Below are 137933 nucleotides of genomic sequence, written 5' to 3' on the forward strand. Positions count from 1 at the left end.
GGTCGCTTGGCTGGCGACAGAGACACAACTTGGAACAGTCAATCAAACCTCGCCAGCATGTCTGTGGGAGGTAGAAAGAAAGTGTAACACCTTTTCAAAATCCCTTGTGAACAAAACACAACTGATGTCAAAAGCCAGGACAAAACTTGAGTCTGTGGTGCTGTGAGACAATAGCACTGTGGGAGCATTATCTTCCATGTTGCGAGTTTGGACCTTTACCTCTGAGGGAGACGGGAAGAAAGTTTTCTGAATGCTGATATTCTAAGGAGAGCTAACAGAACAAAAACAGAAGGAGTGCAGAAGGCCAACATACTGTACATTACATGGTGACTGGAAAAGCCTTGGAGGAGTATGAATGGATGTTGTATTTATCATACATGTTAAACCCTAATTATCCTTATGAAATCTACATAATTTACTCATCTGCAGAACTCAGCTCTGGAAAAGATTTTGGAAAAGGCATAGGCTATCTTAAGATATTCATAGGTAACTTATTTAATACACACTAATGGGAAAAAAGGAGATGCTACTCTGCATAATGAGGGAGAGATGGAAACAATGAACAGTACCATATTTTCCCTGAACTTTTGCAAAGTATAATTGCATTGAACTTCTGAGACTTTAAAATGTTTAAACTAATTGAAACCTAAGATATTTTGACCTTTTATAACTGTAATTTGTCATGGAATTCTATTTATTTGTAATTCACATTTTAGGCACACATACAGTACTAACAAATGTTGAAAAGTGTGATTTAAAAACTACTCATTTTATTATAAGAAAATATACCCTTATAAACAAATATGTTTATAAGGGTGTTTAAAAGGTGTTTTTTTCTGATGTTAATATTAGAACTATGAAATTTAGATCTATATATTCAAAATATATTGTGTGAGGTACTGTATTGTGATAGTTTACTTACAGCATTTGTATTATTATTTTGTAAAAAAAACATTGAATTATTGAATCAAATGTAATTTTATATAGTGTCATGGTAATCACCATTTTTATTTAACATTTTCTCATTGATGGTTTTTGATGAAAAGAAAATGGTTTTTGAAAAAAGAAATATTGAAGACGTACGTGGTACACTGACTTCTGGACTAGAATTTCACAAATTTAAACAAATGTCCCATTATTATGATATTATGAAAAGGGATACTGTGCTGTAGTAGTTGTCTAACTGATGTTTACTATAGGTCCTTAATACTTGCTCATAGAGCTGATAGCAAGAGCAAATGTGTTAAATTCCACTTTAAGCTTGCACAATGTTTGAGTACCTTAAATTCCCTGTTAATTACATTGGCTGCTGTACAGTATGTCAACCAGGTAGGTGCTACAAATTAGTGGTGGATTAATTGAGTACCTTCCTGCATATACAAGTACTTTGGGGTGCTTAGAGGTGATAAATAGAGTCACATAGAAATTAAGAATAAAAATCTCTGTAAAATTGACAGTGGCAGAATTCAACAAAGAAAACACGAAAAATGTATGTATGGAAGACTGTAAGAGATGGGTAATTTTATAAATTAACTTAAATATTTACCCATAAAATACTTTTTAAGTATTAGTTTATATTTAGCAGCATCAAAAAGTAAGACATCTTAAAAGTGAATAGCATTGTTATTAAAACTTTAATAACATCAGAAATGTTAATACCTGAATGTATTCTTTCGGATGTTTGTTTGCTGGCATATAGAGCATGCCCATGGACTTCAAAGCACTGATTTTGTGATTGATTTTACAGACTGCTGAACATAATAATAATTAGTAGTAGTAGTAGTAGTAAAAAATAATTAAAATACAAGTGTTAAATGGAAAGTTGGCAATTGCTAGTTATATAACTTCAATTCTGTTGAAAATATTTACAGTAATACATTTACTGCATGTAACAATATTTAAATTTCAATGTCATTCCTGTCTACACTTGGAGTCATAACTGCCACATGCATTATTCTTTTCTGTGATCTTGCCTTTCTCTGTGATATTCTCTGTTTTGCTAGTCTATGTGTCAGAACAATACCCTTATCACATTGGTCAAGAATAAACATAATGATGTTAATATCATAGCATTTGAGATTTTTTTGATGTTCAGACTTACTGTAGCTAGGCTTTGTCTATTGCAGATGGCAACTAATGCTATGCGGGTTAAAGGGCTTAATACCAAAAAATCAGACCATCAAAGACATTGATTCTTTCACTTAGGCTTGCTCCTCAAATGAGTGGGAGTCGAGTCATTTCCACATGCAAGCCTCCCTCACACAAAAATCTCAGATGGGAATGAAGCCTAACAGTTTCTAACAGTATGTTCGCAGCATACATAACACAATAAATGGATTTACCGTGTTCCATACAGCTGTGTGCTGCTGTTTCTCATTTAAAAATTAAATTGTAAATTGTTCTATTTTTCTTTGGCTAAGAGAATAACAGGCGATTGTACTCTCTTATAGAAATTTTACAAAAAAGTTAAGCCAGTATTGGCACTTGTGTAATGCATTTCAAATACAGCAGGATACACTGCAATCACACATATCATGGTGATTGCCTTTCAAACATCTATGCAAGTGACTGATACATGGGAAATGGCCTAGCATTCTTATCGACGCTTATCCAGATGAACAAAAAGACATGCAATCCCAAGATTTCAGGGATACTTGCACCATATCACAGCAATATTAGAAGTCTTTAACTGTGACAGACCTAAGGCAAGGGATCGTGAACTGCCAAAATACAAACAATTAGCTGAATTACCTAAAGCTGCTGGGCCTGCAAATGCACCAACTGTGGTGAGTTGAAGCTGGTCCCAAAGGGAGTCCAGCCAACTGGAATATTTGGCAGGCCTTCAGTGATGGATCCCAGAGCAATGGATGTATATGATATGCTTTCACCAAAGGCTATTTTTGTCATGCTAAATTATAAGGAGAATGAATACATTCGTTTTAGGTGTCTCAACACATTAATGCAAGCTATGGTTTTTGAGGAACATTCCCTTCCAAATATAACATTACATATCGTTACAGATATGTGTTATGAAAATAGTGAATGTCAGATATTACTGGATTCATGAATCAATAAGTTAAATAATTAAAACCCTAAATTGTAAGGATTTTGCCAATAATATAGCGGTTGGTATAATTAAAGGCACCTGAGTTCTTTGTTTTCTGTTACTGCTTTGGTGAAAAGAGTAGTAAGTCAGGTACACTGGGTTAAACATGTATTTATTTGTAATGACAAGAACACACACTAAACAACACAATATACATCATATAAAACATACAAGTTACTTTATTTACAAACAAGGCATCACCGAGGCCTATGTACTGACTAACCAGACAACTACCAGGTATTCAGATCTTATATAATACCTACAGTACACAGGCTATCAAGACAGACAAATCTGTCTACTACAGCAAACAGAATATGACTTAAAACTTATGTATAAATCTGGATGCTACAATTTATCTATTTGATTGCGCCTTTCTTACTACTACAGTATATATTGATACTATTCTGTATAATATTAAGTGTTTTAGAATGTAAAAGTTTTTGAATATTGTTCAGACACCAATATGGAATTGCCAATTATTCTTCAAACCAACTCTCTGCAATAATAACCTTGTGGAGACATAGACTGTATACATCGTATTATTCTTAAAAAACATCACCAGTTGACTGACATTGGCCATTTCATTCCTGATACTTACAGTAACATCTGTGCTCTACCCTATTTAAATATCTTGTATCTTCTCAGCAGGTGTGTGAAGTAGCTGGGAAAAAGCAAGAAGAGTCTGAGAGAGAGAGAGAAAATGGACTCCAGCCGTGAGAGAAAGCCTTTTGTTTTTCTTAAGATTATTTTGGGTTTTTACTGAATTCAAACTACCTCGTGCAGTCATTTTTTGTCTCCAGCCTGTAACAAGTGGGGCCTTATTCTTGGTTTCAGAAACATTGCTGGACACTAAAACTGGAGAAAATAGCACTGCAAATCAGTAACTTGTGTTAGCTGCTGTATGCTTTCACACCCAATATTAGACCATTCTAGAATAGCTTCTGTGACTCTAGAAGAGCGGAGAGACCTGAGGTGGTTGGGGTCAGTTGACGACCCTAAAGCATTCATTGTGATATTCAAGTGGACAGCAGTAGCAGTGGAGTGGCTTGAGGATAGCTGGCATATTGACTTGCCCCGCTGTTGCTTAGAGGGGAGCAGGAGGTGGATAATGTCTTACGAACACAGGTGGCCAACAACTACAAAAAGCTGAAGGAGAGCATCATGGATTGGGCGGGGCTATATGCAGAACAGCAATGCTGAAAGTTCGGGGGTTCAGCTACACCAACATTCCCAGGATGAGTGCCTTTGGCAAGTATCTACTAGACACCGGAAAAGTGCTATGTCTTAGGAAAAGTCTACTACAGAAAATGCTGGAAACAGTCATCCTTAAACAGTTCATGGAAGGGCTATGAACCCCACTGGCCCACTTGAAAAGAATGCAGCGTGGCATAGGTTTATGTTAGTTATCGTAGACTCAGTGAAATACAGTCCTGTCAGGATTCCCTGTTATCTTACAAAATTGATATACATAAATTGAAGATGCCCATAGAACTGTATTGTTACTCAAAGATGAGAGAACAATTAGTGAAAAGTAAAAAAAATACTAAATGTCTTAGACTTACATAATAGTATAATTAAAAAAACTAAAAGGTTGTAGGTTCAAGTCCTTCCTACAGGCATTTGAATCCTTGTGCCAGGTACCTTATCCCACTCCACCAGTCCATCTGTAACAGCATTAATATGCTTAATCCCATGATTTTTCCAGGGTAGAGCAAAAGATACTGGGAGACTCTCCCACCTTATGAGCTTCGGGGATCAAATATGGACTTTGTCTATCTTCCTTCTTTTTGCTGTGCAAGATTTTGTGCTCAATTCAACAAATAAAAAAGAGGAAGCCATCAGTATAAATACATTAAAAATGTGTTCTTTGTGCTTTAAAGAACTCTGAAATCAAAATGATTTCACACACTTGTATGTTCAGCTGAATGCATTTAAATCACAGCAACAACAATTTGGAAAACAACAAATGCATCAGGCTTGCTATGTTGTTTGAGTTCTAAGATGACTCTGAATTTAAATATCACTCTGAAAGATTTATTACTTAAACATAGCAGGGCAATTAATTAGTATATTCTGCAATCAATCAGAATCACTCCATTGTTAAAACACATAAAAGAGTCACTTGAACAACAGAAGTCTCATGTTAACTTAAAGCATTTTAAATAACAGTTTTATTAGGATTATTTTAAATTTTATTCATTCATGTTTAATAATGTGGGATCTTACTGGAGAAAGATTATTGTTTTTCATTTAAATTATGTTTGATGTGGCTTTGTGTAGTGGGTAAGCCTTTGAAATGATCATTGACATGCTTATCTATGGAATTCAGGACAATCTCTGACCTGACCTGCTGTTGTCTTGGTATGGTCTTCACCTTTTTGTATTATATGGCAGTCTTGTGTGTGTTATATAATAATAATGATAATGTTGCTTTATTAGCCCTCTACAATTTCTTGCATAAGGAATCTGTCTTTTCACATACCCCAGCTTGCTCTCCATGAGACACAAAGAGGGAGAGAAGCCTGGGGACAAAGCACAGGGTCAGCCATTGTACAGCACCCCTAGAGCAGCTGGGGTTAAGGGCCTTGGTCAGGGGCCCAACAGAGAAGGATTCCTCTGCCAGCTGCGGGATTTGAACCAGCAACCTTCCAGTCGCAGGTACAGATCCTTAGCCACAGAGCCACCCCATATGCATGCACCTATCATTATAACTATCGTTATACTATGTGCAATGTACAGTAGGTACACACTACACTTGTTTTATGTACAGATAGTTATATGTGTCAATCAGCTTTAGTAATAAAGTTGTAAACCATACCTTTGTGAGTGCTGAAGCTTTAATAATGTATTAAGTACATTTGCTTTGTCTGTTGCTTGTAATTAACTTAATACACTTACATATACTTACTTAATACTTTAATAAACACGTGATATTGTGTGATCACTTACAGTATATCATCTTGTTATACTGTATAAGCAAGGCAGGACCTTGTCAGTACTTGACATCTCCAAAAAAATCCAGGTTCCTACTGTTAGTGTTCCTGCTGCTAGTGTTGATGGTGGATCAATCCACTCTTTCTTCGTCCACCCATTTTCTAAACTGCCTTATCCAGTACAAGGTCATGTGGGATGCTAGAGCCTAACCTGGCAAACAACTGGCACAAGAGAAGATTTATCCTGGATGGAACACCGGTACATCTCAGGGACACACACACAACAGACAATTTTTAAAGAATCCAATTAACCTACCAGTACTGTATGTTTTGGACTGGGAGAAAATTGCAGTATCCAGAGTAAGCCCACACAAACAGGGAAATATACAAACTCCATGCAGATAGCATCCCAGGAATTGAACCCAGGCCCCTAGTTCTGGGAAGTATTAATGTTAAGCACTGTGCCACCATACCTCATAAATGTACTCAATGTAAACCATTTATTACAGGATACACTAAACCAATGCCTTGACTACATGGTCATTCAAGAACCCATGGCACTTTTCCTTAGAGTAACATCCTCAAGTGTCCTGGCTAAATAGGCTTATTTGGCCTCCCCAGGTTCTTCTATGAATTAAATTGCCAAAGCAATTTCTCCCTTTTCTACCTAATCAGTGGTGTGGTGGGGCTGATGAACCATAATGGATGCTGCATGTTACTCAGGAGGGTGCTGCACTTCAGTGGCAGTTGAAAAGGGGTCTCCTTGTATATGTAAAAGTACTTTGGTATCCTTCAGGTTGAAAAGTGCTATACTAACTCATTATTAATGATGAATAGTCACTAGCCAGTACTGAGGATCATCCCAAAACCAAGGGCAATAGTCTTCAGAGATCTTTCTGAAGAATTAGTGTCAATGCAACTAATTTTTCTTCATATACTGTATGTTTCATTTGTTAAATGAGTGTCTAAATGAGACACTGAAGCATGCTGTTCCACACCTAGACTACAAGGCCCTCTAGTTATTAAAGTCACAAGTCACTTGTAGCCAGTCAATATTTAACTTTCTCCAAAAGGTACTTACTGTAATTACTGCCATGCTAGGTCATGAATGTGGGCAGTGAAATTGCCAGTTTCTGATATTGTGGCACTCTCTAGACATGTGATGATGTGCATTGTCATGATAGAGAGTTTCCATAATTCAATTACACTTTGTCTTTCAATTAACATGGTCTCTAAACACGAGGAAGACATGCTTTCTCCTAAAAGCATGTCATTTCAGTTGTGGACACAATGCAAATGAAGCTTACCTAAATTAGTATGGTTTGGCTAGGGAAAACTCCCTGACTTTTAGCAGTGCTAATGCAGGCATTAAATAAGGTGATGACAATAATCTTTAGACAATGCTTCTTTATAGTAGTCTACAAATACTTAGCAAAGAATAAACAGAGAACTTAACATATCAAGGTTTAATGGCTAAAACAACATTTAACATAATGATATATTCCAATGAGGTGAGTATTCACAGAATTTATTTTTGATAGTCAAGGATGCTCTTTCCAGTTGTAAGGGGTTAAAAAGATTTATTTATGATGTATTACTGTAATTTTTAATTTAGACATGCAAATTTTTTAATTTGCACTGACTGCTTTGCCTTAATGGTTTTGATTAATACTGGGAGGTAGTGTTTGTGAAAGAGATTTATACTGTGATTCATCTGCAAAATAATCAAATCATTACCAGCTAATGACAACACTGTGAAAAATGATATAGATATTGTGTAACTCCCAGCTATTGCAGAGCTTGTAGTGGTATCTGATCCAGCCTGCACATCTGAACCTTGACTAATAATTGCTTCGGAGCCCTTTTCAGATCCACTCTAATTTGGATGAAGAGAAAACGTTGATCTTAATGAAGCTGTCTGATAAAAACGGCAGCAATTACAGCCTCTGCTTTTACCATCATCACTGTAGGCAACAATGGCACTCAGAATCCATCTCTTGAGAACTTGATTCATTCTGACTCACTTTAAGTCTTTCTTCTTTCAATAAACTTTATTATTATTATTATTATTATTATTATTATTATTATGACTGAAAATTTTAGGAATCTTTGTGCACCATTTAAGCAATTCCTGGGCATGTGTTTTACTAGAGTAAAAGCATTCTAAAACAGAATTCCAGGTTCCTTACTTTTGAAAAATCAAGTGTCTTTGGTCTGGGGCTGTGACTTGGGTTTTCTCCTCCTCTAAGGTTTTTTAGTGTATTAATTATCGAGCAAATAGCACTCTAAAATCTAAAGAAGAGCAAAATACCACCTTATTTTTTGTTGACATTTTTTCTCATATAATTAAGTCTTTTAATTTTGCTGTCCTCTCATTGAACAGATTTTTCTTGTTCAGAATGATAAGTACAATCCTGCCAATGTGTCAAGCCCTACCTCACTTAAATATATACAGTATATGTACATATATCAGTATATAAAAACTTCAACCTATTAAAAAATGAATTATCTGAATATTTGTCCAACTTTGCGTTCACCAGTATTGGGAAAGATCATTAGATTATGATAATGGACTTGCAATTAGAGATCACTTTTTCATGGAGGACACCATCTGTAGGTGCAGTAGAATAATAATATGAAAGGATCATAAAATTACTGTCACATTCCCTATAATAAAAACAATTAATCTAAGGACAATAAAGGTGGAACAGTGTTATAAGGGCACCACATATGCTCAGTAGAAGTACAATTCTGTACTTTACATTGCATAAAAAGTTACATTAAGGTAACTATAACAGAAAAAAAACATAATTCAAAGTATACTGTAGTACTTGCAAAGTCAAAACAATTGTCCCAAAATTAATTGCAAGAATCATTCAGTTAATTAAGGTGGGTTTCAATTGAAGGAATCAAAACTGATTTGAAATACTCAAATGCAAATGTTACAAAATGCATATAATGAGGGTTTTAGCTTAGCAGAAAATTGAACTTACAGGTCTTACTGCATATAAAGTATAAAAGTTAGTTCTGTTTTTTTCCATTAATTATTTTAATTCTTGAAAGCAAATACACTCTTTAGTGTAAAAAAATAATTATTTTATGAAATTGAAACACTGAAAAGTAAAAAAGGATATATATTTAAAATGTGGAGTAGAATCTGAAAATCTGATATTAGAACAAACCTCATTGTGAGCTCTGGTTCCCTTGGTTAACAATAAAGCAAAGTTAAATTAACAAACAGAGGGAAAAAAAAGGAAAGCAATGCATATTTGTGTGAAAGGGTTCTTTTCCAAAACAGAATTGTGTTGCCTTTGAGCTATTAGATATTAGATATAGATATTAAATTCTTTACTTTGAAGAATGTTGATATACCTAAACAGAATTTAAGGACAAAACATGAAATCTCTTCATGATAATGCTGTAAAAAGTACAATAAATGCATTTTAATTTTCCTTTATTGAAGATGACATGAAAAAGATCAAAGGACCATCTGATCGTCATTTTACTTCCATTCACAATTTCTAACAAATATGTTTTCTTAGCTATTTGTTAATTGAATTGAGGCATAAATGCTGATGGAAAGCAATTTCAAATCTTTGATCAGGCTTATGCTTTGAGAGCAAATTGCAAAGACTGTACTGACTATCCTCAATACCATGTGTAAAGTGAGGGGGAAATAAAGCTTCCATAGTAACAGTATGCTTTCAAGTCTTATTTTTATAATTACATACAAGACCTGGATAAAAACTACTCACAACTGCATATTTGGTTGTTGTTTGTTAATGTTATATGTTGAAGTGCTGAACGAATTGCTGCATATGCAGTATAAAGTTACATTGGTGTTTTCTCATTTTGCAGACTATGTCAGATAGCACAAAATCCTTTTTCTTAAAACTGTCTTTCATTTTTTCAATTGTTTTTGATCCTGGCAAGACCAACAGGGCCCTGACGGTTAGGGGTGAGCAGACCATCAAATTGTTTTTTAATGTTGTTAATCTGGATGAATCGTTACGAGGGTGGCACCACCCAGAGGCAATGCAGAATCCATACACTTACACAACTACAAGCACTCACTTTCAGAACAGAGAGAGAATCCCCTGGCTCTTCTGCTCTCTTCCTTCCAAGGGTACCAGACACTTTTAACTAAAAGAGAAACATTGTGCATATGGAGACAGTTACAATAAAATAGCAAAAATTGCAGAAACAGCTGTCTATAGCCAGTTCAGTCCCAAAATGTCCAATCCTGGTCAAGTTCCAGGTCCAGTCAAAGAATATTATAGTGAAAATCCGTAGCATCTTTATTAAAGTCATGCTGTCTGTCCACAGTCAATACATCAGACAGGCGATGCTACTGCACTGAGTGTTCAAGCTTCAACTTGAACAACTTTACAAAGATTAACTTAATAATTATTGTCATCTGTGATTACAAAGGTTGGATTACTAATTGTGTTTAATGTACTGTATTGTTACCTGAAAAAATAAAAAAACTATCTTTCATTGTTTGTTGTTTCTATTAATAACAAAACATTGACTATTTCTTTAGCTTGAAAGTAATTTCTAGAGCTAAAATAAATCACACGTTGTCATAAAATAAACGCTGAGTATATTATGCTGGAACTTCCAAAAATACTTTAATTTAACATAAAGTCGTTTTTTTTCTTTTCTTATTATTTTTTATCTTAAAGAGCACTTTTACATTTTGTTATGTGGAAATGGGCTATGCAGAGCCAAATTAAATAGCAGTAATACATTTTATTTGGTGATGTACAATAAAAATAAACCCCTTGGAGCCATGTCAGAGAGTGCCCTTTTGCAGTCCAAAAATGAATTGGATTGATATAAAAACACAAGATATGTTATGAATGAGAGAAGGCAATTCAGCCACTCTAGTCTGTTTGATAGTAGCTAATTGATCCTGACAAAGAGACTTCTTGAAAGAAGACAGGGTACTCGCTTCAACAACGTGGCTGGGTTGTTTGTTTCACATTCCCACAACCCTTTGTAATAAAATGCCTCTTTTCTATGGTTAAATTGCATAATGCCATACATGTAGGTTCTACTTGTATCCTCTAGTTTGTGCTTGTGTTAATTATACATACTGTATGTCCACTGGGTTGACTTACATGTATTTTCTGTACTAAAGCAACAGTAGAAAGCAGTAAAATACCTTTAAAGCAAAGCTTGGTACAGAGGATTTGTTGTTGTCTTACTTTACCTCTTCCATCTATCCATTTTCTAGCAACTTTTTCCAATTCAGGGTCACATGGGAGCCAGAGCCTATTCTAGCAAGTAATTGACACAAGCCAGTCCAACAAAGGGCAGACAGACACAAACACACACACTATTTTCTCAGAACCCAAATACCTTACCAGAATGTTTTTGGACTGTGGGAGGATGCAAAGCACCTGGAGTAAGCCTATGTGAACACGGGGACAAATATCACCCAAGTCTGGAATTGAACCTAGGGGCCCACAACTGAGAGGCAGCAATACTAATCCACTGCACCACCATGATACCCTATTTTTTAACTTTGTTCAATGCTTATTTATTTATCTTTCCTATTTTTTTTCTGTAGAAGTGTAATGTTTTTTCCAATTTTCTTCATATCTCAGAGAATGAATCTCACTTGTGCTCCAATTAACAATAATAAATTCTGTCCTTATGTCACAGTATGGCCATGGTTGTTGAATTTACACCATCATCTTATTGAGTTTGCTTCTCTTCCCATACTTCTACCCACAGATTTCTGCTTACCCAGCAGATCACAGATTTCCTGTTTGAAAAAATATGATAGCAGCACTTTTAGTCTCTTTTTCTTTCCTTTTTTTATTGCTGTTGCTTTATTTTAATGAAATCTGAATTAAAGCACACATGAAGTCCAATCAAAGCAGAAAGATTGTTATTTTTTTCTTCTTGTGTACCTTACATATTTTTCTTCTATCCAACAGATGCTAATGTAACAATGCCTCTTCCCTATGTAATAGATCAAACCCTGGATACCTTCTACTGTTTGTGGGTTCCCTCTAACACACTGCAATGTTGGACTTTGGATTCATTAGTGTATACTCATGTTTCTTCATTGACAAACCAGAGCACGTTGAAAAATGTAGCCCACAGTTAACACCAGTGAAAAATACTGATAAACAATCAATAACAGTACAAGAACAGGAAACCTCTAATGAGAACCACGTTGCTGCTGTAAGTTGTGTTGGGTGACCATAGATGACACTCTTCCCTATAGACAGAATGCCCTGAAAAACAGTTCTCCAGGAGTACTATATTGTAGGATGTGCCGTACTTTGGTTGAGATGTTAAACCAAGATCCCAACTACTTAAAACTGAGGTTATTCTTTAAAGATATAATGGTTTTTGTTTGTAAAAGTAGAGGTGTCAACCCAGGTGTCTTAGTTAGACTCGACTAGGGGGTTGTGGACCATCTAAAGTTTCCCTTTAAATTGCTGAATACATTTCTCACTTCTGTACATGATATGATCTGCTGTGCAGATCAATGTGTATGGCTGCTAACACACAACAGCTGCCATTTGCTACCCAGATGTGAGCTGTATTAAAGTGGAAGATGAAATGGATCCTGTCCTGTACAGTATGTACAACACTGGAATGAAAATCGTCATATACTGTAGGTTGAATTAATTTAAATTATATTTATTCCTTTTCCACATTGTGTAGATTACAATAAAAATTATGTCAATTTACTTTAGTAAACACTTACTGTGACATTTTCATAGACAGCTTGTTTTTGTTTTTATTATCTATCTGATGTCAAATGGGATTTTATAGGCAAAAATGCCTAAACATGTTCAATGTCTAGTATTTGAGTTACAGTTTCCAAAATGAACCACAATTAACAGCAATTTAAAAAGACATGGTAGGAACAGTGATAGATATGACCAGACTCAGCTGAAGTAATACACCTCACCTTGTTGCTTTTGGTATGAAGGTGGTCTCTCTGTGAGAGAATTAGAATTTCAGTGTAAGATTTACTGTATTATGCTTCAACAATCGGCACTATTGTAGTTCAGAGAAACCAGAAAACTGGTTCTGTGAGAAACAGTCTTGTCCTGGACTGGTCATGACCAGTGTTGCCAATAATTTTTTTACACAATGAGCAAACTTAACCAAATAATCATCAAGTAGACTAAGAATATCAAATGACTAATTAAGTGTTTACAAAAGTCTAAACAATAGTTAGACCTGTAGTACTGTCTATTTAAATGAGGTCCAGAATCCCTCTGCAGTGTAATGATCTATGGTTGAATGAAGCCTTTATTCCTAAATTGTTGAGAGGCCTAGAAATGTTCGGTGCACAAGACCTTCAAGACCACTCACATGCAGCTTAAAAGGAAGTCTATCATATTTGCCCGTTCCATCTGCATAATCATGTTCAGATTGCAGTGGTTGGAGAACTGCACAATCTAGAAAGATCAACAGTATGGGCAGGAGCTCACCATCCCCATGAAAATAATTTTAGAGGCTATTTGGAGGGGAACACTGACAACTGAGAGATGACATTTAAATCTTCTGTGGGCCAGAGAACGTGCAATCTGGTTGCAGGGAGAGAGAATTTTACTTATTGGAGAAATATAGTGTTTCTTTATCAGACCTGAAAGAAGACAAAGTGAATGGAGCTGCACAGGAAGAGTCGAGGAACATCTTGTTGCAGTCTGTCCAAAGACTGATCAGGTATCAGTGCTAATAAGATTTTCCAGGGACGCTGTGCTTTATACTGACGTTGAATTATTTCCATTTTGAGAGTGTCACGTTTTAGTATATAAACTTTCTTTGATCCATGATTGTGTTCACATTTTCTTTTATTTTGTTTTAATGTCAGTCTTTAAAATAATTCTTAAAATATGCATGTTGCCTTTCCTTTGTTTATTGGAATATTTTCAATCCATAGACCATCTCTTGAACCATATTGCTCCAGTACACTTGTACTTGATTTGTACTATTGGGTTTCCTTTCTAGCACTTTGTACTGTAAGTGTTACATGATTCAGTGCAGGGAGCAAGTAAATGCAGGGATGTCACTGACTTATAAACAGTGTAGTACTCTGTCATAGCAGATGACCTGGTCTTTTGGCGTGATGGAGCTAGTTACTGTGTAAGGAGTAGCATTGTGCATGCTCTGTGAGGCATGCGCCTAACGCTAATCATGACTGAAATCGAACATCGGTAGTACACCAGAGAGCAAGATTCAACCAAACTCAGTTTTTACCCAAGAGAGGTGATAGAAAGTTACAATATTAAGAATTAAATAGGGACATATTAGTAGTAAATCTTTATTTGACTCGGGTTCTAAAATGTGAGCTCTTAAAATGTTGGATGGGCTACAGTGGTTAGCATTGCTGCCTTGCAGTGCTGGGACACTAGAGTCAATTCTGAACCTGGGTTGCTATCTGGCTTCCTTCCACTACCCAAAAACATGCTGGCAGGTTAATTGGCTTCTAGAAAAATTGGCTCTGGTGTGACTGATGTGACTGTGTGCTTGTCTGTGTTTTTTTGACTGGTGTCCCATCCAGAGTCTACCCTGCCTTGTGCCTGTTGCTTGCCAAATTAGGCTTCAGCTCCCTGCAATGCTGAATGGGATTAAAGTGGAATAAGTGGCTAGAAATCGATGGATCATATTTTGTATTTGAACTGAGAAAAAAATGCTTTGTCATAGTGCCATCAAGCTGGAAGGAAGTAAGAATTTTAAGTAAATGTCAAAGAAAAAACAGGCTTCTCATTATTCCATTTTCTCTTTAATTTCTAAGCAATTGGTAATAACTAATTTTTAAATGGAATTTTTACCTGAAAAAACATAACTTTGTCTAGTACCACTTTCTACATGAAAACCTATGGGGAATGCCTCACAATAATTCATTTTTCACATTCTTAAATTCATATTTCATGGTAATTAAGATTTTCTTGTGCTGCAGGGATTACACCAAGGCTTACTTTTCCTGCTTTAATTCAAAACCTGGGGATTAATGGTTAACAATTTTGTGTCAGGTTTTAATATGTCACATTCATTTAATTCATAAATAGACATATTATTAACACATCAAATGTCTAGCTCTTTGAGTAGCATGTCTCTTTTTAATAGTTACCTTTAATAATGACTAGTGAAGCGAGACATGCTTTGCTTTGGGCTGGTTTTATAATGGAGATCTAGTCGCACAAATTTTGAGATGAATAATCCTATTTGTCTAATTAGGCAGGGGTAATAGACCACTATGAAAGATGTGATAGCTTGCTGTGACTAGATGGCATTGTTGAGATACATGTCAATAACTGAGGGGTAACTAGTAATTACTAAAGAAATTTATATTTTCATACAGTGCAAAGAACATTTCTGAATACAGCAGATTCGGAGGTTTTATTACTGTCGAGAGAAACATATTGGAGAAACAAGTTAGTAAATTCTTCATTCATGGCACTTTTATGCTTGTTGTACATTTTTTATTGCTATTCCAGTGTTCATAAAGAGAAGCAGGTTGAAAAAAGGACTTGTCATGATCATCAAGGAGGCTTTCATCAAAGTATTTGTATGCTGCGCTATTTTATTGCATTAACAAGGCAGGAAGAAGAATGTCTAGTCAGCCCCATATTGATTTATTTAAAATAAGTTAAAAAAAAGTTTTACTTTCATATAGGTTGTCATTGATATTTACTTGTTTGATTATGTTTTAAGTTTGATTGAAAATAAAATGAAATGTTTGTTAAGTTCCTGATACATTTATGCTTGACTCACAGTTACATTCCCATGTATAACTAATGACAAATCTTTATTTTCCTGGGTTAAACATTTATTAGTTAAAAAAAAAACAGCTGGATTTAAAGGCCATTTGTCTGTACGAATGTCTTTCTCCTGACCCTAGGGTCTCATTATATTAATTGTTTCAATTAAATCTTGAACATTTTCATAAACAATAAAGTTGCAATATTCTGTGTTTTATTCATAGGTCTTTAGCAGGCATGCTCTTACACCGAAATGTGTGGGCACAAATCTTCTTCTCTATTCGTTGCTATGTTTATGTAGAGAAGAAAATCTCGGTAATTATGTAAAAGTAATTTAGTACATGAGTTTTTCTATGGACTGATTTCTCATACATTCAAGAAAAGCTTGGAGTGCTGCAAACATGTTGTAACTGTTACATTTAATTTAAATTAGCAATGTCTTATTAATGTTCCAGCTGTCTATGTACAGTATAGTAATTACATGACACATTCACTGACAGAAATGTATTGGATTTGAAAAGCATGATCCTATGTCATATAAAAATTGCAATGTTTATTTTAAACTGCATAGGCCTTTTAAATCCCCTGAACCCCATGGGTTGAAAAGTGCCAATTAATTAACAATACTTCAAAGAGGTACAGGAAACAATATTAAGGAAATTATCCCCTTATCATTAAAAATGAAAACAGTCTTTCATAGTAATATTGATTTTCTGCAGAAATGTTAATGTTTAATTTATTTTTTAGGCTTTATAATTCAGTCTTTTTGATAATAAAATATGTTTACTATACCTATAGAAAGTAGGTATCTGACACATTTCTACTATACTTGAACAAAGTTAGTATTTCAAGCTCCCATATGCTTAAAAATGAACTAGTCCATTGACATAAGGAAAGTATCTCTTTTTACAGTAAATTCAGTCAAGTTGATTGGTATATCATTAGATATCCTGACAGGCTTGCCTTCGAGAATGATCAATCACACTGAAGCTTATGAGACAGGGTCAATTTATTGCTATATTTTATTCTCGGCTTTAGAATCAGCTATTTGGAATGTATTTCTAATCTCTTCTGACATGGCGCAACATCACACATGAAATGATTAATGGAGATTAACAGTGATTTAACTGTAGTAAGCAGTTGTTTAATATGCCATGACACATCTTGTTAAAAATCAAAATACCGCCTCATAGCCCCGAACATGTTAACATTTATGAAGCACTTACAAAACATACTGGATGAGGGAAACTATGGGTCTTGTATCTGTTTCTAATGCCACTACTAATCAGTTCTATTGTTGCAGCTGAAGGATATTTGACCTCTGTCAAATCTCAAATATGGACATTCATTGCAATGACAACAAAATGTCATACTATGTTTGGACATATAATGAACTACAATACATATTACTGAGTAGTATAATGGAGGCAGTTTCTGACAGGTGCTCTTTTAACCATCATTACAAATGACGGGAATGAGTTAAGGTACTCTATATTGAAGTTTAAAAATCAAGATACAGGTATAGTAAATGCCTCACAATCATGTGGGCAATATATGCTTTTTAACTCCTAGTCATACCCTTCTATTGAATTTCTATTGATCAGATTTCTAAAGAAATATTTTTTTTCTTTTCTTTTAAGTCCAGTTATGTGTTATGCAATCTTTAAATAATTTATGGGAAGCTGAATCATTACTAGAAACTACAGTTTTGTCTCATGAAACTTCAAACACTACCACAATCACTTCACTCCTTTTATTTGCTCCCAAGGAATGCTGGTCTAGGCTGATTTATTGGAAGAGGCCTTCAAATCTCAAATTCTCAGATGTAGTAGTAGATGGATACTGTAAGGACAGCAGGTTTAGGCAAGATGGCAAAAGGCTGTGGGTAATGTCCTTTTACCATCAGTTATCTGACCATTTCCAAAAAATAGTCAGGAGATTTAAAAACAGGAACTGGGGGCTTCCTGAGGAGGTGAAAGGAGAAGCACAGCAAGATGGAAGATCAAAGACCCTGTGTGGGACAACTAGTAACCCTGTGTGGAGTCTATGTGATGTTAATGTTTTGTGTTTTTGAAGCTGGTAAGCAGCATAGCTGCCTGATGTTATAGTGAGGCAACCAGAAGAAGTGGGTTTAGAAGTAATACATAGCTTAGATACACCAATTATCCAGGTCAGTTTGTATTTGGAAGTTAGGAGGAAAACAGAGAACCAGGAAAAACATTCACATACATGCCAACAGAACATGCAACTTCAGACAGAAGGTACCGTACCTCTGTTAGGAATCAAATTCAAAACATGTGCCCTACAACCATGCCTCCAATCTGTACATCATCTTCACAAGAGTTCAGCTTTCAACCACTATTACTTTTCAGTAGTTCAGTCAAATTCTAATTGCAATGAGATGAGTGAACAAATATAAATGATAGTGAATTTTATATTTTAGTGTTTGCTGTTAACATAACTGGCAGAGGAACTGACTGAAGGTGTGCACAGCAAGTGTTTATACATAAGAGTAAATACAGTATCTCTGTGCATTTATAAAAATAAAAAACAATTTTTGTCAAAGACAACAAAATCTAAAGTTATAAAACTCAAAATGTGTTACATTCCCCTGGCTGGTTTTGGATCATTTATGAAATGTTTCCAACAGCATGTGTCAAAAGTCCATTTCCTTTTTCTGTAGCTGAAAGCATTATTTTAATTCCATATCATTTAGCTTCGGGTTTATAATTCATGGGTTTAAAAATGGTGTCTGCATGTTTTAAATTCAGGCTGATCATCTTCATAATTTCAGTTTAAACAGCAACAATCTACAGGCAAAGCAACAAATCCTTAATTTCACAAGTTGAAGCTTGAGGACTAGATAGAGATAAATTCCCCAGATTATGTCTAATTTATGTAGAAGAAAAGCAGCAGGATTGTTTAATATAGAAATGTAATTAATTAATATAATATGATCGGAAAAATATTCATTATCATAATGAAATTTTAATATAACAATATATTCAGGAGAAAACTAACAGCTAACTTGTTTTCACAAATGCCAGATGAATGCTTACACATAGTGTGGTAACACATGTACACATACTGTTTAACATAAAGGTAAATACTTAATGGATAAGTAATGAAAACATTTAGATGTGTGGGAAATTACATATAAATCAGAAAAAAATTGTTTTTTTTTTCAATGAAAAATGTTAGAATTTCAACTTAAATAATTTGAAACAGGGAAATTGCTTCCATTAGAAATAACAGATTATTGTAGGGATAGGGATTTCAAGATTGGATAAGATATTTAACCGACCAAACATACTTAAGTACAGGTACAGTATTGACCTGTTTTATCTAGTATACAGTACGCAACATTATATCAGTTTCTGATTTTAAGGATCTTTAAACAGCATTTTTACTTTTACATGAAATTTAGGTTTTTAGTTGTTTCAAGAGTAATTGAAAACCATTTTTATTACTCAGTGCACAGTTTGATTTGAAAGAAAATCATGAAAAGTGAACAAAACTGCATTTCAAAGAATTCTAAAAAGTTTATAATGAAATTATTATAGCCTCATCTCATCAGATGTGAGACGTTAAACAAAGCTGAATCTGGTCTGGGATAGTGTAGATTCAAGGAAATCCAAGTGGCTGTTACTAGTGGTGTTGGTAGACCACTAAGTGGCACTGTTCTCTCTGAGCCAGAATTTCCAAACCACTATCTCATTATCTGCTGTAGAAGGTACTATCCCTTGGATGAGACCTTAAACAGAGATTGGGACCACATGGTCATTAGGTTATTAATGACCTTAAAATAGTAAGGGCATTAATCCCAGTGTTTTAAGGTCCACTCAGGGCTTGTACTGTCTAGAATAAAAGCAAACTATTTCCTGTTAGTTCAATTGATAAAACAATTTCTCACTTCGGTGTCTAATTTTCTGTGTAGTGGGCCTGATGTAACATAATGGCTGCAACCCATCACCCATGTTAATGTTGTACTTAGTTGGTGGATGAAGTGGTTACTTTTCTACAGTATGTATAAAGAGCTCTGAGATACTTTGGGTTGCAAACCCTTATATTAATATAAGCAACTATTTTATTATTGTTTTTGTGTGTGCTGGTGTACCAGGAGATTAACTCCAAATATCAGTATTTCCTATCTTTAAGGCAAAACAATGTGCACTCTTTGAAGTGGTGGGAGTCAGCCTGATTGGAGCCCTATAGATTACCTTTATTTATTACATGAACTGCAGCCAGAACGATCCCATCACCCAGGTAAATGTTGTACTTAAGTGGTGCATGAAGTGGGTCCTTATCTGTCAGAACAGCACCACAAACTGCACTAATCAAAAAGTGGATTGATATAGATGTTGAATGATTTATGCTCAAAGTATATTTTATTGTGCTTATTATAGCATTTATTCATGCTAGATTAATCCCTGGTTAATGCAGAGGCCAGGTTTCGAAATTTCTAAATGTTCAGACAATTGTATTGAGGTCAGCTGGCCAGTATTTTGGGGACAATGCAGTATAAAGATGGAAAGGAACAAGTAAAGGTTTATTCCATGCTGGAAAGAAAATAGACACAATGTTTCCTTTGCAGCCTACACATGCTGACGCAGCTACCTACTTGAACAGTATAAAGATGGGCCTCATTACTGTATAAATGCAGTTTAGATAGGCTATGTTTAGATGTTACACACCTCTGAAATTCTAACCAAAGAGAAAATACTGTAGCAGCGTGAGAGGACCACCAGCTTTACAGATCAGACTACAAAGATCCTCTAAATTTTTGGTAATCTAAGCACAGAAGAGACCAATCTTGGAATTTAGTTATAGCTGTAAAGGAAATGTATTTCCTTTTTGGGGTATCCACAAGGCAAAAGAAATCGCTCTTATGTTATGAAGGAAGGTTCCCCTTTTAGTTAGAATGTGTTTAGGGAGTTATTTTGTCCTAAGTAAGGTCTATCATATCGGTATCATATATTGTCCTGCTGGAAAATCAAACCTTCTGGAATGATATAGAAGGAAAAACCATTTGTCTTGAGAGTTTCATCAATGACTTTCAGAGTAACACAGCTGTCCTCAAACTCCACCATAGACATTGTTATGATGAAAGGGATTTCCCCCCACAATGTAACAGTCGCCATACGGTCACCATAATGTCCCCATACACATTGTCTTACATCAGATCTGTTAAAGGCAAAATGCCATTTATCAGTAGATAAAACACTCTACGACTCTCTCTGCCAGTGCCTTAGATGTCCTCTGTTGCACAGAAGATGGCATTTAGCTGTGAACATTACCGTGAATATGCAGGTCTCTGAAAATGCTAAGTCATTTTCATGCAAATGGGCTATTCCGGTGATTCAGAAATTATTTTTTCATAGAAGTGTATAGTATTATACAGTAAGTACTGCTGTCTGAAGATGACTATCTTGAAGATGACTATCAGACAGCAGTCGGTGTCTGAATGATAGTTTAAACAGATGTGACAGGCCCAGGCTGGTGCAGTATCCCTGCCCAGGAAGTGACCTCCCCCACAGTGGATGTTTCTTGATTTCTCTGGACTAGTTTTTAATTGCTGGAGTAGAACATTCCATAACATTATTTTGAAATCACATTCCTTTACATCAGTATTTAGTTATTTCAAGGATCAGTACTGTTCATATAATAAAAAAAACACATTTTCACTATTTAAAATGTAACATTATGTTTGAGCCTAATGAGCTAATGATGCAAAGCATGGAAGTTTTGCGTTTTCATTCTGCATCAAAATAATTTTGCCCAACAAAGGCACTATAAGGATGTTTCCATGGTAACAATTGACTATAATTATGGACTAGTCTTTAGATCTTTAGATCTTCAATACAAAAAAAAGTATTTTTTAAGATCATAAAATAGGCTGTCCTAGTTTTCATCTTTTTGCTACTTCACATAGTAACAAGCTCATGCTACCTTCAGTATCCTTTTGACCAGTCACCTCTACCTTATCCTGTCCTGGCAAGTTTTCAACAATGGAAAATTCCCCTGGGAAGTCATTTCAAGCTTGGGAATGAGCAACAGTGTTGAGGTTATGGGACCTATCACATACTGTACTCAGAGCAAGTGATCTTACCAATAAAACACTAAGACAGGGGTGTATGGAAAACCTTATAAACCGTCAGAATAGCGCCATAAACTACACCAATCCAAAAGTGAACACCTAATGTGATATTGAATGATTTTTGTTCAAAGTATATTTTATTGTACTTTTTATAGCATTTATTCATGCTACATTAATGTCTGTTTATGTTTTAATTACTGAGGTTAATAAAGTGACAACTTAAATGTTTGCATTGTTCTTTATATTCAGAAATACAGTACAGTACAGTTCAGAAATAATCTCTATTGCAATCATTTTTCTAAAAAGGGCAATAAACTCCAAAACAGTTTCACCAGGAAGTAATTAATCTGTTATGTTGGTCTAGAAGACTTAGTGTTTGATCGCAATAACAACAAAGATATTTTGGAAAATATATCCTAGAAATGTGGCTGCTTAAGGCACAATTTTCAGACAAATTAGATTTCATATTCCAGTCTGTAATTAAAATTTACCTAAGACAAGAAACCTGACACCTAAGTTATCAATTAAATGTCAAGAAGTATATTCTATATAGTGATTACTGATACCAGTAAACATTAATTCTAAGCTGTCTGTTCTCAGACGTCTATTTCTCCTTCAGTAGCAAAATCAACATCAGCAGACCAAAGTGCTGAAATAATAGTTTTCAGGACCTAACACATATTGGTGAAAAATTACTACTCTCAGTGACGTTAAAGACTGATCAAGAGCACAGTTTCCTTTCAATGTACAGTATATCATATATATTTATCATATCATATAGTTATCATATAGTTTCCCCTCAGTATAAAGTATTCAAAACCTTTTTTTTTCATTTGAGGCACCAGAAAAGGGTTCTGTAACAGTTTTGGCAAAAAGAAACCTCTACAGGCTTCTTCTCTTCACCAGACAGTGTGTGGCAGATTGCTATCAAAAAGATTTACTAAATATCTAAATAAAATCTACTGTTAAATTCAAATACATATGCAAAATAATAATAAATACTAATATTTATTTTTTATATATTATGTTTAATTATTATTATATCTTCTTGAATTATTATCTGTCTCATGGAATAATTTATAGGATTTGTGAGAGGAACATTCAGGTAGTGTATATTGTAATATGTTTTCATATGCACTGATATCTTTGGTAAAATAAAAAAAGTTATTCATAAAATCTATTTTCAACTGTGGCATAATTTAACAAATAAACGAACATAGAATATGTAAGGAAATCTTTTTAAAGTTTGTCAGACATTTTTACATGTATTTCTTAAATTTTTGTCAGTTCTGTCATTTTAATTTTTTAAGTAAGAACATCATACTTAATTGATGCACCATTTGGAATATTTATTTGTTGTTGCTTATGTTGGTCTTTTTGAAACATGTCAAAGAATTTAAGAAATCCATGTTATGCACAGTGTACTTTAAACTAAAACATAATTTTAAATGTTAAATTACCATTTTTATTGTTGTTGCTTTTATTGTATATAGCATTGGGGACTGAATGTTGAGCATCTTTTTGAAAGATAAGAATGTAGGTATTGTTCCATACCTAGAAAAGTCACATAATTTGTTTTTGATGTCATCATTAAGTATTGTGATGCCTCAAATAGTTTACACTCCCTTGCACACAATTCTTATCCCAAAATCAACTTATTACTGTAAAGTAATACTTTCAGAAAAAAAGTGCCCCTTGTTGAATGGACAAATACACTTTTATTACCATTAATGGGTAATTCTATATTAAAACTAGCAGAGAGGATTATATTTCATAGGAATTTTTTGCAACTTTCTTCCTTTATAATTATTGCCTGTTGTTTCTGTAATGAGGTCATTAAAGCAGAAAGCCATCTTGTGGTATCCTCTGGAATGACATGCATAACTAGGTCTGTACCTTCTATTATCCTTAGTATCATTCAATTAATGTCTGTTACAAAAGGCAGTAGTTTAGTTTATGATCTTACTTCAAGATCAAATTCAGGTCCTGTAACCTTCCCATATCTACTGATTCCTACCTGAAGATAAACATAACAAAACCCATTGTGAGCTTTGCTAAATTATGATAGTTTTTTTTGTGTACTGTAATTCTCATACTTGAAAATCAAAAATGTTTTACAAATTCATATATCAAAATGAATATCAAAAATTCAAAAACGACAGTGAATATATTGTTGGTTTCATGGGAATTTTTTTATTTCTGTCAAAGTGACAGAACTATTTTTGCAAAAAACATTTAAGTGTGTACAATTTTTCCTCACTCAAAGTATTCAGGACACTTTGAATACATGGATAGAAGTATTCTAATATACTAGAGCTCAAATGAAAACAGGAACCATAGTTGTAATGGTATCTTTTACCATTTACCAATGATTTTTCAGTGTTTTTCTTTCTCTTTTACAGTATGATGGCAAAATTTAAATATGTGCAAATCATTCAGAGAACAATCCATTTAGAAAATGAGGTATTTAATGGTAAGAATATGACTAAATATGAAACTTCGTGAGCTTTGTGTGGAGTCCCACAACCACAATAAATCTGTACTTTTCGGGGAAAAATTGATTAACTGGCAATTACAAAAACGGAGGCACAGGCCAAGTACATAAGTGGTTTCATTACTCTTCCTATTGCTGTGTTTAAATCTGCATACATGAACTAAGTCACACATATTCTTAAAAGGGCACAGAATGCTGATTAACTTGTTATTTTATCTTCAGACTGCACTTTTACCTTGAGTTCCATGATAGCTATAGGGAACCATAGTGGTTTACTTGAGTATTTCAACAAGAAGTGAAAGGGAGCCTCTTTCATTTAACATTAAATGATAAATAACTCCACAGTGATGGTGTGTCATAAATCATGGAGTAAACCCCATATTTTAGGATTTTTGATTTAGGATTCACAACAAAACCAGAATAATGTGATCTTATTTGCTGCAAATAAGTACAGGGGGACAGCGGATTAAATAAATAATTAAATGCAAAATGTAATTGGAACTTTGAGAAACTAGTAATAGGTTTATTCCATGCTGAAAAAAAGAAGAAAGAAAACACTTTGAGAAACTGCTGCTTCGCAGCTTTGCTCTTGCTTTACTCTCATTAACTTTGCTGTGCTTTATTTATACAATTGTGTAAGGGCAATGGGATCGCAGCAGTTAGCATATCACGGTTGTGCAGGCAGATAGAAACCTGGCATCTACAGATTTTGCAAGCAGAAAAATACAATTTTTCAATAGAAGAGACGAGGAAATTGCTTGAGTAGTTTTCTTGATTTCTAACTAAAGTGCAATATCTGATAAGTTCTAAACTGTTGTGGTTTACAGCTTCTAATAAGAACTCATTAGAAGTCTTATGTATCCATATACTGTATATATATACATACTGTAAGTGTGTAGTAACCCACTAGTGTATTTCAGTCTTATCAGTGTAATGTTATAAAAAACATTCTGTGAAGTCATAATACCCTTCTTGACAGGACTGTGGGCAGACCAGCTCTTAGCAAAAGGAGAAGGAATGCATGCATCCAGGCAACTAGTTGTTAATCCAGGAGTTTGCTGCCAAATCTGCCATTTGCTGAAGTGACGTACAGTATGAGGGCTACTCTGATGGTGACAAAACATTTTATTAGGTACAGTATAGAAGAATAAATCAGATTAAAATTTACTTTTATACGGTTTCGTTTGGTACAGGTCCTAGCTCTGAATGTTAAAGTTATTAATGTGGCTCTGTTAAATTACTGTATGAAGGGTGCTGTTTATTATTTTAATGACCAAAAATAGCAAATACTGAAGTTCTGGAAGACTCATGTCAGTCACTTACAGTCATACGGTAAATGAGAGAGGAAGGAGCCTTAAAAGTCAAATGAGGAATAGTAATGACTCATAGTATGAACCACAATGTCCCCCATTCACTAGACTGTCAAATGCAGTTGCTTCTGCATAGTGAGATGAAGATCCTTATGCCAGTCTACCTAATCAAACCAATGTGGCAGTTGAGACAATTCAGAACTCATTTGAGGACTCACAGTCATTAAACCTGTCTGGATTTAAACTGGCTAATTCTAGGTTACAGTGCTCATTCTATATTATGGTTTAATCCTTTTAAATTATAAATCTTTAGAGAGAACCAGACTTAAAGTATTTTGATGATGAAATATTTTTTATTTCAATGCATAAATAAATGCAGCAGAAAGAATAATACCAGCTGTAAAAATGATTATCACAAAGGAGCTAAAGTACATATGGGGACTACATATACCTATTAAAATTCATTAAGATTTTTGTATATACATAGATTTTATTTTTCAAGCTTTATCTAGAAAAATACTATAAAGATATGCATAATATCTGAGATTTGCCTGGGGTTGTAATAAGGAGAAAAGTACATCATTTGGACAAAGTAGAGCTTCGAACTCTGAACTTTCATCACAAGGGCTTTCAATCAGAAAGCATGGAAAATGAACCTCCTGGAGAATATTGTACACACTGTTTTGCCCTAGATATTAGCTTCTGAATAATCTTACATTTTAATAAAACGGTTTCTCTGAACAGGACCAATTGCAGATTTTAAGGAGCACAAATGTCAGTTCAGCTTCAGCTTTTGCTAAAAAAAATACAAAACTGCACCCCTCAGATTACTTGGTTTCAGTTTGAAAAAGGCAACAGAGGTGCAAATTACAGAAATTATGGGAATGACTTGCATTACACCTCCATTACGTGTGTCATAAACCTTCTGACCTAGCAGACCTACACTTCTAATACTCATTCATTAACTATTAAAACACTAGAAAGTAATAATCTCTTTTAAAAAAAACTGTGGCCTCATACATTATAACAAGGCTCACCATCTAAAGTCTTCTCATGGTATACATTTTTTTTTCATACTGCTGTTTGTAATTTTGGGAAATGTCTAAATTACACTTTTACACATAGCTTGTTATTGTAACTTTGCGCCATTTTTATTTTGTTTCTGTTCTGTAAAAGCAGTTTAGGAGAAAAGGGTCTGATATAAATGTACTTGAAAACTAACGTTGACAGTGCAGAAACCATTGCAAAGACGAAGAAGAAGTACTTAACCTTTTGTGGAAATTTATCTGAGGGTTTTGTAGAGGTCACGGACTTCAGATCGGTTTGTAAAACAATACAATTCCTGTAAAACTATTTTCCTGATTGGTGAGAAAAGACAAAAGTTAACAATAGCTCTACTGTTTGTTTCTTTAACTCTAGCCATCAAGCGTGGTTGGAATTTCGAGACATATTCTACATGCATTTTACTGTGGAAATGTGTTGTCTGAATACTGGAAGATGGACATTCTTGTGTTTTGGAATGTAGTTTGTGCGGTGAGAACTATGAGTTACTCCTTCCACCTGGAAGGATTTGATTATGTTACTGTTTTTTCTGCAACAGGGACCTGCACAACAAATTCATAACTGTTTAGTTTAAAATAACCCACTATGTCCAAAAATCTGTTTATAGAAGTATACAGTATACTGTACATAGATATAAATATATTTTTGTGATTTTAAAATCTTTACTTTTTATGTGTCTCTGGCATGCATCTTTGATGTGAAAGACGTTTTTGACGCCCACTTCCACTGGCCAAAGGGTCATGCATGTTTTCAGTAGAAACCATAGTAACTAGAAGCAATTTGAAGTGTCAACAAATTGGCATCTAATCCATTCAGTTTCCTTCTAAACTGCCTATAAAAAAATTTGTGGGAAATGACTGATGGTAAAACCAATGTATAGAAAACAAAGCATTATTTATAAAAAAAATTCTAGCAAGCTTCCTGCAAGATGAAACATTATATGATTGATACTGTATATGAAAGGATAATTTGGATTTTTATCTGAAATACTTCTTTTTTTACTTTTTTTGTTACTGTGGTCTGTTCTTACTATAAAACAATAATTATGCATTGAAAAACCATGTGATTCATATGTCATAAATGTGGATTCATTTTATTTCAAATATTAAAACAAATGAACTGATAATTAGCAGAATTCGATTTTTGTAACTATATTATTGAAACACGCCAGGGTGTCAGTTTCTTTAATTTGTCTGAATAGTTTGTTCTTCACTCCTACAGCTGCTTGTGGAAAAAAAAATGAACACAGGACAAACATACTGTCTCCACACAGATACATTCCAGTTATGGAATTAAACCCAGGCCCTCAGTGCTGCAAGGCAACGCTACTAACCACTGCACCACTATACTGCCTGTCACTGTGCTACCATGCCGCCCAAATCAACACTTATATTTTAATATTCTGTTTACCTTTTTACCTCTTTTCCACATTATCTTGAAGATGAACATCATTAGCCAAAAATATAATTTCTCATATATTAATTCTTTGCATCCAGTGTTTCCCAGCTTATGTCTTTGCTTAATATTATTTTGCTAGCTGAATGTAACACATTTCTAGTTTACTAACTAGAAGAGAAAATAGATTATTGACATAGACATGGAAGATCCTAAAACAGATACGTGTGGTACTCCAATAAGTATACAATTCTGTGAAAAAGTATTTTCCCCTTTCAGATTCTCTGTATATTAGCATTGTTGTAATTTGTTAATAGAGCTTCATGTGGGCCATAGAGATATATAAAGAGATTCTTAGTGAACAAATAATACCAATGTTTGTTGATTGTTTCATTTATTTCATGTATTTAGTCATCCAACATCCAATGGCTCTGTGCAAATAAGTTAATGGTACCCTAGTTTAATCAATTCAATTAAAAAGATAACAAGAGCCAGCTGTGTGAGAACTTTATTTTTGAGCCAGGCCTGCACTATATAAAACTCACAACATTTGGCTCTCATGAGCAGAGTGATGCAATAGTTACAAGGGATACACCCTCTATTGGATTCCAGGGCACATGCAGACAAACATACATACACACAGTCACACCAGGGCCAGTTTTCCCAGACTCCATAACCTACCAGTGTGTATTTGTATTGTGGGCGGAAACCAGAGCATCCAATGGAAACCCACATGAACAATGAGAGATCATTAAAAATCCACACAGACAGCAATGAAAAAAGAACTGAACCCAAGAATGGTACCATTCCACATTAATTTGGCCCCAGTGTCCTGGCCAATTTCCCCCCTGGCCTTTATTAATCATGCCCTCCTAATAATCCCCATCTATGAATTAGCTTCATTACTCTAATAGCTGACAGCTGACGTGTGATGAGTGTACTGGCACACTTCGGCTACCATTGCATCATCCAGGTGGATGCTGCACATTAGTGGTGTTGGAGGGGAGTCCCCATTACCTCTAAAGCACTTTAAGTGGAGTGTCCAGAAAAGCACTACATACTGTAAGTGTAATAATAATAACCTACAGGTCAGAAAATGTTTAGAAGACCACAGTATATAAAGTAGTCAAGCCCTTGAAACTCCTATAGTCCATAGTTTTTCCTCTCTAATTTGGCTTACCAGCTCTATGTTTATATACCTATCCGAAGTATTATTTATGAAAGCTATATTGTGACATCTCAGTCATTCATACTTTCAGGAACTTGTTTTTTACTCTGATCTACTATTGTAATTTTCCCCAAATGCACATACAATTTCTTATTTTTTAGTCTTTTTGTGCACTATCTTTTAGAATAAATAAAAACTAGCTTTGGGTGGCTATTACACAAATTAGTTAATTGCTTTTAAACACACTTACTGGCTAATTACCTTTTTTTGTGTTTATTCCTTAAATTGAACTTCATCTTGTTAGTAATTATATTGCTAAATATTTACATTTGAACAAACTTTAGTATGATCCCCTTGTAAATGTCTTTCATTTACAGTGGATTTTTATTATCATTTAAAAGTTTAATATATAAAACATAGTTTTAAAAAGTAATTTTTTTAAATTGTTGAATTCGATTCTCCCTTCTCCCTTATATTTACAGACACTATAGTTCTCCTCTTATTACACCACCTCAATAGAGAATTTCACCCCTTGTCTATAATTTGTGTTAACTATCTACTGTAACTAGTTTGCAATCCAAATATGCACATTACATAGCGCTTTTCTGGACACTCCACTCAAGGCGCTTTACAGGTAATGGAGACTCCCCTCCACCACCACCAATGTGCAGCATCCACCTGGATGATGTGACAGAAGCCATAGTGTGCCAGAACACTCACCACACATTAGCTATCGGGGGGGAGGAGAGCAGAGTAATGAAGCCAGTTCATAGATGGGGAGTATTAGGAGGCCATATTTGGTAAGGGCCGATGAGAAATTTGGCCAGGACGGGGGGGGGGTTACACCCCTACTCTTTTTCAAGAAACACCCTGGGACTTTTAATGACCACAGAGACAGGACCTCGGTTTTACATCTCATCCGAAGGACGCGCCTGTTTACGGGTGTCCCCGTCACTATACTGAGGCATTAGGACCCACATGGACTGCAGGGTGAGCGTCCCCTGCTGGCCCCACTAACACCTCTTCTAGCAGCAACCTTAGTTTTTTCCCCAGGAGGTCCATCCAGGTACTGATCAGGCTCACACCTGCTTAGCTTCAGTGGGTTGCCAGTTGTGAGTTGCAGAGCGATATAGCTGCTGGCTATTACCTTAAATGTCTGTTTTCTTCAATTTGGAAAACCTATTAAAGTCTCCAATCCTGCAAGGTTTCATTCCAATTTAGCATATTGGCTTAACTGGGCTAGTTTAACAACTTTTCTCAGGTCCAGGTCAAAGATCAGTGACCATTATACTAAAGTGTAAAGCATATACAGTAGATGTTCCTGTGAGATATAAAATAAAACATAGTACAAGACTAAAGGTGTGGAAAAGGATTTCATTTGTTGCTGTTGCACTTAATTTGCTTTATAATGGTGCAACTGTGCATAAGAGCAAATCATAACAGCACATTCGATCTGTGTTTTAGAAATCCCACAGCTAAGAAAAAACATGATACAGTGGACAACATTAAGGTGCTATTGTATGTTCTTTGAGTTGTATTGTTTCTGAAAACTGTAAAAGAATTCACTCTAAATAACAGATACTTTCTGGCTTTCAAAGCCTTAAGCATTCATTGTCTAATCATTGAATGAGGCTTTTTCCTAGTTCTTGAAGAAAGCTGTTCACTATCATTTTTTTTCGAAACCCTTTTGACTTTTACCATTTATATTTCATCTAACATCACTGCTAAGATCATCTTGATACCATCTTCAACACATTCTTCCATTTCACAGACCTCATTTAAACATGAAACAACCTACACTATCATATCAGTAGAGGATTCGAACATTAAAGTATTTGCTGCCACCTACATGTATATACGATATCTTCTTCACAAATAGTAGTGCCTGCATGCACAAAGGGGATTATAAAGTAACTGCTTGATTTAACAAGTGTTCATTCCCCCTATACTGTAAACCAGAGGAAAATAGATAACATACAGTGGTAATCCTGTGCGCTATAAAAATAGGCTGCTGTTATGCTTATTGTGCCACAACTCTAATTGAGAGTTCTCTTGTCTAAAGCACATAGGTTTCAGCTTTGGGAAAATCCTCTAATCCACTTGTTAGGAACATGGCCTTTGTTTGGGGATTTGTAGGTGACATGTATGTAATGTGTGATACTGGTTAAACAAAAGAGTGGTTTTGAAAGTCTGAGCCTATACAAATCATAATTTGCACTGCTTCACTTGAGAACTGCTTATCTATTGCGATCTCATAACAAATTTTGCGTTTTTCAGCTGAAATAATTTAAATTCTGCATAGAAAAAACCTTATACCAACGCAAAATAAATTGACTATACAGAATTTTAGGTTTTCTCTCAATGATTTGGGAAAAATGGCAAAAAAGTGCAGAAAGTTTGAAGAGACAAAAATACAAATCAAAGATGATTACTGAGTTGGTCTGATATTATTTCAGGACACTCCTTACATTTTTGTGAAGCATTAATTATGGATTTTGACTTTGTTTAATACTGAAATTGAAAAACGACGGTTCCGGCGACATTATTACACTGATTTTTTTATAAAGTAGTGTATGTGAGATAAAATGGAAAGACTTTGGGGAGAGACGGTCATAGATACGGTATAAGCGTTATCATATCACGTAATGCAAAACATCGCTCGCTTATGTTTTATGTGAGGAAAAGAGGAAACTCACAAGTTTAAAACCAGTATCTGTCCATAAAGAAAAAAACAAAACTTAAATAATCACCATGCGTTATCCTACTGAAGTAGTGTGTATAGCAAATAATTTGTCTCATTTGTCATATAGCTGCATTTTAACTGTGTAGTGTCACATCAATCTGCGGGTCACCAGATGTTTAGTAGAAGTCTAGATTGATAGAAATTCTTAGTTATATGAGATTAAATATACCAGGCTCAAAGAAAAAACGTCTTCGACATATGTAGTAATGGGAAGCATACTATACACTTCCTATACTTAATTAAAAGTTAAAAATAAACTTAAAATATTATCTCTACATTGAATGGAATTACAGTAAAACACATTATCTTTACAAGAACAGCAGAGCACGGTGTACTTTATATACAGTATACATATTAAATACTGTGAACAACGTGCTTTCTAAAATGATACACGCTACTCTAATCTGTATTATATATAACTATTAACTATACTTTAACGATGCTATATATAAAACATGACAGTATTTTGTTTTGAAATGGTTAAAAGACATACCTTTGTCCAAAAGTTTAATTTTCATTTGAAATAAAATTGGTCACATTACAGGTATTAAAAGAATATGTATCGATAAAAGAATTTATTAATAGCTTTTCTTATTACTTATTAGCTACTTCTTCGCAGCTGGTAATCACAGAAAATGAATCCATAAAATCTTCAGAATAAAAGTTTTACCAAAGGTACGATGCATTATTGATTCATTTTGACCATTTTTGCGATCGCTTTCCCTTGTCTCTTCTCCGTTTTATTGTATTGGATTTTCCGAACACTGAAATTGTAAAGAAAATAAAATGTAAAATTTAGAAATGCCACGAAGAACATTTAAAGATATAAAAAATACAAATACATTACAATATTTCAAACTTAGGCAGATTTTTGCAATATGTTTTTGTTTTCCTGGTGCACAATGTTTGAAAACACCTCGCACCCAGTGTTTATCAATGATACTTAAATACAATAAGAAATAAAACTTAAGAAATAGAGTCTCTTCTGGACTGACGGTTATGATGATGATGATGATGATCATCGTCATCATCATTCCTACTCTACTACTGAAAATATAGAATTCAGGATATTTTAGTGGTTTTGAAGTTCTTCAACTATTTAGGAACACTGCTAATAATTTCGCTCGTCTTGACTGCGTTTAAGAGGGGAAAGGTTTTATTAGGATGGTAAAGTATGTCTATGTTATTGCAATACCGTATCTGAAAATGAAACATTTTGTGGTGGCACTGCGCGATACGCCTGTTTTATGGTTAACCAGGAATTAATATTTAATTCCGAAGTCTAGATGCGCTGTTTAATCTGCGTGATAATTCAAGGCACGTATAGGTTATTCTCATTTGACTTTGTTCATGTTACCTTGTTACATATTACAGTGTTTCGTTATTATTGCAAAATTATGCATTTTCTATTAATGTAGACAATTTTATTTTTTAGACACGAAAGTACAACAAAAACAATGTGTTTTTCTTTAGAAATAAACCACATAAAAAAGTCCAAAATATTATTAATGTATTTTAATAACATCCCCTTTCTTGTCAAGTAAGCATGTGGGGTACAAACACGAACACAGATAAGTGAGACAGGGGGCAAAAACATCCTTGCAGTCCTCACTTCTCCCCGGTTACTGTGAAGCTGTCTCCCCAGGGAACCAGCTTTGAAAACCGCTATAAAACAGCTCAAGGCTTCAGAAATGCTACGCCACAGCTGGCAAATCACCGATTTGAACATCAGAAACTGGGAGGGGTCGACTCGTTTACCTGACTTCCTTTCAGAAAACCCTCCTCCCCTTACTCTACCCCATTCCTTAACCCGCGCTGATCTCACTTGCATTCATTCGATTGACTCAAAACTGCAGCGGAGGAACAGTAGCACAGAAACACTGTCGCTGCAAGCTTTGATCTGAGGACTTTTTCTTTATTGGATCTCTCAGGCGGGGAACAACTCAACTGACTTCGTAACTTTTGATGGAAAACGGGAAATTTGACATCGTCTGCTAACTTTGGCATCTTTAAAGGTATCGTTTTTTAATTTTCCCAACTACGGTTACTAACACCTGCTATGATCTGCCTATGTGCGTTCTCTATCAAACCCAAAAGTTTACCTTTGCTCTTATCTCATTTACTTTTACTAGAACTCTTACTAGTTATATTTAGATAAAATAATTAATGATCTCTGAAGAGCTAAATTACGTAATGTCGATATAGTCAGTCTAAAGTTATTTTTCTTAAATAATATTTACCTTATAAACTTCAAAGTAAAATGAATCATTGTATATATGATTTATGATTACAGAGAAAGTAAGGTGATGGAAATATGTCTCTATACTTTTGCCCAACCCATACGTTGTTTTTCCTTATAAAATAAAGACACAAACGTGTTTTGGAAACGGGAAGCTGGGACAATGATAGGCAAGAAACACCGAATAGGTACAGTGCAATAATTTCGTATACCTTTAGTAATTTGCTCTGTGATTTCGGGGAGGGGTGAGAGGGACAAGGGGAGACTACAGTAGAATTTCACAACTATAACGGTGACTGCCATTACCAGTCATTTTAGAAGGGTTTTAGATGGATTACAAATCCCTGTACTGAAGAGAATGTAAACCACTGTTAAAGTTTTGTTTTGCATCTAATTAACTATGATGAAACTTGAGACCCAGTCAGTGAATCTGAATTGCACCGCTGCGACTTTCACCTACAGCGCACCTGAAGTACATACTGTAGATAATGTAGTTGACGTTAAGGGAAGGATGTAGTGTAACGTAATGGATACTGTCTTGTACCGTTTAGAGAGACTAGTACTGTCTTAAATCTAAGTTTAGTGACTTATGTGATCTGTAAAAAAAACAGACTTTTAATCTGAAGTAAGGGTGTAAATATAATTCCCGTGAAAATAAGATTACATAAAAACATGAATAGAATATACGCTGAATTAATTCCGTTACGAGATCGTAAATAATTTAAATTAAGACGTTGACACTCAATGTACTGTCAAACAGCTTCAGATGCTTCTTGGAATTTATGAGGAGTACCTGAGATGCATAATTAATTGCATTTTTTCATTATTTGTTTTTTAATTTAAAAACTTTTCTCGTCTTCGTTACATTTTCTAAGATTGCTCTATCTTTACTATTTGAAATATTACTCCATCATATATAAGGTAAATCTGGTGGAAAACGCAGGATTGCTTGAGGAAGTGAGGAAGATGTCATCATTCAAAAAGCTCTCTAAATCCATAAGTTATCTAATGAGTACCTTTCATCACTAGAGTTTATTTTAATGCAAAAGATTGTTACCATCCATACATTTATTACTGTACATAAGTTTATAGTATCACTACAGTTTACTTTCCATCAGTAAATAATAGGCTGTTTAGCAGTTTCCTAAAACTTGGCACATATTATTCATGTGCTTGAATTGTCTGGCTAAGTTTCCACCAGATATTTCATTTTAGACTGTAATCTTTCCTGAAATACAGGTAGGGGCTTTTAAGACTACTGCTATAAAACGGCAGTTACCAAGGATACTGGCGTTAAGTATAAAATTTGGAGAAAATAAAAAAACTTTTTATCCCCAGTGGATCAAATTTACATGAAATTGGCAAATGTATGTCTGTTGAGTACTTAGTGGTAATAAATGTAGTTGATCTGTAAAAAAAAAATAACTGAATTGCATACCGAAAGCTTAAAATGCTTCTGGTAACAGAAAAAAAGAACCTCTTACCAGACAAGATAATCAGAAGTATCTTTGAAAGCTTTAGCGCAATTATAGTTTGTACCTTCTATTTTGAAAACTGACCCAGAAGTTGTGTGAAGTTGTGAAAAGTTGGCAAATGTATATCTGTTGAGTACTTTGTGGTAATAAATGTTGTTGATCTGTAAAGAAATAACTGAATCACCTTTTCTCTTATACAATTTATACATTGTATGCCAAATTATACTCATACCTGTCAGAGAAGAATCAGAATGACCTCGTCTTAATTTCCACTAGGTACAGTAATCCATTAATTAGACTTACAGTTATGCATCCTTTAAAAAAGTCATTTTGCAATTAAAGGCCAGGCTTTTGAGTTTGAAGTGTATATATTTGAAAATAAACACTTTAAGTCCTTTGGAATCTAATGAAATTACCAGATGGGTTTGGTTAATTGGGGTGCAAAGGTGAATTTTGAAACACTGCGAGTGGCTGATTCTAAAATGAATAAATCTGTAACACTTTTCTCAGGAAGTGAAAAGCAGCATATCTGCTTAAAGAAAAAATATTTGTATTTGGTTGAGTACCTCAACACCCTTTCCAACTGGGAATGGAGATTTTTGCATGTGTGAGGTCAAAATTAATTATGAGCCTTTTCTGTGGTTTTGCTGTTGATGCATGATATTTTGACGTAAACGAATTGTTTTTTGAGTAAGAATGGTAAATGCATATGAGATCACTAATGGGAAGTTGTACTGTATCATTCAAGCAGTGCGTGGGTGTCTGTAAATTAGCTCCATTGTATTTTTTAGCTTTATGGTCCATTGTTGCACACTGAAGTTCACATCAGCAAAATTTAGTTTTTTAATCTTCGTTCTGTCATCTGTTCTAACATCTTTAATAGTGGAAAAATATTGTAAAACAAATTGCCTCAAAAATATTTCTTCTACAGTATAATCCGCTGCAACTATTTAACATGCATGTCGTGACAATCATGTTGATAAAACTGACATACTTTTGTTTTGCATCATTAAAATAGACCCATTTAGTCAAAAATACACTTAAAGTGTAGATTGATCTTAATTTAAAAATTTCCATGGAAAAACACTTTGTATTGCAGACACAAACAGAAATGTATGTAAACTTTTCAGTATAATGGAGAGAGGTCCTCTATAATGTATTTACTCAGTGCTGGGAAAGAATTGATTATTAAAATGGATTTTAATTTAGCTCCTTCTAGCTTTATATTATTCTTCAAGATTCCATTTTCATTTTGTTTATGGATTTTGGATCCTTTTAATAAAATATGTTATGAATCAATGTTTTCAGGGTTTGGAATTACTCCTCAGTAGAACTATCTACTAGGTTTAAGCGCTGTGCATCACCATTATTTGCAATGTTATTGACATACATTTGGAAGTAGCAAAAGCAAGTCAGCTTCTGTGGAAATCCAGTGAAGATATGTTTGTTTATTATCTACACAGTGGTTATTGATAATATTTTTTTTTACATTTTGTGTATTTTTAAGTTTAAACATTGGTGTTGTTTCTTAAAACAACATCACCTTAAAAATAATAGAAATACATACAAATAATGTAAACCTTATTCATTCTTCTATAAAGATAATATACTATTAAAAGGGGGATAAAGCATTAGAGTGGGTCCTGGACATCATGCACAAATAAGCTATAGCCTTGTGCTAGAGTTGTTAGAAATCATGTCAATTCTTGTAAGTCCTTTTAGACTTCTAAGGCAATTTATAAATTGTGAACGTTATTAGCAACATTCTCAGTCTTACTGTATACTTTCATAGATGACTAAAAAGTGTATTATGCATTCAGCAGGTGTGCAAGTGTTGAGCACTCTTCTGATCTTTATGCGAATGTGTTAACCCCGCTTGTTGGCATGACATAACTTCATTACATACTGTAAGCTCTGAGAAATTGTGCCGATAAAGAGATCCTTAAACCATAACCTGATATAGATTAAATGCAGATGCAGAACTGTACGCTCCTTAAGTACTATACTAATGCTCTAGGGAAATGCTGTTTATCAACTGCCAGTGTTTCGTTATTAATAAAAAACACAATTTACTCTTCACTTCTTAGGTTTCCCTCTTCTTCGATAAAACAAAACATGTTCAGACATTGTGATAAAATGGTGTTACAGCAGAACCAAAAATATGTGATTTCTTTAGAAAAGAAACGTTTCCATTAAGTGCCTGGTTTGAAGAATACAAAAGGGGCTGCTAGTGATACTGGAAATTCAATATATTCTTTAAACTAGGACAGTCTCCTTATGAAGTATTTAATGGATAGCTTATAAAATTAATCATTTTTTCAGTCATTTTTTCCCAGGACAAGAAATCTAGCAAATACAGTATGCGTTCTTTTAAGAATTTCAGAATGATGAAGTATGTATTGTTTGCTACCAGCACTGGCAGGAAGTCATACCATTTTTGTTTTCTGTTTTTTGTGTTGTGATATGAACCCTGATGATCCCTGCCCAGATTCAGCTTGGCCTGAAGTTTACATCATATTCAGAGCTAATTGGTACTTAATTTGTCAGTTTTATCTCAGAGGAGGTAAGGGGGAAACACATTGTGAATGTGATCTTGATATAGTAATGTTTTTTTTTCTCACACATAGAAGGTCGGAGAATGTCATTGTTCAAAACAAGACATTGTAAATTTGAATGAGGTTTTATGGCTTAATTGAAAAAGGTTTGAAATGTGTATGCAGAAATATATGTTTTACAAAGAAGAAAACAACATTCTCCTGCACTGAACCTCTGAGACCAATTAGTCTATACATCAATTATTTTATGTGAAAGAGCTCAGTGAAGTGAAATGCTGCGAGATACAGGAAAACAGATATGTGTTTGTGTGATTTCTCCTGAATTTACTTGCATGCTTTCTACTGCAAAGTAAAATCTCATAAAATAATCCATCTTTTCGTAGTCTGATATTTTAAAGACAATTCTCAAAAACACAAAATGGTTTGCAATGTTTTGCATTTTCAACTGCTTACCATTTTAAAAGATGATATTGTTAGTCGATCACTGGAGGCTGTGATGTCAGCAAACAACATAAACTGGGAATGAAGGAATCTTCTGGTTTCCAAATGCTTACTTTCGAGGCACTGGTTCAAAATGTGTTCACAAAATTCGAACAAAGGTTGTTAAAAATCCAAAACCAATGTATAATTACAAGAATGGATATAAAGCCCTATAGTGTGATAAGCAGCAAGCTGTATTGTTTATGTGTATTTAATTATTTTTACTTATGAAAAGTATTTATTGGACTTATATAAAATCTGCCAGTCAAGAGAGTCACAAGAGATTTCAAACCTTAATAATTTCTATTAAAGGGCTGAGAAGGGGTTTACACAAAAGAAACCCCCCACCTCACCCCCTCACTGGTATAGTGAATGGCAGAGGACTGCTACTTTGGCTATTGTGGGTTTCTGTAATCTGTCCCACTTAAGGGATGAGGCCTGATTTCCCACCTGAGACGATTAACACCCCCCCAGCTCACACACCCCCTCCCTAAGTAATTAACAATGTAGTGAAATAACAGCTCAGCAAACAGAGGGAAATTATACCTGCGGTAACAGGAGAGTAAATACCTGTTTAGCTGCCAGTGCATGTATTTATTTTCCTGTCGCCAGTAAATAAGGGCTCTGTCTCTCTTTTAATGTGTAGCTGTGTTGTGACTCCTCCTTGTTTGAAAGGCCTCTGTTATGGTTCCAAATGAGGGGAAAAAACAAAAACTTAACAATGATTCAGATACTTTTTGTGGCAAGCAACAACCTGGATTTAAAGAGGCAGTATCTTTACATGGATTGTTTCTGAATTCCTTGGAACTGAGGCAAAAATGTAACTAAAAATTACGCACATACCTAAGAACATACATATTCATAACAACTGCAGACAGTTTTATTAGAGCTAATTTATGTTTTTAATTAGGAAACAATTTTGTAAGCACTTCTTGCTTCACAATGCAAGTATCTTACTGTACAATTCATCCAGGGGAGCAGTGTTTTTGTTACCTTAGCTTAATCTTAAGTGTTTTAAGGACATTGGCGTAGCCTCGTTTCTGTTTATTAAGTTCTTCTCTTGTTTTCAAAAACAGTTGTAAATGATGAAACTATATAATGTTAATTGTGCAATGGTTAATCACCAGTGCAGCTGTATAGCATTTGAAAAAAAAAACCATGGGGATGGTTTTGAGGAAAGCTCATAACTACCAGTGTTTTACTGTATTTATTGAAGCCTTTAACTTCTTAGGTTTTTCATCTCTTTTTAAGACTATACATTTTTTATTTCTTTATTTTTTATGCTTGTCAATATCAGATCTGCGTGGGTTTTCCCAAATTCTTTGTTCTTGTACTGCAACAAATGTAAAATACCATGCAATGGATGAAGCCAAAAATGGCTCTACATCCCGGATTTTACGTTGTAAGGAAGCAGTTGTAATTCCCACCCACAGACCCCAATAAAATGATTTAAAACAGCATTTGATTCTGTTGTTCGTAGTGTGACAATGATATTCTACGTATGTCATAGCTGGGTGCCAAACCTGAACACCTCACTAAAAGTGGGTGATCAACAATAAACACTGGTACGGAACACACACATGCACAAAACAATGTTTTATTATGGAGGTGTTGTACTTTATAACAAATATTCCCTACACCATTTTGTTTCTGAATTTTCTAGGGATTATACAAGAAAAAATAATCAGTAACATCCCTGATAATGTGAACAGCACTCAGTTTAAAACCCTTAAAGGCTTCTTAATGGCAGTGTACCAGTATATTCTTTGGGGAGGTGAGTGCAATTCTTAGCAGTAGTTCTGTATCTAAAATAAAGAACATTTCAATGTTTGCAGTGCTACAAAACTAATTTCATCATCAACTGCATGTCAGATATAATATTCCCTTGTTTGATTAATCTATGTGAATTCAGAATGACAAAGACTAAGGAACACTCTGTAGAAAGGAATTACATACTGTATCTTTAGAACCTTACTGTATGTCCATCTATACATTCAGATATACAACATATGTTTTTTGGTTAAGAATCATTGCAAAATATTTTTTTACTAAAGAATACCTTGGCTACATATTCAGATTTTCTGTATGTGCATATAAAAATGTAAAAAAACAGCTATACTGTGTATAGTAGGGACATGAAACACTTATATTGTTACATAATATACAGGGAGAAAACTATTTGACAACTGTCTTAACACTAACAGAATAAACAATTGTTTGTAACAGCTTTTCATGACAGATGAGGCTTTAATGAAGGTGTATAAAGTTGCACTTAAAAACATATGGTTAACTACTTTTCAGGTAAATTGTTGGTCATTCTTGTAGATGATCATATTCAAGAAGTCAGTGAGTGAATTATTATTACTAATTTTGCAAAACGTCCTTTCGCTTATAGATGAGCAGTTTTTGTATGATGCAAAAAAAACCTTTTTGACCTGAAAACTAGTAGTTACCAATACAACAACCTATATTATCTTTAGTTAATTTTCTGTATTACACTGTCATACACCATAATCGTATATACATATCATCTCATATGCTCACATCAATTATTACCACATTGCTATTTTCAGCAGTTATGCACAATCAAGATTAGAAGGCCAGGAACTACTAAACTTCTAACAGTTCACTGAAAACATCTGATGACAAAGTGATTTATATGCAGTTCTTACAGATTCCATTCCTGACATTAAACCTTGCAGTCAGGGGGCTAAGAAATGCTGTAGATTTCATGCATTCTGCAAGACGGCTGGACACATCAGTACCGTGAGAACAGTGCTCGACTCACATTTTAAATAGAAAAAAGATCGTAGCTCCCCCTACTGTAACTACACCCTCCATTTGGCATATGCGTTATCACTATTGTATGTAAGATGTATCTTGTTATTTTCCTGTTTTGTGGGCCAATTTTGAACATTCATAAATTGATATCTCAGCCTGCAGAAAGAAATTGGAAAGAGTCACACAAGGTTACACTAAGGGATCATTTATACATTTAGGTGGTTTTGAACAATAAAATGTTTGAAACATTGTCATATAGTATATGGAATGTAAATAGCTGATTTTTAAAAACTCTAAATCTGTGTTTCTCCACCTTTTTCATACCAGTGACCAGCTACCAAAGGTCCTCCTTGTTAAAGGACCGCTTAAACTAAAAACAAAACAATAGAAGAAAAATATTGAATTCATCCATTATAACTGTGTCTCTCTGGCTCTGTAATTTCCCGGCAGAGATCGGTCAGCATTGCTCCAGGGACTGGTGCCAGTCTGCGGGATGAAGGCTTGGGAAATTTATTCTAAAACATTTCTGTTATTTAATTCAGCACTTTCAGATTTTCATAAGAATCAGCACAGCAGAAGCAAGGTATCTCTTTTCTATTTCCTTTTTAATTTTTATGGTTCTTAGAATCTTAGAATCTTGTTGACTTTTTAAAGTGTATTTATCGTAGTAGTCGGAATACTATTTTTGTATTACTTTTTTAAACTCAAAGATTCCCATGTTGTTAGATCATCCCAACATGCTGGACAATAGCGAGATTATTCATTTTTGCCCTCATTAGAATAACGATTAAGGAGTATATTTTCTCCCCGGCAATGTCATTTGTTGCCAAAGTATTTCATCACTGCAGGATCAGAAGAGCATTATTTCCCAATATTTACAGATCTCCTACCTTTAAAAAAAAACAAAAACCCTGTTTCACCATTCATCAGGAATACAGAGCCCTGTCTCTTTAACATATCTTGTTTAACTCTATTAATTGTTGATATGTTGCAATCCACGAGACAAAAATTAGACCTCTAATTATTTAATCATGTGATGCTTCTCTGTACCAGTGACAGAAAAGTAATTTTCAGGGCCCTCAAACTGAGATGTTTGTTGATTGTTATATGACTAATATATTTTATAATTTAATAAAAGCAGGAGGAATAAACAACCAGGCAAGCTGATAAAGAATGTTCTCAACACAACAAACCACATCTGTGATGAAATAATTGGTTTTAAATCATTAATACTGCACTTACACTGAGGGTTAGCTAAAAATGAATGCCGAGCATCTCTCTCCTAACCAGTTAATTGGAAGATTTTTTACAAGGTTTATGGATTTTGTGAAGTACGAGGCTGAGGAAAAAGCCTAGAAAACTTGGAGGAAAATAAAGTATTCAGATTACCTTTTAGAAATGCATTGCTTCGGTGTTCAGGCTTGAATAAACCGCAGAAGTCTGCTCTTATGCGGAACATTCATCTGCTGACAGTCACTGTCAGGATCCGTTTTTTTAAAAAATACCCACAGTAACATGCATCTGCAAACCGACCCTTCGTGTTTCCGTCTTGTGCTTTAGTCACATTCTTGCAACGTGCAACAAAATGTGTTAGAAGAGAACTCTTTTTCCAAAAACTACATTGTTGTCAAGCTGTTACAGATTTATGGTCATTGCATGTACTCCAGTTTTATTTTCTATTTTTTTTCCCGCAAAAAAAGTTATTTTAATATTGCAATTGACACAAAGTAAATTACTTCTACCGTCTTGAAATGTAATTCATTCTTTATGTACCAAGAGAGTCATGAAATGTTTGAGATGAAGTTTTGAAAAGTTCAAGGAAATTTTTATTTCTAAATGTTTAAGGAATTTTAAGTCATAATCAGATCACAATGCCTGATGGTTAAGTCACAGAAACAGAAACTGTTTTAATTGTATATCACTCAGGATTATAATGAAACATAGAGATGACAGTTCAAAAGAGAAAATATTTGAGGCTTAGGGAAACAGCAGGATTAAAATAATGAGGAAAATAAGTAAAATAATGTCTGAGAATTAACAGGATTCCAGCAATTGTATAGACTTGAAACATATAGGACAGCATTGCATTTTTCATATAATGTACTATAAAATCATCACTAGCTGTAAACTGTAATGCTACTGTATGTATATTGTAATTGACTTTCAAACTATTTATTGTACAGCATGATACTTTGTTCTGGTATCTTATGTCTATGGAACAGTAGGTTGAACAATTATGTATGTTTAGATGATGTTTCAGTTTTTTTAACCAGATTAGTTAATTAAGTATTCTCTTGGGGTGTATATGTTCTGTGTATGAGAAAATTGGTGTCTCAAATTGATATTTCATACAGAATCCAAATTGACACAGACTTTTTTTAGAGTTCATATTTGAAACCCCTCAAGCAAACTGTCCTTTTACTTGACTTATATTCTAAAATGTAAGATAATGTAATTGCAACCATTACAACATTTCAGTGGTTTTGCTGATTTTTTTTAGAAATAAGATTTATGTTGTTTTACAGCTCAGGATACAAATATTCAGAAAAAAAATACTTTTATGTCCTTTTCACAATAAGGAAACTAGAAGTTTCATGTCTTATATATTTTTAGTTGTTCGCAAGTAAAATAGTATAAAGAATAGTAGTTCAGGTGGGTAGCTGCGTCAGCATGCGTAGGCTGCAAAGGAACAAGTAATAGGTTTATTCCATGCTGAAAAAAAGAAGAAAGAGAACACAACGTTTCGGCCGTGGAGCCTTCTTCAGGTGACACCTGAAGTCTTTTAAGGAAAAAATATGTTGATGTAAGAGGCTTTATGCATTTCATCTAAGGTTTTTTGTGTGAGTATTTCACTGGAAAGGTTCTTAGCAGCTCAAGTATTACCTACATAAGAAGAAATTCTTTTCATTATGAAAATTCGAAATGTCTTAAATCAAGGGTGTGAGGTTACAAAAGTGCGTAACGTTTGCTTTCTAAATGCTGTCATTATTTTCAAAGGTGAACTTATTCTTTACTGCCTGCAAAGGATCATATATAATTTCTTTACATTTTCAGTATGATGTGGTTCATTATAAGCAACAGAGACCAGTGACATATTTTGCCTGTCCAGTTTAGCCATTTACTCCTGCTGTTTTCTCTTGCATTTAGTCTGCACCACTGTACTGACATGAAGGTAAGTTATACCAAACCAAACCATTTATTAAAAATGCAAACAAATACTTCAGTGTTACATGACATAATACTGTCCTGAAAAGAGTGTTTGAGCCCTCTTTAAATGTGTATATTAACATTTGATTTATTCAATGAATTTGATGTATTTCTGCTCATAAATAGAAAGTTTATGAAAGATGACCAAGTTTTTTACTTCACATTGTTGACATTGACATCTTGCATCTTTCCTTTTCTAAAACGTTTAGTTACAATTTTAATACTCCCCCTAACTGTTGAATATTAGATCTGTATAGTGTTTATGATAAGCTATGTAATGCTGACTTCAATGTTAGAAAGATATATTGTACACTACACCTACTTTCACCATGATTGTATGTAATCAAGGAGTGATTAATAACACTCAGTGTCTTATTTGAAATTTAAAATGTCGCTGATCTTATGTGAACTTGAAAAAGAAAGTTTTTTACAGTTGTCCTAATACCCTGCACAGTCGTTTTCTCGGCTACAGCTAAAGCAGCACTGATAGCTCTACCCCATGCTGTTTTTATCCACAAACTGTTTAAATGCATGGAAACAATTTGTAATAGCAATCCAAATAATCGTGTTAATGCACATTAGACATTGTGACTGACAAACAAAGAAACATCATAAGAACATTTTATTACACCTACATACAGTAGATGCATATTGTGCATATGTAGGGGATTATAAATTGATCACTTTTAAAGCCACAGTCATTGTAGTTTTCAGCTATGGAATACCTAATAAAATAATTTCGTGAAATATTGTATTATCTGTTTTAACACAAAGAAAAGTCATTAAAAAAAACATTTTTTATCAAAGATGACGGGTAAAAAAGTGTGAAGTTTCTTTGTTAAATTTGCTGCGTTTCATGTTATAGTACAATATATCAGTCATTATTTCCCAATTGATTAGGCTCATACATTATTTAAAATAAAAACAAATTAGCAAAAAAGAGCCATCAAAGCAGATTAATCCAACAGACATTATATGCTTTAATGCATATGCAAAGCAAGGGTGATGTCAATTACAATTAATCTCACTGACCACATCTTCTATAGTTAATAAGCATTTCAGGTAAGGGTGGTAGTTATTATTGACAGCGATTCTTTTTATGGAGGAAAAATGATATCTGTTAATTATACACTATCCACAAGCCTTTAAAAGCTCTGGTTTTCAAGAGACAAAAGGAAATACTGGAAAAATGATAACTGGAGGTAATGCTTTGTGGTGCTGTCCTTTGTTTTTGCTAAGGTAGCAGTGACCTCTGCGCGGCCACTATATGGACAAGGCCAAGAATCCTGACCTTCAGGTTGGCATCCTAGATGTGGCACTATATCTGTATCTGTAAAGGGACACTTGAGAAATCAGTTAAGGATAAGTAACACCTGATAAACTGGGTTCATGTCAGGGGATTTGACAGGGCATAGCAGAGCAGCCTGGTCTGTGTTTTGATACTTGTGTTATACTAGAGGTACGAGCAAGGAAAACATTTTCCCTAAAGATGGTGCTTCCTGCAGACTCTGTCACACAATGCCCACTCCACCAAAGACGGTCAGCTCTTCACAACTCTCACAACTCTTGGCACATCAGGTGGTAGACATGAATCTCTTTGTACACGAGTAGGCTATACTCAATCAAAACCTGTAGAGTTGTTATAGGAAAATTCATTTCTCACGACCCTGTCATACTGATTCTGTGCCACAATCAATAAGACAGTCTTGAGAATCCATCTGCAATCCTGCGACTATGCTTATTAGCCTTGTCCATACTAAGTTTTGTATAGCACTGCCTTCTATAAGGGATGCACCACGGAGTATTAAGCCCAATCAAACAGTATTTTGACTTCATGCAAATGTCCACCATTTGTTTAATGCCCACTCTTATACGCTGAAGAACTGAAAGACCTAAAGCATGAGGGTGTTTTGAAACTATCCCAATACTTTCTTTTTAATCTTATTTTCATATGCTAGCTAACAATCCTGAAATTTCTCAAACAACCATAGCTGCCGAGGTGACATCCTACTGAAACTTCTTACATTTGTGAATTACATACTGCTTAATAAAGCATTATTCAAAGTCCAGATATGTGTGATTCCTGGGTGCATAGCATAGCACTTCCTATGAGAGGCATTTCCTTGAGATGCATAACCCACTGCTGTCAGCTGTCATTTACATGCACTGTAATTATAAGATAGTATTTCCTTTGGCATTGTGTCTGGCAATTATTATGTCGCCAAAATGTGGTTTATGTACAGTTATGTGAAGAATGGTGTCTATGTTTTTGTGGTATTGCAGACAAAACAGGTATGCTTGCTTTTACTAAGTCAATTTGAATCCTAGATTCCTACAGTAACCTTCAGGAAGAACTCTCCAAAGACATAACTGCATACAAAGAAAACCATACCAAGCATTTCATTTACCTTATTTTCTGAAACCTGTTTAATGTAACAATAAAGCTGTTGGTTGTATATTGAGTAAACTAAATCTATTAAATTTAAATATTTGTATATACTTTAGAGACTAGTATACAAAAAGAAACAACACTGCATTCTGTTTACTTAAATTTTAAAGTACTCACTTATACGGATTAAGAAAATGTCAATCTGCAAACCTCACCTGTTATAATGAATTCATTTTTTGTAATTGCCTATATACTATATTTCATTTTTTATGTATTAATTTAAAAATATTTAATATTTTATTTGTGCCATTTGTGTGACCCGAATACCTACAGTATGTGTTAGTTTATTTTATCTGCCTTGTGTTTTCTGCCACTGAATTCATTTAATGCATGTGCTCCTCCCCCAGAAACTCCATATTTAATATTTAATTTGAATTTTGAGGTTTGCACATTAATATATGACTTTCACCTTTGTATCACCATCTAAACTGAGCAATACTGGGACAGTTACTTAGAAGGCATTTCTGATATCTGATCAGTCACATACTGGGTCTTTTCTAATGATGTTTTCATCCACACTGCCTTATTTCCCGTTGGCTTTTTTATGTTTCCTGTTTTGAAGTTCATGTTAATTGTTTTGAAGTGTTTTGGGGTTTTACATTTATTATACAGTTATTGTTTTTAAAGACTTCTGTGTCTTGCCTTTATTCCAAAAGTATTTTCTATTGTTGTTATGCTTCTGACAAGGTATGTTCTCATATTTTCCAGCCTTTATCTCTGAATTTGTAAATGCTGCATGTTGCTTATGTCTTTAATGTTTGAATCTGTGCAGCAGTTGATGTTCTAGGTACTTTGATTAAGCAAGCATATGTTTAATAACTCACGTTTTCCTACCTTCTCTATAATAAATAATTGTTTAGACTTCCATATTTAAAGAGTGTTGAACTGCATTTGCATCATTCTTTATGCTAGAGGAAATCTAGCAAATCAGTAACCACAAGATTATGATAAAATAAACACCTTGTGCCTATTTTGACTGAATTTGCACTGAATTCGTGAAGTGGTGATGGAGACAATAATTAAATCTAGTTTCAGGCAATTTTGTGCAGGATTTATTTTTTTCCTAGGATAAATGTAACTTGAAACTGCTGTTTGGTGAGGGTGCATGAGTTTTCTTCCCACTTCACTTTTTTTTCTACCCAACCTCTACCCCCTCTCCTATTGTGTGTATGGATAATGCAAGTGTCATTTGTGTTATGGTCAGGCTCTGCTAGTTCTGAAATTTGATCTGTTCAGCGCAGCTAATAATCTCTCTTTTCCTCAGCACTGTGCGCTGTGTCACCTGTGAATGCTGTATCCTGCCTGTGTGCAGCATGTGTTATTAATTCAGATATTCAGTCTATTCTGTGATGCTAATAATTCCCTTGCTCCTAGTGCTTCGCCTGTTCAGTGCCATATGGCGGGTGCTTTTGTGCTGTGTAAAATTCTGCAATATTTTTTGACGTTTTCCCAATACTTTTTGATATACCGAGTATAATCCATACAGCATGCGCGCATAATATATTTTCATTGGTAAAGTTATATTACCAAAACATTGCAACGCTTTTTCTACTGAAAAATACATTTAGTTGTCACGTATTAAAAGAATGTAATTTTTTATTTTAAGAGAAATAGATATTATGTTGTTTGCAGGATATCCTTTTAATAATACATGAACACAGTGCCCGTTCTGTTTTGCTTTTGCTTATAATGATCAGCTGGCTACCGGAGATGCAACTGACGTATGGAGCACATAACTATAATATAGTTCTAATAGGTAGTTTATATAATGTATTTATCTGAATATATTCCTTTATAGTTACGATGCCTGTAATCTCCTTTCCTTGTTTCGCATTGTGTGTTACCAGACGTATTTGTGTGTGTGCTAGTGTGTGTGTGTTATTCTGTAATAAATGCAGAGCCGCCTCACTCTAATCAAGCTGATTAAAAATTCCTGCGCGCACAGCCGGAAATCGCACCCTCCTCTGTTTTCTTTCCACTTTTTAGTTTATTTTTCAGGTCCTAATTTCGCTAGGACATCGGATGACACGGCGTGATGTTTTGAGTGGTTCCGTACGCTCTTTAATACCCGATCATTTCGGCGTTATTTTCTACTGAAATGAGGAGAAAGAGGAGAGGCAGTAGCAGCACCAGCGAGGGGAGTGATGAGTCAATACAACTAATAATTTAATGGGGACACAGAGAGAGGGAGAGAGAGAGAAAGAGAAGCTCCGTCCGGGCACAAAAAACGACCAGAAAACATCACAACACAGGGATCAGACTTTAATTTTTAGCACGTTTAATCCGTATTTTCGATTGGAAGCTATAACGCACTTTTATACCTGTTAGTGACTGCAAAACCGCACATCGTCTTTTAAATGGGAAGACAGGTCGTTTTCGCATTTTCTCCTGGACAGTAGAGGCAAAACTAACGCACTGTTGGGGATCTTTTTACATATATTCCCTACCCAGTTTATAACAAGAGAACATAAGTATGTGTTTACTCCTTATTCCGATCGTTGCTTTTTCGGTGCACACTTGGTATTTTTTGTGCTGAATAGTGGTAACTCCGCAGGAGAACTCTATGCACTTGTAACCGGTATTGTACTTTTCAGGCATACGTTTCAGGTGTACCAATGTCTAGCTTAATGTGATAAGAATTTATCTCCGCGCCAGCGTTAATTAGTTGTTTGAAATATATAAGAAATCGACCGAGTTAATTTCTCATCCATGTTATCGTTTTTTATACAAGATAAAGTTCTCGGTTTTAAACATTTCGCCTGCTGCTCTTGGAAAATCGCCTTTTTTCGCCTATTGGGGAGAGCGTATACAATCCGTTTAAAGAAGAGTATTAATGTCTGCTGTCATACAGACCTAGAAAGCGTCAAACTTTCAAGTGTTCCTTCCTTTGAAAGAACTTAAGTAAAAGAAGGCGCTATTCACCCAGGCTGCTGTGTATATGCTTTCAAGTTTTGAAGTGGTGAGTTTCAGGTTGGTTTTCCTAATTTGAGTTCAGCTGCACTGTTTCTGTTTCTAGATAGTACTCTTGCCTCTTTGTCTTTTTAAAAGGTCATCTCAAAATCCTGACCTGGAACACCACCAAATACGGAATCTGGACTGTATTTTGGCTTGAATTTGAAAATTAGATCACACCGAATGCTAGGAATTTAGAAGTTTGCCAGTAACTAAAATGATCTTTTATGCATGCATAAGAAAATGTCTTCAAATGTATGAATATCGAAACAGCTATATTTGGGATTAGTCTTTACTGTTTTAAAATATCTTAATATGAATGCTGTTGCTTTATAATGCAGCATGGATGTTGTAATATTTTAGACAAGTAAAATCTATTTAGCATGCTCAGATTTTGATGATATGAGGTTAAGTTGGGAAAACGAAAAAAAGTATCTCATAACCCAGGTATTTTGAAAGCAATGAAGACACTAGATGTCTTAAAAGAGGTGGTGTTCTAAATTTGTTATTCGTAAAAGCTTGAATTTTCCATGCTTTAATCTTTTGTTTATTCGTTATATTCTTTGTGGCAAGAAAACTTTTAAAACTATAGATTAATGTAAAAATCCAGAAATGAGGTAGGAATAACCATTTCTGTTCATCGGACCTCTGTAGATTGTCTCCCTGTAGTTTATTGTACTCCTGTAACCTCCAGTATGAGTTGCCAGCTGTTCTGTGTAATACTATACTGTACCTTTTTGACATTGAAAAACAGCGGCAAAGAGAACAAACGGGCAGTGCTTTTTTGTTTTATTCTGCTTGAGTAAACATTTCCCATTGTGAAAGGTTGCTCTATGTACAATATTATCAAGAATATGCAAATGAAAGTTGTGAAAGTTTTTTTTTTTAAATTCACGGCAGAGAACTTAGGGGTCCTGGCGGTGAATTAAGAATAATTGGTGGTGTCATGTTAAGATCTTGCATAATATATTTGCTTAAGGCGTTTATAAAAGTTTAGATGTGATTCTTTAATATTTAGTCCTTTTCACATCCAAGTACATGGACTGTTTAATGCAGAAATCATTGAACTGGAGTCTATCAGTTTAATGTTTTTGTATAATACTGTGCCTTGTTTCTTTCCTCGTGGGAATACAGAGAGATAGGCATACATTATATATAGTCTTTAAAAGGGGATCTGTGATGTCATAAAACATACATGGATTGTTTATTAAGATAAATGTGTGGAAAAAATAAACTACAGAATTATACAGTTTCATATAGGGTTCCAAAATCTGTTATTTGCTATAGCACTCTTTGTAACAGTTTGTCACAGAACGCTTTTGCATTGTGTGATTTAATGGGTATAAAAGTAATGTCACTTTGCACTCTATAAATATAAGATATCAAGGAGTTCTAAATGTATTTCAAAATCATTTTGTGAAAACAATCAGCATTGTTATAACCTTTACCTTTCCTTCCAACAAAGAGTCTACAGACTGAGCTGGTGTTTGAAAACCTATTACAAGTCTCCAAATGGTTAACTGGGCCACTTGTTTGGAATACCAGACATCAGTGCTCAGTAATTTCAGGCTCATTAAATTATTTTAAAAAAAAAATCCGTAAATATGTTATTCAAAAATAAGAGCTAATTTTGTCTTATAAAATGAATATGCAGTTTCTCTAGTAGCTTGTTCTCTTTTTGCAAGGACATGATCATTCCATACATATTACTTTCCATGCAGTGTGCAATAAAAGGCCTCTTCAAATGTCACTTGAAAGGGTCTGTTTGTACCAATTGCTATCTTATTAAGGTTCTTACTGAAGAGACTGTTGTACTATTACATTAATAATGAACCAGATGTACATGAGATTAAAAATGGAGTCAGATAAGTCCCTTGTTGAAGCTGGAAAGATTTTTAGTGTAATTCAGTATCAATATTTAGAAATAAGTCTAATCAACTTCTTATAGTCTAAATAGTTTAAGACCTAGGTTCATATGGGCTTATTTTTAGGCACTAGTATAGTTTTTTGTTAGCATGTTACTGTCTTTGTGGACATTACTGAGTTGGCTTTTTCTGAATGAGTTGTCACGTTTTGAACTCTTCTAAAAAAACGTCATTTCCGTAACCTGTAGAGAGCCCAGGTTGTGGGTGGAGAGACAAGGTTTGAGCATTGCTCTGTTTTCTGTTTATGTAAACCTGACCATCAGTGTCAGTGGCGCTGAAGTGTTTTGTGTCTGCTCATTGCGCAATTAAATCTTTTTCTCACAGGTGACTTTGAAAGGTGGCGCTGAGGATGATGGATCATCTCAGCGATCCTTGCCATGGGAAGGAGAACTGCGAGCTTCCCAATAGCATTGGAGATCCCAAGGCACCACCGACCAAGATAGCACGTCTGGAGCAGAATGGAAGCCCGCTCGGAAGGAGCCGTTTAGGAAGCACGGGGGCCAAGCTTGCCGGAGTGTCTTTGAAACCTGGTGGACACTTGATGAAAACATGTCATAAGAGAGGTAACTCTTCCATTTTTTTTTAGCACTTCAGGTCAGCTGGTGGTTGGAAAATTACGACTTCACTGATCAGGTGATCATTTGGAATAAAAAGACTTTCATAGTGAAACGTTGCTTTCCTTAATGAGATGGATGGTTTTTCGTTTTATGCCATTTTGTAGCAATGGCTTATTTGAAATCATTTTGGGAAGATGTTCAGTGAAATAAGATTAGGTTTCAGAAAGTTTTCATGTTATGGTCTATATGTATGCTGTATCCCTAGAAACATTTGAGACCTTTATAATTTAATATAATAATTTACAAAATAGTGTTGTTTGTCTGTCGACAATATCTTTTATATCTTTTAATATATGTAAATGTACTGCTTTTGCAGTATTATGGGGAACATAGCTTTTATTGAAAGAGTGGCTATTTTATGTGGCTACTGCAACAGTTTATAGAAACTCCAGCTGAGTTTTTGTGTCTTAATGTTTTCAGAAAATTCTCTGAACTGATCTATAGCTCCCAGCACACTTGGTCTTTAAATGTAATATTCAAAAACTTCTGAAAGGTTACAAAACATTTGCAAAGTTTTGAAGCCGCATAATTTATCGTTAACTGAATAACATTTACCATACAGTCGTTTATTTTTTTTCTGTGTTCCCTGAAAACAAAGCACATATTGATCCTGAAATGAACCTACACAGCAGTCCTTATTGTTAGATCTTTATCTATTAAAAATGGAAAAGCGGCACTTCAGCAAATTCTTTGGCCTCTGCTCATGATTACCCTATTTATTGATTGTTTGCCAGGAATGTATGCATCTTAAGAAAGCCAGGGTAAGAGCATTAAAAATATAATTTATTATGGCTTCTCAAACAGAGTGCATTAATATTATGCCACGAATCACTGGGGCTATATAAAAAAAGACTCTCTGACGCCTGAAAAGTTATAAGTTCCATAAATTCCTGAATAGAAGATTTCAGCTGTCTGGTATTATGTGATATTTGCACAGCAAACTGTAATGCCAGGACAGTTTTAGACAAGGATTCTACAGACTTGATTTCTTCTTATGGCAGCATGCTGTTTACCCAGACTCGTAAACCTTATGCAAAAGTTTAACACTGCCTTTAGCTTTAAATCATACTGTATTTTTAGCTCCTACTGGTCACCAGCGTTCTCTAGTTTTTATGTTGGAGGTTACTGAAAGTTGCCTCTGCTGCAGAAGGGAGAGTTCTAGGAACTGTAAAGTAATTGTGAAAAGCCAGCAGGCAGGAAGTCTATGTAATGCTGCTCCTTTTCATAGAAAGGTGGTCAAATGTAGTATGCACACCTTTGCAATGTTTCCTTATAATTGTAAGACCAAGGGGAACAAAGGCACATTTTGATTATCTGGTTGTGAAATAATTTTCTGTTAATTCTGATTTGAATTGACCCAGGTCTTAAGTGCATCCAGTGTGTATCTATATTTGGGAGCAAAATACTGACAGAAAGAACAAATGTTAAGCCACCTTATTTAGAGATGCCGGTTTCTGGATGGACTGTAAACCTTATTTTTCTATACATTTTTTAACTATTGTAAAATAGTGACAATTATGACTCTGTGCTTACTATGTATGAGTGTTTGGTAAGTTGTATTATTTAAATGTTCTCTCTATTTTGCAGTGATTTACTAAGAAAATGCATGTCTTAAATATAGACATTTCTATTGCCTGATAAAACTTGGGTTGTGCTTTTTGCTTTGTAGTAAAAGTTAAAAAGTAAAAATGTTTTTTTGGTATTTCTGTTAGAAAGGCATGTTCTGTTAATGTTTAAAGCATTAAAGCTTTCTGATTTTATAATGGAAAGATCAAGATAAATGTTTTCTTTCTGCTTCTACTACTTTCACATGATAGTGCTATCTTTCTCTTTGTAGGGAACATGCTTCCAGTGTTTTGTGTTGTTGAGCATTATGAGAGTCCTATTGAATTCGACAGCAAAGAGGAGCATGCAGAGTTTGTGTTAGTGAGAAAGGACATGCTCTTCAACCAGCTCATTGAAATGGCACTGCTTTCTCTCGGATATTCCCACAGTTCTGCAGCTCAGGCAAAAGGTAGGCATTAATTAAAATGTATAATAATTACAGGTTGCTGTGGGTGTTTATTGAAAATCTACTTTACTGCACAAATATATAACAAGGTGACATCTAATTAAAAGAAGGCACTACATTAAAGCTAAGGTGAATCATTTCTGCTTCAGAGTGAACCCTGAACAGATTTTCACTTTTCTTGATTCTAATAATACATTTTCCAGGTGGGACTGAAGGTAGACTTGGCTTTGATGAGTTTATGGTAATTATACTCCTGTAGCACCAGCTATTTTAAGATGTTAAACTTTTTCCCTCTGTAATCTTTAACTTTTTTTAAAATTGTTGTGTAAAGCAATGAAATACCAGCAAGTTTGCCAATTTCACTTTTAGTCAAGGAAAATATCATGCTTAGCAAAAGTATTATAAAATATGCATTTATCTATTCTCGTAATGTTCTTCAGCATGTTGTGTACAGTCATACATGCTTATTTTAAATGCTGTCAGAATAAGATTTGATATTTTAAAAATGCAGCAATCTTCTGTAGCAAGCAAACTGTTGATGGATTTTATTAGGCATTTCAAGAATAATTATGTTGGGCATAGTTATGTCCACAAACAGTCTGTAATTTATTGGCAGTATTGTTTTTGTCCTTACACTTGATTGATTTGTGGTGTATTGTACCATAGGATTTAAGACCGAGTCCTCTCCTTTTCTCTCTCTCTGTGACAGGCCTAATCCAGGTTGGCAAGTGGAATCCAGTCCCCCTCTCCTATGTAACAGATGCACCGGACGCCACAGTGGCAGACATGCTGCAGGATGTGTATCATGTGGTCACACTGAAAATTCAGTTACACAGGTTAGTCACAACACACCAGTCGTGGGGAATAAATGACTGTTTATCAGGATTGTTGTTCTTTTTTTTTTTTTCCTCTCTGTAAGCTTGCAGGCTTCTTAGCACTTTTAAGGTGTTCCTAAACATTTCTGTTTCCTTCATTTTTACACCAATTGTGCTCAGAGGTTGTCTGATGGAAAAAGGTTGTATTGAATACTTCAGTCAGACGCATGTTTTGAGCAGCATCTGTTACATGTCTTGCTGTCTGTGATGGACATTGTGTATGTGATGTAAGAGGTTTGAGTATGTGATTACATTTATGGGAGACATGCACAATTGTAGAACATTGCTTGCGATTTTTTTTAATGTAATTGAAAGCATGTTTTTCCCCCGCATAGCGACGTGTCTTACAAATGCATTTATTTTAGGGTAGGGCGAAAACAGACTTCATAATTGTGCTGCAAGTACAGTATGTATTATACTGTATGAAATTTAAGTTCTCGTGTTCATGTACATTATAGGTTAAAACTGAATCTAGGCAGTAACACCTTAAATTGTTTCACCAAGCACATCAGAGCAGGAAGGTAGAAGTAACATGAAATAATAGTCGCCACATGCAGCTGATGTATAATTCATGCATCAATACAGCAGATGTGTTGTATAAAGTAATTAACTAATCAGAACAATCAGGAGACTGAGAGCAATCTCCAGATGCATCTGCTTGATGCGCCAAATGAAATCTGTCTGTCTTAAAGGAATGCTTGCAGCAGGATGCAGCCTTGTATTAATCCTCTCTTTAATCTATCCCCTCCATGCAGTTGCCCTAAACTGGAAGACTTGCCTCCTGAACAGTGGACACATTCCACAGTAAGAAATGCCCTCAAGGAGTTACTGAAAGACATGAACCAGAGCTCATTGGCTAAAGAATGTCCCTTGTCACAGGTGCTGAAGCTTTAAACAAACAAAATACAGTAACAGCAACTGCAGTGTCCCTTTTCAAATGCCAAATGCCTGACGGATTGTAAAGCAGTTTTCTGAACCAGACAAAGCACTTCAAATCCGTGGCAAATGTAAATGGTAAAATCGGGAATATTTAACAATTGGTGTTACATTTGTGAGGTTTATTGTTGGGAAAACATTGGACAACCTGAATTATTAGTACAAATATTTATTTGAAGCCCTAGGTATTTAGCAATTTTCAGGTTTTTGTCATGTTTTTTGCTCCCTCATTTATCTGCTTTAGACAAAACAAAAGCTCCAAAATATTGTATCATATAAAATAAATATTTGGCATTCCTGCATTAAATGCAAATTTATAATTCATTTTTTTTCCTTGCTGCCTTCATGAAAGAGAACAGTATATTTATTGCATCTAGCACAGGAACAATCTAAGGTGGAAATAAATTTATGTTCATATTTCCTGTATAGAATTGCCTTCCCAGAACAACAATAATAATTTATGCTTCAGGCAACTGTGAGTTTGAAAAGAATATAGAATTGCAATGTTGTAAATAGTCCCTCAGTGTCATTAAGCCTGAAATGAGGTCCAATCCTAGCAGATCTATATAATGTGGTGTGCTTAATGTTTGCATGTCAAGAATTCCCTTAAGTAGATTTGACTGCCTTCAGAGTTCACACCCTTGTGGATGCAAATATAAAATCCTACTCTACTGGCCAAACCAGTCACTGTACATTATTCTGTTAATGTCAGAATGAGACACATTTAACAGCAGGTGAGCTAGCTTTATGCTTCATGAGTGACTAGAAAAGGGGGAAATAAAGAGCATAAAGAGAAGACTATGTTTGACTAGCAAGAAGTGATTGACATCTGTTTTAGGATTAGTGTTTCCCAGATATTCAGCACAGGAATCCAATGAAGAAAGGTTAACAAAGTGGAATTCATTGATGGAACTACCCTTCATTTGATCAAATCTTGAAAGTGGATATTTTAATATCACTGTTTTTTCTTAGTCTTCTGATACAGTAATGTTTTTATTGCTTCATGTAGATCAGAGACTGTAGTCATGGTTTGGGCATTGGAATAAACTGCACACAACATTCATTTTGTATATTTATATTGGAAAGACTTGTAAATAGAAAATTAAATCAATAGAATTGCTGCTTGGTTTATGTTGATGCATAGTCTCTTTAGCTTTGAAAGGACATTTTGTTTTAAAGATAAATGTACTTATTTGCTTATACATTTACTTATTTTACAATTTCTTAATTTTATGAATTTGCTCTCATGCATCAGCAGTCTTTCAAGAGATATTTTCCAGTGATCAGGCTTAACCCCTGTCCTCTTTGAAACTAGAGCAACAAAAGAATTCCCCACCCACCCCCTGCCCCTGAAAGAGCAGCTGTTTAGTTGCATAGCAGCAAATAGCCATCAAAAGCCATCTTTGTGGACTGCTTTCTAGAGCTGTCAGAATCTGAAGTAATAGATTTTTTTTTTTGCCTGAACTGGTGTCAAAAGAGGTTGTGATTAAGATGTTTTAAAAGAAGGGGAGAGGTGCCGTCTTTCTAGTACAATGGGGATTAATCATTTGGTTAATAAGAAACTTAACTAAGAGTTGAAAGGGAGTCACATTTGTAGATCTACTCATCTTTGTGTCTCTCCCATCACGGAAAGTAAAATAGATCGTTTTACCTGATAACGTCTTCTGTGACTTCCTGGGCATTCTGATCAGGTTGTAGATAATTGTAATTTAAAGGGGCCATGTGTTATCCTGTACCTGTTGAAAACTGCTAATGTAATGGAAACTGTATGTGTGTATGTATTTGGTTGCTGTTCTTGCTGTGAATACACCAAGACAGTATCTCAGGAGACAGTTTTGATGCATTGCAAGAGATGCATGATTAATGAATTACATTTATTAAAACATCTGTGTCAAGACACTGGTATTCTGGAGTCATCAGTAGACCCTGCTGAGAATCATTACATCAATATTTTAACGATAATAATGATAATGATAGATGCAGATTTTTTTTTCTCAAAAGAGAAAAGTGTTTAAAACTTTGACAATAAAATAATTTGGTTATTGTTTCAGTAATTTCAGCAATAAATGCTTCTGAAAGGATTGACGTCAGCCATTTTTTCTTTCAGTTTCACAATGTTTAGAAGTCAGTGACATTAAGGCAAAGGCTTCTCTCTTGCTTGATTTCTTTTGTATTAGAATTCTGATTTGAAGTACTGTAATGTCTGAAAGGGTTGACCTGTTTGGACCATATGTAATCACAAATCTTTCAGACTGAAACTTGAGTGTATTCCTTAGGAGTAAAATTAATACTGCACAAGAAATTTAAGGTTTTAAATATTAGTGTGTAATGGCAAATTAACTGAAAATATCATGCAAACCTTAGGTAATATACCAATTGGAATGTTTTTTTACTTTAAAAAACGCAATTACAGCTGGGATTTTTAATTTTTTTGTATTCAGAAAGGTAATGTTTGAGAATCGGTGCAATACAGTGAGTCATAAATTACATTTACAGTTCCCCTAGTATGTTCTATCAATACCAAGATTATGGAGAAGAGATAAACTGTTCAGAAAGAAGTTGTTTTGCACTGCCTTGCACTCTTTGAAGCTGATTTTGTTTTTTACTTAAATGCATTTTCTTTAACATCATTTCATGAAACAAAATCTTTGCTTCCTGCTGAAGAGTTAAGTCACTGTTATATGTCTTTTAGACAAAGCCAGAGGGCTAATAATGCCCCAAAATATTCAGATTTTTATAGAAATAGTAAAGATGGCATACCTGTAATTTGAAAACAGATGGTTTCGTCTTTTGAATATTTATAACAATCAAAACAATCTCTATGCTATTCACCCTCAGGCCTGTAAGGTGTTAGAAACAGCTTCAATTTAATAAAAAAGAAATCTCTCTTGTTTTTGAAGAATGCATAAAAAAGTTGAATAAAATTTAAAGACAACACCAACGTGTCATTTATATGTACATACAGATAGTTAAGGTGTTCAATAATTTGGTATAGACTGTCATTTAGGAACCCAGCAGTTTTGATATGCACTTTTCTAGTGGAATAAAGCAGATTGTACTGAACACTTCAAAGTTAACGTGGAAAAACAAAGTGGCAGTTTTAAATGGCTATTTCTAGAGGCTAAAATTTAATAAGATTGATTTCTTTAAAAAAACAGTTATATTTAATCTAAGTGCACCAAATACAACTACCATTGCTTCAGAATTCAGCTTAGTTTAAATAACCCTACTGAAAATTTCTTTATGCTCTCTCAGGCTTGTTGGCATTTGTTGTAAAGGGATATTTTTTAGACAACAAAAAGACAGAAATGCATGTGGCTCTTAAACTGAAATATTCCTGTTATTTTGTAAAAAGGAAATTTTCAATTTCTTTAATAGATATAGGATGCATGTGAACAAAACAGAATTTTAATACATTACGTTCAATTTGAACCTGGCAGCTTTTTTTTGTACAACACTCTTTTCTCTGTTGCAGAGTATGATTTCTTCCATTGTGAACAGCACTTACTATGCAAATGTCTCGGCAGCAAAATGTCAGGAATTCGGGCGGTGGTATAAACATTTCAAGAAGACAAAAGATATGATGGGTAAGCAAAATGTCTTAAAATTGTAGTCCTAGTAATCATCCCACCTTGAGTCCAGTTTTCAATTCCAACTACAATTCAGCTGTCAACCTGGTGTTCTTACTAAATTCTTCTCTGATTGTTTTATTTGTAATACAACAATTATGATTATTGGGATTTGTTGTGTAGATTCATTGTGTTCTGCTTTATCATGTGTAAATTTTAAAGAATAAATTTAAACGATACTTAAAACCATGCATAAATATACCTTATGGATCATTTGTATGGATTCCCATACCAAATGTATTCCTGTGACGCCATATGACTTTAATGCAAATAGACAACAGATCAAACAAGTAAAATTGCACTTGAGGAAACAAGTAACGGAACACATTCTCATTTCCAAATACCAGCTCATTTAATTTCAGAAACTTTGTCTTAATATAACGTATGTGTTGTATCAAAAGGGTAAAGTTTAGCCCTCTTTTCATTTTTATATTTCACGTTTAGCTCCAGGAAAGTGACCTGTGACATATGAACAAAACCAAAGTGTAGCCTATGTTTTGTTCCTTCATTATTTGCAACAGCCTGATTCATTTAAGTTTCAATGTTTTAAAAAATAGGAAAATAATGTCTAAAGTGTAAAGTCTTTCAACACCAGCTAGCCATCAAGTATATGGCCTCACTTCCTAATACCAGATTGTGTGTCTTGGGACTGTTAAGTGGCAGGCAATATTTAATACATAATGAGTAGCTTAATGAATTTTTCCCATATTTTTGTACGTGTGTATTTGCACAGTAGCGTGCCAGCCCTCCCAGCTGGAGGGATACCTGGAAACATGCATTCTCCACGACAGTCCAAGATCCACTGCAGTAGGTATGTGAGAAAATAGAAACTTTAGAGGCTTCAAAACTGGCAGAGTCTGATGCCTATGGCCTAAGCCTTCCTCTGCTTTTTTTTTACTCTGAAAATCAATACTGTTGTTCTGATAGCGAAAGGGTGATATAGTAAATAGTTCCGTTTAATGTTAAGTCACATCCAATATTCTATAGGACAAGATGTGCTGCTAGTCCATTTTACTACTTGCTGTCTGACGTTTCTTCATTTAGAAAATGCAGTCTGAACACACTGTTTATCCCCAGCTTAAAAGAAAGAAATGATTTCATGATTTTAAAGTTTTGTTATTTTTTATTTTCCCATAAACCTCTGTACATTGTGTTGTTACTTTGCAGATTTCAGATTACTTCTGAGATGCTCATGAAGGTCTAGAGCACACATAAGGTTTTGCACATACAGAGCATGAAGAGTAGCATTTGAGGGATTTGTTTATCCTACATGTTTGTTTTAGGAGAGTTGTTCTTCAAAAAACATTGTAGGATGTTTTTTAAGAGGGACTACATTGAAGAGAAACTCCTACTGTGAATATAAACATTACTATTTTACTTTTTGATGGTCCAGAACAGTGACATTTCACAAAAATAGCTAGTGGCTTCTTGTAAAACTTGAAATCCACGAAGAGCAATGGCTTTTCTACACTGAGCTATTCCAAAGATAAAAAAAAGCTTCCTGTTGTTTTACGCTTCAAGAGGTCTGCTCCTTCATGGAACAAGTATTTGTCCCATAGCTGTATTTTTTTCCATTGTTGGTGACGACCCCTTCTCATTATTATTTTGCTGTATGGCTTTGGCTCTTTGTGCGAAGCTCACATAGGGACGTCTCTTAAGGGTTTGCCATCCCTTTCATTTTTGATTAATTTTCAAACCACATGAAGAAGTTTGCCTCCTAGCTGTTTATAGATTGGTGAAGACAAACCACGTTGTCAGTGTTGGTGCGAGAGGAAAAAATAATATGCGCAATAGATGTTTGCATTGTAACCCCCAAGAGATGGAAGAAACATTGGAAACATATGTTCATGTGATCTTGTAGTTTTGATTTCGTAGTGGTTTTCTTCCTCCACTGAAATCTTTTCTGCAGTGCCCTGTAGGGTGATGTCCATTTCTATATTTTCTTTAGAATTTGTCTCCAGAGACATTCCTTTCTTTTGGCCTTTTTCTAGTTTTCTTTTTAGTATTGTGCACTGCCAGAGAACTGTAACTATAATGATTTTCATTTTGGAGCGGTAGCACGTGGAATTCATTTTTCAGAAAAAAGATGCAGACTATACTTGTTTATGCCTAATTTAATAGAGAAATTAATTGGTTCTGGAAGTACTGGTGAATACTGTAAAAATATTTTCTGTTTTTTACATTTCAGTGCATGCTAAAGTGTTTTGTGGCAAACCATTTTCCTTTGTCAGCTACATAATTTTACAATCCTTCCATCTATCCTTCAGATATTGTTTTGTTAGTTTTCTGTAGATCCATTTTTTTTCTTTCCAGTCATGTCATAGGGAAAAAAATATAAACTGTTCTAGTTATAATATCGGTAATGGTACAGTGTCTCACTTAAAGCTTAACTGAAATGTCAAGTTGCTGCAAGTTTCCTAATGTATAGTTGGGATATTTAATTATATAAAATAAAGCAGCAGACATAACAATTAGATAAGTGTAAATTAAGAATATTAACATTCTCAGGTTGAACTATATAGCTATTAAATAAAATTGCAGAACAAAAATCAACCTTATGCTTTTCTACACGTGGTTCAGTTCTTGGTAGCTTAGGCTTCTCATGTTTGTAGCGCTTTGCTAACTTTGACAGGTTATATTTAGATTGTTCCATATTACATTATTTTAGTTAAAAATGTACAAAGAATGATTTATGCGTATCAGTTATTGTATGGATATATTTTAAGTAATGCTTTTGCTTAAAATTGTCAATGTAGTTCTGTCTTGCCAGGGTTTTTTTTTTGTGCTCACATGATACTGTCATGGTGTTTATAAACTAATTACCACATCTACTAAGTAGTGCATCTCTGTGTTCATACAGTGCACTCCATTATGTGGAAGACAAATGTGTATGTGAAGTGTCCTCCTAAAATGGTGTTTGTTTCAGTCTGTGCCTTTTTGTTGGAGCTGTGCGTTAATTTAGTATTTAATTTTTAACATTTTTAAAATTTGTATCTTTAGTTTGGCTTTTCAAGAGGCATTAGAACTTGGCTGTTGGTACACTGTTTCTTTGCTGTTGTTAAAGAATATTGATGGCTTTCAATATGTTATGAATCAAAGTATAGAATATAATGTAATGGGTGACTGCTTTCAGGAAGCATCCTCCTTAAATAGAAATCTGATGGCATGTACAGTAACTGTTGCATTATTGGGAACATCTATTATTTTATTTAAACTGGCTACACTTTGGGTTGTTGGTGTCTGCCTCGATCACCTCAGTTATCCAGCAGTATTGGAGCACTCTTTGATATAGTGACTAGCTGTGTTCCAGAAATATTTTGCAATTTCACGTTTCCTTTTCTTCTCATTGCAGCTGAAATGGAAAGCCTGTCTGACCTGTCTCCACCAGGCGCTAACCATGTGAATTTCAGTCAGCAACCTATTCCTGGAAGCACTGCTGAACAGCCGCCTTCCCCTGTACAGCTTCCTCATGGAGGGCAAACATCAGTTCGATCCCAGCTGCCTAGCTTGCACCCTGGTCTTGTGTCCACACCCATCAGCCCTCAGCTGGTCAACCAGCAAATAGTGATGGCTCAGATCTTAAACCAGCAGTATGCGGTGAACAGAATCTTAGCACAGCAGTCTCTCAGCCAGCAGTACCTGAACCACCCACCAGTCAGCCGTTCCCTCAATAAGCCACTCGAACAGCAGGTCTCCTCCAACACTGAGGTGTCTTCCGAAATTTACCAGTGGGTGCGTGATGAACTCAAGAGAGCTGGAATCTCCCAGGCGGTATTTGCCCGTGTGGCTTTTAACAGGACTCAGGTAAGACTGTGTAAGATATTTTTCATTATATTCTTGTCATACTTGTCCTTGCTGTGTGGGTCCAGACTGAGACCTATCCTTTAATAAAGTGTTTAAAGTTTGTAATTAAAACCTGTAGCTGTAATAGGATACCTGTATGGTTTCAGTACTTAGAAAGCCTTGACATTTGTTAGTGTTTTTCTGATTCATTCATTTCACTATTCATAGTTATTTTTAATATGCTCTGTTTGACACATATATGGGATTATTGTTAAAGTGTTGCAACACCTATCAAGGTGGTAGTGTGACTGTTAGCACTGCTGCCTCACAGCTGGTGTCCTGGGTGTTCCAGACTGGAATTTCTTCTGTGTAATTCTTCTGTGTATCCTAGTATTTGTGTGGGTTTTCTGAGTGTTCTGATTTCATCCTACATTCCAAAGGTGAGCTAGATCGGTTCAATGGATATCCCTGCATGTTTGGTGTGCAGTGAATTGGCATCCCATCCTGGGTGTAATGTTACCTTGCACTATCTGTTGCGGGGATAGGCTGTGGGTTGCCACAACCCATTGGAGGCAACCATTGGAAGTTTTGTATTTTAGTTTTTCAACACATTATTTTTTTAAGCCTAGACTTAGTTTAGTCTCGATATGACGAGGAACACAATTAGAGGTTCAGAATAAAAAAAAATGTAATAAAATGTTACTTTTGTTACCAGAAATGTTTACATTTGAATTTGCATTAAAGATAAATGGTTAATGTTTTAATGCTGTATTAAGTTATATTTATGTTCTTGGATCTAGTTCCATTTTGAGAATCTGTGCCACCTACTTTACTACACAAAACACACTTTTTATAAGCACACGTAGTCCTGTCCTCTAATCGTAATTTAGCATACTTATTAGGATTGTCCCAAATGCTGAGGATGAATGATTTTCATGTGGAACAAGATTGCAGTAGCACACTTAAGAGCTGTTCTTGGCAATCCTTGTCATACCACATGCTGGAGTTCTAAGGAGGAGAATCAGGGTAATGGAGAAGAATAGCTCCTTAAGACTTCTTGGTAGAGGAATTCACTGTCTAGAAATAGGAAGGTCTTATCTTGAAGTAGTGGAGACACTGATCCAACTCTGCTGAGATGAGTCCTCAAACCATCTGTGGCTGAACTCTCCACCGCAGCAAACTGGCCTCTCCCAGCGTGCTGTGATTAGGAATTTACATTTGAGAGAGCCCTTAAATGAAAAGCGGTTTCATAAAACTGGGAAAAATGACAAACCATTTCTTTGTGTACAGTTCCCTTTGCCCTGCACCATTTGTGTACAGGATGCTTATTCCAGTGCTTTCTTAATTGCTTAATTTTGTTTAGTTTAAAAGGTAAAATACTAAGTAGAACAGGAATGCGACTGTTATTTGCACTACTGTACATTACATCTGCATGTAGCTCAACATATACAACACAACCACTCAGAAGAATCTTGGTATCTTTCTTGGCATCCTGCTACAAGCTCTTTGTTTGCTTTGAGCAGCAGTGCCTGTTTGACCTCATGATTACTGAAAACAGTAACTGACCAGAATTCAGGGTTCCAATGGGCCAAAAATCATACAAGGGTTCTCTGTAGGAGAGAAGGGGTGCATGGTGCACTCTGCTCACAATGTCTTTGTTTCAAAGCAATGCAAGACTACATAGTAAACCAGAGAGCCAAATGTCTTTGCTCACGCCTTTAGTTCAATATCATTGTTTTCAAATGGCTGGTTTTATGATGGACTGGTCATAGCCCCTTCACTCCTCATGATGTGGGAAAGAATTTAAAAATAAGGTTAACATATTCCAAATCTCTTCTTGAAACTAGACCAGAAGGCAATTTGTCACTTTTCAAATTAAGTACAATTAATTTAGTAGAATTTTTTGTTAGGTTAATGCCTGGGTTTTTCACAGCTTGGGCATCTCGATAAAAGAAGATCGAAGTACTCAGCATCTCTCTGAAGCTTTTTGTTCGCATGCGTGATGTGTACTTTGTCTGATTTGCTGGAACTCTTAATTGTGAGAAAAGTAAAATATTGCCATCTGAATTTTGGTCTACAGTCTAAAGTTATAGATCTTTTTGAAGATGAATGTATTAGGTTTAAAAAACGCATTGTGATGTGACAGTTGTACACATTAAAGGCAAAGTGGAAGGGGTTGTAACTGCTAAGTTTAAGTGTAATTTACTGCTTTAATGAATGTGCTGTTGCTTCATGTTATAGAGCTTGATTTCCTGTTTATCACACTTTTTTCTTGTCACTAGTTTGATATTAGTTAGTTACTCCACATATCTTCATTCATTTCAGTCATTTATCACATCATGTCATTGTAAGGAATGTTTTTCTACATTCAACATATGTTTGCTTCAGTGTTTTTTTTAAACTGAATTAACCATTTGCAATAATACAAATGCATTAGTTTCTTAATTATCACAAGAAAGGTTATAGAAGATAGATGTATTGTGTTGGTGAATTAAGAGGGAATGAACACTCATCTACATTTTATTAAAGCACATTATTAGAACCGTTTAATCTGAATTCTTTAAAAGACTGACTGCCATGACAACTCTGTTTGCTGTCAGGTAAGACAGAAAAATGTCTGTGCTCTAATACATCTGGCAAACAGCCAGGCTTCTGGGCGGAGTCTGGTCACGGACCACCACTAAAACATGTGATTTCAGTTTATGGCAAGAAAAAGATAATGTCTAAAGATGTTCTGCATATTTTTGGGAGGTTGCAGCAAACCACATTTCTTTTCAGGAGCTTTGAAGTTCTGTGAGGCTGATAAAATCTATTGGAATCAGTGATTACGTTCAAAGAGGAGACTAAGTGGAGACCAGACAGGCGATGTTTTGTGCAAATTGGCAGACTCTTTAATTTATCTACAGTTTAAAGAATTCATAATGAGCTTTTGAAAGCTCTGATAATATTTATTGTACATTTTTCTGCAGTGTCCTAATGAACATTGCTTGTAATGACATGTAATCTTCTGTTGGAGGGGGAAAAAGTATACCAAGATCTGTTTGTGAAACAAACTTGTCATGCCAGTTTTCTGAATCTTTATTTTTTCTTAATAAAACAAGATAGACATGTGCAAGCCTTTCCGTTTATGTAGACAGTTTAACCCTCAGGATTATTTGGTTTCATTGTATGTAATAGTTCAAACCAACATACAGTGAGACACACTAAAATTACTGTATTCCAGTGCATGCCCTTGGGCTTCTCAGGTTAAGTGGTTAACCATTAAGAAGCATGTCTCCGAACAGACCTGTAGAGCAAGAGCCAGGTTCTGTCCCTACTCCTTGCTTCCTTAGTGTTATCTGGTTGTTGTTTGTAACTCTGCCATTCAGAGTTATCTGGTGTACTTTCATTATTTCTAACTTGAAAGGTTGAGTTAAGTGAATCTTGAGTTTGTGTGAAGCTGAAAGAACTAATCTTGCACATTCTAAGTTGAGACATCTGAAATGCTATTTGTCATTGCTTTTAAAATTTGCTGAATGTATTAATAACCTCTAGTCCTGGTAAACCAGGGTTTAAACGGTCTTCCAGTTTTTGTTCCACTTGAGCCCTATTACACTAATGGTCATATTCTCTGAATTGCTGTACTACTTTTTACCAGGCTCTTTAATGTGGTGGATATGCTTCTTTCTCGTAAAACACCTAAAGAATAATCCTATAAATGTCAAACTAAGAAGAAATTAAGTTGTTTAATTGCTCACTCAGGCTGGACTAAAAACTAGGAAACAGGAGACCCTCCAAAGAATTGAGTTGTAAACCACTATCCTAAACTGTGAGCAACCCTGGAAATATTTCCCCCCCCTAAGAGCAAAGCCTTGGTAATTTGAAACACTCCTTCACGTCTTTATTAAAGCAACCTCTCCTCACCTTTAGTACATTTGAAGAAACATTGTTGTGGTCAGGCCAGGTAGTGTGGAGGGACAAGAACACCACGTAACTTTAATTATGGTGAGTTAGTTAATTAAATAAAAGATCTAAGTGGAAGGTGTCCAGATCAAAAGATGGATCTTTTATTACGGAGCAGTCTACCTCCAAGAAGTGGTCTTGCAAATTGTTCATGTTAGGAGTCTTCCTGGACATGTCGTCCATCATTAATGCAGCATCTTTTGGAACACATTGAATTGCAGTTAACTGGAAAGGTCCTCTAAACTGATAATCATTTCCCTACCCCTTTTTGATAAAAGGATTCAATATTGACATTTGTTTTTAAATGGGATCTGTTTGCAGGGAAGAATGCATTAGGCTGCTATGCATCACAGGAGCATAATCTTTAAGAATGTCATTACATCATATACACTGTTAGAAGACGGGTTTTTATGTTGCTTACAGACTATTCTGTATATAAGTGTAGTTTCTGTAGACACCAGTTTTTTGTTTTTGTATAGCTCTGTGTATTTAGTCTAGATATTGTATAGTAAACTATTTACAACATGCACAATGAGTACTCCTATCCAAAATGTTTTTTTTTTGTTTTTAAAACGACACTTTTCTGCTTTTGAAGGGGAAAGATTAACATTGAGTACAGGTTTAACAATTTTAACTCCCAGCAAAACAGAGTGTTAGAATTTCTACTATTCCATACTGTTCCATGGATGTGGTTGGTCTGTAGATTTCTACAATTATCTTATAGAAAAGTTATGTTACTTTTCATAATTATAAGTGCAAAACTCAGGCTTTTATCCATGCGACCTAAGTAATACCTAATATTCTTCCACAGGACTGACTATTCAGCTTTGAGATTTAGAGGAACAAAAGTGTGTCATGAGCAAGTCAACCTAACAGTTCATGTTTTGGGAAATCGTGCTCTTTTTTTTATTGAAATGGGGTATTTATTTCACACAAGGGCTTACTCTCAGAAATCCTGCGAAAGGAAGAGGACCCCAAGACTGCCTCTCAGTCTCTGCTGGTCAACCTGAGGGCAATGCAGAATTTCCTGCAGCTGCCTGAGGCAGAAAGAGACCGAATCTACCAAGATGAGAGGGAGAGAAGCCTGACTGCTGCGTCAGCAATGGGACCTACACCCCTTATAAGCACCCCTCCTAACCGCCCTGTGCAGGTATGTGACAATGGACCCATGTTTCTAATATAACTCGAAGTTAAAGCAATCATTTAGGCATGGAGTACAGGAATGTTTCCACAGCACAAGGCAACAATACTTAGAATTTCAGTGAAAACTAAAATGGGCAATTGAACGCATTTTCAGAATTCTGACTTGTGCTTTATTTTTATGGAAAAAGTAGAAAAAGTTCAATTTTTTGTGCTGCATCAGTTTAGACACTGCTTGTGCATCTCCCAGCAGTTAACGTAGAAGTTTCTTTAAAGGGGGATACTTGTTTCCACTTTAGTAAGTTTTTAAAGTGGTTGTCTGTGTCTTTGTTGGGGGTGAGAATGAAACGGGACAAAGCCAGTCTCCGTTCAGCCTGTTGAAGCACAACTTTTACAAAGGATAAAAAGCGCCTTCGTCGTGCTGCTTTAGTAGTTGAGGCCATGGCCGATGCGGTCAGTGATCTTTTATACAGAGTGCTTGTTAGTGCTGTGGGCCAGTATGGCGTGTGGATAAACAGTAGCACAACCCGGCATTTTGATCTTGTCAAGATGCCAGCTTTTCGAACATCAGATAGCATTATGAGATTACTGGTTGGTTTGAAGACTTATGACAAAAGCCCTAGTTTTCAGTCGCATTTTGCACCAAGTGTTATTCTTGGAGGTTAACAAGGATTTCACTGTAGGTTTGACCCTTGCATCCGCACTGTGAGTGACTTTTTAAATTTATTTTGTAGATCTCAGATCTCTAGTTGTTTGCATTGCATGTACAAAACACTTGACAACTTCCACTCTGTTTTTCTTAGTGTTAACCCTGAACGTGATGCTTTCTAAGCTGCACTCTCTATGATTAGTTTTGGCAAGAAAGGCTAAGTAAAATTGTTTAAAAACTGGAAACATATTTTAAGCTACAAATGATCTTCATCCTTCACAGAAAATGGTTTATGGAAAAGACCAGAATTTTGTTCTTGAAAAACAAATGATTGTATTTATCCTTTCACCAAAGCACTTTCCTTAGTATGCTACATAAACCCCACTGTAAAATACATATGTAGAAATATGAATTTCATTGGTTGGCCACTGCCAAGTCCTTTTAGCATCAGAGGCTCAGACAGAGCATGCTCACTTTCATCAGCCAAGGTCCTTTGTGGTTTAATAATTTGATTATGTGTGGAGGCAGTCCCACCTCCCAGGTTATTATTTTCCAGTACATCAGACATACACAGATAGTCTGCCAGCTGGTCAACAGTTAATATGGGCCTGCAGTGTTATCAGTATCAAATATCCTGCAATACAAAAGACAGTTATTTCATGGGGAAGGAGTAGGCTGTAGCTCAAGTTATTTATTTTTTTTGCTAAAGAAATGTGCACAGAAGGAGCAGTTGGGTGTTTATTTTTCATTGCATTGTCAATAAAACTTTTGTTACATTTTGCTCAACTTTAAATACTGTTTCATACTGTTCATACTGAAGGTTTATCTTTGCATTACTGAGCTATAATGTGAATACTTCTATATTGGAGAGACAGTATAATGTTTTACAGGTGTTTTGAAAGCTGATTATTAGGGATTCTTTAAAAACAGTAATAACATTGACCTAAATGAATTGACTGCATTATTCTTATCAATATTCCTGTTGAGGGATTTTTTTTAGCAACTGGCTACAGACATCAAAGTTCATAGTTAATAGTCCGTTTGGCTTCATTCACTTTTACTAAAAACGTTTTATAGCAGCATTCTGTGTAATATGTAGCAGTATAATTTGTTGAATGTTTGTTTTATTTTTATTTTACTTAAATATGTAATTGTGGCATGATATGAGAAATTACAGTATTTGTTGATACATTATGTTTTACTATTTGCCTTTTTTTTAGAAGTATTCAGAGCTTTGTCTGAAGCCTTGTGTGAAGTTTTAGCCTTTTATTCTCCTGGGGATGATCCTGTTATAATGTCACAAGTGTGGAGAGTATTAGAGTAGCAGAGGCGATGTTGTAGTCTGGTGAGAACATGAGAAGTCTGTCTACCTGCTAGTTGATTTAAAATATCCATGGCAGCCAAACATAAATGGATTCACAGCAGCTCTTTCAAACGTTTTAAGAAAGAGGAGGGGACAGAATAAATCCAATTTCAACAAGATTTAATTTTGTGATTTAAAAAAAATAATACTTTGGCCATAATGATTTGATGTCTTACTCTAATACAGTTAATTTCCGTAATCTCTGTTGCCATATTTTTAAATGATGTATTGTAAGAATAGATACATCATGTAAAAGGCATGTAAATGCTTTTCCCCCTTTTTTTTTATTGGTTTTGTCATAATGTACTAACTCTGTTGTTTCAAAACCCTAGCCAAGAAGAGAAGAGTGTAATAATTCTAGACCTGAAGATTGGAATTCAAGGATTCAAGTATGTATAGTTTTGGTAAACATTAAAAAAGTATTAAAATCTTTCTGTACAAATGCACATTTCTAAAAAGAGGGAGTAATCAGTAGGACATTGAAAATTAAGTTTATTACACTTAGAAAAAGTTTGCCAGTTGACAAAGCTCATTAGGGCTGTATGTCTTTGATAAAGAAGTTTGAATGGTGAATTACATTAATGCATGACATGTGTATCATGGTTTATCAGCCACAGCACTATTATAATATTTCCAGTTTGGAGACAGTTGGGTGTGGCAGTTTTTAATGTATAAGATGGTCATTTCTCTATCATGACTTGGAAAAAATCCAATTACATGTGATCTTCGTAGCTGGTCTTAATCTTGAATATTCAGATTACTTAAGTCTTTATTGATCAATCCATTTTTTATCATTCAGAAGCAATGAAAGATTATAGTATAATGACTTTTCAGGATAACACATACTGTATGCTGGCACTGCGAAAGATACAATTTGCTGAAGTGCAGCTTGCGTAATTGTCAAAGTTAGGGTTCTGAGAATAGGAATCCACTTTGTTTGGGTAACTAAAAAAAGTCTTTGGTGCTGTGTAATCCAATTATAAATATGGTTTAATTGACATTTATTGTGAGGTGGGTTTTCCCTGGTGTATCTGAATAATCCCATTATTTTCTTTATCTAGGTGAAACCATCTCCTATCCCCATAGAAAGGAATGGAAAACCGGACAGTTGTGTCTTGAATATTAATGCTTCCATCTATGATGAGATACAGCAGGAAATGAAGAGGGCTAAAGTATCTCAAGCCCTGTTCGCAAAGGTTGCAGCATCAAAAAGCCAAGTAAGATGTGATAAATGCATTAAAACAAAAAACTGGGTTAAGCAGTTATGTTCTTTCTCACAACACTTATTCTAATTTTCTTTAAGTTTAATTAATTTAATTATATCTTTGTGTGTATTTTAACCATAATCTCCATTTAAAAAGTTTCTCTTTTGTACTTGTGTGAAGTGTGGAAAAATGACATCAGATTAGATTTTAATTGAATATTTTTTTAGGCAGTGAGCTTTATGAGGGTCTTATGGTTTAAAATTTGGTATGTATTCAGGCATGCTTGAAAAGCTTGACATGTTGGAACTTGCAGTATACTAACATCAATCAGTTTTAATCTTTCGGCCACTGTCCATTAAATTTGACAAGGACTATTTTAGAGCCTTTTTTCACCTGAATGTGAAAATAATCAGAATGGACAACAGTTTGAGAGTTTTTAGAGAGGCAAAATAAGGGAATCTGTACTTTGGCCTAAACAAAATTAAAGGAATACAAGGCCGCATAGTTTCAAAACCCACAATCACTTTCAAAGTAATAATTTCCACAATGACACATCTCCTTTATTGTGGGTTTGAGAACACCAGAAGATGTTTTATGTTTAAACAAGTGTGTTTACATTAGCATAGCTCTGAATATGTCATACATCAGGCGCTGTAATCTATCTCAGAGAGCAACCCAACCATGAATCATGGGTTTTGCAAGTAAAATTACTGTCATTTAAATCTGTAATAACGGGGTTGCTGGAATTTTTTTTAATTGCAGTTTTAATAAAGGTTTTGTATATCTGTATGTGTGCAGGTTAACATTATTCAGAACCTTACTCAGCGTAAAATTCAATTTGATTAAGGCCCAAATTATCTCAAAGTATCAGTATGTTTTGCTGATTGAGCTGATTATAGCTTAAGATATCTTTGTTTTATCAAATTGCAGTTTGATGCATAAACCAGTGTTTTTGTCAGGGGGTTCAAAGATGGGGAAAATAAAGGCCACCCCATTCATTTTGTGAGGGTTTTGTTGCAGCAAATACATTGAATTGTCTTCAGAAAATTATTTTTCAAGAGATTTGGGTGGTTGACAGGCACTTTTTATATTTCAACACTGTGCTTTCACATAGTCTTTCTATTCATCTCTGGTTTGAATTCAGCTCAAGATAAGAACAGTGCTAATTATGTAGCTAAAAGGGTGCCTGGGAGAGTCATTATCAGAAGCTCCATCTCGTAATATAGACTCTGTGGGCAGCTGGGGCACTTCCTAATACTTAAGGGGACTGGCTTGCAATCCTAGCAGAAGGCAGCATATGCATATCTGATTGCCATGCTTGCTGTATACAGTATAGGAATTCTCAGTCATGGCACGCAAAATGGAGTCTTGGCATTCTGGTGAAGAGGCTGGCATGAGCATTGTTGTGTGGCACACTTGGTACAACCTTCAGAGATGGAGGGAAGGCTTTAGTGTTGCTGCTGCTGTTGTCCCTCAGGACCAGAAAGACCTCGGGGGGGGCTGGAAAGGGGGAGGGGATTTTGATTCTACCCACATCAGCCATATGGTTTCCACTGAGGATTAATAAAAAGATTAGGCCTCACCATACTGAGGTGTGTCCAGGTCCGGTTATCAGATTTGTATTTATAGACATTTTGTCACAATTTTAATTGTAAGTTTCTTAGGAATATTCTAAATTTTTGTACCTTAAATTTACTATTACAGTTGTTGTTTGCATGTTTATGTAATTTCAGTATTGATGTTTGTTAAAATTGTTATTTTATGTTTAAAAAATGTGCTTTTTCATCATTAGTTGAGTATATTTCATTCTGATGTCAGTGTTACTTGTTGCTTATAACGGTGGAAGGTCAAGCTTCCTGAACATCTTTTCATGTCTCCTTCATCTACACTGCAGACATTTTGTTTGGAAGCCTTCTTTTATTTAGAATTAAATTCAGGTATAGGATTTTAAGAGACTCCATTGAGGCCCGGTGAACAGCAAAGGCTACAAATAACTGACAGCTGTTTCCATTGTCACCCTTTCAGAGCAGTCATTCACACAGGATACAAGTCCATAGTAGACAAGGTTGTGACATTTTGGCAACAAACTACAGCACACCAATTATAAACACTGTTCCCAGTGGAATAATGAAAAATAACGTTAAAGCCAAGTCATTCAGCTGCTGCTGTCATTTTAGAAAATTTACTACTAGGGAAAACAATGTTCTTGCTGTTCTGATGCTTATTAAACTGAAAATCTTATCAAAGTAGTTTTGTTTTTATATTCCTGTTATGGGATAATAATCAAAATGCACCTGCTCTGTCAGTTTTATATTACACAATATATATCATATGTAAATCTGCAATGCATAAGTCTGCAAGTTATTTAACCTGCTGTTAGCAAACCTCATTTTTGTTTACCTGTCTTTTTAGCAGATTTTGAGCCAGTTGCCTTATTAAAACTGAAGAGAAGCACATTACATGTATTCTTGTAGTTCAGTTGCTTTTTGCACCACAGCTTGAATGAGCCTTTTGTAGTGATAATACACAATAATCATTTATAAACTGCTTAAAAGGTCAAGTTCTTCATTTTTTTCTGTTTCATCAACATCTTAACATATTTCACAAATCAGCTATACAGAAGAGTATTAACCCTTGATGGCTTTTAGTATGGATAATACTTGGATAAATACAAAGTATTTATCCAATTCTATTTTACAATGCAAGTCATACAAGCACTTTTTAACTTCAAAAATATTTTGGGGGGTGAAAATTATTTTCTGGTCTATAAAAGCTGCTTTCGAACAGGCGGCTCTATGGGGTCAGAGATGATTGGCTATAGTTCTAGTATTTGCTATAGTTTATCCTGATGAGCAGAGCATCCTCCTAAACTGTCACATGGGTGTTGCCTGTATGTTGACTAGAAGGGTCATACAGTGCAGTTAGACAGGAACAGCTGTTGCTCCATTGTTTGGTTGGCCAGGTTTTAAAGATGCATGTAAGATTCTGATATAATTTGGCCCTTTGTTTTTATGGTTAGGCTTCTTTGCCTTTTTATTTTTTGCCTCAGTTGTTAAATTGATCATATATGTAGTCTTGTTCTTAACTAAGAAGAAATTCCAGGTAGTACTCATTTGAATGTACTGTTTTTTTGCATTTTTTTTCCCCATTTTGATGTGCTTGATGTGCAGTACATGCAGCAAATAGTGACCAAAGGTAAAGTGACAAAGGGAAGACATTAAGAAATGGATTTGTTTTGCATGAATCAAATTCTAAATTCTAAAGTGTTTTATCATATTTCGATGATCTCTCTTGAGAAGGAACGGCACTTCCTTCTCTGACCCCTAGTGCCAAATCATGTTTGATTAGAAAGAACTGATAACCTTTACGGTCCTACAGCTAGCTGTATACCCGTAAAGAGCAAAGCCTTGGTAATATAGCCATTGGTTTCACTGAACACTATTAAGAAATGTCAGTTGTATTCATTAATACAAATTGTTTTCATGTTAGCATGCCCCGATTCATCCTGAGTGTTTCTGATTCCATAAATCAGATCACAGGCAGCCTGCTGTCACATAATAAGGAGCATGGTCCTTATTACCAGTTTGTTGATGCACAAACTCCTTCAAATTGACCATTGCAACACATGGTTTCCCCTGAAACTAGCTGTGATAATTAGCATGGCTCTAATGAGACAGAATGTCACTGATCTTGTGCAGAACTGTAGAGTATCGATGCCACGGATGGGAGCTGTCAAAGTCTACCATCTGTGACAGAGCTTGGCATGTTACGATTTTGGGTAGGGAGCATGCTCACCGAAGCCTTGGGGGAATCGATGGCCAGTTCCCTTGCATCTAAAATAGATTTTCACTTATAACAATGCACTAGCTACTCTCAGTTTTCTGATTAGCTTTAATCTGTGCCCTGTCTGTGTTACTGTGACTTTACCTCATCTGCCTGCTCATGTCCCATTAAAAACAGATTGCCCCTTCTTGCTCAGAGAGTTAATGAGAGGTCATCTTACACAGGTACTGCAGTATACAGGGATTTGTCATAGAGTTTGGAATTAAGGTTGACAGCAAGAACCAAGTCTAATAACCTGGCCTAATGTTTCCTTTTCCATAATGGCAATACTACATTAATCGGGCAGACTTGATAATCAAAAGAGGATTTAACAAGTGACGCAGGTGGTAGTGGGAGTTAAGGGCTGTATCAGATGGGTAATGATGAGTATTCTGTGTCGCAAAGAAATTCAAAATGAAGTTGTATCCAGTTTACTGATTTTCATACTAGATCTGGTAGCAACTCCTGAAAGTATAAAACAATCACACAGTTTTTACAGTGGCTAAAACACCAATAACAAAGCTGTAACGGAAGCTTTATGATGGAAACATACATACAAATATTTATTTTCTGGGAACAGTTCAGAAGCCATAAACAGATGGGTTGGCCTTAAATCATATTTGTTTATTGGGCTTTCCTTAATTTGTGATTGGGTTGACTTCAAATAAGCTTTTTTTTCCATTGGGGAAGAGATGAAGATGAACATAAAGTGGGGAGGAGGGGTAGGATGTGCATATCCAGAAAGGAAAATGGCCATTGCTGTTTATTTATTGATTGATTTATTTATTTTGTTGCTTGGGTATTGAGTTTCCAGGGTAACGGAAACAGAGGTCGCTCTGTATTATTAAAGAGACAGTTTCTTGAACTAGGGACTTAGACTTATAAATTAATAATTCATCCTATAAAGTATAGCCAAAAAATACAATCCTACCTAGGAAGGAGCTCTCTTTGTCCTCCCATATTGGGCAGGACAATTTTTCTTTCCCTTTTCCAGATTAAACCCAATCCCAGACTATATGACCAGTGGTTCGTAGATTTCCAAAATCTTCAACAGCATGTCAGTATTATCATTTTTGCCTTATTTCCCTTTTTTTATTCCAGAAAGATTCTTATATCTGAGCCACTGAAATGCAGACCCATCTCTGCTTATCATTCCAAAAATATGCTTTGTTGCTTTTTTATTTCCTTCTCCTTTGGCAGACCACACAGGGCTTGTTCTGAAGAACATTTTCGCTAATCTGATCAGGCAGCCAAATACGCCGGGAAAACTGCTTTAATGATCCCACTAATTACCTCAAGTCAATATGAACTGTATTATTAGACTCAGGGAAAATATTCCATTAGGGTCCCCCCCTTGGGAGTTCCTCTGCTTTGTGATGTCACTGAAGCTTTCGCCCCCTTGCTTGTAATTAATTTTATTTACACACGCAGGCACGCACAAGGTCACACCTGCACAACCGGAGCCGGCCGGGGAGCTGGTGGCACTCAGGCTTAATCAGATCTGTCATAATTACCATTCTGCATGTTTCTGACACACGCTGTGAAATATTTCAATTTAACTGCCGCTACCAGCAGAACCAGATGTAGTGTGAGTGCTGCTGCATTGGAAATATTAGTCCTTGCTATAAGCTTTCCCCCTCCTTCCCTTTTCCCCTCCCTCTCTCCCTCCCTTGCCTGCTTGCTCTCTCTTGCTCTCTCTCTTTAGCTAATGTGCCACAGAAGCTGAAATATCCTGTAAATCTTGAACGCACTGCAAGGCTGATAACAGCCGATTAGACAGTTTAACCACAAACAGCTTGTTCATTTTTCTCAAATGAAAACCACATGTTGAGAAAAAAAATCAGCCATTCTTTGTTCACTTACTTATTCAAAATAGATCATGTCTTCTTGTTATTGCAGTTTTAATTGTCCTTAATTTAGCCCTTTTCAACTTTAATACAGGGTCCATTGGTAGTTTATGAAATTTAACCCTCTGCCTGCTGTTTTAGCGTGAGTTTCTAATCTAAAATGCCTGTCTGTATGTACTTTGTTTAGGTATGGTAAATTAGCACAAACTATTTACCTACAAGCACAGACTGAACCAGCTGAGATTTGAACAGATGATTTAAATTTCTAATATATTTCTATAATATGTAAGATGTCTACAAGATGGATTATTGCACAACATGACTTTTCTATTTGTGTAGTTTGTTGTTTTTTGTTGTGAAATCTGCGTAAAATAGGTCTGGTGAAATATTTTTGGGAAAAAAAGTCTTATCATCTCTATAAGTCTATAAGTCTTATATCATCAAGGTGCATATCTGGGAGAGTTCTAGAAAGGAAGTTCAACAAGAACCTAAAATACATACTTTCTAGAAGAGACCCATTTAGGTCTTTAAAGTTGACCGTTGTTGGTGTATTTACTTGAGGTTAGCATTTAGTTCATGTAAATGTCATGGAGAAACAATGTTATGAAACTGAGTGTCTGAAACCATTTTGTCCTTTCTAAAGCATGAAAATGCCAAGAGTGCTATGTTTAAACTATTAACAGCTAAACCGTTATAATTGCCTCGTTATGCTAGTAAAATAAGAATAATCGCATTTATATAGTGCTTTTGATCCCAAAGAGCTTTATGTTTAATATTGGAGGGCACAAGCTTCATCTCCCACTGAAGCTTTTTAGCCACGACACCAGGCTTAACTCCGTTATTCTAGTGATCATTAGAGTCCTGTAATAGTAATAGTTGGTATTTTTATCAGTATTTATTTAGAAAGCCAAATATACGGTTTAACAATATTGAATAAATTAAGACCCTGAAATCATATTTCACTAAGTTTTCTTTTAAAAAAAAACTTAATGAAAGCTGACAGGGACCTTCCAAATGACAAAGTAATTTTATCTTATGAACGTCTACTTAAAGCTCAGTACCTATTAAACACCTAGGAGTGTTTCTAGATTAAACAGTTGACTTTAATTTGAGCGTCTTAAATTTATCTAAAAGTTGCTAGTTTGCATATAAGCCCGATATCCAAATAAACTCCTGGTTTGTATGCTGTATATGCTACACCTTACTTATGAGCTGTAAAGGTTATGAACATTATAGCACCACAGAGAATAAGGAACAGTCTAACTCCTGGACATGACAGGCTATTGTCCTTATTAAATTAACAAATGATACCACTGGAAAAAAGTGTAATATTTCTTATACTCAACTTTAATGCCTTTAATCAAATAACTCTCTATGAGAAATAGTTAATTTTAAGCATTTACTGAGATCAATACCACTTTACCAACAAAAATGGCTTAGATGATGAAATCTGATGTATTTAAAGCATCAGCTCACCCTTTTAACCTAGTAAATAATTTAAAATGCTTTCACATCTACTTTGGAGCCTTTGTGAATTCCGTTGTACCAAGATCTGGGATTGTTTTTCAGGGGCAACAATTGTTTTGGGGTAAGTTTCTGTTTTATCAGACTGCATGCAGATTTGAAAACCTGCAAACTAAGCTGATCGAAGTGAAAATGACAGGATGTCCTGCGAATAGAAAATGCCAAACATAAACAAAAATAACATTGTCTGTGTGGAAATGGAGGATTATTTTCCCAGCATGTTTGCATTGTGCATGAGAAACATTTGGCACTCCCATCTGCGTGTTAACGGAGGGCTTTTAAAAATTTATGCTCCACATAAGGAGTTTCACTTGCTGTGTCTAGACCCCTACTGTTATGTAACAGAAGACCTTTAACCTGCTTAGGAACACTTTACTTTAGACTTCAAATGAACACAGGACGACACGTGCTATACTGTAGGTAGTCAGAGGTTACAACCTTACACAGCTTAGTGCATGTTGCAAAATTTCAGACAGTAGGTGTTAAGGCTTTACAGATGAGACGCATTTCTTCATCAGACCAGATGTTCATAAATGTATGTATCTCCACAAAGCTAGTATCGCATTGTACTCCTGTTGGTTTTGTTCCTGTTATCCAAAACAGGCCACAGTTAAGACCTGATGTTAAGAAATGTATTCATTTAAAAAGTGTTTTGCCTTCTTAATCATTAAGTGTTTTTGGCACAATCGTAGTTAACCGGTAGTTTTAGAAGATATTCACTACACATTGTTTGCAGGGAAATCTACAAAAACATTTCTTGGAATCAATAAATAATCAGGTTTTATTTTTAAATGGGTTTTTGTTTGAAATGATTTAGGTTTGCATAGGTAGGTGTGCTTTAATTTAAAGTATTAATGTTATTCAGTTCTACTTGGAGAATCTTGGACAACACAATGTGCTAGCACAATCTTTTTGCTTAAGACCAAAGTAGAAGCAGATCCACTACATACGCAGTGCAGCTAATTTAAACATACCGTTGTGTGGTGTGGGGTATGAAGTAAATAAGAATATTCATTAACTTTGTTCTTCTTGTCACTGACGATGAGTTAGCAGCCCTGCTTGTAAGTAACTATTTGTATAAGGCAGTGCTAAAACCTATGTTGAATCTGAGTTCTTAAGAGAGCTTAGTAAAATGCAGACTTGATGTGTTATAAAATGCTTTGAATGCTTTGGATTTTAATCTAGTGCATAGATAGCAGAAATTAGTAGGGGCTACTGTCATCAATGAAGCTGTTTACAGTTGATTGTAAGTTCATCAGGGGCATTGGCCCATTTTCCCTCTCCATGTTTGCTGTTCGCCAAGAAAATTTGAATAACTGCTTAGAGCTGTTATATTTGCATAATAAGATTCCCTCAAAATGCGTCCGTTCAGATTCTATTTTCAGCATGTGTTTGCTTATTGTTGCAAGAGATTCACATATGCTGTTAGAACATAGGCAAGTGCACATTAATATTTCTTCTGTGGCAGATGGATGTGGAGTTCAGTGTTATTTAGTTGTGTATTTACAATACAGTGCATAACTTTGCAGAGTTGTTTGCTGTGAATAACAGGTTTCAACATATTATCTTTGAATTAATCTACATAACATTTTCGTGCTGGGCTAGTGCCAATATTAAAAAAAAAACAACAGTGCATTGTCTTTAACAAGAATTGCTTCTTCCCTTGTCTGAAATGTTACTGGGTTTCACTTTGAATACAGTACATTTGTATAAAGCAGATTTAGCTCTTAACAATGAACCTAATCTTGTCATTTGGAGCAAATATATTTCAAGATTTTTCCCCCTTTTTGTAAAGTGACTTTATTTTCTATACTTTTGTTATTCTCATCCCAATGCATAGGTGAGTTCTAGGGACCCTTGAATCCATGTCCTGTAAGCTTTTTGTATCAAGAGGAGGGAAACAATTTATCTGTGAGAAAAGCTACCCGCACAATTAACACAAGTCAATTTACTTTACATTTGTTCTTTATTCAAATGTTCTATATGGTGCTACATTTATATAGCAAATCCTACTTCTGCATTATTTGTAGCGAGATTCTATAAAATTGAAATTTCCATCAGCCATGTGCAGCATGTTGGGAGCAAAAACAGCAGAGCTGTTTTGCAGGTCGAGGGCTGTCTCACTGGCCACCTTATAAAGTGGCTGACAATTGGTGAGAATTACACCAGTTAAGTTGTTTTAAGTGGATAACCTGTTAAAATGGTCAAATACGTTAGACATTTGGCACCTGAGCTGAGGTGACTACTGGGTTTGCTGAAACTGGTATATATTAACTGATATGAGCTTGATGATAAAAGCTTTATATGATATTAAATATTTATTTCCACCTGCTATTGCTCATGAAACATCGGCAAATTGGTCTTGGTCGTTGAAGCTCCAGCCAAACGCACCTCAACAATTCTGCCTCTTTCAAGGCCAATCATAATTATAGACAACCGAGGCTATCCAGCATTTCTGTACATGTCACTAAGCATGCTGGTAATGTTATTTGTTTAATGTATGAACCACACCTGTGAGAAAGCCCTTTCTTTCAATATATTTGCTATCCACAGAACACGTGTGATTGCCCAATGACTTGATAAACATGACAGTGATGCTACCCACGTATCATTGCTTTCTCAGTCGCCAGATCCAAATCCATTCAAGCAATTATAGGACACACCGGAACAGCACCTCAAATATTCTCGTGGAAGAATAATGCTACATTTCTCCTGCAGAATTCCAGACTCTGGTAGACTCAATGGCTCGTTCGAGCTATAGTGGCCACATATGGTGGCCTAACAACCTATGAGGGTGTCTTCATTGGTTTTTCCATTTTTTTTTCCCCGTTTGTACCTAAAACATTAAGTGCCATCTGCTAAGAACACTGATATCAATGTTTTTTTTAAAAAAAGCTTTTTCTTCATGTTTAACCAGAATGCTGTAAAAGACTGTGATTCTAGTGTGAAAATTATTTGATTTAGCTTTATTAGCCTGTTTGTATTGTTTTCACTGGTTAATCCCGAAAAAGGCCAATAAAGCAGTCTTCGCAGTGCTTTCCTTTCAGACCGCAAAGAGGATAAGAATAAGAAGGGCTCAGTATCAGTGACTTATTAATATCTAGGTTTTAGTGTTGACAATGGTGTCTGTTGGTTATGAAAGCTTACATTGGATTTAATTGAATACTAGAAATGCCTTTCTGTTCTAATTAATAAAAAAGGTGGTAAAAGATTACATTTATTAGTGTAGAAATTTCCTTGGATTTCACTACATAATTCTAATTTAGTGTTTTAAATTTCATGTGTATACTTTAAACAGAATGTTAACACTTTGACACTTGTATGCATCAAAGTGCATGCAAGTGAAATTTATTTAGATACTATTATTGTCTGCTAGCAACTTGTTAACTTGATTGAATAAACCTTACTCTTTTAGGCATTATAAATTGAGTTTTATGACTGCTTAATAAGTGAGTGATAAAATAAATGGTCAGTCAGCCCTGTTGTACCATCCAAACTAACACTCTCTGCATCTTTTTTTGGTAATATAAGACACTGGAAACTGAAAGAATATAATAATGGAATATAATGAAAATGCTTCTATTTAACTCAGCCCAAAGATGGTTCTGCAGGAAGTTGTTGTCCACAAATTGAGCGTGCACTTTTTTGCTAAGTATGCCTTAAAAATATTTTGCTCTCTCAAAACCTCAATTGTGAATTTTGCGTAGACCTCATCACCTCATTTACAGTGAGGTTGTTAAAATAGAGGACTAAAGGTCTCACTAAAGTGTACTATTCTGGATCTTTTTTATCGGATTATGTTATATGGGTTTCATTTTAATCTAATTTGGATATACGAGCGTATATTGTGTTGGATTGCTTCATTCCTTGTGGTTATGGACTTTGGAGTGAGTGTTCCTTATTCTGCCACATTTAAATAAAATCCAAACCCAAATCCCAAAGAGCACAATTTTAAAAAAACATGGCTGCAGAACAAGGTGGGCTCTTCTTTGTTTTCTTGCATGTTTTGATGTCCCTTCCTTGGGAGGAGTTAGAAGCTAAGTAAAGAGTCCAATACTTATCTCAGCTTTGCAGTGGAGCATCATCTTTCTGTGTGGTGAACAAACTGGTTCATAGTTTATACTAAGAAAGCTGTTTCCTGAAATGCCTTTTATAATCCTGCACAATTGAAAGGTGCTTCTGCGTACTGTTGTAGATTATTGCTGTCGGCCTGACACTGTGCCAGGCCCAGTGCTGTCCAAACAGCTTCACTCCAGCTTTCTTTGAGGCTTCCAAGTGCTAAACTGACAAAACAGAGCGACTAAACAGATTGCGATGGAACGAAAAAGAAACAGGCTTAATTTTCTGACAGAACGCTAAACTATATATGTATGTTTCAACAAAGGCTGTCCAAGCTGTTTCCCCAGAACAGTCATTAAATGAACAGTGCACCTTCATAAATAAAGTATTGTTTTATCTAAAGATTTACAGGTTTTTCTTTTAATGTTTTATTTAGGTTCCCTAGCTTCCCTTACACTAAAATAAATGTACACACTTTAAAACGTATAAAAAGCGTATTTAAGCACCAATCTTTCTGTAAAGCTGTGTATTTTCAAAGTGTGAAAGCATTTACCTAGTTCAAATATAAAGCTTTTCTTTATTTTTTTTTAAAACCCTTCTTCATGTACAGTAGCTTGGTTTGGATATTCGAATTCTGACACTCCTGTGGTTATGCAATACCTGTTCTTTTTATTTGTCTTAACTTAAATTTTCTTGCTAGTTTCAAAATGCGAGATTCTAGTACTATTCTGACTTGAAAAAAATAACTCTTCTGACAAGAGAAAAGGGCACCTTTTTTGAGAAGTTTTTATCGAGCATCATTGACACTAACAAAAACTTTTAAATCTGCTGGAATTGTTTTTAAGTGGTGACTTCTCTTTGATTGTTGAGGACTGAAGAAAACCTGAAGGCTGCAGAACAGAGTCCTTTATTGATGCATAAGACTCTTTCTCCTTTCTTCTTAGGGTTGGTTGTGTGAGCTGCTTCGCTGGAAGGAGGATCCCTCCCCTGAAAACAGGACTTTGTGGGAGAACCTGTCCATGATCCGCCGCTTTCTGAGTCTTCCTCAGGCAGAAAGAGATGCCATCTACGAACAGGAGAGCAATGGAAGTCAGCACCATGTGGACCGACCACCCCATATGATGCATGTACCAACTGATCCTCTGCAGGTCAGTGTAACTATAAGGCTTTGATTTTTTTTTTTCCTGTATTTTGTTGTTCAGATGTGGAAAACTTGCAATGGGTGGTGGTTGAGCTAAAGATTGTGAAGGAGTTGCTTCATCTTGTATATGAATTATTATTTATCAGTGGATTAGGCATTGCAGACTCATTGTACAGGTATATTGTCTGAAGATAAATATAATTTGGACCCATGAGTAGCATGTGTAGAATGACAGTGAAGCCTCATTAGAAGCACGAGGTTCTCAAATGAATGCCAGAAAAACAGTATTCCCTTACTTTTACCACATATTCCTGCTGCACCTATGGGATTTATATAGCTGCAGGTCATGTATGTCCTTCCCCTTCAACCTCCTGCTTTAGCTTCTTTGTATACTATACAATTATGTGCTATTTGCCATTTTTCCCAACTCTTAAAGATGGCATCCTAGTACAGCCTTAACCACTTGTAATTATTATGGTATGTCTTTTTTAAAACAAAATAGGTACATGTACATACCCATGTATGTGAACTTTATCAATAATGGTCATACTTAAAAACATTACATTCTTCCCCTTATTGTCATTACAAAACAAAATCCCTTAATTGTAGTTTTCTTGTATGCATTGCAAATAGCTATAAAAGATGTCCGGTTAGCCTGTAAGCGGAAAGTTTGTCGGGTTTCTTCAATATTGAACATTTAAGAAACCTCGTAATAATTTGCCAGTGGATTATACCTGAGCTAGTGTTAAGGGATTCTGGTGTGTGCCACCTTTTGTTTCTGTGTTATAAAGCTGCCATCTAGAATAATGTTCTCCTACCAATGCAGTACCCCTGTCCTATCTTTTCACTGCAATCAAATTTGATTCATATATTTATGGGGGGAAAAAGGTTGCCTGGAATCTCTTTGCTTAACCGTGTTATATCAATACATCTCCCCTCTCTCAACCTTACAATTTAAAGTCACTCCAATTATCGTTTCACTGCCTGAAAAAGCAAGATTGCCTAAGAAAGAATAAGTTTAATGCTATTGAATGGCAATGACTGGTGTTTGAATGTGTTTTTTCAAAAAATGTGGTCCTGATATGGTGTCGTTTTTGTGTGAAACGTACAAACTACCAGGCTGAATCAACAGTTAAAGTTTCCCAGTTTTCAGCATGTTGAATAAGTGAACGGGAGTTGACACATGCATTTTTTTAAAAAAAACAATTACGCCCTTAGATTAAGATAAGGTATTTTTAAAAAAAAATGTACAATGAAAACAAATAAAAGTAGTGTGTGTGAAGTTTGGAAGTAAATCTGGCACACAGGCTTTTTCTTTCCCTTCACAAACTTTAGATATAATACCTCCAGCTCAGTAATGGTTTCTGGTTTCTAGCGGATTTGGGTGTGAAACCTATACACAGAGCTATTGGGCCTCTGCTACAATTTATTAGCTAAGTGCTTCCTATTTGGAATGTTCATTATTGTATCAACATAGGCGCCGATTTAATCAAGAATGCTGGGGGTGGGCATGTCTTAACTTTAGTTATGCCTTTAGTAAATTCAAAATTATCATCTACATTTTTGTTATCAATTACAATTAATACTTTTCTGTATAATTGTTCCAAGAACTCCTCTCGTAAGATACTAATATTTAATTATATTTATATAGGATTTTATATTGTACTATAAAGAATTTTACTTCTCCTTTTCAGAGTAATGATATTTTAATGGTGTAATATCCAATTGACAGTCGTGAAATATACTCAGGAATGTTAATTGAAATAAAATGTTGACAACATGGGGCTTCACTAAAAGTGACCTAGTGATTTTTCATCAGGTAGGGTTTTTTGATAGAATTGCACAATTACAATGTACACCTTGTTGTGTACATTTACAGAAGTTAATAGAATTGCCTTGTTGATACAACAATGATTACTGTACAGTGTTTTGTACTACTTTATTACAGTACATTTACTGTACATTGTTTGCTTTGAGAGGGACATACTTGCTAGGATTTTTTAACTCTGTTTTCTTGTTACACAAATAAAAAAAAACACTTGAAAAAGGCTGTGGAGCAGGGATTATAAATATCTTTTATGATTTTTTGCTCTGTTGTTGTTGTTTCCTTAGTCACAGCAGCACCAACAGCAGCAGCAACATCCACAGCAGCAGCAACCTATGCAGCAGCAATCGCAGCAACAGCCACAGCCAGCAGGGCCACGGCTGCCCCCCAGACAACCTTCCACTGCATCGCCAGCTGAGTCAGAGGACGAGAGTCGTCAGAAAACTAGGCCTCGAACCAAAATCTCCATCGAAGCTCTAGGAATCCTGCAGAGCTTCATACAAGATGTAGGCCTGTACCCTGATGAGGAAGCCATTCAGACTCTCTCTGCGCAGCTGGACTTGCCCAAGTACACCATTATCAAGTTCTTTCAGAACCAGCGTTTCTATGTAAATCATCATGGGAAGCTAAAAGACAATTCTGGCTTTGAGGTGGATGTGGCAGAATATAAAGATGACGAGCTGCTCAAGGACTTGGAAGAAAGCACCCAGACTAACAGTACAATCTTTTCCATTAAAATAGAGGAGCATTTGTCAGGGGAAGGCAATTCAGAATCAGATTCTGAATCTAAAGATTAGTATTTTTATTTCCTTCATTTAAACTTTTTACAGTGCCACTGAAAATACTATTTAAATAGACTTTTTTGAGTGTTTTTATTTTTTTTGGGGAGGGGGGGGACTGTTCTTTTTGGTAATCCCGTATTATTCACTGTAAAGACTGATGCTTCTTATAAGAACTTGCACAAAACTTATAAATATGTACCCATGGATATCGCAGACTGCACTTGACGTCCTTTGATCTGTTTATACACTGATATTGAGCTACTGATGAAGTCATTGGAATTAATAGACTGTTTACTTGTTGTTCGCTGGATTTTAAATGCAGATATTCGGAACACAGTTGACAAGTCCTTAGGTACTGAATATGAAGCCTGCTGGCAAGCATTAAGTTATTCTTTCAAACCTAAACTTGATTATAAACCACTTGAGCTCTGGAAATTAACGCAGTAAATGTGCGTTTGAGAGTATGGCTTACTCTTTAGATATTATTTGTTAGGAGAAATATATAAATTATATATATTGACTGTAAAAAAGATACAGTTTTAAAAACTATGCCAACAAATGCCTTGTATTATATGGCACTGCCGATATTCAATTTTTTTGCAAAAACTTTGTCACTGTAACTTTCTGAATCTCATCTTAACGGTTTAAAATGTGAAACACAACTTTTATTTGTCTCGTCTTAACATTATTTATTTGCAGATCCTGCAGCATCCTGATGTAATTAATTTTTTGGAAGTTTTGGTTATGTAACGCTTATTTTTTTATTTTATTGTACTGATATTTTTTCTATTTATAAATGTATTTTGATGGGCAGTAAAACAAAAGTGTCTTAAAAGTTTTAAATGGAAAATGTGCTTTAAAGGTTGCCTATAAAAGTGCTATATGTTAAGCAACTCATGCTAAAAGCTTCACAATAAATGTTGTATGCAATTTTTACTATCATGCAAATAAGCTTAGGTAAATTACTAACAGATAGAACACCTTAGAAAAAAACATATGCAATTTATGTGAAATTCGATGTTTGCAATGTGTCTTCCTTTGGTTTACAATCCAATTTGAAGCTATTCCTGTATAAATATTCTGTATAAAAAGTGCATTTCTTTTTTATGAGTTTTCTTGCAATGAGAACACCGGTTATTTTGTTACAACTGGCTGTTTTATAAGTGTTTCTCAGTTTCTTTATGCAGAAATGTTCTAACTAGGAGTGGTTATTGATTGTTAATGACACAATTAAAATGTTTGTATGGTACAGCAGATTTCTTGGTATTTATATAAACCAAAAATTTGCAGCTTGAAGGACTTAAGCCCATGTGAAGGTAATTGTTTCATGTAATAGTTCTGAGTAAAATGTGGAATAACGTGTTATGCATAGGGATGGGAGTCATACCAAAAATTAACAGGGCGTCATGGTGCATTTTCGAAATGTTGGAGACCAGAGGATACGAGATCATGACTGAACAGATCATTTTTAGAAACTCACAAATTCTAAAACTCGAACAAATAGTTGCTTGAGTCTGAAATCAGGACTATCACCATTTACAGTTTTAATTAGAAAGCTTCTTGGAGCATCTACTTAAAATCACTCAAGATAAATTGGCAGATCTTAGGACTCCAGTGCTATTGTGCCAACAGTCACTTTTTGGACACAGAGTCATCTTGATCTATGAACATAAACCCTTCCTTTATTTACTGGGTCTACAGCATTACAGGGCAGAAAGCCATCACTTTTACCTTAACCTTTACATTGATTTGGGAGAAAATTGTGGTTCTACGTATTTTAAAAGTCTATAATACAGTGTAATACACATTAATACACATTTTTAGTGCCACTCCTTCCAAAATACGTGTATTGTGTAGATTATGAAAAATACAAATTTTGCTCATTTTTAAATGTTTGCTTTGTAGCCAAGGGAGACTACAAAGTTGCTTAACTCAGGAGTTCCCTTCCCCAGAGTTCCAGGGCCCTGGGGACTCTCATACCTGCTGCTTTTCACTCCAGCCAAGCTCTTTAATCCCCTGTTGATCTTCAGTCGCTGGGTTTTTTTTTCTTCATTCAAAATTTAGAGACCTTAAGTTGTGTGAAATGAAGGTGAGTGAATTAGTTAAAAGGCACCTTCCACCATGAGGAAGAACTGAAAATGGAGTTCAAATTGATATTATTATGTGGGTGAAGAGACCAATTATATAACCAAAATGAAAACCAGCAGGTCTTGGACCCCAGAACAAAGGTTGTGAACCCCTGATTTAACTGACTACCTCAATGTCATTTTTGCATATTTGCATACTTAAAAAGTGGCATTTTAAAAAGTTGAAGTTCAATGTATGCTACCAAAATTAACAAAACACATCAGAAAAACCACCACAAAAGAAAATCAATGCCACTCATGAACAACTTGACTCTTATCACTAGCCTTAATAGTATTATAAATCATTGCATTTGGCTGGCTGAGACTAAATGGTTAATCATAAAGGTATTAGTTTTTAATGTTTTTAATTAAATAAAACTGCATTTAACATTCTATTAGAAAATGTAATTAACCTATAATTGGGAAAAGGCAAGTCTTTTCAGATTACTTTGGCCTTTGCTTAATTTGTGCTCCTCACTAGGCACTTTATTTAAAGTTAGCATTTTACCAGCAGGAAAACCCGTGATCAAAAACATCTGTTACAGCTAAAGTACTTTTCCACACATGAATATGTGCCTGATGCCTTGTGATGAAAGAACATACATTTTCAATGATGATAAAATACGTAAGTCACGAGAGGTGATATCTTAAGTGCTTTAGACATCAGAACACTAGACTGTAAATATTTTCTTGGAGACCACGATTTACAATCAATTTCAAAGGTAATGTTCTGAAGTCCTTCTGCAACTTCTGAGAAAAGTTTCAGTGTCTATAAATTCCAGCAAACATGGTAGTCTGAATTAATTTCTCAATGCAAAATAGAATGGATATTTCTCGGAGATTGTAGAATTTACAAGCCCTTTACCCTTATAATTGCTTTTATCATCCACTTAACAGTATTTCTAAAAAATTAAAAGTTGCTTTGATATTTCTTGACATGCATCATCATCATCATAATGCTTAATGTCACGTGAGCTTGACTGGTTTCATCTTACTGTAGGTTAGCTTGGTTTCTGAAATTGAAATAGTAGGTATTCATTTTTGGGTCTTTTATTTTTGGGTCCTCCATTTTGCAACAAGTTTCTTTGCTCTATTTTAGTGAAAGAAAAAGACTATTTAAGCGAGAGTAATGGTTATATTTTTATGTTACTATGGAGCAATACTTTTTTTAATGATCGCTGCAGAATTCAGCTGCATTTCCCATTTATCTATAATTCTTCACTCAGACATGGCGATTTTAAAAATCAGAAAAAGCTGCGTTCATAAATATTTTTGCTGTTCTACATAAAATTAAGAGAATGGCTACAGGTAATGGGAAAAGGACACCTTCAAGGAAAATATAAATACCAATTTCAGTGTTGACAAATCACTCTTTTGAATGAACCTTGTATTGCTTATTGTAGCCAATGCTTATGCTTATGATCAGTGATGACAAGACAGGGCAGGTGGGACCACTAGTGTAATGGGCATAAATACAACCATGATGTCCCAGGACCACAGATTTCCCACAGTGAGTAAGCCAGACAGCTCAGCAGATACATAATATCTATAATGAAGTATATAATGGGAAAATGAGGATCTAAAGGTGGCATGGTGGTGCTGTGGTTAACATTGATACTGTACCTCACTGCGCAAGGGCCCTGTGATTCACATTCATCTCAAATTCTTCACTCAAGCCTGCCAATTTTAAAAATCAGACATTCAATTCTAGACCTGGGTGCTATCTGTGTGGAGTTTGCATGGGTTTGCTCTGGGTGCTCTGGTTTCCTCCCACAGTCCAGCGACACACTGGTTAGGTTAATTGGCTTCTGAGAAAATTGGCCCTGGTATGAATGTGTCTGTCTGTCTGTGTCTTGTGATGGACTGGCATCCCATCCATGGTGTACCCTGCCTCGCACCCCTTGTCAGGATAAGCTATGGCTCCCCGCAACCCTGAATTGGATAAAGCAATTAGAAAATGGATGAATGGATCTGAAGATTGTATAGCTGGTAGTTGTGACCTGTAACTAAACCCTGTAGCATTCAAATTATGTTAATTAAAATTGAATATGTTTATTCCCTCTTTATACCTTAAAATTCTAAATCTCATATGAAATTATATAATTATAATCCATATTATAAAATGAGGATACTTTTGTGTTCAAAGGGAAATATTCTTACAGTTGTATACACTGTTTGGAGTTGCTGGTTTCATGAGCTAAAATATGAGACTTTTAGATTTCTTCATTAGCACTAAAGAACATCTTTCCATATAACTCAGAAGTACTTAACACAGATGCAGAATTGTGCTTATTGTAAAGCATTCAAATTCTATTTACAAAACTCGCAAGAAACTAAATCAAAAGCCTAGCTCTGTCTTGGGAGAACTAACTAAACTTCTTTTAAGTCTCTTGCTACCAGCAAGACAGCTGTCCTGTTTTGTGACTCAAAAAACACTTCCTATAAACTAGTCCACACTTATTTCATATACTGTACATAATAACTATAAAGAAAAAGCAAAAAATGGGTAAAGATTAAAACAGAATGATTTACAATGTATTTTAGTTTGTAAGCTTAGCATAAAACAGCATAACCAAGAAACTCAACACATTAGGTTTAACTACTCGAATTATCACAGGAGTAGAGGTTGACATGAATGTAACAAATTCTCATACTATCTCAGATACATTGTTTTTTTTTAAGTTATAATTTTTTTTTCCAGTGACACATAGGTGGTAATTTCTCTTGACCACATTGAGGAGCTTAATGGTACACTACTTTTCTAGTTTAGAGCAATACATTTATTAGCAGTAATTCATGCCATTTTAATAATAATGGTATCCGCACTGTGCGCACTGACTCATCCTCCCACAAGACCAGCCTAGGATCTATTGGAATTTCCTTTCCAGGAACTATCTTTATAATCTCTTGCACCTCTCTCCTGTCTCCAAGTGAGAGCAGGACCAAAACATGTCCCAGAGAGAATCAATTTCTACTTTAGATCTTGGACATAATTTGGAGTACCCAGAATACATTTTCTTAAGTCTTTGCAGTGTGAAGTAGATCCCAATGAATAAGATTCCATTGAAAAAAATTAAAAATAATAAACTCTACTATTAAAAGTCAATGACATTTTTCACAAATCTTCATCCTTTCATCCTCATCAAAAACAGTTCAAATCAAACTCCTACTTGATTTTCACCTTTTAATAAGTCCTACAAGTGCCTTATAAATAGATGAAACATAACCCTTTACAAGTTGAGTCCAGAAGATCTTCATATCTAGTTCTACTGGATTAAGGGGTGAAAATAGTCCACTTTGTTGCACCCTAAAGTAAAACGGAGTTTATGTATCTCAATTCATTATCATTGAATCATAAGATTGCTCACCCAGTACGAGTTACAACAGAGATAGGGTGTCTGGGGCTGCGAATAAAGTCTAGCTTGAAAGCTACCAGAGATGTTAATTTAAGAGACTTGTTAAATAAAATAAATGAGGACATACTCAGATGGAGATGTTTACCTATTTCCATGTGGGGTAGAATTAATATAGTCCAGATGTCAATACTACCTAAAGTAAATTATACACTGAGAATGCTATCTGTAGAGATTGACAAGAAATGGTTTGAAGCGCTGCATAAAACTATTACATCTTTGGTCTGGAAAGGGAAAACAACTTGTTGTTCCTTTGAAAGACAGTGCAGCAAAAAATAAAGGTGGGTTAGACTTACCTAATTTTTACAATTATTACTTGGCATTTGGCTCAGTTCAAGCAAAGGAGTGGTTTAAAGCAGAAATAGAAAAGGACTGGGTACAAATTGAGCATGATGTAGCATCGGAGCTCGGTATCTCCTTAGAAAGTTTGTATTATAGCAAGGTATGTCCTAAATCTTTAATTGAAACACCAATTGGTTCTTCTTTTAAAATATTAAAAAGCTGCAATAAAAATGTATCTTATGACGCTTCACTATCTGTACATCAACCATTATTTAGATCACCAAGACTAACTATACTGTCAAGACCAATTAATTGGTCAGTATGGATTCAAGTAGGTGTTAGTAAATTGGGTCATATGGTTAGAGATAACAAATTGTTGTCCTTTTCTGAATTATCTCATCAAACAACTCTTCCAGCAAAATAATTTTTAAAGTACTCAAAACTGAAAACGTTTACTGTCTAAAACCTTTTCTTTAATTGAATTAAAACAGGAACTGGATAATTACAGCAATAAACTATTGCAGACTAATATACAAGTCAAGGCTCAGACATTTTACAACCTTCTCAATGCAAGGTCAATCTTTTGATAGGTGTGCATCTCAGTGGACAGCTGGTCTCTGTGTAGGGTCAGAGGACATAGACTGGGATACAGTGTGGCATAATGTTAGTTATCCATTTAGAACTATACATAACTGCTTCAGTACAAAATTTAAAACAGACTTTATTATACCCCAGAAAAATTGAAAAAGATGAAGTGGCATAATACAGGAATGTGTTCCAAATGCAACACACATAAAGGATCACTATTGCACTTATTATGGTATTGTCAGCACATACAGTCTTTCTGGACCTCCACAGTTGGGAAAGGTCTCAAGCACCTAAATATCTCAATTCCACTTACTCCCATTGCATGTTTCCTTGGTGATTAAAGGTTAAAGTAGCAATTCAATATTTAAATACTTTTTTGACTGTCTGTATTATTGCTAAAAAAATATTGCAAAATGGGGTGGGCAGGACATGATCGTCGTACAAACAATGGATTGTTTCAATGGAGGCTGTATCACAAGTTAATTTAAAAACATTTAATATAATTTACAGGGAAAACTTAATGAGTATAGGAATGTTTGGGGCCCAATAGAGACACACCTGAATGGCACTGGATAGTAGGAATATTAGTAGGAAGTTTTTGAATTAATATTTATTTGTGAATGTAAGATTTTATTTTTTGTTATTATCTAATAAGAACAAAAATGAGAGTGAAAAAAATAAAAATAAAAATCCTCCAAAGTTGGGGGGGGAGGGTGGAGGTGGGTTAAAAACAAGTACATTTGTAATCATCACAGCTATACTAAGTGATAATTGCAGCTATAGTAAGTATAATTACACTTTTAGTTAAATTCACTTTGTTACTAGATATTTCTTTATACATCTCTAGTAGTTCAACATGGTTTCTAAGATATTCTTAAGGGCTTGTGAGATACAGCATGCTGTTGTCTGCAGTGAAATGGTGTAAGTAATAACTCCCACTTGTACTCCCAGTATCAATGGATGAGAACAAATGGTGATGGTCAGTGGCTCAATTGCCAAACAGTAGTAGAGAAAGGGGACATCCCTCTCTTGTCCCTCACGTTAAAAAGAGTAGTGAAAATATTCCCATGTGTGTCTGAATTGCAGCTACAGGATATTGTCCATTCTTTCTGGTTGTTACAGTTTTTATTCTCTTCTATACTCTTTCTCCACACTTCACTTCCACACTCTTGGTATGATCTCCCATCCTCAGGAAAGACACACTGCCTTTCTCGGCCTCACATTCTTAAACCAGTCAGCTGTCATGAGCCTCCTTTGGGAGACCAAAGGGCTTTGTTTCTCTTCCTGCTTTATATCTATCCTATGCCCTTGTTGCTGAGTGAGATGAGTGAGAGAGTCATAGCTGCTTAAAGGTTCACTCTCCCCAGATACTCTGTCAAATGACAGTCCATGCCTCCACCCTTCATGCTGTCTCTATAGGCTCCAGCAAAATTCTCTGTAGAATGAAATATACTTTCTTTAACACAATAATGTCAATATGCATGCTGTATGTCAATAGTTTTGGAATTGTGAGGCTGTTTTCAGAGTCTATGGGTCAGTCTATGGCTCATCTTTATACTGCAACACAGGAGAAATAACTCATTCTTGTCATTTGACAATGCTTATAGGTTTAACAACATGTTTTATCCTTTAATGAGCAATGTATAAGACATGAAAACAGGTAACCATCTTTTGACCACTGACACAGTTGAAGTTGACTTAAATCTTAAGACAATGTTCCTCAATATTGCAATTTTCAAAACTTTTCAATGTGCTAAGAATACCAATAAAAATGCTAGCATGCAACTAGGACCACACATTTCTTTCCATAAATTTGGTAATAAGGATGGCACCCTAGAGCTGCATCACCAGGAAGATGCATCTTTGCAATTGCTTCTGGAGTGCTCAGCAAACTTCAAGTGAAATAGAACTAAGTTATCTTTTATTCCCACAGCTATTAACCTGCTTACTTTTTACAAGTGATTGTATATTTTACTTTATTAATATATTTTTCTTTCTCATCATACATGTACTGTATGTCTCTTATTTTTTAATACAGTAGGTAACACATGTTGTGTTAAATGTATTATGCAGTGTGTGACAGTCTGTTTTTTACCTACCTGCAATGCAAATTTCCCATCTGGAACAATAAAAGAAAGAAAATAAATATGGAAGGAAGTAAAGAAATTCGTAACATTCCCTGTATGCTATGTAATTTATGCTTTAACTGGTCAAAGCATGTGCAACTACATGAATGAGGATATATGTACTGTACTATATACAGTATATATGCTTTCTGTATAAGCTGTACATATCCATACAGTGTAATAATATATTTCCTGCACTTTACTGTTTATATGAATACATTCTATTGTTCCAAATGTATTTAAGTATAGATAAAATTTATTGCAGGACAGGACACTGTACCCTCACTTTACTGGACTAGAGGAAAATGAGTGTCCAGTCAAAAAACACATTCATATATGAGAAAAAATATATGTCAGAAGTAAACCAAACTTTTCTGGAATGTACTGTATATAGACTACTGGAAGCTTGTTCATTATATCCTTGAGGACTCTCCATCTCCACGACTTGCTGACAACTAAAATGACGGGTGTCAATCTGTGTAAGCCATCAGCTTTTGCATGTAGTAATGCTACGCCTTTTCCTTGCTAATTTTACATCCTGACATAAACATCTTGTGCATGTATGCCTGAGTATTTTCTGAGAGCAAATACCAGAAAAGACCAATATCATTGTCATTGAACAGTTTAGATAATATAATGCCTTCATATTGGATTACTTTATTCAGTTTCTTACGAAACAGTCCTATCTACTCAGTGGATGCACTCATCGCTTCTTTTATTCACTCTTCTGTGACATTTACTTAATTGACAGTCATACATCACTGTATTTGAAATTTAATGTCATGTGTTTGGCCAGTGTATGGCTGCCGATTACAATTTAACACCTTGAATGTCCCTTTTGTGGACAAATGCCGCCTTCACCAGAGGTTGTCCATTAAATTTGAAGTCTGTTAAAGAAAAGGTGTAATGTAGATCTAAGTCTTGTAAAAGATTCAGTATCTATGTTTTGTTTCCTGTGAAGCTGGAGGGTTGATCAGTGAAATAAAATAACACGTAAGCCATTTCTTCTCACTAAATACATAATAAGATGCTTTTATGGAACTCAGTGTCATTCATTTACAGTGAATTCAGATTATCATTCAAGAATTAAATGTAACGAGTAGCTTCTTTAAAAATTGAAAGGTAATTACAAAGAGCACAAAACTTAAGGGTAGTTCATAACAATTGGCTTAGAAGACAATTAAATTTGGATTTGAGTTATTCAACTTAAATAATGGGTTGTTGTGCAGTGAAACAATGACATGTCCATACTTTTATGCCCTACCCCTAACGTTTGGTGGATGTTAACACTTCAGCACTCCCATCTTTATCCCTTCTTTTAATTACATAACTTCCTCTGTTGTAAGCTTTATAACAATGTTTGCAACTCCCTTACAATACTGTATAACAGCACCACACTATAGTTTGATCTACAGTAAGATCACGTGCAGACAAAACAAATACACAACGCATTCTGTACTAAAAACTCATTTACAAAAACCTTGAATCTGGGATTTGAACATATGAATGGGTTAGTAAATCTGAGGGTAATCCTTGCTTTAGTTTTATTCATGGAGAAATTGTATTTCAATTTACCTTTGTTAAAAGCTGCGGAAAACCAATAAGAAATAGAATCAATCTTAGCTTCAACAACTTAATATTGTCTTATTTAATAATTAAAGTAGTGCTAGTCTAAACTTTGTCTTTCACTGGCATATTAATCTTACTAGGAATACTTTATTAATATTTTTAAACATCACCCTGAGGCAATTTTAACATGACAAGATAAAAATTTTGATCCTTTTGCTTAATTATCAAGAATCTCTGCTCTCACTGCTCTAGTTGATCACAAGTATTTTATTTGCTTTAACTTTCAATACTCATAATGAATTAAGAGCTAAAGTCTTGAGTTGGTCACAAAAAATATTATTTTACACATTCTTCTACAGTACTGTAGATATGTGGTGGTGGTTGAGTGCCGTCGAGTTGGTATCAACTCATTGCACCCTATGGACAGTTCCACTTTCACTATCCATAGTGTTTTCTTGGCAAAATATGGAAATTGATTGCCAGGTCTTTCTTCTGCACAGATTCCTCCAACACATGCTGCTGCTGCCCATAATGGGTTATAAAAGAACCGTGCGCCCGACATGGGACAAGCACCCATTACCCTGAGATTACGAGTCTCGTGCGCTACCAACAGAGCCAGTCGGGGCCATTCGTCTACATATGCACTAGTTCAAATGTACTGTACGTGTTGGATTTTGGTGCTATTGTTTGCAGAATGACTTCTAAAATTCAGAAAGACTTCGAAAAAATCCTATCAAATCAATGAAATAATACTTTCTGTCTCCCGTTTAGCATATAAATTATTGTGATATTTATTTTTTGACTGATTTTATTGACTTTTATTAAGTTTGTTTAAGTTGTGAAGGGATGGCATATTCGGGCAAGATGACAGCTCTGGGCAGAACTACGTTCCCTCTAAAGCTGTGGGGAATGTCCTACTATCCTTAGTTACCTAAGCAGTCGCATAAAACAATTAGTCTTCTGAGAGCTTAAAAATCTTAAAAAGTTGAGGCTTCCAGGAGAAAAGTGAAAAGGAGAAAGCACAGCAGAAAGAGGTTCCTTGCTGGTTTGCAGATGAGTCTTATGTGCAACAGTGAGTCTGTGTGATGTGGAAGTGTGTTTTGAAGTTGGTAAGCAGTTTAGCTGCCCCTTTATTGTTAGAGAAGGGATGTTGAAGCTGTTTAGTTAGTAGCTCAAAGAAGAGTTTAGGTTTATTTTGTCTATGTGGTTTTCTTCTCACTGTTTAAATAAAGACCACTGATTTTGAACCATACAAAAATGTTTTCCTCAGACCCACCTATTAAAAGATTGCACCCTAAGGCCTGGGTGTGCCACAAAGTTAATTTACAGATCCTTATGTAGGAAAAAGTCCTATGTTTAAAATTTATTGCAGTCTTCTCTGCCCTCCAACAAATTTCAAGAAGCACTTTAATTAAACTGTACCTCCTAAAAAGCCATGGCCAGTGACTAGAACAATCTGTAGAGTGAATTATCTACCTTTTTATATGAGGGTGTCTATAGTTGTCAATCTTCTCTGCCTGAGACTTGCACAAGTCAGCTCTGTCATATCCGGTTATGCTACATCCTGTTATGTTATTTACATTCAATTGATAGTTCTTTACTCTTGTAACACTACCTTTTTTTTCTGTGCAATAATAGTGTAAGCCTTTTGGCTAGGCCATAATTGTAACCTAAAATGTAATGAAATGATCATTCCATGTTGTATTATTAATAATAATTAATAATTGCTTACAATTATATAGTGCATTTCTGGGCACTCCACTCCTCCACCACCAATGTGCAGCACCCACCTGGATGCTGATAGTGCTGATAGTGCACCAGTACGCCCACCACACACCAGGTATCAGCGGGGAGGAGAACAGAGTGATGAAGCCAATTTATAGATGGGGATTATTAGGAGACCATGATTGGTAAAGGCCAATGGGAAATTTTGCCAGGACACAGGGGTTACACCCCTACTCTTTTCGAGAAATGCCCTGGAATTTTTAATGACCACAGAGAGTCATTAAACCTCAGTTTTATGTCTCACCTGAAGGATGTAGCCTTTTTTACAGTATAGTGTCCCCATTATTACACAATCAAATATTCTTAAATCCCCCCCTTACTTTGATACTAGTCTGCTAGTCACAGGAACCACACTTGAAAACAAAACACCTCGTTCATAGAGCTCAATACACACACCCATGCACCTTTACTCATTCAGTCACTTGAAACCCTAAATCGTTCTTATAGTGCTGTTGCAGTTTAACCTGAGAGGGTGTTGAAAAGTTTTGGATTGATATAGACAGTCTCCTGATTTTATTCACTGTTAAAGTTTACTTGTTATGAATTACTTTATGAAAATGTGAACCAAATAAAAATTACAGTATATGGTATTATTTGTTTTGTCTTAACAATTTGTGATGGTTCATTCATTATTGTTCTATTAATATAACTCTTCTTGTAGAAAACATATTCTGGGAGAAATTATGAAACATATGAGTATTGAAACCAATAGAATGTTTTTATTTTTAAATACAGTATTGTAGATAGGTATCATAATGTGGCCGTCAGTTTGTACAGAGCACAAAGTAAAGATTAAATGTTTTTTAGCACTTCAACTTCATCATTATCAATGTTAATAAAAACATTTTAAGGGAAGAGAAAAATACCAAACTAGAGGCCAGTAGGACCACATTTGTAGTTTCTTATTTTTTAAACCAAAAATTTCATCATGTCATTTCTTGGACAAATCTAGAGATCCCCCAATATATATTTGCAACTTATTCTATACATCTTCAGCTGTTTCATGACTTATGAATGTAAAATTACTTAATTTCCATTTGTGTCATCTAATCCTGTAATTTGAGCCACTCCCAGTCTATGCAGTAATTATGAGGAAGATGTATAATTTCAAATTCCTGTAAAGCCTCTTTTCCTTATTTGGAAAAGAAGCTTTGAGAAGAGCATGGTATTTTTATTTTAATTGAACAATAAAGTATCCTAAGCATTACTTTACTAATAAAGGTATATCTAAAGAAAACACAATGAAACCTTGATGGTTTCTTCTTGGCAGTTCTTGTCTCTAATATTGCTATTTATGGCAATGATGCATTTGGCAACTTTTCTTGAGGAAGCATTACTAATTTGAATATCATCCCCATTTTTTGCCTGATGTAAGAATACTGGATGTTTCTGGGACAAATGAAAGGTTTTGCATGGAAACACTGTGGAGCAAACATTTAGCTCAACTAAATGTTTTAAAGGCTATTATAGGGCTTGTTGAAGACCAGATTAGAAGCAAATTGTCTTCTAAACAACATATATTAACAAACTCTTCCTCTGTCACACATTATTATAAATGACGGTATGTAGGAGTGTGGTATGTTCAAACAAAAATTCAGGAAGGAGACAGGAATCGAATAATAATAATTAATTAATAATTGCTTACACTTATATAGCACTTTTCTGGACACTCCACTCAAAGCGCTTTACAGGTAATGGGGACTCTCCTTCACCACCACCAATGTGCAGCATCTACCTGGAATGCCATCCTCCATCTCTTGACCAGACAATGGGTTATGTGCCATTTAAAATCAGGGAGGTTTACAGTGCTGGTCAATACATGTGTCTGGAAAAGATGTCAGATCATCTGTTATTAATCTATACCAAAGGGAGAAAGGGAAGGAAGTTTCCTTCTCTCTGAATGACTGTGGTTTTGTGTAACTTGTGAAAGTTTTGGTAACTCTGAGTTTTTGGAAGAATTACTTTGGGTTTTTGGAGCTGGTAAACAGCTTATCTGTCAGGTTATCTGGCTATTTACAGCAAGGGACAGTGTAGATCTGACCTCAAACAGGACCTTACGGTTTTGTTTTGGAGTTTTCCCATACTGTATAATAAAAGAGAATTGTCTATTCGTTTACCTTAATAATGCGATGCAAATAGATGAGATGCATTTATTACTGCTATGGTTCCCCATATCTAAGTGAACCACAGTTTTAATTACATAAGCAGATGGTAATAAAATGAATGTTGTTGTTTTTTCAGAGATTTTACACCTATTTTAATATTTACTTTTTGGTTTGTGTACTTGACACAAAAGTTGTTGCCCAAATAAATGTAATTTCAAACAATTTAAGATCCAGAAAAAGTTCTTCAAGACAAATCCATAAGTACTGAAGAGAATTAATCTAAAGCAGTCCATGATTAGATACATCAGTCAGGTTTTTCATAGCTGCATCAATTCTCTTCATTCTATGATTTATGTTTTTAAATAAAGCTCCATCTCTATTCAGTTTAACACTTTCTCTTCTACATCATCACAATATCTTCCAGTTTTGTCCTCCAATGTCTCCTCAGTTTTCTCTGAAATTTGAAGAAAGCATTTTCACAGCCTTATATATCCTTTCAATCTCTTTGACTCCTAAAAGGATACAGCTAGTTTACCCTATCTCCTTATGTCATTCCAGTATATTAGTCCTAAAATAAATCTAGGTGTTCAATAAATTGATAAATAGGTTTTCAGTAATCACTATAAATTATTTAGATACAGTGGTACAAGTTTACAACATTATAATTGACATCTGGCACTTGCTCTCTCCTGTGATCTTTACAAGGCTTTCCAGCTTTCTTATTGGATAGGGTCAGCACTGCATACAGTACATTACTCTGTGTGGTTGTACTGACATACAAGTTCAGTGTAGTGAAATGTGAAACCAAATATTTATGTACCGTAGGTTAATGGTTAAATTGCTTTAAAAGAAAATTATACTGAATCCATATTTTTTATTTGCCCTGCCAACGTGGTGTTACCACATGTTAATCAATTGGCATTGCTGTTTACTGCTATGGAGTGGAGGAGCTGAGGACCAAATATATTTTCTTCCAAAACAAGTATCTGTTACAGCTATTCCCACTCATTCTCTCCTTTGCCATTTCAACAGTACTTACAGGGATTTACAGTAGAGTGCGTCTCTGAATGTGAGCGCTGGAAATGATGGGTGTGCAGCAAGTCACAGGACTCACTACCGAAAAGCAAGACAAGAAAATCCTGTTTGACTCAAAACACCCAATGATCAGCCAGTTGTGCACACATGCTTATTCAATTGAAGGTAACACAAAAAGTTGTGTTTATAAGCTTGTACTCAAAAGTTGCATATTCTCATGTATTTTCTCTTATTTTATTAAACTACACTTTTCAGTGACGTATAAATGCTTTAGTGCATGCTCAAATATCCTAATAAGGTTATATTTAAAAATTCTTAGAAGAGTGAAGAGACTGAATTATTTTTTCAAAGAATAGTAAAATTGCTTGAGAGCATGTACTGTATGCAGTTAATATCATTGTAGTTTAAGGTTTCTTACTACAGGAAATAGTTACTATTTACATAAGGAAGTATAGTTTGGCCTATTATGAATATAACTGTGTATATTTATACAGTATGTTAAATATGTGGTAAATGTATTGGTACAAGTTAATTATTACAACTATTATATTAATAGTGAGACTGAACATACATATCTGGTATTCAAATTAAGGTTTACTAATATTTCAACAGAAAGATGCCACTGTAACTGGCAGATTAACTTGAATTCATACATATTTATTCAAAATATAATACTATGCTTTTTAAAATGATGACAAGGTGGTAATACAGGGGCGTTTCTTTTGCACCTCTGTAGTTGCCAGCATGACAAGTTTACACATAGCAGTGTAGCAGTCTCTTACATTTCATTTTATTGATGTCTTGCATGTTCATAGTGAATTTTAAAATGCACAGGGAATAGAGAGAACTAAAGGAATGTGACATTGAATTCAGCATATTTGACAATTAAAACACCTTAAAAGATATAAAAGCAGATCCAATTTTTGTAGTGCTCCAGCATGAGGTTCCATTTTTCACATTTTGCCTGGTAGTAATTCTCTCCTTATTTCACACAGTACATCATCACATGACAACTGGCAAGAGAATCTGTCTATATTAATGCACTGTAAACTTATGAATGTTAAATAATTCCCTACATTCACAATCAAATATTGCAAAAAATATACTCTCAACCTTTGTGAGGTCTGTAAATGTTTATTGTTGTAAGATTTTGTAAAAGTGTTTAAATTAACCAAAGGAATTGTTGCATATACAGTGTAAAAGATTATTTCATAATTATCCTGTAGTAGAAAGCAATACAATCTTCTTTCAAAAATGATGGTAACATTTTTTAAAATTATTTTCTATATGATCTCAGTTTAAGATCTTTAAGTGTGGTGAAATACTACTGTAGATTTAGCTGGAATCTTTAATGCAGATATACTGTAGTTGTTTTTGAAGAAAACATGAATGGCCAGTTGAATTAATTATTAATTATTACTTAACTAATGGCTAGCACTTTTATTTTGGAAATCACTAACACTTCTCTGCACAATGAGGTATAAATAACCATCAAATCCCAATCCAATAATGGGCTTATTGCAAAAATCTGAACAGAACACTTTAAGAATGTGAGATAAATACTGAACATGAAATCAGACCACGTGGTTGCTCTCTTGCCTTTTGTTGTGTAAAGAACTCTCTATTCAGCACGCATTGTAGCTCATGGATGCTTCTCGAAACTTGTGGATACTCAAAACTGGAGGTTCACACATGGTAAAATGCTACAGAAAAGCCCACATGGATACTCAAAACCGCGTAAGGTAATTTCTCCTTTAGAAAGGTATTACTGCAGTTTGGTCAATTTTCTTCGAAGTATCAAATGTATTTTAGGTGTACATTGTGTAACTTGCCAGACTGAGAGAATGGCAGTTTGCCAAGGAGGACAAGGCTAACAGGATCTTCTTTCTCTTCAGGACCAACTTCAAGGGTGAAGATGGAATGGAGGAAGGGGTGTGAGAAAGAAAGGGGGAGTTCAGGAGACAAGGTTTATTTATACATACAGTAGTGTAAGTGGGCATGATTAGAATTTTCCCTCCTGCTCAAACTTCTTTATAAAAATGCTGTTTTGTATAAATAAATACAGTTTCAAGAAAAAACATATATATAATTATGGGAAATACAGTTTCTCACCATGATATCTTTTTTATCCAGACTGGTCTTTTTATGAATTACCAATCCACTTCTTCCAATTCAGGTTCACAGGGGAGTCCAAGCCAAATCAAGCAAGCAATGGACACAAGGCAGGATACACTCTGAATGGGACACCAGTACATCATAGGCCACACGCTCAGACCTTGGTCCAATTTTCCCAGAAAGCAATTAATCTACCAGTATGTTTCTGGACAGTGGGGAAAAATCAGAGCACCCAAAGGAAACTCACATGAACATTGGGAGAATACAAGAACTCAACACAGGAATTGACCCCAGGGTCCCAGTGCTGCAAGGCAGCAATACTAACCACTACACCACCATGCCACTCCTCTTAAAGTCTCTCACTGACTTTGAGAGTTTGGGAAAATGCTCCTTCTGCCTCTGGCAAGGCACCCAGACAGCAGATCGACCAACAGTTGGAAATCTTTGCTTCCTGCTTTTTAAAGTCATTCCACAGATCCTTAGTGTAATTCAAGTCAGGACTTTGGAGGGGCCACTGAAGTACATTCACTTTTTTATTCTTACAGTATGTCACTCCATTATAGCTTTGGTCTTATGCTATGGATCTTTGTCCTGCTGAAAGGTACATTTTTCTCCAAGTTTTATGTCTGAAGCTTGTTTCCCTGTAATAATTCCAGGAACCCATAATCCTTTTTTTCATTTATATTACCATCATTTTTGACAAACTTCCCAATCCCTGCTGATGAGAATACCTCAATGCTCCCAGCACCTTTCTTGACATTGTTGACTGACTGATGCACTATGTAGCATCTGAGCCGGATATAATACTGTACTTTGCATTTAGACCAAAAAGTTTAGATTTTGTTTCATTTGATCACAAAAACTTTTGCCACATGTTTGCAGCATCACTTAAGTGCTTTATTTCAAATCTCATATGGGATTTGAGATTTTATTTTTAGCTCCATACTAGTCCCCTTTGTGACGTGTCTGGCATATTGTTGACCCATACACATTTTGTCCCATCTCATCTTGAACTCTGTAGCTCTTTCTAAGTAGCTGTTGCCCCATGGTGGCATCCCACATGAGATTCTCATTCCCTGCCTGTTCAGTTTGGAGCAACAGCCTAATCTAGGCAGTATCTGGGTGGTATGGTACACATTCCACTTCTTAATGATAGACTTCACACTACTTAAAGGGATATTCAGTGTTTTGGAATTTTCTTTTATATCTTTCTCCTAATGTTTGCTTTTCTGTATCATCCTAAGTTGTTTTGAAATTTCCTTAGTCTTCACGGCTGAATCTTTGTTTAAAATTCATTACCTGACTGTGGGACCTTACAGTTATAGGTGTATTAATTGTGAAATCATGTGAACCACTTTTACTGCACATAGACAAACGCCACTCAACTAATTGTGTGGCTAATTAATATAATTTGGTGAATTAATTTAGGTTTGTCACAGCAAAATATTTGAATACTTATGCAACATAATTTTTCCAGTTCTATTACATATTAATACTTATTTACTTATTTCTCTTGTTTATTTTTGCCTTGAATGTGCGGATTAGGTTGTGAATAAAACAAATATATATTGCTTTTTTGACGTTCCATGATGGGATGTTTTAAAGCAACAAAAATTGAAAACTGCAAGCACAGGAATACTTTTACAAGGTATTGTCATATCATAACCTCTATTTTATACTGTAGTACATTTGTACTGAGTAACTGTTGCAAAAGTTTTGTTTATGACCTTATTTAAGTAAGTACAATTATGTTGTAATTCTGGAAAATATTTTATAATAATAAACTTTATTTTATACATCACCTTTAAAAGTATCTTCAAAGCACATCAATAAAAGATAATACAGTTTAATAAATAAAAGAAAACAGTAACAGAGATAGGCAATAACAAAATTAGCATGATATCCTTGGGGGCAAAGTTCCAGAGCTCTGGGGCTTAAGAGGAGAAGGCCCTGCCACCCACTGCGTGTAAGCAAACTTGGAGGACAGACAGGAGACCAGAGTCAGATAAACGAAGGTTGCGAGGTGGGTAGTAGGAGGATAATAAGTTGGATCAGTACTGAGGTGCCAAGCCATGTAGAGCCTTAATAGGTGAGCATAAGGATTTTGAAGTTGCCATGAAGCCAAAGCAAGGACTCCAGGACAAATAGTTCTAAAAGGATCCTACTCTTTTTTAATTATTTTTTAAAATGCTTCCTTTCTACAAAAAGATTTGTTAATTGATTTATTTGCTTTGTAGACTTTTATTTGCTGACTAGGTGGATGAATCATGCCCTTTCAGTCTTTTCATCTTTAAAAGGTTAAAATAAAAACACTACATAGCATTAATATTAGGAAATATTAATAGCAGAAAGGACAGTAACGACGTAGAAAGAAGAACAGTAGCCTTCAATTGCATGCAAGTAGTGTTTGTGGAAAGCAGAGGAGCAGCATAGGAGAAAGTAAGCAAACAGATTAAAAAACATCCATTGTCACAGGCATGCAAAAGCCCCTCTTTGAAGCAAAAAAAAGAAGTTTTAGATCTTTGGCCACTAACTATGGTCGCGTAGTGGTAGCGTTTCCTTACCACAATGCGGAAAGTCACAAAGTTCATTCAAGAGTGGTTGAAAATGTCTAAACCCAAAATGTAAGGCTATATTAGGAACTACTGCAGTTAATGATACTTATAGTACAAGCTGAGTACACTCAAACAGTTTAGTTACAATATTCAATATTGTTTTTTTCAATTGTTATAATGTCTTTTGAACAATAGATCGCCCATATTATATGAAAATTAAAAACAAACAAGCACTGTGCTTCTCCTATCATCATATACTCATTAAAATGAACATTGTTAAAAAAAGTTGGAAGTGTTGTGAAAGTGTAAAACATATTTTACCTTATCCATTATGTTTACTCTACTAAAATATATATACATAAAAATCCTTTATTCATAGCTTCTAAGTAAGATGTTCTTTTTCACTCATTTGCTACTTTGCATTTTTCTCACCCTTTCTCACCCTTTGTTTTTGCTGTCACCTACATTAGATTCCATAAAGCAAACAGTGGGGAAAAGCCCCCGAAGGAAAAAAAAAACTTCAATGCTAAATTCTCCTACTCTTCTTGCTGTTTTTGCAGTTCACCTATATCAACGGTGCTTTCAAGTGTTCAGGAGATTTGACAAACAAAATATTGTTGTGGTTAGAAAGTACCACTGCTGTTTTTAAACCCGCAAGTAAAGCTCTTGTGGTTTTAAAATTAAAAAGCTCCTTGAGTCATTACTCTAACATAAGCTAACCCTTTTTCTATTCGCAGCTATTTAGAACAGATCTCTTTCTCTATTTTAACTGTTGTTGACTGAGAGCTTTGAATGCTTGGTTCAGCATCAAAGTTTGTTTGTTTTCTATTATGGTAACGCTATATGCAGATTTATAATACTGTACACTAAAAAGACAGCAGGGGATCATGAGCTGTCTTCCAGTGTAGACCGAAAAATTAAATGTCATAAACAATCAGTTTAAACAACAGCACATTCTTTTACTAGTACCTAATAAGAAAGTGAGCCAGAATACATAGATGCAAAGATATAACGTAACTGTTAAATTCAGTTCGGTTCATCATGTGTGCCAAACTCACATGATGTAGGGTTACTATATTTTGGGTTTTTAAACAAAGGACTTTATCCATATCTCTGTCATAGTTTGCACTAAGGCCAACTCTCCTAATGCGTAGGTGGGAGTTTTAATTTAATTCACTAGTTAACAGAACACAAAGAAGGATGAAACATAAGTACATGATGGAACAATTAAGGTTTTATGTTATTCTCATATTAAATGTATACAGTATATCTTAATTATTTTTGTTTCATGTATTAAAGTAGTCAATTAAAAATGCCAAGCTTCTCGGCACAGTTCATAAGTACTTACTGTGTGATCTCTCCATTGCTCTTAGTTTTCACAAAAATAGTAGAGAAAAAGCACAAAAATACAAAGAACGACTTTCATGATTCTAGTGTATTTTTAAGGGAATAAATTAATGTATAAATGCAAAAATGTGAGATTAGATATCTCTTTAGATTATTCTACTCCCCTCAGTGTTGTGAGACAGCTAGAACTAATTAATATTCATTTCCTTGATAGAAAGTTTGTAGAGTAGGTTGAACTGCAGTGTACAAATAAAGAACTGACATTTTTAAAAACATATTTTGTGCATAAGGTTTGAATGAGTACAACAACATTTGTTTCAGCAAAAAAGTATTTATTCAGACAAGTAGATGACAAGATCGCCTGTCTTCAAAAGGTTAGGGTTCACCTCTAATTTAGTTTATTATTTGTTAAATGACGGCTGAAATAGCAGTAGCACATGAACTTTGAACTATGAAAGTAGTAATTGGTGCCATGTGATGAATCCACCAATATTCGTTTTCCTTTTGACCTTACATGTGATGCATATTAAGATTAATTGAAAAGATGATTTATTAAAAACAGTTTGTTAATGTTTCTGCCATATTTGCTTGCAGATTCATAACATTATATTTTCAGGTTGATGCACAAAAATAGAAGGTCTGTCTTGCACCATGTCTTCTGTGCTTGCACAGCAACCCAAGAGACCACACTGTAAATCTGACAGGAAATGCAGCAGAACACTAATAAAGTTATTATAATGATAGTAATCTCAATGGAATAATTCCCTGAAAGCCAGACAGTTCTTGTGGTGTTTGGCAACTTAAACACTTAAACTGTTTCCATATCTGGATGAAAGTGCTTCAATTCAATTGAAATATGAAGAAATATAAAATTGATAATATTAATGGCTATGCTGCTCCCTTATTTTCCCTGTTCCTCATAATTCTGAAAAACAACAATAAAATAAGATTGACTCAAGGGTATTAACTCATCATTCTAAACATATAATTTTAGAAATATCAAATATACATGAATATGTATGCAATATTTTTGAGAAGTAGAACAGTGCTTTATTTTATAATATTTTATTTTATTGTCATGCTTTAATGTTAATTTATATTCAATACTAAAATAAATAAAATTTATTGCCCTATGATTACAGCACAGTTAATTATTCCACAAGCTGCTGTAGTAAACAAATATTTAAAGGTACACATCTGAACATTATATAAAGTGATTCTGTATTATGTTGCCCAGCAAAATAGTGAAATAAATGGCCAACTTTTCCATCTTTTTGTGGTTGCTAAACCTAGCAAAAGAAAAATTATTTATGGTCTTACCAGTTCAGTTACAATATATGAATATAAATTTTCCAAGTTTATTCCTGACCTTTATACAGGTTTTTTAGGATTTGAATTTCTGCAAATATTGTCTCTGTTAAATAACAGCTGTCTTTTAATGTGCTTTGAAAATTGAAAGAGAAAATATCAAGAATATATACTTTAGTTCCATGCCCACATTTCTTCACTGAACATGTAACAAGTAAATATACAGCAGTTGTTTTTCATATCTTGGGCGTATTTGATATGAACACAATTTTACTGTTCTTGAATATGTGCATCATCAGACAGTTACTAGCAGGAGATTAGGTCTTATCAGGGAAAGGGAAGTTCCTCAGTTCTCAATGAGTTCTCATTAAAGTGGTGGCTCCGTCTCCAAACACAACCTTACCTTCTGGAGCCATAACAATATCCCTGTCTCCAGTTAACCCACATAAATAAAGCCTTTAATTTCTACCCTTAATTTTTTAATGTGCTCTCAATATGTGTATTTTTATATACAGAGATTGCCTGTACTCTCACAGAGTCAATCCAAAACATTGAGTATGGCACAACACATTTGGTAGGGAACATTGCTTTGTCAAGCTTCTTTCCATGTCACTGTTGCAAAAATACTGTAAAAAGTGCTAAATGAATTTCAATATTAAGTTTTAAGAATAAAGAGCTTTTCCCCTTAATTAAAACAACTAATGCTTTAGCTTCTTATATACAACAGATGAAAAAAAACAGCCATTGTATCATTGAAATGCCTCTGAGCTGTGTACATAAAAAATGTAGTCATTTGAATATATTACAAATGAGTTTAGTTTTTTTTTATTATTATTTTATATGGAGTATCTGTCATGCCGTGATTCCAGATGTCAATGATATGATCATTTTTTAATTCTTGTATTGTAACAATTAATCAAGCAATGGGGGTTAGACTGTATGATTCAATTCTGAAGAGATTTTGAAAAAAAACATGCATGAATACATTTATTACTAGTATTAGTATTAGTATTATTATACATAGTAGTTGTACTGAAGTGGTCTCATACCAAAACATTAATTAGCAAAAGAGTGCTAAAATGTAATGTAAAAAGTTGAAGAAAGTTGAGAAGTAAGCATCATTAATTGGTAAAATGGAAACACTAGGTCCTTCATGTGGGGAAAATAGCCATCAGTTCTAGACCAGCAGAAGAGCACTTCAGGAAAAAGAACAATTAATCAATCATAGTCTATTGGAAGGGGAAAATACAGTGGCCATATGGACAACTGTTTTAATAAAATACATATTAATTGTGTAATAAAGCAATATATGTCTTGTATAATTAAGCTACATTGAAAAGATTACCTTCCTGCAGACATTTTCGCAAGAGAAGCATAGTCAATCTTAGAACTATAAACATCACAAAAGATGGTATACTATTCCTTAGAAATATGCCAGTATAATCAAGAGAAGACATCTGACTGTAACTTGTAACATAGAGAAGAGCTGGATGAAAGCAATTATAAATTTAAGTGAACAAGAAGTTAATTTGTAAATGAGGTCTTTAGGCCTGTGAAGATACTGCACCTCTCAGTACACAGCATCTGAAAGAAAAATATATTTATGTCTTGTATAATACATTTTGTTTACTTGAATTAGACATACTTCTCGATAATACCGTTGTGACTAGCCATCTGCCTTTAAGAACCCACAGTTTTAGGAAGTTGGTGTTTTGATGTGCTACAGCTGTGAGTGGTGTTACTTAAATTGCCTGTCTTACACCCCTGACTGGGGCTGCAGTATCTCTCTGGTGTAGGACATGGAGAGAGAGGGAAAATCAATTCTCCCTAGCAATATGGCAGTTGAGGACTCTCCCACACAGGCACTAGAGTGGTATGAGCGTGCTCTGAGTGTGCTGTCTGTAAGTGTGTTCACCTGGCACATGCAGGAGCTAGGCAACAGGTCTAATAGGCCCTGAGCTACTGAGGTGCAGGTGTGTGTAAGTAGTGGGTGCTATGTGTGGCCACAACTCCTGGGAAGCTGCCAGTCAGTAAATGCAATGGAGCAGTATTTATACAGCTGGATGGAGTTCACAGTCCATCAGGGCACTGGGAGAGAGACTGATGTCCATGGACTTGTATCCAGCAAAGCCTGTTGGCTGCATTTTTCCTGAAATACAGTACATAAGAGGTGAACAGCAGGGTCTGTGGGTTTTGCAAACCCTGACTAAAGGATCATAGGGCACAATATTGGACCAAAAGGAACCCCGCTTCTGTACCAGGAGAGGAGCAGGGGCTGCCTGTCCAATCCAGGCTCTCTGGCAGCACAGTGTGTCCAAGACACAGGCTGACCGGGCGCATGACCAAGGTATCAGCAGCTGTGGAGTGTTTGAGATGCAGGCTGGCCGGGTGTGAGAGAGAAGTACCAGCAGCTGCAGACTAAAAGTGTGATTTTACAAAGAAGAAAATGAACGTGTGAATTGTCTTGAGGCTGTAAGGGTGTGACAGTGTAAGAAAAAACGGAAGCTGTGAGGAATACAGTGAAAAACTAAAAGTACTTGAGCAGCGAGTATGGGACAGTCGAGTTTATATACAGAGCATGACTGCAACAAGCTCGCCCAGTGGGGTGGGGCCAAGATCTGTGTCAACCACAAAAGTATATTGAACACATATTTGTGCTCCAAGTAATGAAAGATGAAGGATGCCAAGGGTGTCTTAGTGCTGTAGTCATATTTTGAAATGAGTTCATATCACATTTGAGTTTTTACGACAGTCTGAAAATAAAAACAGAGAAAAATTATGGCAATATGGTACTGAGTAAAATAAATGATACATAAATGTTAAAATAATGTTATAAAATAGGAGGATACAGAAAATAGAGAGCAGGAAATAAAATAACTATATATGAGTGGCACAAGAGAAATAGCACATACTCTGTACTCTGGTGGAAGAGTAGTAAAATCAGAGTAACACAAAAACAACAAATAAAACAACTCAAAAGTAAATATTACAAAACATTATACAACATGCAACATGCAACATTACATGCAAAAGTACACAATACAGAGGCCTACATTTTGTAGACCCAGAAATCCTGAATTCTGCTCCTGCAATCTAAAAATCTCTGAAATGCAAACTATAGATTTTATGACACACTCATGGATACTTTAATTGTAACAATGACTTTAAAAAAGTTATACATGAGTGGAGGCCATTCAGCCTATCTATTCCATTTAGTAGTTAGCTGTAAATGACCCAACCATCTTATCAAGTATTTTTTCAGATGCAGCTATTTTAGGCTGCTTCAACCACATGGTTGTGTAGCTTGGTCCATACTTCCACAACCTTTTTGGTAAAGTAATGCTTCCTGTTATTGGATTTAATTGCACTTTCATGTAGTTTCCACTTGAGCCCTCCTGTGGTTTGTGTTTCACTGTACGTTCTGAAGAATTCTGCTCAGTTGACTTAATCAATTACTTTGAGGATTTTCAATACTTGTATTAAGTCCCCTTGTAATCTTAACTTCTTAGTGCTAAAAAGGTTCAGTTCCTTCAGCCTTCAGCAGTCAGTGTAGGAAATTCCCTTAAGTACCAGAATTTATCTTGTTGCTTTTCTCTGCACTGATTCCAAAGGAGCAATATCTTTTTTTATAATGTGGTGACCAAAAACCACAGTATTAAAATTGGGGCCTTGCTAGTATGTTATCCAATTTTAACATTAATTCTTTGATTTAAATTGTGTGCTTTAAACTATATTTTGATTTAAATTGTGTGCTTTAAACTACATTTAACTAGCATTTCTTTTGCGTTTTTAGTTGCTTCCCAACATTCTCTCTTTCCTAGCGTTAATCCCGCATCAGCAGGGTCCGCTTGTCAGCACACCAGTCTCCATTTGGTGGTTTGAACCAAATCTTTGAGCTGACGTTGCCATTAACTGCGACCGAGAAATACTCCAACCGGCGCGTTGCTCCGCCTGCCGTCAGAGTGGGAGGGGTGGGGGGGGACTTCCCAACATTCTCTAGAAGACTCAAATGATGTGCCAGCATAACATAATAACCAATTCTCAATCCAAAAACCAATTTTCAGTCCAAACATTCTAACAAGCTGGTTTTGTAAAACCTAAACTTTCTAAATACTTGCTGACTATTTCTAGGATATTATTTCCATATACAGTACTGTAAATGATCCAATAGGTTATTTCTTATTGTCATTTCCATTATTTAACAAGTTTAAAAACATAAAAGATAAAAGAAGTCTCAGTTTAGTCTTCTCATCCTTTTTATGGATGGGTAATACGTAAACATTTCTCCTATCCCAGGAGACTGGGACTGTAGTTTAGTTTAACTTAACATCACTTTATTAGCCCTATACAATTTCTTGCATTAGGAACTATTCTTTTCACATACCCCAGCCTGCTTTCCATGAGACACACAGACAGGGAGAGAAGCCTGGGTTCAGAGCACAGGATCAGCTATTGTACAGCGCCTCTGAAGCAGTTGGGGTTAAGGGCCTTGCTCAGGGGCCCAACGGAGTAGGATTCCTCTGCTGGCTGCAGGATTTGAACTGGCAACCTTTCAGCCACAGGCACAGATCCTTAGCCACAGAGCCACTGCTCCGCCCTCCATTTAGTTGTTTTAGTTCTTCCAGGATACTCAACATTTATCATGCAAACTGCACATTACTGGTTTAAATATAACTTTTGAAGCATTTAATGTGTAGTCTCCTTAATGCAGAGAACTGTATTTTAGAGATTTGAAACAGCTATACTATTTTGTCTACTGCAACGTAAATATCATAACCATCCTTTGTAGCCATCCTGCCTACAGTTAACACTTTATCAGCTTCTCCTGCAACACTATCTTGCAAGCTAGTCACAGTCAAATAAAAGGTAATTTACTTTTGTTTAAGGATAAACAAAAGCAAATTACTAGTTATAACAACTACTGTCAACTAAATTCTTACTGAAATAGAAAAGGATTTCATCTGGCTTGGTTATTCCCTCTCATTGCATGATGAGTCTTAATAACTTAGATAATAGCAAGTAATTTGTAGTCATAAATACTCATAGCATTTAAGAAGACACATAGGAAAAAGTGTTTAATATCTTTTTGATATCTATTCACCTATGCACTTAAGACCAAAAGAGACCAAGAAAGATTAATGGTTTCACAGATCAATTTATATATACTACTTTCTGCTAAATGACTATTTTTACCAAATCTAAAAATGACAATAGGACTCCAGTCAACACATTTTTAATAATAATGGATATAATTAAACAGAATAGATTTAAATAGAAAACTACAGTATGCAGACCAAGCAGTTTTCATCATTTCATAATAGTCATTTTACTTTTATTTGTAATGTGTTGGATTAAATTTGTTTCTGTACATTTAATTATTTTGTATAACTTATTTCGCTTTTTGAAGCTGCCATAAAAAGCTTGAGCTTTAATGTACTTTTCAACAGTTGTCTTGTTTCAACTGTTTCAAAGTTGTTTTGAATTTAAGGTAATCTCACACATAGACCATGAAGGGAATTTTGGAACTTTTCATGTGTGTAATATCTGGAGTTGTCTCCGCAGTTTTGATGCATATTACTTACAAGTACTTTTTCTTTAGCATGGAATTTCAATTTTCATTAAAACTGTCTGTTCATGTTTTGTTTATAGTTTCTTAAAATGTTACACCACATTAGGAACACAGATTAAAAAGACAAATGATGAATAACTTCACACTTTTGGCCTATAAATGGAAAGTAAAGCTATGTTCAAAGGACAAACATTTCAAGTAAGATTATCTAAAAACAAGATAATGATAATGACAAAAATCATAATAATACAATGCACACTCTGTACTGTAATTTATTAAATGTCTAGTCACTCTACTTAAATAAAACTGAGGCATCATGACTTCATGAACTGGCGACGCAATTGTCTGGGAAGGATCTGCCCTCAGGGTACTTTACCTACACTACAATCTTCACACCAAAGACATATTGTAGGTATCCTAGGGTGTTCAGTATATGTCCCCATGCTTTTGTTTAATAAATGAATTTAGAATAGCAATTGTTATAATATTTTCAGAGAACAGTGGTATTACCATATACTGGTAACAATACAACAATGAGAAGATTTAGAATTGTTTGTTCTGACTGATTTCAAAATATGTACATATACTGTAGACATACACACCATCACACATTCAATATTTGGCAATGGGACTGGTACTGAAGATCTATTTTATCTTAATTCTTAGGGGTTCTTTGAACAAGCAACAACAGTAATGGATTCAAACAGAGCATATGAAATGGCATATTTAGATCATATTTAGATTTTCTGAAGAAGTTTAATAAAGTTCTCATAAAAGATTTGTTTTCAAATTACTGTTGAAAGGCATTCAATATACTGGATATATTTGCATAGAAAACTGGTTCATACCTAGAAAAGAGAGAGCACAGATAAGGGGTAAATGCTCAAACTGGAGAGAGTGCCACACAGTACCACACTGAGTATCATAAGAAATTTGCTATGCACAGTACATCTGTGATAAATTCACAAAGCTATCAGGAACAGAATCTTTTTTGTAGCTGTTAATATTTTATTGAACATTTATGACATGGAAAATGTCACCATAGTGGTAATTAATACCGAAAATAACATTTTTTAAATGTGAAAGTCTTAAGTTAGTGTGTCACTGTTGGAAACAATACGGGTTAGATATCTGTGATGCATGCTGTACACCAAAGTGAAGATTCTGTCTTGTGGGATTTGGTACCATTTTCCTCATACAGCCTGATTAAGTATGGTCCTGGTCACTGATCTCTGAGCCCTGTATGTCATTTGTCATCCCAGTTCATCCCACAAATTCTCAAATCTGATGTTTTGAACACTACAAATGAAGTGTTTAACCCATCATTGAAGAGTACTTGTCTGTACTGTTGGGAAGACCAGCTGAGTAGTTGTACCAACATACTGATGACACAAAGGTGTTGTTCTTTTGAGTGGGGCAAACTGGTTCTTTCCTGTGTTGTTGTTTTTTTCACTTGATTTTCACCAGATGTGAACATGTTAAATTATCTTATCATCAGTGCCATGTCACTAATAAGGTGATTTAGTGCTTATGCCACTGTTAAAGTCATTTGAATGTGTCACAGTAAGGCATGAATGATCAATTAAGCAAAATAACACCAGAAACTAGATTTTGGATTTAATTTAATCAATATTCAGTAACCAAAAATTATTTTAACCTGATGCTCAATACACACTGTATTGTTAAACTCTGATGTACACTAGTGTTGCAGACTCCAGAGCTTCAAGAATGCAAGAATAAAAGCTGCTTACTATCACAGTGGCTATGAACAGAAATTTACTAACAGCCTGTATTAGTGTGTCATAAGAACCTAAATAAGGTTACAAATGAGAGGAGGCCATTTGGCCCTAATGGCATGTTGGGAGTTAAAAGGTTATACTGTATATCCATGGATCTTTTCCAGTTGTTTCTTGAAGGTAGCCAAAGTATCAGCTTATCTAGCTCCCACAATCTTTTGGGTAAAGAACAGCCCCCTATTCTGAGTTTTAAATACACTTTCACATAGATTCCAGTTGTGTCCTCTGGTTTGCGTTTCTGAGCAAACATCTGGCAGCTGACATTTCATGGAGACAAGTACCAAGTGTCTATAGAAAAAACAAAGTAGACACATAAGCTTGAAGAAGCTCAGAAAAAAGACTGTGTCTGTGTCTATCTGATCTTTGGCAATCAAACAAATAGAATGTTTGGATATGTAGTTAAAAGTGTACAGCTTTTGTATTAGTACAATGTGAGTAGAGTAAAAGTGTAGAACAGTGCCAGCTGCACCCACTTCAACCCACTGAAGCTAATTAGGTGTGAGTCTGATCAGTACCTGGATGGGAGACCTCTTGGGAAAGTTAAGGTTGCTGCTGGAAATGTTGTTAGTTGGGCCAGTAGGGGGTGCTCACCCTGTGGTCTGTGTGAGTTCTAATGCCCCAGTATGGTGATGGGGACACTATACTGTAAAAAAGGTGTCATCCTTTGGATGAGACGTAAAACAGAGGGACCGAACTTTGTGGTCATTACAAATCCCATGGAATTTCTGGATAAGAGCAGGGTGTTACCTTGGTGTCATGGCCAAATTTGCTGGCCTGTCTTGTCCTGGCCTTTACCAATCATTCCCTCTTAATAATCCCCATTTATGAACTGTCTTCATCACCCTGCTCTCCTCCCCACTGATAAATGATGTGTGGTCAGTGTACTGGACCACAATGGCTGTAGTCATGTCATCCAGGTGGATGCTGCACATTGGTGATGGGGTGGAGGGGAGTCCCCATTATCTGTAAAGCCCTTTCAGTGGAGTGTCCAGAAAAGCGTCTATTTGAGAGTAAGGAATTATTATTATTATACAATGTACTAGTAAAAGACATCATTCAAAATAAATGTAGCGCCCTTGCTGGGTGTTGAGGAGGAAGCGCACCCAGTCACTGAGGGTACCGCAAAGCAGGCTGGGAGTTGTAGCTGGGGGGAGTCCAGAGATACATAGGATGACCAGCAACTGACCCTGCTTATTTAGTGTTAGCTAAAATGTTCTCAGAAGCTTAGTGTCCCATAAGTTAAATGTGTAGAGTCTGTTAGAGAGTTACCACCTTAAACCTGTGTACCTGTTCAGTTTACCCCCTAATGTGTGTGTAAATCCTGTGGTTGGTGATCTTGTAAAAAAGAATAAAAGAAGGTGCTTGTGTGCCTATACCATCTTCTCGTGTCCTTTCCTGAATGAACCTATAGCCATTACAATATTGTGCACAACTACCCAGTCAAGTTGGTTGAAGATGATATCTTGGTTTCTTTCAAAATTTGTCAGGACGAGATCCTGGGATTGTTTAGCTGCAAAAGGAGTAACATGGGAAATGTCCGCTTCTTGTCTGTAACCTTTCTTATGTCCTGTCTATATCATCAATACAAAAACAACAGTATACAGTAAATAAAACTACTCTGGAGTGAGCAGAATTTAAACCCTTACAAGGACTATAATCCTTATTCAATCCCAGTCCCAATTGATTGTGTTTGTGTTATGTGAACACCCTTCAGCTCCAGAGTTCAATGTCCTAGGTCCTGTACACAGCACAGGTGTTAACAGTCTATACTGTATATAAGGTTACAAGGCATATGCATCTCTGACACAAGGATCATTTTAATTTGAAAGTTCATATATGAAGTATTAATATATCTCACTGTGCTTTGCAAAGAGATTTATTGAAGTGGTCAAAGCAAATGTTTCCTGGGACCTGTGATTTGTGGGTTTAAATATTAAGCTGCAAAGCACAGGGATAAAAGGAACCTGTCTTGTATTGTTTTGTGGTTGCTGAACTCTTAAGCTGTTCCTTAATAGAATCACTATGCACATACAGTACAATGTTAAAGAGTCTGGAATACGTTTGTAATTTTTACTTCATATTTTTAAATTGTGCTATTTAAAGAGAGTTGGAACATTCAGTGTGCCTACAGATGAAAGATGTGATTTATTATGCCCTTTATATATATATATGACCAATTTCTTATATTGGTATTTCACCTTTTATGTTAAAGGAGTTACTTTTTTTCAAGACTTGCCAACTTTTTTTCCTGCTGTTTATCTACTGTAAGCAGAACTTCTAGGACACAAATCTACCGGCGCCGAGAACACCACCTTTAGTGACTTGAGGGTATAAAATTTCCCAGTGTAACTATTATATTTAATTGTAAAAATATTTGTGGTTTTGGCTTTGGTGTGCACTAATTTGTTATTAAGACACCAAACAACAGCAGAAACGTACATACAGCAGTACTAAAAAGATCCACTTTGAGGAGGTTTTAAAAAGATGAAACATGTCAAAATGTATGGAGTCACTCAAGTGTTTACCTAGTAATTTGAAGTAATTTCAGAAGATGCATAAATAGCCATATACAGTATGACATTGTACTTTTACATCTTTCATATCTGATTAAATATCTAAGATGAAATATCTAAGGCATACCTTTCAAATCCTGGCCCTGGGATGCCGTTTTCCCTTCTTTTCTAGCTGTCCTCAGTGTAAAAGCATCTGAAGAGCTGGGAGAACATGTTAAATTGATCAATTTAATCCAGCAACTAGATTATATAGCTAATTAAGAACTGAGTTGGAATGAAAGCCTGCAGATACACTGACTCTTCAGGAACAGGATTACACAGACCTGGTCTATGGGTTAAAGAGAAATGTAAAAGCCACTGAACTTTTTCTCAGGTGTCAGCAAAAGTTAGAATTCAGCAGAATATCTCGTAGTTTTCAATTTGCCATGTAAACATTCATAGCATCACACTAGTATGCCCAGAATAAAACTTTATGTTTACACTAGTGCTATACTTTATCCTATGATGGCTGAAATAAAGCATTAAATCTTTCAGTTGTAAATGTGAATAATCTTTTCTTTATATGTTCAGATCAAGGATAAATTTATTTTAATGGAATCTTATTTCAAGTTACAGGGAAATTCCTCAACCCTCATATACACATAACAAGTGACTCAGTGGACTGCTTCAGTAAATTCACTAGACACAACAGATCAAAAGCCAGATGACAACAGTGGTTTTTTTTTGTCAAACTATCTATTTGGATGATTTGCATTTTTAATTAATGGTTGTATCTGAGTTTTTAATTAATGGTTTATCAATGTGCCTGATTAACTTTTTCAAGTTTACAAAGGGTCTTGAGATAGCAAGATGAGTTGCTGGAACTGGCTTTACTTGTTTAATACTCTTTTGTTTTTTGCTGATGATTAACATCTAAGTAAAGTACAATCCTCATGCAAATGAGATCTCAGCTTCAGGGTCATTAACAGTGGAATCAGTCACATTAGAAAGGAACATTATGTTTTTTTTAAACAACATTCTATAGTACAGTAAACCAGAATGAGATAATTACCCACACAGTGTTATCTACACCTTGTTAAATATCTGTTTGAAGCCAGGTGTGGTGCTGGATGAACTCATCACAAAGCTCTATTAATGCACGTTAATACTGACTTAATAGATCCACCCATGCTGTTCAGCTGTGGGTCTGGGATGGCTCTTATGAGACCATGTGGTGGGTCCTGTGATAAACGTACCATTCCATCAGAGATAAAGGAGAGACCACTGAAATTATATTTTTTCTACAACTCACAGCAACAGAAGGTATGTGCATTAATCACCTTTATTATGCTGTCTCTTGAGCTTAATGTCACACAAATGACAGAGTTTCTTTCCTTGCTTACCCTAAATTTGAGTTGATTAGATGTGGAATACGAACAATTTGTTTTGTGGATATATGCGTTATCTCTATTATATATGTATGTATATAGGCATTGCTGTCATTTAATTTGGGATGTTATTATCATCCTAAATAAAATCGACTGTATTTTCTTTGTCCCCATATACTCGAAAAAATACTTTCATGTAAATTCCAAAGTGGATTCATTCAGTCAGCTGTGTTTCAATTTAGTGATCTAGTATTTAGCTCATCGGGTGTCCATATTAAACTTGTAGCTCAAATGAGTAAAAAATATGTATTCTTTTCATTCACTCTAATTGTTCCTGTAGCGTATATACCGTACCTGTTTGAATGCGAATTTGGAACAGTTCTTCTAACCCTAAACCTCCTTCCTGTTAAATTACAGAAAATGAAATCCTTGTATCCTGTAGTCACAAAACAGATTATTTTGACTATGCAACCAAAATTCAATCTGGAAGAACAGACAATACATTACACTCTACTGCTGCAGGAGAGAGCACGGCAAAGCAGTCTTCAGTGTCCGTTTCTTAATCTTCAGAGAAGTGAATTTGTAGCAGATATCCAAGCCCAGGCCATTTGAACATTAACCTTCTACATGGTATGAAGCATTTGTATTACACCACTGGGATAAATACAGTACAGCGAGGAAGGAGAAGATTATGGTGAAAAATAACAAATGGTATCCGTGGAATCTGTAGGTTATAATTATATTTCTGGGAATCTATTTGAAGCACCCTCTTCTCATTTAAAGTACTAATTGAACCTATTTTCCTTTTGTACAAATGCCTCTGTGCTTTCATTTTAAAGCAATAACTCACCGTTCAATTCTATCACTTCATTGTCAGCACTTCTTACAATTGCTCTGCTTACATGAGCACCAAAACAGGGAGAAAATACTTCCATTACAATTTAAATTAATTTAGCTAACAGTTAATAGTAACTTTTAAATGTCTAGACTTAAATGTCTAAATGAAGCCAGACATGTACCACACCTGGATTTGTTGGGTTTTTTTTTGCACAATTTATCTCTCTTATTCACACTGTCTGGAATTTGTTGTTTAGTATTAATAACCAATTGAAACTTAATAGTAACAAAATACAGCAATGAATCCAATTGTTTTGTTATGTTCCTTCCAGTCACAGTGTTTCCACAAAACAGATTTTCACATGATCACATCAAATACTTTCACATGATCACATACTTTCAATAACTGCCTGTCCAATTCAGGGTCACAGTGGCCCGAAGCCTATCATAGGAAGCATGGGTCCTAAGGCAAGATGCCAGTCCATGGCAGAGCACACACAGACACAAACACACACATATTTACACCAGGGCCAATTTTTTACAGAAGCCAGTTAACCTACCGGTAAGTCTTTGGAGTGCGGGAGGAAACCAGAGCACCCAGAGGAAACCCACACAAACACATTGAGAACATAACAGATTTTCATTATATATAATGAGATATTGTGCAGGAATTTACAACCCCATACAACCTTTGTTGCTCTCAATTACCAAAACTGTTGTTTATTTTTACAGGCAACATTAAATTAAGGGAACCTTATTTTGTGCTGTCCAGCCACACAACAAATTTGTGTTACATGTGTTACACTTTTGTGTTGCTGTTTTTTAACAGCATAGCACTGTCAGTGAGCTGTGGCCTCAACCTCCCACTCTAAAAAACGTGGACTGACATATCCTATCATTTTCTTTTTTGTTGGCAAATTGTAGACTTTGCTGGTGTGTTTGAGTTTGTTAATTAACTAGATGATTATCAAGATTATTAAAAAAAATCTTATTCAGAAAACTTTAATCAGGTCCATTTTTCCTATTCTAAGATGTCCATGAGAACTCCCCTTTTTAATTTTTAAGCACTTTTATCCACCTGTCCAATCCAAAGTAATAAGAAACCTGACTTTATCTCTATATAAAAATAGTACAAATAATTTTTAATAAGATAATTGTAAGGCACCAAACTTATTAAAAGATCACTGAAACTACAGAAATTATTCCACTGTATTATTGTACTCTCTTCAGAATCTTGTTCTACAGTACATATTAAAAGGTTTAAGATAACCTGCTGATTTTGTTGCAGGTACTGTGTAGTTTGAGGAGCTCTCCATAAATCTATAAGCACCATTTACAAACATGTCATTTCTCCTTAGAATCCTATCCACTGGAACAAGAACAAGATGCCATATAAGAAGTCACCATACACTATAGGTGCATATACAGTACTTAATGGAAACTTGAAACAGCACATGACAGAAAGCATATGAATATTGCAATACCCAGACATCTCAAAACTTACAATACCTTCAACAAAAAAATGGTCATCTCTAACTTTAATGTAATGGTGAAGGATTTTGGACAGAATGCAATCTCATGTAATCACACCTGATTCTGCACTTATTAAAATGGGCATCCAAAATGTTAATGAGCATTTTGAAATGTCTGCAAATAATTTCAATAGATACAATGTATCTCTTCTCACAAACACAGAGAACTTAATTCTTTAATGGATACTTCTAAGCACCATAACACAGACTTGAAGATTACTGGAGTCTGCCTGTTGAAAAATCAGAGAAAGCAACCACTTTTTTAAATAATAATAATAATAATAATAATAATTCCTTATACTTATATAACGCTTTTATGGACAGTACACTCAAAGTGCTTTACAGGTAATAGGGACTCCACCGCCACCAATGTGTAGCATCCACCTGGATGAAGCAACAGCGGCCCTAGTACGCCAGTCCGCTTACCACACATTAGCTATCAGTGGGGGGTGAACAGAGTGATCCAATTCAATTAAGTTTCATTTGTATAGCATTTTTTACAATGGACATTGTCACAAACCAGCTTTACAGATTTCCGGGCCTACACCCCCAGTGAGCAAGCCTAAGGTGACAGTGGCAAGAAAAAAAACTCCATAGAGTCTAGACTAAAGTAGGAAGAAACCTGGAGTGTCACGCCCAGTACACCTAGAGGGCGCTCTACTTCTCTCCTGTTCCTAGTTCCCTGTGATTATTCATGTCTTTCTGGTGCGTCTTGTTGTGTAGCCTATTTACTTCCTGCTTCTGCTCTGCTCCTCGCTCAGCATTGAGGTTCAGATGTCCCGAGACCCGCCTAGCACCAGGTCACTCCTGTCCATGGCCTGAGGGCATAGGTTTCTATACGCCATTTCCTGAACAGCTGAGCCCGGGCTAACCCCTGTCTCGCCACTACGCATAGGGTCTATTTCCGCTCTCCTGCCATTCCACGGTTCGTCCTTTCCGACATCCGTGACATTGAGAGGAACCAAGGCTCGAAAGGGGGAGCCTATTCTCCTCTGGCCGGCACTGGGTTAAATTACAATTAACACATATGAGAGTCGTCTGTATTCTGTTACATGGTGGGAAAAGAACAATCATGTATGTTAATGTCCGACAGTGTCCGGAATATTCAATTGGAAGGGCTTTGTAGAGGATTGGCTGTTGATTTTATGACTGGTAAAAGGAGCTGGATAATGGATTCTGGACCTGGGCCTCCACCTCAGAATTGATGGATAGAAAAGAGATAAAGTATTAGTGAATGACAATGAAAACAGAAATTGATAAAGCCAGTTCATACAGTAGATGAGGATTATAAGGAGGCTATGATTGGTGAAGGCCAATTGGACTTTTAGCTAAGATGCCGGAGCTAAGATGTTTGAAAAACACCCTGGGATTTTTAATGACCACAAGTCAGGACTTTGGTTTTTACGTCTCATCATAGTGTCCCCATCACTATACTGGGGCATTAGGACCAATCCTCTAAGGTCACAAGAATGAAGATTGTATGCTATTGCAATGAGAACAATACAAATTGAAAATGTCAGGAATATGACACACTACTATATATATACACACACAAGTAGGATATCCTATTGAAGCTGCCCTTTCACTGACAATCCAAGTTCATGTGTAGAACAAATTAAATAATGTCACTTCTGTTCAATCACTTACATTTAAAGCAAGGGACACAAACAACTGAATGTTTCTAGAACAATTCTTTTATTGTCAAATTCTGTTTTTTCAACAAATATGATGTAATCTAGGCTACAGAGACACAATGTAAAAAACTAAAATAGAAAATGATCTTATAATATGCAACTTCCTAGGGTGAGAATAATTTGCAATGTACTAAATATGCTACCTGAATCAATTACGAATTCAGACCTCAGTTATTAGACTGAAAGACAAGGTGGTAAGAACTGATGTAATAAAATATTCAAATGAAAGTAACAGTTAAACCAGATAAATGGAAAATTAAACATATGAACAGGAAAAAAAACTTGTTAAACTTGCTTTTCTAGCACTGTAAATCCAACGAGTTGTCACCTGTTCCACAATTTTGTGAAAGGGACTACAACTATATGGAGCACTAATTAATCTAATAAAGAGTTTAGCAGTATGGCTTCTGTATTTGAAAAATAAAAAAAAATATGTTAGATGTGTATTCACAAAGTCTCTAAGAGGTGTGGAATATAAATGTTTAATTTAATTTTTTTCCTTCACTGCTTTGTGACATAAACCAGCCACTTCATAATTACAATGAAATATTTTACAGCAAGGGTGAGATTTGAATTAGTAGAGTTACATTTAAAAAATAATATGCATTCAGGTCATTATTAAGCTCTTCTCAGCATGTTTATTTGAGCAGCACTTCTCCTAGACCACAATTGTATCCCTTCTCAACCTCAGCTAGTGATTGATTACCTGAATTGTGTTTGTCATATTAATTTACATTATAGTAAGAAACCAGTTTTAATTAAAAATGAAATAAAGTTAATAACATACCTTTAGTTGTAAAAACTAGTCCAAGGAATTATAAAGTTGTCACAGGAAGATAAAAAACCTTAGCACCATGACAGCTGTGACAGTATCAATATACCTGAAGTATGCCTTATTTAATATTGAAATATAATGCTCAGCTGCAACAATATATTTGAAAAAATTAAATGTTATTTATTTAGCGGCAAATACAAAGTAATTTTGACTCATACTACCTGGACAAAAGTTCTGGCTTGGGCTTTATTTTTTCAGTAGAGTGGCTGCTGGGATGATGTTGGTTTCCTGCTTTGTGAACTATTTAAATGCATTTAAATATTCTTATACTTATTTTTACACTAGCATCAGTTACGTACACCACTAGTCTATCACAAATGCATGTTTGAAATTCAGCTCGTCTTAAAGATAATTGCATTAGCCTTTTTTTTTAGGAAGATTATACTTTTTTTAGGATCTCCTAGAAGGCCTGATTTTGGTTCAATGTCAAGCTGGAGTTTTGCAGTATTATTTTGTTGTGTTTTGGGATTCATTAATTTGTTATTTTCTCTTAGATTGTGTAGTTCAGGGTATAGGTGAATAATAATAAGAAGAATTTGGGAGGCCAGTGTGTTGTGTGACTTATACAGTATTAACAATATACTGTATGCCTGGTATGCAGTATTCTCCTCGAAATACGTAGTTGCAACATAATGAATTCAGTAGATTGTTAACAAAGCTGCATTCCATATAAAACAAGTACTGACAATCTGCAATAGATATGATATATTAATATACAATATCTTAATATAGCATATAATATATATTATATTTCTCAGTTATCAGACAGTAATGCTTTAGAAGCATACTAAATGTAACTGCTAAAACAAATTTAAATATGTAGGACTGGTGTTTCACCACAAAAAAAAATTCTCCCTTTTCAGTCTGATGTGACATTGAAGAACATTTAGAACTATATATCCTAAAATAAAAACAGACTTGGTTCAGGACAATTTTTTTAGTTTAATAAATAATTGTATTTTATGCTGCAAGGTGAAGAGCCATTTTTATTTATCCAGCTACTGGGTAAATAGCACCATACCAAAAAAGCTTTTAACATTAAATTAATCTTTCTGTTCATCTGGTACCAATCTGACACCACATGTACAAACAAATACATAAATAAAAAATAAAACATAACCGATTTCTGATAGAATATTCAAGAATTATATTTTAAAACGTGTTGTTGCCTTTCATTTAATTTTGCATGCTAAAACTTCCTTTTGTTTACTCTTTGTTCAAATTATAATAATTAATCTATGATACTACACTGTATACTGTTCTTAATCAACAGTGCATTCTGATTATACAATTTTAGCAGGTTTTTAATAATCCCCAATTCCCTAGTGTAAATCATCATTTTAAAGATTGTTTCAAGGAGATTAATATGAAGGGAAAATTTTAACTTGAAAACTAATATATGACTCTGCATACTAGTTTTAATTTCTTAATCTGAACTATTTAAAACAAAGCCATAAAAAACAAGAAGTTAAAAAGAAAACAGTCATTCCATAGTACAAACCCTATCATTAATTTTGTTTTCCAGCTGATTTTAATAAGTGTTTTTATGGCTTATGTTGATAGTAATAATAATAATAATAATAATAATAATAATAATAATAATAATAATAATAATAATAATGACAACTTAGGTCATTTTAATAGATGAAAGACAAACAATTCCAAGCTGTTTCTGTCAGAACCTGATGTATTGTGTTTTCTTCTTTGACATTCACCTGTTTTTCTGACTGCCCATCCTAACATTGTCTTTTTCAATAAAACAAGTGCAAATACAGTAGGTCTGAATAAAATCCTCCTAACATATATCTTTCAAGGTTATAATCATTTATAGTTTTGTTCTTTCTATGTAACGTAAAGGCGAAAATGCCCTGGACATTTGATCAAGCTTTTCTGATACATACTTCTAAGAAATATCACATTACATGATTTAAGTACTTCAGGTGGGTAGCTGTGTCAGCATGCGTAGGCTGCAAAGGAACAAGTAATAGGTTTATTCCATGCTGAAAAGAGAAGAAAGAAAACACTGTTTCGGCTGTGGAGCATTCTTTCTTTCTTCTTTTCAGCATGGAATAAACCTATTACTTGTTCCTTTACATTATTCAATATGCAAACAAAACAGCTCATAGGCTCATTAAAAAAAACAAAATCATCATTGAATCTGACTTGAAAACAAGTTTATATCTGTCAGATATGGTTAGATCTAAAAAATATATATATTTAAAGTGGTCAGAAGATTAAATTAGAGCCACAAGATGTGAAATCATAATAATGAACATTTAAGCTTTTAGGTACTGTAATATAAGATAATACTGTACAAGACATTACCAGTTCCTAAGAAACACACAGCAAATGATGACTTTTAACTTTACTTCTTTATTTCCTGATAAGTAAGTTCTTTTGTGATGCCAAATCATTTTTTTGCATCACCTGTAGTGTTTTGTCAGTGGGAAGAATACCAAATGCAAGATTAAGTTCTATTTAGTTTACACTTCTTTGTCCTTCCTATTACAGTGTGCCCGGTGAGCCCTTAACTGATAAATAGCTAAATGCTTTAGTTTGTACTAATGCTAAAGTTGAGAGGGTGAACAGAATGGTAGGTCTCATTTGTAAAATGAGACTTGTACAATGATGTCCATCTCCAAGACTTTCAAGGGTGCCCAAGCTCCTAGTGGCAAGGGCCTAGAAGTGACAAAAGCCTGAAATTTTGTTATAGCAGGCTTGATGTTGGACTACAGTGTTATGTGGATCAGAAGTGACTGAAGCAAACAGATTTGAGGTATAAGTACACGTTTTATACTGTAAAATATGAATTTCCATGCAAATACAATGTGAAATTTTCCCAAAATAATCAATGATCTAAAGCTATAGAAACTACAGCACATTGAGTCATAAACAGAATATAACAGCAGGCAATAGAATAAAAACAGTACAGTTTATGTCACAAAATAATTAATGGGGCGAGAGCACTCAATTATTTTCACATAAATATCATATGGCACTTTACTTAAATTGCTTTTTCATTTTAAAAAAATGTGATAATATTTTTAAAGAAAGCAGAATCACACTTTTTCCAAAAATATAGGCATTGATCATTTATTAATAATTTAATTAATACGTTAAGGAGTTAGACATTTTTCCAATTCAATTGGAAAATGTTAACAAAAAAATGTTTAGTTGGACATTAACTATATAAAAAATTACAATCTTTCAGAACATTTAGAAACAATCAGAAACTACTAGAAAATCTTTTATACCACATTTTCTGAGTTGTTTTTGTTTCTACTGCAGTGGTGTTGTTTCTTCCTGGAATTACACCACATTCCAGGAATGCCTTCCCACACTCAGCTGGAGCAGACAACTGGTGCTTTATCATAGTTTGCTCACCTTATTTTGTAAATGTCTTGAAAAGTCTTTCAAAACTGTGATATCTATTTTTAGCATCAGTACAAACATTACTGAGCATGAAATAAAATGACATTAGCTGATCTTAAGGTAGGTCAGACCTTGCCATCGATAAGATTTCACAGTGGATGACTGTATATACTCTTTTTGAGCATTTCTATGACACCGCTGAGGCAGAAAGTCATATCTTTTGTTTGTTTATATGATGGTGTTCTATAACCTTAAAGCTTGTATGTTGTGAGATATATTGGATTACATACAGTATAGTCAAAGCAAAGAATAGCCTCTACTCTTTGTCGCCTTTCTTCCTAAAGCCTCTAGTCCTTTGTGATAGACCGTCTCCTACCAGGGTGGTCCCAAAGTGTGCACATACAAAAGTGTCTAGATTGTTCCATTTTAACTTAAAAAATACAAATACTGTAATAGCACCATGCACACCCTATTAATACCAAACCAAAGGCTTAACTAATCAGCTGCTATTACAACTGTCACGCCCTCTGCAGCCAGAGGGCGCTCCTTCTCTGTCCTGTCCCTAGTTTCTGGTCTGCTGTCCTTCCTGTCCCTCCCTTTCCCTTGGGCTATATATTTCCGGGTCTTGCACTCTGTCCTCGCTCAGCATTGACGTTCGGATGTCCTGAGACCCGCCTAGCACCAGGGCGCCCCACGTCCGCTCCCTGAGGGCATAGGTTTCTATACGGCATTCCTGAACTCTTTGCACTATGAGCCCGGGCCTTTTTCCCGTCTCGCCGCTACGCATATGGGTCTTTTTCCGCTCTCCTGCTCCCCACGGTTAGTCCCTTTGGACGTCCGTGACAACAACCTTATCTACAGTTGGCCTCACATTTTGCTCTATCACCTTCAGCAACACCACTGTCATTATCCAAGATGTCCTCTCCCTTCTATTCTTCCATCACTGTCAAGAAAGTGCCATGCAGCTTCTCTTCTTCTATATGCGTCATGGGTTGGTTTCTCTAATCACCAAGGATTCTTGTATCACAGGTTGACTCCCCTTTCTCATTTCTGGAGACTTCTGGGTTATAGGTTGCAGCACCTCCTTCACTACCAGGGTGTTCTGGGTCTCTCAAGCTGTAGCACACCTCTCTGGCTATTTTCCATTGGAAAGACTTATTTTTCAACACGTTTTCAGAAAGCCCGGCTTGGTTGGGACTTTAGATTCCCTCCTCCCACTTTATTCTTTCATTTCCTTTTCTGTCAGCTAGTGTTGGAACTTAAACACTTGTGTTAGATTGGATATTATGAGAAATTTGGCGAGATTGGTCATGCTGTAGTATAGGTTATACTGTACGTTACATGACCATCATGTTCTATCCTTTTGCATGTTTAATACACGACTCAAACTTGAAGAACAGAATTAGCTACAAATGGTTCAACACATAAAACAGTAAAAAGATCTGGTGGCAAATTAATTATTGTTCTTTTGTTTTGTGCTTCTTCATGCATCAAGAAGAATAAACAGAGTGCGGGGAGGGGTTTTTTTGGACTGTTTTTTTGGACTGTGAGATTACAGTACACGTTAATGTAAATTATGGAAGTTCGACCAAGGAGAAAAGTTTGTGAGCTGTGCTGTTCACTGTAACACAAAAACAGGCTTTAACATAAACAATTTTTAACCAAAACAGTGTACTGGTGACATGAGGCAAAAAAACAATTTAAACTCATACATAGGACTTTTTTCTCCCAGTTAGAACTTTTAACTTCTAATTAGGACTTCATAAACTCTTCATAAACTTCATAAACTCCTACAGCACGTAGGAATTTTTTCTTCTGTGTAGGACATTTGATATTCCTCTTGTATCTTGTACAGCAGTCTTCATCAAGGACATATTTGCCCAGCCCAGTAAGTAGCATAAACCTTTGGTACTGTGGAAAAAAAGATGGTGTTTTACTTTAAGAAAAATATATTTGTTGTATTTAGTTGGTTACCTTAGTTTTCAGCAGGAATACATTTTGCGACTGCTGAAAAGGGGCACCAGAAAAAAAATTAGTAGGGGAGCACATGTTAGAATATGATATGTCAAGTTCTTGGCTGGTGGCTGCAAAGTTTTGTGCACAACTTGCTTTGTCAAATAGTGACACTTCTGACTTTCATTAAATTCATTTTTTTCCTTGCCTGCAACAACTATACGATCACTATTTTATTCTGGTGTCCCTGACATCTCATATATAAAATATTGGCTACACCACTGCTGACAGCTGCTTCAATGTCAGCCAATGGGCCATTAGAATAACCCGGAGGCTGAGGCAGGGATTACAGTCAATCTCAGGCTACAAGGTTTGCAGTCAGGAGACTGACATGAACAACACATCCTTGCCTGATGAGCTGAACCATTTCTATGCCCGCTTTGATGCTCTGAACACAGATCCCAAGTGTACAGGGCAAGTTCACTCTGGAACTCTCAAAACAGGACGTGCAGAAAACTCTGAGTAGGGTGAAAATCTGTAAGGCTGCAGGGCCTGATGGGATACCACCCCACAGCCCAGCTGACCACAGTGTTTACGGACATTTTTAACTCCTCCCTGTCACAGTCCATTGTCCCCACCTGCTTAAAAAAAAACACCATTGTTCCACTCCCCAGAAAGGCAAAAGTGACATACCTGAACGACTACCACCCAGTAGCATTAACATCTATGGTGATAAAATGCCTAGAGAAGAGGGTGTTTTCACACATCAACTCCTCCATCACAGAGTCCCTGGACCCCTTGCAATTTCCCTACCAGAACAACAGATCAGTGGATGACGCTGTCTCCCTAGCTCTACATAAAGCCTTGGAACACCTGGACACTAAGAATTCATATGTGAGAATGCTGTTTCAGTTCAGCATTCGATTCAATCAAATCCAGCCAACCTGACAAAACTCAGGGGACTAGAACTGTGCAACTCTGTGTGCAACTGGCTGCTTGACCTTCCTCATCGAGAGACCACAGGTGGTGCAGATAAGTAATAAAACATCAATACCTCTCACCCTGAGCACTGGCACCACACAATGCTGCCGTCTGAGTCCAAGGTTGTACTCCCTATTCACTCCATATGCACAGCAAGACACAGCAACAACCGCATCATTAAATTTGTATAATAGGCCTATAATATATATATATATAATAGGCCACCACTATAATAGGCCTGATCAGCGATGATAACGAGTCAACTTACAGGAATGAAGTCGTACAGCTGCTGAGGTGGTGTCATAGCAATAATCTGGACTGGAAGGTGAGTAAAACAAAAGAACTGGACTTTTGGAGACACAGGCCATACACTCACAGCCCACTCAGTATTGATGGAACGGAAGTGGAAACAGTCACCAGCTTTAGGTTTTTGGGAATTCACGTTTCTAATGACCTAACTTGGACTGTAAACACAGACATTATCTTGAAGAAGGCTCAGCAGTGCCTCTATTTCTCTAGGTGCCTCAAGCGATGGGGGATGCCAGTACCTGTGTTGGTGAACTTCTAACGCTGCACCATTGAGAGCGTCCTCACCAATGGGATCACCATGTGGTACGGCAACACCTCTTCTCAAGATAGAAATTCACTGCAGAGAATGGTGAATGTGCACCAGAAGATCATCGGTTGTGGTCTCACAGAGATTAAACAGCTCTACGAGGACTGCTGCCGTGGTAGAATTCTGGCCATCACAGAGGACAGTCACCACCCCGGGACTGAGCTCTTCACCTCACTGCCCTCAGGCAAGAGATACAAGAGCATACGGACACTGACCACTAGATTCTTCAATAGCTTTTACCCACAAGCAGTGCGACTGGCAAACACATTTGGCCATGACCCTTGGACCACACCTACACCATCTACCTCATTAAAATTAATTTATTGCACATCTGCAGTCATTGTTTACATGTCTGCATTGTTTACATTCGAACTGTTTACTTGTTCACTTGTACATTGTCTACTGTTTGTTTGTATATTGTCTTGATGCACTGTCTGCACTTGGTTTTACAGAATACTATAAATAAAAAAGTCATATTTATATATTACGTTTTTGTAGCAAAAGTGTGGTTTCCTTTAAAAAAAGACCCTTTATATAGTGTGGATGTGTATTAGTCTAATGCAACTTAAAGTACGCAACCACACAGTAAATCATTCTTTGAAAGCTATTCAAATCTCTACTGGCCTCTTTTTTGTTTTTTACATACTTATTTGCTTTTAAATACTATATGCATTTACGTTCACTGTGAATAATATATATATAATATAACAAAATAAAAGTATATGTTTTCTAATTACTACTTATTAATAATTACTATTAATTTAAAACAAATCTGTTAAAAGACGAGACAAAAAAAGATCATAACAGAGAAAAAGTTCCTATCATCACCTTTTCACTTTTCATTTTTAGGCTTTTTAACTTGTAAAGAGTACATGCTCTTATAGTTCTTTTAACTGTTTTGGGCACAATATGAGATAAATAATTTGAAAGAGTCTGTAACATTGACTGTAATAAAACAAAGGCATAGTCCCAGACATGATTTAAAGTTAAATGTGGCATGAAAAAGGTAGTGTAAAGTCACTGATTATATTTCCTGTCTTTGATTTTTTAGTGTTTGAGATCATTTTTTAAATTCAATTCAATTTTACCTTTCATTTTCAAACTTGCTTTGAATTGCAGCTGTCAAGGATTGACTTAATCCTAATTTCCTAATCACTTGAGGCCTTTCAAATCTCAACACAAAAAATGGAAATTGCAGTATATCTTGTATAGAAATTACAAATTGATCTGTAATTTTTTAATATCAATATAACTTAAGAATATACATTGGCTTGTAAACATTTTCAGACCCTTAATTTTGTGTGCCTTTTGTTTTTAAATTGAAAAACATTAACTCAGAGAAGCACATGAAAATCATGTTCCTCAGTAACTCACACCAATGTCCTTAAAGTAGAAAGAAAAGTTCAACAGTACAAATCTAATGAAATAACATTGGTCAGTATCCTGGCATGCACCAAAGAAAGAGAAGAAATGCTGTATAGTTTTTCAAAGGCCTTAGGCATTTTATCGGTCCCACCTTCCAGGCCAAAGCTGAAGATTCAAAAATGAATGGTGGGAGCATCGTTGTGATGTCTTGGGTGTAGGCAGACCTTACAGCTTGGGGCTAGTTAACAAATGCAAATCGTAAGATATTGCGGAGGTCTGTCTCCTCCCTTTGTTTTCTCCCTGGGGCAAAGGGCCCTAGGTTTGGGCCACATTGGGTTAGCACTACAGTACACCTCAATGCGTCAATAGAGTGGAAACTACAGTCATTCATTCAAACTTTGTTGACTGTCCTACTGCTTGTGGCAAGGAAAGTTGGGAGACATCGATTAAATAAGGCAAGCAGACAGAAAATAAAAGAAATACAAAGGAACACACCAACCCTAACAAAGACACTTACCATTACAAGCATACTTAAATGTTTTGGCCTTTTTTGGTAATCTGTGACAGTATGATACACTAAATGTCAGCAAAAACTAAAATGAAAAACTGACAATATTGATTGTATACGTTTTAGACTTATAAACGCAATATTGAGTGAAAGTAAGTTTGGCCGCAATTACAACCAAAGTCTTTCTGAGTGAGTTTTTTTTGCATCATCTTTGCGTACTAGCATAGTGCACTTTTTCCTTTTCTTCATTATGGATTTGCTGAAGCTCTCTTATGTTACTTGGTTATTGCTTATGGCAGTTTTCAAGTCTTTCCACATATTATCTATAGCAGTGGTTCTCAAACTTTTTTTCGACCAAGTACCACCTACAAGTCATCTTCTTATAACCAGAGAAAATCTCAATGACCAACATAAGCGCGCGCGCGCACACACACTCGCAATTGGACACTTACGTTCATAGCATGCATTCTTATACAATGGTATAGAATTACCTAGCAGCTCTTGTGTCCACTCAGGTATTAGCGCGCGCTGTATTGTAGTACGTAGGCTGCGTACTTGACTCATTAACTCATTTTATTAAAATAGAAAATATGAAAACCTGTCCCAATTTTTCAGTACACACAACAAATTTCCAGGGTCATCTGGCGTATCACCTGGGGGCGCTCCGCGTACCAGTAGTGGTATGCATACCACATTTTGAGAACCACGGATCTAAAGGATTCAAGTCATGACTTTCACTGGGCCTCTCAAGGAATTTTCTTTCTTATTCTTAGTCTGTTTCAGTGTTGCTTTGTACTTTGGGTTATTGTGCTTTCTCTAACTCACACCACACCTTGATAGCTTATCACTCCAAAACTTAAGTGTTTACATTGTTTGCCAATAAATACCAATAAATGCGTTTAGAATGGCGCTTTATTTATAAACAAATGTTTTTCTTATCCTGCTGAAATTAGAGTTTCACTTTTAGGCCTGAAGTAGGATCTAAGATTTGTCAGTACTTTGCTCTCCATCTAGGTTACCAGTCTAAGTTCCTTAGGATGAGCTGAAGAACTGTGATCACCATGGTCTATGGTCTAACCAGCACTATGCTGGGTTTGTCTCAGATGTCATGGTTTTGTCACTTGTTTGAAGTATAACTTACAATAAATGCTTTGTCAGTTAAATCACTTAGCTCCATGTAGGTCATACTACCAAACAGACCATTTTTATGGAGTACCTGTGTCTGGGATATTGTTAAATAATTTAAACATTTTCTCCCATCTCAGCACTTGAACTCTGTAGTGCTGTCAAAGTCACCATTGGCCTGACAGTGGCATCCCCAACCAGTTTCCTTTTTGCCAGTTTTGCTCAGTTTTCGGGCGACAGCCTGATCTAGGCAGGGTATGGGTGCCTTCCACTTCTTAATGATAGATTTCACCATGGTCAAAAGTATGTTTGAAGTTTTTTATACCATTCTCTTTATCTGTGCTGAATTACTCATGAGTTGTTTTAAAAGCTTTTTAGTTTTCATGGTTGTATCTTTGCTTGAAATTCACCAGCTGACTGAAGGTCCTTACAAAGATGTATTTATTCTGTAATCATGTGAACTGTTATTGCATACAGAGGCCACCCATCCCATTCTGAGGCATGTTATGGTAATTTTAGTTTGCCACAGCAAAGGGCTTGAATAATCATGATTTTTCTGTTTTTCTTTCTTTTTGTTTGCTCTTATTGTTTGCTTTGAATGTTTAGAGTAACTTGTGTATGTAACTTAGGCTTTTCTTCAAAGTGACATTACTGAAAGGTTTAAAATAATCTATGCAAGGGTCTGAATGAATTTCAAAGAAATTCAAAATGATCAGAGCCAGGAGCAAAACATGAACAATTTTGTATTTTTTTTCTCCTTTTGCTCATTTTCATTAAGAAAGGGTCAATTGTAGCTCCAACATTAATGTACATCATTAAAAGTCTTTTGTATCAAAGAGGATATGCAAGACATTTACTCATCACTGCAGGTAATAAAATATAATAAAATATTAATAATAAATAGTATTGTTCCAAGTTGAGAATTATCAAAAAAATAGCATTTTTTACGATACAATCACAAAATGAAGATGAAGAAAGAGAGGATGAAGATATTTCAATCTGTTTCAATAAGGAATATATTATGACCCATTGTGTCCTATGTATTCCCACTCACATTACACAGACTAAAATAAGATCCCTTTAAAAATGTAAATAGCAAATTAGAGTATTCAGAGCCAGGAAATTAGCTATAAATAAAAGGTTCCAGCACAAATGTTTAAAAAATGGCACTTTAGTTGCCCAATGACATTTTTTAACTGTAAAATGCTTTTCTTACAATGGTATTTCCTGCTATTGAAACACGGCTAAATTCTCATGGTCTCAAAAATGTACATGCACAGTGCTAGTATCTTTCAATTACTCTTGTTCTATTAAATATAGTTCCCAAATATCACCCTTACACTTTCGCTGAGAAAAATAAAAAACTCTAGAATGACTTGCAGAGCACATATAGTATGCCTGTATCAAAAAATCCTGTGATGCATATACGTGTATCATTTAACATTTAGTTTTGAACTACTAAAGCAGCATGATAATCTTCAAAAATGACCTTTTGAACCTTAATGTACAGGAGCAACACATTAATAGTTTTTAGGCTTTTGGCCATATACATTAGTTTTTATCATATTGGTTTCTAGGCCTGTCTATCTGTGTATGATTTATGGGCACTGGGCTTAATTATGTTCAGAATGGCACAACTAAATATATTCTGAATACAATATGGGATTTACTACTTACAAGCCTTGCCTCACATCATCCAAAGATGTGTTTGAAGAGCAGATGAGGGATAAAAAACTTAACACTGTGAATTTTAATTGTGCTCATAGCCATATAGCCACAACCACATCTTCACATTTGTTTTCCCATAGGTATAAAATTTTAAAATGAACCAAGTAAAAACGAAAGTCCTATAAATGGAAAACATAGATGCCGCATATATAAATTAATGGAGATGGCTGCCTGTATTCCCTCAAGATGGTTTATTATTCTCTGCTAAAATGAAGCTGGAACAGGGAGTGGTAGTCAGTGATGCGTCAGAGTTGCTCTTTGAAGACATTAAAAAGCTGAACGCACAACAAAGAACAGATGTTCTAGCATGCTTTATTTATGCACCCATCAGCAATCTTCCAATGTCCACAAAACACAATCTTTTTTATATTATTTTTGCCTGTTAATCTCACGCTATATTCTTCTGCAGCCTAGCTTTTAGTGATATATTTTTCCCTAAAAAACTTTGCTTCCATCAAAGGGAAAAACTACTGAACCGTGGAACAGGTGTGGATTCTGCAATTAGATCACATTTCAGAGAGGCAATG

General features: G+C 35.3%; 1 protein-coding gene across 6 annotated transcripts; it reads left to right on the forward strand.

Annotated features, from left to right (window-relative positions):
* The first annotated feature begins 33848 nt into the window (after positions 1-33848).
* Positions 33849-88510, forward strand: satb1b (SATB homeobox 1b). 6 transcript variants are annotated; one of them, XM_088929362.1, is made up of 13 exons: positions 33987-34063; positions 52436-52674; positions 54566-54742; positions 55449-55575; positions 56370-56493; positions 60026-60137; positions 60913-60990; positions 63532-63983; positions 68842-69054; positions 71389-71445; positions 72118-72273; positions 84458-84661; positions 86767-88510. In XM_088929362.1, the coding sequence occupies exons 2-13, from the start codon at positions 52461-52463 to the stop codon at positions 87274-87276; spliced, it is 2424 nt and encodes an 807-aa protein (XP_088785488.1). In that variant the 5' UTR covers positions 33987-34063; positions 52436-52460; the 3' UTR covers positions 87277-88510. The 6 variants fall into 6 exon arrangements, with proteins under 6 accessions (XP_088785494.1, XP_088785488.1, XP_088785490.1 ...); XM_088929364.1 differs by having other exon boundaries at positions 60916-60990; XM_088929365.1 differs by having other exon boundaries at positions 56370-56418.
* The last annotated feature ends 49423 nt before the right edge of the window (positions 88511-137933 follow it).

This window comes from Atractosteus spatula, chromosome 12 (genome assembly GCF_055471065.1).
Source record: "Atractosteus spatula isolate fAtrSpa1 chromosome 12, fAtrSpa1.hap1, whole genome shotgun sequence".
Classification (NCBI taxonomy): domain Eukaryota; kingdom Metazoa; phylum Chordata; class Actinopteri; order Semionotiformes; family Lepisosteidae; genus Atractosteus; species Atractosteus spatula.

Excerpts from the sequence above, each read along its gene's own strand:
- satb1b (XM_088929362.1), top strand. The coding sequence starts at position 52,461 with ATGATGGATCATCTCAGCGATCCTTGCCATGGGAAGGAGAACTGCGAG. Across the intron at positions 60,138-60,912 it reads GAAGACAAAAGATATGATGG|TAGCGTGCCAGCCCTCCCAG; the intron begins GTAAGCAAAATG and ends GTATTTGCACAG. Across the intron at positions 72,274-84,457 it reads TTGCAGCATCAAAAAGCCAA|GGTTGGTTGTGTGAGCTGCT; the intron begins GTAAGATGTGAT and ends CTTTCTTCTTAG.